The 144179-nt window shown below is 39.9% G+C and overlaps 5 protein-coding genes and 2 non-coding genes across 13 annotated transcripts in view; 4 read left to right on the forward strand and 3 right to left on the reverse strand.

Annotated features, from left to right (window-relative positions):
• Positions 1-402: 402 nt before the first annotated feature.
• Positions 403-16627, reverse strand: cwc22 (CWC22 spliceosome associated protein). Its single transcript, XM_085249733.1, has 20 exons — positions 16547-16627; positions 15752-15808; positions 14536-14759; positions 13145-13440; positions 11897-12151; positions 11429-11557; positions 10944-11112; positions 9819-9872; positions 9568-9703; positions 9014-9220; positions 8863-8925; positions 8679-8777; positions 6042-6123; positions 5476-5536; positions 3144-3221; positions 2545-2697; positions 2321-2448; positions 1947-2048; positions 1473-1648; positions 403-1145 (listed from the first exon to the last, which is right to left on the reverse strand). The coding sequence occupies exons 2-20, from the start codon at positions 15804-15806 to the stop codon at positions 619-621; spliced, it is 2994 nt and encodes a 997-aa protein (XP_085105859.1). The 5' UTR covers positions 15807-15808; positions 16547-16627; the 3' UTR covers positions 403-618.
• A 1899-nt stretch (positions 16628-18526) lies between these two features.
• On the forward strand, positions 18527-18598 carry trnag-ucc (transfer RNA glycine (anticodon UCC)). Its single transcript has one exon. It is a non-coding gene; the product is annotated as a tRNA-Gly (tRNA).
• Positions 18599-20259: 1661 nt separating this feature from the next.
• trnag-ucc (transfer RNA glycine (anticodon UCC)) lies at positions 20260-20331 on the forward strand. The gene has a single exon. It is a non-coding gene; the product is annotated as a tRNA-Gly (tRNA).
• A 943-nt stretch (positions 20332-21274) lies between these two features.
• Positions 21275-72372, reverse strand: itprid2 (ITPR interacting domain containing 2). 4 transcript variants are annotated; one of them, XM_085249051.1, is made up of 22 exons: positions 72241-72372; positions 62508-62627; positions 61867-62004; positions 60896-60941; positions 57641-57690; positions 57348-57401; positions 50588-50612; positions 50009-50104; positions 47567-47714; positions 45537-45597; positions 36303-36410; positions 34360-34726; positions 32781-32964; positions 32134-32179; positions 30824-30906; positions 28408-30195; positions 28224-28283; positions 27750-27874; positions 27545-27656; positions 26974-27039; positions 26494-26838; positions 21275-24870 (listed from the first exon to the last, which is right to left on the reverse strand). In XM_085249051.1, the coding sequence occupies exons 2-22, from the start codon at positions 62548-62550 to the stop codon at positions 24763-24765; spliced, it is 4053 nt and encodes a 1350-aa protein (XP_085105177.1). In that variant the 5' UTR covers positions 62551-62627; positions 72241-72372; the 3' UTR covers positions 21275-24762. The 4 variants fall into 4 exon arrangements, with proteins under 4 accessions (XP_085105177.1, XP_085105175.1, XP_085105176.1 ...); XM_085249049.1 differs by having other exon boundaries at positions 30824-30909; XM_085249050.1 differs by lacking the exon at positions 72241-72372 and adding an exon at positions 72040-72209 and having other exon boundaries at positions 30824-30909.
• Positions 72373-78199: 5827 nt separating this feature from the next.
• On the forward strand, positions 78200-83585 carry neurod1 (neuronal differentiation 1). Its single transcript, XM_085249357.1, has 4 exons — positions 78200-78308; positions 79556-79829; positions 81143-81372; positions 82454-83585. Exons 2-4 carry the CDS (start codon positions 79567-79569, stop codon positions 83014-83016), a joined length of 1056 nt encoding a protein of 351 aa, XP_085105483.1. The 5' UTR covers positions 78200-78308; positions 79556-79566; the 3' UTR covers positions 83017-83585.
• Positions 83586-86741: 3156 nt separating this feature from the next.
• Positions 86742-127703, forward strand: cerkl (CERK like autophagy regulator). 2 transcript variants are annotated; one of them, XM_085248511.1, is made up of 15 exons: positions 86742-87041; positions 90744-90859; positions 99468-99698; positions 106819-106950; positions 107712-107775; positions 110266-110396; positions 110518-110592; positions 114396-114573; positions 115166-115231; positions 115673-115710; positions 115810-115918; positions 116045-116141; positions 117931-118127; positions 119459-119577; positions 122266-127703. In XM_085248511.1, the coding sequence occupies exons 1-14, from the start codon at positions 86902-86904 to the stop codon at positions 119535-119537; spliced, it is 1653 nt and encodes a 550-aa protein (XP_085104637.1). In that variant the 5' UTR covers positions 86742-86901; the 3' UTR covers positions 119538-119577; positions 122266-127703. The 2 variants fall into 2 exon arrangements, with proteins under 2 accessions (XP_085104637.1, XP_085104636.1); XM_085248510.1 differs by lacking the exon at positions 122266-127703 and having other exon boundaries at positions 86743-87041; positions 119459-119673.
• Positions 120129-144179, reverse strand: part of itga4 (integrin alpha 4) — a 36503-nt gene continuing 12452 nt past the window's right edge. For all 3 annotated transcript variants that reach the window (XM_085248509.1, XM_085248506.1, XM_085248507.1), the window contains exons 2-29: positions 143425-143610; positions 142891-143009; positions 142565-142665; positions 141141-141273; positions 139738-139805; positions 139301-139436; positions 133939-134024; positions 133737-133799; positions 133519-133659; positions 133137-133242; positions 131022-131116; positions 130063-130153; positions 129934-129979; positions 129517-129671; positions 128284-128438; positions 128008-128160; positions 127257-127333; positions 126774-126915; positions 125859-125960; positions 125478-125554; positions 125145-125234; positions 124878-124965; positions 123176-123283; positions 122888-123013; positions 122668-122793; positions 122487-122585; positions 122257-122376; positions 120129-122058 (exon numbers count right to left, since the gene is read on the reverse strand). In XM_085248509.1, the coding sequence (XP_085104635.1) occupies positions 121957-122058; positions 122257-122376; positions 122487-122585; positions 122668-122793; positions 122888-123013; positions 123176-123283; positions 124878-124965; positions 125145-125234; positions 125478-125554; positions 125859-125960; positions 126774-126915; positions 127257-127333; positions 128008-128160; positions 128284-128438; positions 129517-129671; positions 129934-129979; positions 130063-130153; positions 131022-131116; positions 133137-133242; positions 133519-133659; positions 133737-133799; positions 133939-134024; positions 139301-139436; positions 139738-139805; positions 141141-141273; positions 142565-142665; positions 142891-143009; positions 143425-143597 (3078 nt within the window). In that variant the 5' untranslated portion in view covers positions 143598-143610 and the 3' untranslated portion in view covers positions 120129-121956. The remainder of the gene's footprint in view (positions 122059-122256; positions 122377-122486; positions 122586-122667; positions 122794-122887; positions 123014-123175; positions 123284-124877; positions 124966-125144; positions 125235-125477; positions 125555-125858; positions 125961-126773; positions 126916-127256; positions 127334-128007; positions 128161-128283; positions 128439-129516; positions 129672-129933; positions 129980-130062; positions 130154-131021; positions 131117-133136; positions 133243-133518; positions 133660-133736; positions 133800-133938; positions 134025-139300; positions 139437-139737; positions 139806-141140; positions 141274-142564; positions 142666-142890; positions 143010-143424; positions 143611-144179) is intronic.

Here is a 144179-nt window from a genome sequence, read left to right on the forward strand (position 1 = left end):
GAGAAGTGCAAACATCAGCATGTTGTGAGCTGACAATACGAGAGGGAGATGTTTATTGTAAACACAAATACTGCTCTCCCTCTTAAAAAACGTTTGGTTCTGTTGCCTTTTTCTTTTTATAACAGGTTACATGTCAGCTAAAAAAAAAAAAGACGAATGAAATAAAGTAAAATAAAAAAGCCCTCAGTGCTCTCGGTGTTACTGAGGTTTCGTTTGCTCCGAGGGCTAGAACGTGTGTAAATGCTTCATCAATCCTGTTGTGCTAGTTATGAGATTGACCTGCAAACGTGCACGGCAGCACAGAGAAAACATAGTTTGGTCTTTTGCGTTTTGAGAGTGAAAAAATGAGGACAGTAAAAGTGTTGAGCGATGGGTCACAAGTCAAAAGAGTTCAAACAGGTACAGGTTATAAAAAACATCGAATGCAACTTTAATGGGCTTTTTTTTCATTAAGTATTTCATTAAAAACAACAAAAATCAATAATAAACAGACAGAATGGAGAATGGGGTCAGATCCACAGCACCACAGTTTGGGCTGAGGTACAGAGGGGTCACAGAGGGGTCACAGAGGGAAAAGACTTAAAGTCATTAGTCCATCACTGCTCCCGCGATGAAGACTTATCTCCTCCTCCTCCTCTCATCTCTCTCTCTGTTCCGGTCTCTGTTCTCTTTATTCCTCTCTTTGTCCCTCTCCCTATCCCTCTCCCTTTCTCTCTCCCGCTGCTTCTCGCGCTCCCTCTCCCTCTCTGCCTCATTCTCTCTCTCCCTCGCTCGCTCCCTCTCTCTCTCTGCCTCATTCTCTCTCTCCCTCTCTCTCTCCCTCCCTCTGTCTCTCTCCCGTCCGTCATCTCTTTGCCTGTCCGTTTTTCGTCTCCTGTCCTCCACCGCCGCTTCCTCCTCCTCTTCCGATCTGTCGTCTCGTCTGTTCCGCCGGGCGCCGTCGCGTTCACGCCCCTCCGGGTCATGTGCGCGCCCCCTGTCGTCTTTCTTCGCCCGCTTCTCGCTGTCCTCATCTTTGTCTGCTCCGCGTCCAGCTCGCTTCTTGTCTGAAGATTTCTTCTTCTTGTCCTTCTCTCTCGTTTTCTTCCTCCCCTCATCACTTTGTCCTTTCCTCTTCTTCTGCTTCCTGTGTTTAGAGTCCGAGTCTGGAGGACAAAAAGTAGAAAGAAAAAAAAACAAACAAATCACACGTTGTCTTTTCTGAAGCAGCAGCTCACATAAATGAAAAACTGTAAAAATTCAGACATTCAACTGAACACAAACATGGGTTTAATAAAACAGAAGGAGACACTCCTGACTACGTTGTTTTATAACAGGAATATTATATTAATGTTACAATATTAAACCTCCCAACTACTGCAGCACTGCTGTGAGCTAGAACAACAAACTGACAATAACACAATGTGCCTGCGTATAAAAGTGAAATAATGTGATTTTCTGAAAGTAAATCTTTAGGTTTCAGTCAGGCGTACCCGAGCTGCTCGAGGAGTCTGACGAGTCTGAATCTGACTCGCTGGATGAGTCGGAGGAGGAGGAATCTGACGAAGAAGAAGACGAGGACGATGTCGAGGAGTCCGATGATTCGACTTCCTGGTTCTGAGTCATGATCATCTTTGGCGCGTTTTTCAAATGTTCCCTCAGCTCATCACTAGGAGAGAAAACGATGTGGGAGAAATGTGAGAGTTCAGTGTTTCTGTGTGAACGTAAACTGCTACATTCATCATCCAATGACATTTTAGATGCAGCGAGAGTCCCACACTTTGAGGCCAGCAGAATTTAACAGAATAAACAACCATTATTTATTGCATATATTAGGAAAGCACTTTACAGTGCAGTTTATTCCAAACCTAACACAGTTAAGCTAAAAGTTTTCTGATTCTGTTTGTAAAAAAAATGTGACAGCCATGTTTCTGTGTTTATGCTGTTTCTTGAAGTGTGGCCCTTACGTGAGTCCTCCCAGTCCAATAGAAGTGAAGAAGTTGATGGCGAAGCGAGTGTTTCTGGGATTATCACGAGGAAAGAGACCTTCAAAGAACGGCTGCAGGGTCCTGTAACACACGCAGAGGTCATGATTTATTGTTACGTCCTACTTCATTTACGGGCTCTTTAATTATCACTAGGAGCAACAGTAGCCAAATAAGAGCAAGAAGTCGCATTTTTCTAATTACGTTTCCTTAAATTTGATTTATTACCTCACTCGACTATATCATTAACATTTAAATGTTTTCTGAGTAAAAACTTTGGCTGCCTCTGCAGCAGCTTTAGTAAAGTACAGTTTGAGTGTTGTGCGTGGCTGTGGTGGGAGTGTGGGTTTTCGTACTGGTCTTTCAGCCTCTGGTTAAGTTTTGGCAGACCCATGTAGGCACAGAGCTCTTGGAATAGGATCTTTACAAAGATCCTGCTGGACGACGTTGTGGTGTCCTCGCTCATCTTGATGCACTCCAACACCTGTGTGAGACACATTCAAAAGACAGAGAGACGGTCTAACCAGAGTGGAATGAGTTTCATGGTCACGCTGGGGAGGATCTTTTTTTGTGTCCTTACACTCCACGGCACAGAATCTGTGTAGAGCAGGTGAGCGAACAGTCGCGCCACGTTCCTCAGTTTGTTGGTCTCCAGTCGGTGAATCGTGTCATACTGCTCCGAAAATATCGCCTCGAAACTCTCCATGTACTCCTTCTTCAAGAGACAGAACCTCTACACACACACACACACACACACACACACACACACACACACACACACACACACACACACAGTTAACAGATAGAAGCAGTGCTTCGCATCAAAATCAGGTTGAATGCTCTCTTTAGTTAAATTAATTACAGTGAAACTTAAGATAACAATAACAAAAAAGATCTGAGGTAAACATGACACATGGCCAATAAACATAAAAAGCTTGGGCACTTCCTTTTAGTTGTTCTTTTCTTTTAAAAAGTGCACAACAAGATTTATATGCACCTCAGTGAAATGGTGACATTCATCGTGCAGAGAATAGAAATACCTAACAAATATCTATGAAGGGAAGATGGAAAACAACCGACTCTTTGAAGCAGGTTTCCCTAAAGCACCACTGTTCGCACGATTGTGGAGATGAAGAGTGTGTGTGTGTGTGTGTGTGTGTGTGTGTGTGTGTGTCTCACCCCAGCCAGCAGGCCAAAAAACTTCTCGTAGGTCCTCTGCTGAGCGCAGCAGTCCAGGATCATGTTGCACAGCTCCTTCTGTTCATACAAACACAACTCTTTCATTAACTACAGTCAAACTACGGCAGTCACATCAACTTGCAGGCTGCGGCCAAGCTGTCAGTGGTCCTATTAGGAGTTCATTTAACATTTGTAGACTTTTGATAGTGTAGTCAGAAGGTCTCTGTGCACTCTGATGTTTCTTATTATTTATGACCGCACTGTTTCAGAGACACAGAGGAGACACATCTAAAGATAACATCCGTCAATAACAACTCGTTACATTACTGTAAGTGTTTTATTGCTGGATGATTTTCATTAAATGGCCTGCATTTGTATAGCGCTTTTCTAGTCCATAGGACCCCAAAGCGCTTTACACTACATTCAGTCATCCACCCATTCACACACACATTCACACACTGGCGATAGCAAGCTACATTGTAGCCACAGCTGCCCTGGGGCGCACTGACAGAGGCGAGGCTGCCGGACACAGGCGCCACCGGGCCCTCTGACCACCACCAGTAGGCAAACACGGGGTTAGTATCTTGCCCAAGGATATTTGGCATGCAGCCAGGATGCAGCCTGGGATCGAACCACCGACCTTCTGATTAGTGGCTGACCTGCTCTGCCACCTGAGCTACAGCCACCCCATTAGTGAAATTTTGTTTAGTTTCATCTGCTACCACTTTTCCAGCGTGCTCTTAGGCAGTGTAGATATTTTTATGCCTTTTTCTCTCCTCTGTCTCACCAGAACAGCACCTCCTCTTTGTTCCAGACTTCCCGTCATACAAATTACAGCTTTCCTCTCCTGATTAACAAAACACACACTTTAGCAGTGTGAAATGGTGCAGTGTCTCTCTCCATGTAGCATCAGAGCTTGTGAGTGAGTGGGGTTAGGCTGTCATGCTGCATTTAAGCCATTGTAAGGGAACAAATGCTTATTTATAGGGTTTCAAAAATTACGTTTACCTCCTATAGTGGTTCTTACACCTGTATGGCCTGCTAGTAATGCAGTTCTAGAGACTGCCCTACTAATCCACCACGATGTAAACAACACAGACCAGCTGAGAATTATCATCTGGGTTTTTGTTCAGATCAATTTACAAATGATGCCTTTAGACTTCTAATTCTGCCATGAAAGCTGTGAAATTGAATGGAAATATGTTTTTTTCTTCAACAGTGAACTGAGTCAGTGCTTAATATCTCGGTTAGTTTAGGTCCAGACTTATATTCCATCAGCAGCTCAGTCACGTTTCACCTTCACCTTACTCTGGATATGAGATCGAACATTTCAGCCTGCATGCCAAAAATATACTTTTGGTGGAAAGGGGAGCAAACCACATTCGTCAAGTTTCAAAGTATTAACATTCTTAGGCTGGTAGGCTGACTGAAAATAACAATCTTTAACACTGGACCAAAGGCAGCCAAACAAAAGGTAATTTTTCAACCTTTGGACTGTATACCATCTACAGTATGTTAACTACCATCAAAAGCTCCTTGATGCTGTCAGGTTCAATCTCATGTCCAGCTTCTTACTATTAAAACAATAAAAGACAAGAATGCTGCCTAAGACACAAGTACATATAAACACACTGTCATCACTTTCATTACATGACTAACAGAACGAGACGCTTCTTTTTCAGTCTCTTACAGGTTTCGACCACCAAAACACTGGTTGTGACAGTGATACAAACAAACACACACACAGCTGATTGTCCTCTGTAAGAGTTTCTCACCACATCCACACACACAGCTGACCTGCACCTGTCACCCTATGAAACCTACTACACGTAATTATCAGCTCAACCTCCATTACAGGAACACAAAAACGATTACAGTGGTCCCTCGAGTTGCGTTCCAAAATTAACCCGCGATAGGTGAAATCCACAAAGTGGCCAACTTATTTTTTTCTTTTTACAATTATTATAGATGTTTTAAGGCTGTAAAACCCCTCACTACACACTTTAAACATTTTTCTGACAGGCATGAACATTTTCACACTTTTCTCTCTTATTTAAACACAAAGTTCAAACCCTCGTAGAAAAAAAAAGTCCAGTATTATAGAAAGAAACCCGCGGCTGCCTTTGACGGTGCAAAACCCCACGGTTTCAGCTCAATTCTCATTTTTGATGGCTAGCTGAGTGTTCAACAGCTAGCCATCAAAGGATGCACGCCAAGTTTTCACCCAAACTTCAGTATCACGATAGTTTTAGATTAATCCTCTGTGGACAAACTCACAGCGATGAAACTTTACAATTGTGCGTTTTCAGTGTAAGTCTGTTTGTGGACTCACCGTTTGGCTTTCCGGGAAATCCATCTTAATCAGTTTGTGAGCACACTCCTCAAAGTCCAAGCTGCAAAAACAATCAATCTATTAATCAATCAAACAATTGATCACAGGTGTACAATTGTGAGCTCATGCTGGTGTGTTTCTGTTTGTGTCGTTTAATCAATCGGCTTCACTTTTTCATCCTGTTGTCCAAGCTTGTGAACCGTTCTTCAGTGAAACCATGGTAACGAGGTTGCTCATACACAGGTTTCTATAGCTGTCTTTGTGAGCGCACTCTGTGGCCTAATACATTTCCTAGCACTAAACTCTTAACCAGCCTTGAACAGGCTTTTTGAAGGGAGGATTAGTCAGAGTCCTCCCTCCTAAGGTTTTAAATTCAAACAGGTCCTCAGAAAGACACACGCACGCACACGCACGCACGCACACACGCATGCACAGCCTTAATTATCAGTCCAACTCCATCAAATATAGTGGGAGCTGTAAATAACTGCCAACACCCGCAGAGAAAACTACGTCACTCACTGTATGAATGTGTATTTTTAGGAGTGTGTTCCACCGTGTTTGTGTACCTGGACTGGATAGCGAGGTAGATGGTTCTTCTGAAAGCAACCAGGTTGACTTCTGTCTTATCAAAGATGGTGACTTTCTCGTCTTAGAGGGAGACAAACACAAAGGTCATCTTTAAAAGGGAGCTGATTGGATGTGTTAAATGTGTTAAAATCAGAACAGGAAAAATGTTTAAAAATCAAAATAGTTCAATGTAAACACAATCAGTTCTTAATGAAATGTCACCTGAGTAATTATCGTTCATTAGTGCAATATAGGATTTACATGAACCAATGATGCAAGTAATCTAGTTTAATTGGGGTCACACAGCATGCACTTCACTTTTAATAATACTCAAACTTAGTAATTACTTGCTTATTACTTGTCTTGATGTAACGGTATTAGTTACATCAAAGGTGCCACCAAAAGTGAGTCAATGACTCATGTTAAAATGGCCACATTCACACATGAAAACGACATATTTACAGTGTGGTACAATAACGGTTCATATATAGGTTACGTATTATTTTTGTAACTCATACATTTGGATAAAGTCCAGGCTAAAAATTTGTGGTCTGGTTCTTCAGTTTGATAGTCAGCTGCAGTTTGCTTTCTTTTAACAACTTTTGCTAATCGGAGCTGAAATTAATTTAACCAAATTAACTAGCAGGTATTTCTGTTTGTGTAACACCCATACAGTTTATGGATGAAGGTTGCTAGCACACTCTTGTTTAGATATAGTCACTCCTGGGCAGGAAAAAAACAACAGCATAGCAGCGCCTAAAATGCTCATTGACTCATGATGTTATGTTTTTAAATGCTTTACTGTCCGTTCTCCTGTAGCTGCTGTACTCAGAACTATATTTAGTTAGTGCTAATGCTTTTAGTGTAATGCAGTCACAGGAAAAAAATGTATTAAAAAAAATTACTCGGCTGCTTTTACTGGCAGCTAATTGTTTTAAATATTCCAAGAGAGCCATTCGATGAAAGTCTGGAGGCAAAAAACTCCAAACAAATTTCTCAGCAAGCTGGCCAACTCCTTTTACAGAGCTCTGCTGTGTTTGGAGAAAAAAAGCCTTAAAAGTGAAAATAATCTGGACTGTCCAAGGCATGACAGATAATTGGAAATTACAGAAAGATCCTCAGTACAACAGTTCTGTTAGCTGGTTACACTAAAGCTGAATCTGGGCTGAACATCAAGCTATATTGCCCTAGATATTTGTCTTTGCTTACAGCCCTGGAGTCAGAATCTCCCTCCATTTTCAAGCTTATAAATTATATTTCTGAAAATGTAAAAATAATTTATTATGGAACAGACTTGGGGGTTATTTCATGATACCATCTCTCAAAAAAGTCTTTAGTCTAACTAGGGCTGCTCGATTATGGCAAAAATGATAATCACGATTATTTTCACTGAAATTGAGATCTCGATTATTTGACGATATTTATTTAACCCTTTAAGACCTACTATAGAACCAAGTCCACCAGAGCTTATATTATTTTTTTTACATGCTGTAGTGCCATTTGTGGGAGCATTTCAAGTTGCTATACATCAATACAACTGTTATAGCCCATATTTTAATAATATGTATGCATTAAGTCCATAGTAATTACATAAATTGCAAAAAAGTGCAATAAACTACAAAAAAATTTGAAAATCGCTTTTGTTTTGTTTACATATATTTCTACTTGGAGAAATTTAAGAGGTTTATCCCTCAAAACTTTAAATACAATAAAGTTGCAAAAAATAGTTTACAACAACAGGAAATTTATTTTGAGTGTCTTCATAGTTTTATTTTGGAGATACAGCAATTTTTATATACTGCAGGAAAAACAAAAAACAATCCTATGATGCAAATTTGCAAAGAAAACAGCATGTGCCTCATTTCACTGTGGGAAGTGTTACGAACAGCTGATAGGAACGGCAAAGCGTGTTTCTGGAATATTATGTTTTTGTTCCTGCAAGCGCTTTTTATGCAATTTTTGCAAAGCTATATGTGGAACGAAACCGTGACCAAGGACAAGCTGATGGCATCAGATGTAAGTACAACTCCTCCGGTTTCATATGCAAAACAAATTATTGCGCTAGCTTACACGGTTCAGGTTCTACAGGGATTTAAAAATAGTTACGCAAAACGGAGCGTGCTGCTCTGACCGGCTTTAAAGGGTTAACAATGACTTTAAAAAATAATATAAAATGGTGTGCAACACCACTGAAGTTTTTTTTTTAAAACTCTCTTTTCAACCAACGGCAGTCACTCTCCAAATAACTTCTGCTTAGCTTTCCGAGCTTCCCTCGGGTCCTCTTAATCAGCGGTCTCCAACCTTTTTTGCGCCACGGACGGTTTATGCCCGACAATATTTTCACGGACCGGCCTTTAAGGTGTCGCGGATAAATGAGGGAGGGGCTAATAATCGGCTCAGTCATTTTTAATGATCGTTGAAAGCCCAGATCGTAATCGTGATTAAAATTCGATTAATTGAGCAGCCCTAAGTCTAACTATTTATTATTTGTGATGTTTAAAATAAATATCACTGTGTTATTTTGTCAGATATCAATACAACTGTTTTCACAGGCCAAGTGTTTAAAAAACAATCAAAAAAAGCAGACTGACTCTTTTAGGCAAGAAAGCCTCAGCAGATTAACGTATTTGTCTCACCATCTCCTTCCTCCTCATTCTCATCTTCCTCATCATCGTCGTCATCATCACTGCCATCTCCCTCCTCCCCTGAATCGCTGCTACCCTCATCCAGGATATCTGAAATGATGCACCATCAAACTTTGGTTAAGCTGTAAACGAGCAGACAGGTGATTGGACAGTTCAGAGTGTGATGATTTCTTACCTCTTTTAAGAGTTTTATATTTTTCCTCATTCTCCAGGAAGTCTGGATCCATCTTAAATACATCTAAGTGAACAAACACACAAAGACTGTGTAAACATTTCTGAAAAGTCCCATGACTCCTCCCTTCCTCCCACTCTCCCTCAGGTCTTACTGAGGATGTCCTCGGGGTTGTATTCGTCATCTAGCGGCAGCATGTGAGTGAACTGGTCATCCTCATCCACCAGATCCAGGCCTTCTGGGATTACTGGATGATCTTTGAAACCATCCTTCCTGATAGCAAACATCACCTCTATCATGTACTGGACCCTTTTGTCAATGGTCGACTCATGGAGGACATTCCTAAGACGCTCAAATATGGCTGGAAAGAGAAACAGGGAGAATGTGCATAAACTTTCTGAATTCTGAAATTCAGAAAAATTAATTCTCACAAGTATTTCAAGAGAAAAGAGATGACAACGCGAGGAGAAATAAAGTCTCTTAGCAGTTAATACTGTTGTAATGAAGCAAGAAAACGCCACTTTTTTGTGTGAAATCACAAAGGCAAAAGTAAATTCTCCAGTTTTCAGGGCTCAGCCATGTTTGAAATGGTTGCAATTTAAAGTTTTAAGTTGTTATCATTTGTTGTTCTAATTAAAGAGCTCAGCCTACACCATCACCTCCCACCATGAAGAAAGAGACAGTTATAAAGCTGCTGCTTCAGCGTACCGTTGATTCCTCGAGGGGACACTTCGGTCAGCTTGAGACCACATTCCTTCAAGAAGGAAATGGCGACCTCCACACTGTCATCAGTTGGACGCTCGAGCAGCAGAGTGAGCATCTCCAGACACAAAACCTCGTGGGCCTGAAGGCGAGTGACATCAGAGCAGAAAGGGACAGAAAAAGCACGCACCCAATTAGAATCTGGACGTCAACCCTCGAGCCCTCGGTCAGTATTTAACTTTGAAATCGGGACCTACCACGTTCTGGTTGATGAGATGAGCCACGAACTTCGACGCGGTCAGGCACTGTTGCTAGAAAACAAGATGCAGATTTTAATGCATGACTACTGCTGATAATTACTCAAACACATTTAATATCAGTGTCATAAAAAAGACATTTCTGCCTGTATTTGTTACAGACAATTTAATTTTGTACAGATTGTTCAAGCCTTCAAGAGATCATACTAAAATTATCCACAGCAGGTAGAAACACACTCTGGACTGCGTTCACAAGCTTCCAGCACTGCCAGTTATTTCTCTTATTTAGATCCAGTTTCTTTTTTATCTCAGTAATTTGGACACATGCGGCATCAGTCTGCTCAAATTGGAACATTTCCACCTCTGTCACTTGAGAAAGGACTTTTAGATTCAGACTGATTCTCATTCAAAACCTATTCTCAAATTAATAAACAGAAAAGGAGGCCTATTTTTAGCCTCTTACTCCAGTAATACGCAAAAACAAGCATAAAAAGTAGAATATGCAAAGTCCAACTGATGAAGGTCAAACAGACATTTGAACTGCCTCATGTCCCACCATAACACACATGCTCACAGCGCTTGCTGTTTGTTATAATACTGTAGACAGAAGTTTCCAAAGTAATCAATTTTAGTCATTAATATGCAAATGAAAGCAGCAAGGTGCTCTAATATCTAATCAGATCATCTCCTCCACATGCAGCATCTGTGATTTATATATGATATGCTATTCATGAGTCACTGTGTTTAGCAGTGGCAAGATATAAAAAGTTATATTTTTAATACCAGAATGACAGGTGCATCATTTGGAGGCATCTTATTCTTTGTCTTTATGAGAAGAATGACATGAAGATGACATTTAGGTGTTATTAATGTTTTGTCTTCTGCTGTAATTTTCCTAAAGTCACCGTCCATCAAAACACAAAAGTGAGCCTTTGGAAGTGAAACAGACTGCGCACAGGGTCATCCAGCCTCAATAAGTTTCTAAAGTGCTGCAGTGTGTATTGGTCAGATGATCTTGTTTACAATGTTCAGATGTTATAAGTATCTGGGCGTCTACGTGTGACAGTAACACTTCACTATCACTGTTTGTGGATCACAAATCAACGGCGACAGACAGATGGGTACCTTGAGGTTGCGGCGGTAGCTTCTCCTGAAAGTCAGGATGAGACGTTTAAGGATCAGCTCTCCGATCTGAGGGAACTTTGAGTTGATGATGGCAACGACAGCAGCGTAGACATGAGTGAAAATGGGAGAGGCCGTCTGAGCCTGCAGTATCGAGCGAGCCAGCAGTCCCCTGACAGGCAAAGAAGCAGTTACAGGGAGTGCGTCAGTCACGAAGGTCTTTTTTCACTCTCTTTAATCAATCACGCTAATCTGGAAACTTGAAGCTAATAAGGTGTTTGATGTCTGTGCAAAAATTACAGGCCTCTGCTGCACAAAGCCTTATCGTAAAATGTACACGAATGAATGCATTTTCACTCTCATCCGACAGATACAACAAACTCCATTTGACTTCAAAGGTCATTGAAAATCTAACACTGACGTCTCATTGGTGTGTGTGTGTGTGTGTGTGTGTGTGTGTGTGTGTGTGTGTGTGTGTGTGTGTTCACCTTCCCCTGACGATATTTTCCTGCAGCAGCTCCTGGATGATGTTGATAATGTTGGATACGTTGACTTTGTTGATAAGACCGTTGATGGACTTCTTTAGAGCTTCCCAGCTCATCCTCTGATAGGCCAGGCTGTATAACAGACAGGGTGTCATCAATTACATGCAGTTCTTTAAATAAACAGCTTTTTTTTTTTTTTAAACTGCAGTTTTACTGCAGGTACATTTGTAATGAATGCAACTAATCTGATTTGTTTTACTACTGTCTGTTATGCAGTTAGGTGCAGGAACAGTTTATAGTTTGGCATGGTGATGTGTCCAAGTATCACAACAGAATAAAAAGAAAAAAAGTGTTTGAACACTTCTAGTGTATAAACATTTCAAAACATTCACACCTGGACTTGGACTGCAGCTTCCAGTGACACTTTCTAATCTTAGTGTATAGGATTAAAGTACTGAAATGCTCTCTTACCTGCTCTTGTCAGTGATTTGCTGCTGCATCAAGCGCAGCTTAGCGGGAGGAATATAAGCGCCTCCAGTCCTCGTCAGGATTGGATCAAGCTCCTCCTTTTTCTTTTTGACTGGCGGCTCATTGGCCGCAGCTGGTCCCCTGTCAGCCAGAGGGGAAGCGGAGCGACCCCGCCTCCTGTGATCTGAATCAGCCTCTCGATTGGCTCGTCGGTCAAAACGGCCATCTCTGTCATCGCGCCGATCATCATAGCGATCCCTGCAGCAAAGAAGAAACAAAGGAGCAGGTTACTTATTTAAGTAACACTTTTCCTTAAAAGAAAAAACTCTCAGGTCTGAATATGACTTGATTAATCCAGAGAAACCAAATCATATCAACACCGTTATGCTGAATTGGATTTTTAAAGTTTTCGTTTTAGCAGGATTTATAAAAGTTGCCAAGCAGCTGGGAATCTAATGTCTAATAGGGCTGTGCGATCTGACCAAAATCTCATATCCCGATATAAGACATCCATCGTCCAATATCGAATATAAATCACAAAAATTTAACATTTTCTGTCAGTTCTGTGAATCTCGGGCAGCTCGACATGCGTGAAGTGTTTCCAGCTGGGCGTCGTGTAGTCGAGTGTTTTAACTGATTCATGAAACTATACATTTTTAGACATAAGTTGTAACGGCGCCGTTTTCTTTGTGAGCATTTATTACACGGCGTGCTGCGAGGAAAAGCCTGTTCTAACGTTTGAGTCTAAGGTTTATTTTTTAGCACCTGGCGGCTCTTTTTTACTTCTCATCCGTAAAAACACTCTACATACTCTTTCATGTTATTCCGTTTATTTTGAAATGTCTCAACAGGATCTTGAGCTTTATTGTGAAAGGTTTATGTGGAAAATAAACAACCAGACGTGCTACCGTTGTTGTTGCTAACGACAACGCATAAAAACAGCCGCTTGTCCGTCCGTAGTGTGGTTATATTAAATATAAGAGAAAGAGAGAACTTTAAGAAATTAATATAGCCACTACAGTGACCATCAAAACCATGAAAAAATATTGCCGTAAACTTTGTTTTGTGACACCACGAAACAAACGATAGTGTAAAATGAAACAATAGATGCTTTTATATCGTCATCCGATATATATCGTACAGCCCTAATATGTATGTATGTATATATATATATAACTTGTTAACCCATATGGACTAAGGGCCACATCGGTGCTAAAATGAACACAAGCCAATCACAAAAGCTGCCTTTACCGTGCATAACGTCTTCTGTCATAACGGTCCCTCTCCCTGGATCGGGATCTGTCACGTCCTCTTGACCTCGACCTCTCTCTTCCTCTGGATCTCGACCTGTCCTGTCCTCTGGATCTTGATCTTGATCTCGCCCTCCCTCTAGATGTAGATCTGTCCTTTTCCCTGGATCTGTTTCTGTCTCCTTCTCTGGATCTATTTTTCTCTCTGGATCTGGATCTGTCCGTATCCCTGGATCTGGACCGATCTTCTTCCTTGGACCTGGATCTGTCTTGCTCTTTGGATCTTGATCTTGATCTCTGGAACAACAAATAAGCCCAGTGACAGCATTTTTTTTTTTAAGTTTTCATGTGTTAAAATGATTTGGAACAATCTGAATGCAAGAATGATTTGGACAACACGGAGAACACCAGAGCAGCACAAAACCAAGCTGTCATTTTTAAAAGTTTGAGTTGAGCTGAAAAAGAGAGACAACCCAGCAATGTGAAGTCGGTCTGCCTCAGGTCCTGCATCAAGTAAAAGCCTGTATGCACCTGGGGAGCTCGTGTCTAAGCTGACAGTAATGGAAACAAAGTCCTCTTTGATTTGTGATTCTGTCAGTCAACAAGTTAAATCTTTATTCAGTGTCTTCTTCACTGGATGCACTCATAAATCAGGCCAGCTGACACTAAACATGCTACTGTGTCTTACATCGGTGCCTCAAGCTTAAACTGGGTCCTGTTCTCATGGTAACCATCTCTTCAGACCAAGCAGTTTTTCACACCAGCTGTCCAGAACTGCAGCCTGAATAATCTACTGTGCAACGTGCAGACTAATGCACAGCCACATTTTCAAATGCAACATAATCAAGTAAATAAGCCTCTTCTTCAGGTACTTTATTCAAAACTATTCTGACATTCAAGATCACTTTTAGGCAAGAATAGTAACAAAATGCTTCAGTTCCCATTTCCACACAAAAATACACCAACTGAATAAATACTGTCAGTTCCTGAACTCTTCTTTGGACAGTATCTAAAACATAACATGGATCACTAAACTCCGTTGACCAAAGCATCTGACTGCATTAACTTTTTAAGATTTTGGTGTTTCTGAATTTCTTGTTTTGGCTGGATAATTTTTATTACTGCCGTGAATCTCAACTATTGTTCGGTATAGTTGGGGAAATCAACTTACTTACTCCACCTACTACTAATGGCGTTTCTCACTCCAAACTCAACATTTTTGATTGATGAGGAATTATAATATACAATATATATATTTAGAAATATAAAAAAAGGCTTTCAGCATATGTTTCACCCTCTGTAACTGTCTGAAAGCACCCGATTCTTCCATTTCTACCGTAGTAGTCTGTACATTATGAAATGTGACAGACTAGTAAAAGCCACATTTCTTACTTTGATCTGAGCCACGCTGCTTCGAATCTTTCTCAGTGCTGATGAATGATGTTCATCCTCATCACTGCTGCTGCTGCTGTCTGAACTGCTTGAGGATGGGCTCCTGGAGGGCCTGCGGTCCACAGGACTTGGCTGAGGGGACCGTCGCTCATTGGGGCTTCTTTCAACTGAGCCAGCCTGCTGGGGTCTGCCCGATGCTGGACTAGACTCATTCTCTGAAGGTCCTGCAAAGAGAAAAACAGATCAAGAGCAGTATTAGTATATCCATTCAATATATCCTTCTTCTTCCACTTACCCAATTTAGGGATACTTTGGGGCAGAAGGCAGGGTAGACATCGAACAGGTCACCAGTCTCTCACAGGGCTAACCGGAGACCTATGCTTTGGACTATGACTATTCAATAGCTACGTCATAACCGCAAACTTTGCGAAACTTGTTAATCCATATGTCTGGTGGCCACGTAGGTGAAGGACACTCAAACAACTAAACAAATAAAATGGACACCAGCTAACCACAAAAACGCACATCTATCTGTTACCATTCGTACCATGCACCCTACAGCGCAACCTAATTACATGTTGCACCAATAGATTCTTCTCATGCATTTCAGGCTACTTTTTCACTGCAGTTTTTGAATTTATCAGTGAGAGAATAACAATCATCATCTCAACATAACAGATAATAATTATAGCATCAATATAAGGACTCACAAATGTCAGCAAATTCCTGATGGGAAATTGCCAAAACTTTTAAAATGGACGTGTAGGAATGTACAAAGAAGATGAAAAACTTGAGACAAATATATTTGCCTTTAAAAAAAATGACCACTACAAAACTGGAGGGAAAAGGTCCGTGTATTTTATTTGTTTATATCAACTGGTACCGAATGAAAAACATGTACACACACCCACACATTAATTTAGACTTAATGTACCAGCACAAACACAACACGTAAATTATGTCGTTAGCGCTACAAAGGTTAACCGCAGAAATCTAAATCAGGTCTAACGGGTGGAAGTACACCAGAGTTCCCAGCAAGGGGTACAGAGAAAATATACAGAAAGACCCAGCTGCTGGATTCAAACCCAGGACCTTCTTGCTGTGAGGTGACAGCTAATGATTGCAGCACCGTATTGCTCAAGTATAACGGATGGAGATTAAAGCGACTCTTATTACAAGAACATTAAGTGTAGGGTTCACAGCAGCATTTACTCACCACTGTTTTCTCTCTGTGCAGGACTGGGACTTCGACTTCTGTCTGCAGAGTCCATACCTGGAAGGGAGGAAAAAAGACAACTAAGACATTCACTTTGATAGGAAAAATGCAGGTTTTAATTAAAGAAACATTTTTTTCTACAAACCCCGTTACATTAGGAAAAAAACATGTTGATGAGTTAATAAGATTTTATGAGACTTTCTGACATAGTACTCTGACACGATTAACGTATTTCTACGAAAGACTCGGTTTACAGACTTGTTGATCTGACATTAGTCTGCTCCAGATAAACTTTACATGAAATCACCAATACTCAATGCAGAACAAAGGATACATTTACTGTATATTAGCCGTTTTGTAAGTGATTAACGATAAAATAAGAGGGACGATGACTTCCTGGTAATGTTTAATCGCCGTACTGAGAGTCAAAAAATTTCATTGCCAACGGACGGAAGAGGTAACAATATGATAACTGGGCATTTCCTGAGGTAAATATTACCAAATGATCAAGTTTGTACGTCTTAATAGCCGATTAAACACATTTTGGGAAGTTTTCTTGAAACGGCAACACCACGCGTTACTAAAACGTCTTTTCAAATCAACTCCTCAGTTTTATCGCCATGTGTGTTAAGCTGAGCTAAAGTTAGCTTGTGTGCTAATGCTGTCTCGGCTACTGCGATCTAAGCTTCTCGCTACTATTTGCTGTCACTAAAACCTTTAAGATTTTATTTCCTTAACACTTTGACAGAAGGTCTGTCCAGCTAAATTGCTTTGTTTGGGTTTTAATGTCCTTACCATGCAATTTCCCGGCTTTCCTTAAATCACTGTCGTTCGTCTGGCGGAAAACTTCCTATAATAACCAACATTACTTCCGGGTGACAGATCGCTTCCGGATTTCACAATAAACGCAGCTTGTGAAGTTTGGTTTACTGTTTTTGTTGTTGTTATTTTTCTTTTCCAGTTTAACTTTGTTTCAGGATTTAACATTTATAAATAAAGTTGTAACACAAGAAATAAAGTGTATAAAATAAAATAAACACACATGGCCTTTTGTACACATGAAATTTGTTCATTTATTGTTTCATTTTGTTGTTGTTTTTTAATTTTCATGTCCTCAATTGTACACACACAAACTTCTTTTGTGTGTGTACAATTGAGTAAGTACGGGCCAGTTGCTTGAAAACAAGACAACAACTGTAAACAGTTGACTTTTTTCCTCAGAATTCTGGAAAAGAAGAAAAAAAGACGTGCGCACTTTTTTTCTCAGTGGCCCCAATCCTATTAAATAAATATTTTAAACCTTATGTTTAAAATATTTGAAGGAAGTTTATATTCTCCAGCACAGGCCTTCAGACATCAAAACGATTTGAGCCTAAACGGAGGGAATAATAACACATAAAATACAACCCTGTTGGTGTATCCATCACTCTATTGCATACAGAGATGAAAGAGGAAAAAACACATAGTTTCTGAGTTATTTATAGCAGTGTGCTCGGGTTTAAAAGGCCCCCGACGATGACGTAGTCTCCGCGGTACTTAAGCATCTAGCTAGCACTACTAAAGAGGAGCATAAAAGGAGTAACGTGTTTCAGTTCAAACACAAAATTTATAAAAGCTCAACACGCAAACACACACTTGCTAACGGTAAAACTGGCAGAGAAAATAATAAGAGTTAAGTTCACTCAGAGATGGAGAGCAATGTAAGGAAGAGAAGACAGGAAGAATACCAAAAGGCAAGTACTGCTCAGCGGTATTTGATAAAGTGGAAATTTTAAAACCTGCATGTAATGCCCTCTTTTTTTTTTTGAATGGCATATTAGCTTTGTATATGATATGAAGTTGTGAAACAGTCCAGGAAAACAAACTTAAGTATACTAACTTTGTGTTAGCAGTTGAGTGCAGGATAAACATGTTAGCTAGCAGTAATGGGATTTAAAGTAAAGAACAGTGTGTGTGACTGGGGCACAGAGGCTGTGGTGCTCATGGTCATATTTACGTTACATAAAAGGTAGCAGAGATTCATCTAAATGTAAGTTTATGATTGATTCACAGAATTCCACTAACTTTATACTGTCTATAAAGACGGTATAATAGGGAATGGAAGTCAACTAGGATATCTCATGAAACATCTTACATTTTGTGGGATTCAGTTGTGTAAATTCACAAAGAGCAGCAGGTCAGCTGGTCGCAGCTTGTACGCAAGGAAAATCTATTGAAGCTCACATTAGAAATGATTGTGAGTAGTGATTCTTTTTCCCTCTGAACTGAGCCACGTCACTACAACCACAGCATTAGAGTTCCTCCACTTGCTGAATCCCACTTAGTCCCTCACATTCAGGTAAACAAAAAACAAAAGTTGTGTTCACATTATTTTACTGTTATATATTAACATAGCATGAGATTTAGTTAGCTTTGCACAACAGTAGCTGGTAGAAATGTCCTTCAAAGAGCTAGTTTTTTCTTTCTTACACGGAGTACATTTCACACCCTGATTTTACTGATTTTCTTTTATTTGAGTAAAACAATTGATCGGTACTTAACTTTAACACAAGTATCTGTATTTTTAACTAAAGAATGTCTTTGCTTTTGCCACATCTGTTTATTTCCCAACCAAGGCCTGTGCTTTGGTGAGGGAGCTCTTCAAGATTAGAAGATATACAATCTTGTGGTTTCTAACAAAACCAACTTTTGGTCATGTTTCTTTACTTCTTGCTGTTTTTATACACCCATATAAACTGATGACTCAACAGAAGCTTGATTCCAGATGTGTTTACAGTGATGGTGGTATAGTGGTAAGCATAGCTGCCTTCCAAGCAGTTGACCCGGGTTCGATTCCCGGCCATCGCAGCTTCATTTTGTGACAGAGCAATTAGGGAGGAAAACAAACCTGTTTAATGTCAGAAAGAAGACGATAGTATACAATAAATGGGTATTCAAAGTAAAATAACAATTTATTGTAAAAAGATTTTATTGATTTTCTTTTACTTGAGCAGAGAAGTTGAATCAGTACTTTTTAAACAAAACTATCTGTACTTGTGCTTAAGTAAATCCTCTCAATATCACCAGATGCCGTGTTTCCTCCTTTGAGAAGCTCTGCTCAGCCTTTACTGCAGTCTCCTCCAGTTGTTTCTTATTTTTGGGTCCTTCTGCATTTAGTTTTGTATTTAATAACTAAATAGCACAATCTGCTTAGCTGATATCAGGTGATTGAGTTGGCCATGGAAAGATTAAGGTGGAAAAAAGGTGTTTTACTAAGTGTGCAGAACCTGATGATCTGTGAGTAATACTTCTTACTGGCCAGTAATATTGAGAGCTTAAAAAGAAGGCAATTTGACTTCTTTAGATATTTTGAGGATGTTTCACTTATCATCCAAGAGGCTTTGTCATTTATAGATCAACTGTCTAGTTTTGTCTAGTTTTCTAGGGAGGGCTGTCCCTTTGGAGGTGTCATAACCCACAAAGATGGTCGATCATAGTGGACATACACGGCCTCATTTACTGTTCTCTTAAACCAATTGTCATTGTCCAAAATGTGAACACTGGGATCCTGGGAAGCGTGTCCTTTCTTAGGTGTTGCAGGTGTGCCTCTGAGTCTTGTCCTCCTGTGTTGCATTTGTGGACACGTCTACGGCATCCACTGTTTAAGTCTATTCACATTTATGTGACATCAACAGCTCACATGATGGCGGGGTGGGGCAAGGTCTCACAGAGGTTTCAGTTGTCGGCCAGGTGATGGGAATGACTCACATTGTCAATAGCAGGTTAACATCCCTAGGAAGTACATCGATTTTTATATACACAGCGCCCAGTTTCAGTCTCAAATTAAACAGACTAACGTCATTTTAAACATAAGGATAGGAATCCTTTGCAGTCAATGACTACTTGAAGTCAAGAACCCATGGACATCAGAGGTGGGAAGCAACGAAATACAAATACTTAGTTACTGTACTTAAGTAGAATTTTCAGGTACCTACACGTTGACTTTTTATTTTTCTGATAACTTCTAACTTTTACTCCTTAAATGTTAACATGGATAGCTGTACTTTTTACTCCTTTCATTTTCACAGCAGGCCCGTTACCTTATGTTTAACATATTTGAGGGAAGTTTAAATTCCCCAGCACTGCAGGCCTTAAGACATCAAAGTGATTTGAACCTAAACGCCTGGTCGCAGCTTGTATGCAAAGAAAATCTCTTGAAGCTCACATTAGAAATGATTGAGTAGTGATTCTTTTCCCCTCTGAGCTGAGCCACTACAACCAACCTTTGAGTTCCTCCACCTGCTGAATCCCAATTAATTCCTCACATTCAGGCAAAAAAAAACAAAAACAAAAAAACCCAAAACTTTGGTGAGGGAGCTCTGCAAGATTAGTAGGATTTGACAGAAGATAAACAATCTTGTGGTTTCTAACAAAACACATTTTTGGTCATGCTTCTTCTCTTCCTGCTGTTTGTATACACCCATATAAACTGACGACTCAACAGAAGCCTGATTCCAGATGTGTTTACAGCGATGGTGGTATAGTGGTAAGCATAGCTGCCTTCCAAGCAGTTGACCCGGGTTCGATTCCCGGCCATCGCAGCCTCGTTTTGTGATGGAGGAAAGAAAGTAATTTTATATCAGAAAGAATACGATGGTATGTAATTAATGGGTATTCAAATTTAAAAAAAGTTTGCGTTGCCTTGAAGTAGTATTACTTTATAATTATCATATTAAAATAATATGACGTTCAGTTAGTTTGCACAGAAACAGCTGGTAGAAATGTCTGTCAAAGACCTACTTTTTACTTTCCTACTCAGATTACATTTCACAGCCTGATTTTATTGATTTTCTTCTACTTGATTAAAGAAGTTGAATCAATACTTTTAAACACAATCTTTTAAACAAAACTATCTGTCCTTTAGTAAATCCTCTCGATATCACCAGATGCTGCGTTTCTTCCTTTGAGAAGCTCTGCTCAGCCTTTACTGCAGTCTCCTCCAGTTGTTTCTTATTTTTGGGTCTTTCTGCATTTAGTTTTGTATTTAATAAATAAATAGCACAATCCGAGTTGAGATCAGGTGACTGACTTGGGCATTAAAGAATATCCCATTGCTTTCCACTGAGAAACTTGTTTTTTTTTTTCAGCATGCTTTGGGTCATCATCCATTTACACTGAAGTGCTGTCTATAGAGTTTGGCTGAATCTGAGCACAGGGTTTAGCCCTGTACACTTCAGAATTTATCCTGCTTCTTCTATCAGCAGTCACAGTGTTAGTAAACACAAGTTGCCTGGTTCCAACTGGAATTCCCAAGCATAATTCCCAAACAATTTATGCAAATCTTAAAAAACAATCCCCAAAGTAAAGCTGATTTCCTACACTTCAATCACATCTTAATTGTTTGTTTTCAAATCCACTGTGCTGGTGGCAAAATTACAAAAATATTGTCTTTGTCAGGCAAATTTTCAGCTTGTCTGTCTAAATATCGAGTATTTATGGGATCCTTCTGAGGTCCACACACAAACACACGGTACACCACTCCTCTGTACTGAAAATAAATACATCTTTATTTTCTCATCTCTATAGAGTGTCCCCTCCTTGCATCCCATTTAAGACATCAGTACAAAATACACATAATCATTATTAGACATTAACAGAAATGAGTAGACACCCACAGTCCGACATTAAAATGAATTAGAAGTGTGTGAAGGATTTCTCATCAGCGAGCACAGAGAGAACGTTTTCTGCAAACACAAATTCAGTAAAGTCTGAAGAGAATCAAAGGACAAATACCAGTTTAATTCATACCAGTTTGGACTGGACTAAATATTTATGCCACATGACAACATCTGAGCCACGTGCTCAATGATTATGTTGATGCTAAATGTTGCTGAAAGCTTCACATGACTAGGGAGTGCACCTTGGACCTTAGATATATTGTTTCCAAAGACAAAGGACGTACGTCCATACACACAAAGATCAGCTTTCAGGACGTAAGTTCAGTCCTAATGCAAGTATGCGTGGAAGTTCAAAGTAATCACGACAAGATCATAAAGCCAACGACATGACTTAAAAATAAAATAAAACCTAATGTTTAGGCCGTGGATGCCTTAAACACATTCAGCTCCCACATTTACATTTGTATTCATCAATAACTAATGGTACATGCAGAAAGCTGAGCGACCACATAAACAAAGGCTTTAATGCTAAAGAAAACAGGTTTGCCAACTGGTTATTAATGCTTCTGTGATCAAGCAGAAGATTCAAATTTCCCAGAATAAAAGCAGCAAGTTTCAGGTTTATCTGTATTAAGACATGCGGTTTGCATTGATCACAAGATATCCACAGATGAGCTCCGTATGATCAAAAATATGTTTACATTATTGCACAAGTGAAACTAACATGCCAACGCAGCTAAATCTCGCTAAGCTCTTCCCTCTGACTTGCCAATACATCATCATCCACATCATCATCACGGTCCCCATGACAACTTACAGAAATCTCTGTCATCTAGAACGTAAGCATCTCATGACTTTGCACGCTGACTCCACCTGCTCGAGCATGATCGACATAAAGAAATAAACCCAAACAAAAACACTTGAAGCAAAGACTCCTCGATTTTACAGGATGCTTTAGCTTAGCTTTGCACAAAGACTGGAAAAAGGGGCTAGCTGCTGGTGTCTCATCCAAAGAGAAACAAAACACCTTTTCTCGCAGCTCCATAGCTGTCAAATACAAATGCTTGTTTTGTGTTTTTTGTTTGTGTTTTGTTAAATAGCTGGAGGCCATGACAGCAAGGTTATCCATATAAACAAAACTTAGTGTACTCTAACATAAAATGGGTTATTATTAAAAGTACTGTGATTGGAGTTAGGTTGTTCAATATCTTTGATGATCTGATGAGCAGGAGGCAACACACAACCAGAAAAAGAAGAGCAGCAGGAGGACTATGACGACGATGATGGAGGCGATGATGATGCATCAGAAACTCTTAAATGTCTACTTAAACCCTTTTTAAGCAATTAAGGTGAAATGTGCATGGAATGAGTCATTTTAAGGTGGAAAGAATTCAGCACTATTATTAAAGATTAAGGAATGCAGATCTTTACAGTCTCTAACAGTGTACAGCCTAATAGTTGTTAGGGCATTTTCCTTGTTTTTAAGGCTCAATTCTGCCTAATTCAATAATAGAAAAAAGTCTCCTTGAGGATAAATATCCACTTTCTGGCTCCACCCCAACATTGTGTAGGACCAAAGAGTTTCACCTGTGGCGTTCATACCATAAAGAAATGTTTCAAATGTTTGTTTAGGGGGCTTAGAAGCAGCTGCTTCATGTTTAAAGCGTCCAGCTGATTTAAAAAAAAACAAAGCAGCTCCACGATGTGACAAAGTGAAACAGAGTTGAAGTCAGAAGCAACTGCTCTTCAGACATGAATTATTTTATATACTGCTGAACAGCCCGGGACTAAAATGCTTCAAGCGCCCCTGTTGTTCTTGTTTTTCCCCACCTTTCCTTTAGGTCTGTTGTATAGCTTATGTGTGAACTTGTAAGGTTTGGAAAGTTACTAAGATTAAAGTTCACATGTTTGTTGCTCATACGGTTCTTCTGTTACTGTCTAACACACTGGCCTCCCTGACAGCTGTCAGAGGACAAGTAGCTGGAAACAGTTTAGACAGTGGAAAGAGAAGCTGCAGGAATGTGCAGAATGAGTAAATACGATGTCATCTATAATATATAAAAATTTGTATGTGTTTTAAGTAAAAAAAAAAAAAAAAAAAAAAAAAACACACTATGTAAACATATTCTAATAGATCCCCCAAAATAAAATTATGAGTCTATATTATGAGCATAACATGGGCTCTTTGAAATTGAAAACTTTAAAAATACTCAGATACATAATGCCCAGAAACAGTTTTCACTGCTTTTTTTGTTTTTAAACAACTAAAAATATTCCCAATAAAGGTCCAGGGAGAATTCAGAGTAACCAAGGTGCCGTTTCACTTTCAGATTTATTAAATTTCATTTTTCACTGCTGTGATCAGCAGAAAATTAAGTTAAATTAATGCTCATCGTGGAACAGAAGCAAAAATTTCAGACGTTCTAGAAAATTCAAGAGCTTTAAAAAAATAAAAATAAAGCAGGAAGAGAGGAAATATACCCAACGGCCACTTCATTAAACCCATCTGCATAACACTGCTTTAGGTGCCCATCATTGTAATTAAAACAGCTCTGACCCACGGGGGCATGAACTCCGGGATGTTCTGTGGTATCTGGCACCAGGACACTGACACCAAATCCTTTTCTGCTGTTGTTGTTTGGCTGTGGAGTGCAGCCTAGTTTATCCTGGCAGTGTTTGCAGTGCACTTGTCACAACGTCCTCGCTGCACCGAGATGAGCGGTGGTTCTAATGTTGTGGCCGACTGGGCTGAACTAACGCTTTAACTGCTGAGGTTTTGAACACTGATGCCACAGTTGGTTACATTCAGTAATCTTACATTGTTCTTTGAAGGTGATCACGGACAAGATCATTGTGATTAGTATTATGTGCAGCTGCACAGTTCAGCTCTATGATTTCTTTAAATACAATTATCCAAACATGTCTTCTGCTAGTGTCATCTGATTTCCTGCTGGGATCAGAGGAGATTTGACAGAACTGGGATTAGTAGTGGTCATACTGGCAGGTGTGAGCAAACTAGTATACTAGTATAACTAGCATAACTAGCAAAAGTGGCAGTGGTTGTAGTTAGGTGCGTCTGCTGTTTGGTCACAACAGTTTGGGAAGGGAAGAAGGGATGTCGTTGATGTCTCTGGGTGCCATAGCCAAGAAGCATCAGACCACCACAGTAGATGCAACCAGGTGGGGGCGGGGCTATTCACATACAGGTGATGTTTCATCATCAGTGTTAGAGACGTACAGTGTACCAGACACACATTGTGTTCCACAGTGTTACGCAGCTATACAGTGATACAGACAGACAGTGGTGTCTCTCAGGCTGTGATTGAAAGGGGCGGTGCTCTGCTGTTGCTGTGACTACACGGGGGGTTGCCTGGCGGGTAGCGGTGACGGCCGTGGTGAAACGGCAGCCAAGAGCTCGCTGAAGATCTCCCGTCGCACCTCTTGCGCCACACTCTCTCGAATCTGGAAAACAAGAATCAGAAGAGGTGAAAGTGCTTAAAAACTTGACCTGATCCCTCAGATTGTTGTGGAGAATCCTCCTTTAATTTAAGCTTTTAATGCAAAGACACCTTATATAATCAGAAAACTGAGTACAACATTTTATTGTTATCTAGCTTTTATATCTCTGGAAATGTTGAGCACAGGGGGATAAGATAAGGTGTGAAAAGAACTGACGATTTTAAAAGAATCTCCTAAAAATGAGAAGAAATATGAAATGAAAGATAAGACGAGTCAAACTCTTGGTGGAGCCACTGTAAAGAAAGGGTTTATAGGACAACTCCACCCACTGCAATCAGCAACTAGCAGCAGATTATCTGCCATGCTAACGCTGTTGGAAATCAAATGAAAATGACTCAGTTTTTATATACGGTGTTTTATATGTACTGCAAAGATTTATGATTTTAGCGTATTGATGGGCAGTAGGTAGGAACCTGATGGTGTCATAGTATCTGATCTAGATAGGAACCTACAAGGTGAGTGAAGGAGAAACGCTCAGTGTATCTAAGAGACACAGTGTAACTAAGAGAAGTTTCACCCGATCCAGCTTTATTAAAAATAGAAGTTTTAAGCCTAATATTCAAAATAGAGAGTATTTCTGTCTCCTGAATCCAAACTGGGAGCTGGTTCCACAGACGAGGGGCCTTAAAACTGAAGGCTCTCCCTCCCATTCTACTTTTAAATATACCAGGAACCACAAGTAACCCTGCAGTGAGAGAGTGAAGTGCTCTTTTGGGGTGATACAGTGATATGATCTTTAAGATAAGATAGAGCCTGAATACTCAAGACCTTGTATGTGAGGAGCAGGATTTTGAATTAGATTCTGGATTTAATAGGGAGCCAATGGTTGCTCAACTCTTGACTGTGTAGCCAGAAACAAAGGAAGGAAACAAACAAACAAACATCTTTTGTTCGTGGTCTTTGGTTCCATGGACAAAAAATGTTTTATGGATATTTGCTGCTTTTCTCTGTAAACTGAATAGTTGGAGACAGAAAACGAAAGACTTTTGTTTAAATTTACATCTACTATTGTAGCCTGACTCCTGGATTCCTTGTTACCGGATGTGAAGATACAGGACACGTGTGTAGTCCAGAATGCCTGCTCGATGTTAAAGGACTATTTAAACCGCCTTCTATGGATTTGTGACTACTCCGCCTCCAAGCCACGCGCTGCTTTGTTTGTTTTGTTGTCGTTGTCATTTGGTTTGGTTTTCCATGTACAACACACACACGTCACACTTGCTAATGCATTCATGCATCACTTCACACCCCTTGCTACTGACTTATTATTGACTTTAATAAATATTTATTAATCATTGTTAAGCCGAGAGTGCAATTACAGTCTCTGGTGAGACCTACGAGCATCTGTAACTTCATTTGTAAATGTTTTTTCCTCTATAAACATAATAACAGAAGCAGCAACACTGAGTCAACAACATTGTTTGGGCAGCTGGTCCTCGCGCTTAACAAAGAGGAAAGCTACGATATGTCGGGCAGGAATTCCAGAGTGTGATCCCAAAAAGTTGAGCTGCAAATGAATTTCCTGACCTCAATCTTGGCTTCGAATAAATTGCTTTAAACCATTACCTCTTTGATGAGCTGCTGCAGGCTATCCACTCTGACTTCCCCCGCTGCTCCTTCCTCCACCTCTGGTGCTTCTCCTCTGCCACCTCCTCCTGCTGCTAATGCTGCTCCATCACTGGCTCTCTCCTCCTCCTCAGTTTCCTCAGTGTGTACGTTGGGTCGAGGAGGGGGCGCAGGGGTTATATTAATCGATGCCCGATACATTCCTTGCTTCTGTTTGCCATCTCCTCCTCCTTGATCTTCTCTCACTGGACTGACTGACCTCGGGGAGGGGTTTGTGTAGGAGGAGTGGCGGTCAGAGCCGATCTCTGACTGCAGGAAGAGCTGCTCTCTGAGGAGGTCTGACACCTGGACAGATAGGAAAGACGGGCAGGAAAAGGTTAAGACATTAGTATTTTCAGCTTTATGTAACAAAAACATTGCGTGTGTGTGTGTGTGTGTGTGTGTGTGTGTGTGTGTGTGTGTGCGTGCGTGCGCGCTGACCGGCTCCATGGCTCTCAACGCAGAGGCGGTGGACAGACTTTCAACACTGAAGTCTCTGTGAAGACCCTGAGGAAAAGAACAATGGCAGTATTACAACAAACTAATATAACAGGCCTTCTGCCTTTTCTCTCAGAATCAGTTGACAATTTTTGTACAAAATTATTTAGCAAAAACATAAAATATTATGTTTATGCTTCAGTATCATGGAATATATCGTAGTTTCAGTAGCAAAACTGCACTGATTTAATGACTTTTAATGGGGTAAACTTTGAAGTGCTGTATCCTCATGTGGCTTAGGTGGCTGGTGAAAACAAGTCACAGCATATGAAAGGCCTCCTTTTTAACTATATATTTATACCAGCCTAGCTAATTCTGAGGGGGCCGGTGGGGACTTTTTAGCCCCACGTCCTTTGTTGTGTCGCTGTACTTTAGTACTCTTCCATGACACTTTTCTTTTACATATATTTGTGCCATTTTACAGATCTGATGTTTCAGGTGTTTTTTCCCCCAGAATTTAACACAAAAAGCATGACAATAGCTGTTTTACACAAATCCTCTGGTGTGCATTTACTCTGTGCTGCGTGCGGTGCGTCAGCTCCAGTCTGTCTTCCAGCTGCTGTTCGAGCTCCTGCAGTTCCTCTCTGACCGCTGACCTCAGAGATTGAAGCTGCTCCAACTCCAGCCTGCAAACAAACACACACAAACACACTCTCCAGGTTTGCTTTGCATTGCGGTGTCACGGCACCGTCACATTTCTGTTTGCTTTTGTGAGTCACCTGTCAGCAGGGCTCAGGTGATTGTAGACCGGAGCCTGCTGTCGGATGATTGCCAGCTCCAGATCCATCATCTGACTGCGGAACAAGTTCAGGCTCCGCCTCTTCTGCTGAAACTCTGCCAAAGTCTAAAACCAGAGACGGGCGCACAGTGAATCACACATTTACTGATAGTGACAACGGTTTGCTCCAGCGCTTTCTGGTTGGAAGAACAAGCACTGAAAACTAAGAGTGTGTAGGTTTTCAGTCATGCAATGGAAAATATGTAAATATGGAACACAAGGTTCTTACATGTAAATAATGAGCCAGTAAAAAAAAACCAAAAAACACTTGCTGCTTTCAGTGGAATCGAAAAGCAACATTTAAATACTGAAGGCTATATCCGGGAACAAACACTGTTTTATTGATTTAACATACAAACGTTCTATGTGGCCAAAATAGAGAAAGCTACGCAGGCATCAGAGGAGATGACGGTACCTGGTGATTAGGCAGAGTTGCTCTGGGCTCACTGAACATGTCTGGAGTATCGGCTCGGTTCTAGATGAGGAGAACAGCGATAACAACATAAGAAGGGAAACTCCGAATAAGAAGAAGAACTACAAACTCCAGACTAAACCTTAATTAACAGGGTGATAAGACAGTGTGACTGAGGAGGACTGACCAGACTCTGAACTGTTCCCCGGATCTCATGCAGGACTCTCCTTAGCTGCATCTCTGTGCTAGATGGGCTCTGGCCGGGTCCTGGACCTGGAGCATTAGCATCACGAAGCCCTGGATGGAGGTTGTGACCTGGGCTAAGGGCCAAACCCATGCCTATGTGGAAGCCAGGAGGAGGAGCCAGCCCTGGATGCAGACTGTGTTCTGGGGACACTGTCGGATGGAGATGGGTGTGGTGGGGAAATGACAGGTACGGGTTGTAGCCTTGATGACTAAAGTAGGGCGAGCCAAACTGTGAGCCTTGAGGAGGGAGCTGGTAGGGTTGCTGGTGACTGTATTGATGGTTATAGACCGGGTGATACATTCCAGAAGGTCCAGGATGCAAGTGACCCGAAGGGATGTGGTGAGGAGATGTGGGAGTTGAAAGAGGATGCAAGTTGGAGATGCTGTCATGCTGGGGGCCTGGGGAAGTTGAAGGCTGAAGGAGACTGGTTAGACTACAACGGTGGTTCACTGAAGGGCTGTGGTGATGGTGGAGGTTAGGAAGACTACCGTGTAGATGAGGAGGGGTGTACTGCAAAGCAGGGTTCGACATGAAGGGATGTGAGCTGGAGTTAGATCTTTGATTAAGATTTGGACTGGGACAGGGGTATTGAGCTGAACGGTGAGAATCAGAGAACAGATTCTCCTCTGGATTCAAACTTTGCTGGTTTCGGTAGGCATTCATGTTTTGCTGGAAGTGGCCAGGCTGCTGCGGATTGGACGACAAATCTGGAACACTCTGGGTGCTCCAAGATTCGGCATTTACTCCTGATGGCCAATCAGGAGGAGGGCTGGGGCTTTGTAGGGAATAGGATGGCCGCATCAGATACCGAGGTATGGGCTTAGGTGGAAAGACAGCTGGTGATTTTTTTTTGGAGCTAGATGAGCAGGCAGGATTTATGATCAGAGTTGACAGGCAGTTGGTTGGTTCTTCCTCCACTTCTTCCTCTTCCTTCTCCTCTCTTCCGTCTTCTTCTTCTTCCTTGTCCTCAGGCTCAGGGGTGTATTTAAAGGAGTACTTGGGCTGGGTGCAGGACGCCAGGCCTTGCCCAAACTGGATCCTGACAGATGATACAATCTTGCAGGGCGAAAGGAGTGAAGAGGGCAAGGAAGAGGACCTCTGCATGGAGATGCCACGTCTCTGGGAGGCTGTACGGTTCGACTGTTTGGCTCGGTCTAAAGCACTATGGACCAGAGAAGCTGGAGCCACAGGACAATGTGATTCAGCTTCATCCAAGAACACAGGCTCTACTTTGACTTTGTTCTCACCACTCGTTTTCTCTGTGGATGTATCTGTGTCTCCTTCAGTTTCTGTCGGGTTCTGAGTGTGCTCTGGTCCTTGCTCTGAATCATGTTGGGGTTCCTTTGACTCTGGCTGTGCTTGTTGTTCTGCAGCAGGCATACTCTGAGCAGACTCAGGCTCTGGATCAGGATCAGGATCAGTCCGGTCACATCTCTCAACATTCTCCTTACCCAAAGTTTCATCTTGCTGTACTTCTACTGGCCTGCTCCTGGGCAGATGGTGAGCTGTGTACTGTGGAATCTGCTCTGAAGTCTCTGTATCCATGTGCTCTTCCCTGGAGCCGTTACTTCGATCCGACTCTGCAGCTTCACCTGGCCTCGCCTCTTCCTCTCTACCATCTGGCAGGTCAAATGCTGGCTTGTCCATTGCAAGGGGAGTAGCCACGTCTTGTGAAGGGTGCGACGTCACAGTGGTCTCGCTGTCACAGCTGTCACTACTCACCTGCACCTGATTACAATTAATTCAAATTATACTTAAATCCCAAATAATCATAAATATTGAAAAATATATAACTAATAGTGAAAGGGTATAGTATTTCCCCACAATGAAGAGGAGTAGAAACATAAAATACAGCATTACAAAATCAAATTCTCAGGTTACAGTGACTAAATTTTTGTGGTTGCAATTTTCTGATGGTTGCACTTTTGAAATGTGCTCTGCAGTAATCTTTGTAATCCAAAATTCCCATGTGCGACCAAAAGACGTATTACTTGCACACGTTTTAGTCTCCAATTAGAGTCAAAGTCATTAGAGCTGCTATTTTATTCAATCAGGACACCTTGATTTATATTGGTGCTTTCTTACCACTGAATGCTCAGTTCCTACTTGCTAAATCTGATTTATGTTAGATTACATAGGAGTACTTTTTTTTTCTTTAAATAAGAGAATAAAATAAGCGTTCTAGGCCACATTTGATTACGCTGCTTGTGATTCTTCTCCTGCTTTGACTAAGTTTTGTCTGGTTTTTCATGATTCATTTCAAATAAGTCTGAAGGTGACGGTCATGAAAAAGAAAAATAGGAGGGATGCACAGAAGAGACTTAAAAAAAAAAGAATGAGAAACAAACAAACAGACCTTAAGGTGGCTGTTGAGATCAGCAGAAGGCTCCTCAGCATAGCCGCTGCTGTCAGACTGTAGGCTGTCTCTCCTCGAGAGGTCTACTAGAAAGAGAGAAAGGGGAAATAAACAGCTTTATTTCTTCCTGCATTACCCGATCTGTCCTGCAGGTGGCAGAGCAGAATCATTCATAGAAAACATGTTAGCGTGCAACAAGAAGCTGTGTAGAAATTCTATGTCTAAAGGAAACGAGATTCTTAGTTCATACCGAATAAAAACACATTAAGATGGAAAGAAAGACAAGGCTTTTAAGTGGATCAAAGCAGATAAAGAAGGGCTGCAGGAAGCTGCTGAACTCTGAATTTTAATTGGGGGAAAAAAACGACACTCCACTGGTTTGTTGCATGATTTACTACCAAGCAGTTAAAGAATTTAAAACAAAACCTTCTGACGTTCTGTTAGAAATCCTATAAATAAAAAAGCCCCACCAATTTTTTCCCCCCATTTATAATGAAAGAGTTCTTTTAAGATTTCAACAATGTTTTTCTATGAGATCTTATCATGTTGCATATTTAAAGCATCATCAGATTCAAGCATCAATAGGAGTGTTTGATTTGGAACTCCAGTGAACTATATATAGTTTTATGTACTCGATCTGGCTAGTTAAGGATTAAAAGATGGGCTCGCACTTCTTACAAACAATGGTGTGACTATATGGACAATGAAGATAAACAACAATGTTCATAACGGGTTCTAACAGAATCCACCTTAACAGGGAGTCGGTGTTAATGACAGAAAAGTCCACAGATATTTAGACAATAAAATGTTAAGAAGTGAAATTTCAGCCGTGGATTTCTTCAAAGCGTCATTTTCAAGTAAAACGATCTAAACCAGGGGTCTCGAACTCCAGGCCTCAAGGGCCGGTGTCCTGCAGGTTTTAGATCTCACCCTGGGTCAACACACCTGAATCAAATGATTAGTTCATTACCAGGCCTCTGGAGAACTTCAAGACATGTTGAGGAGGTAATTTAGCCATTTAAATCAGCCGTGTTGGATCAAGGACACATCTAAAACCTGCAGGACACCGGCCCTCGAGGCCTGGAGTTCGAGACCCCTGATCTAAACAATGAAATTTTTGTATTATTCAAACGTATCTTGGTGAGTGTTCCACAAGGAATGAAATGCATTCAGTCAGTCAGCCCTCACAGACACAGTACACATTTGCATTTTACTGAAAAGCACTGAATACAAACATGACCATCTGCTTGCTTAAAGGAAAAATGCAAGTGAAACGATAAGGTCACTCAGAAACTCAAGTCAGCGCTCACCTCCCGATCTAGACGTCCTGTGTGGGTTAGCCTCGTCTTCGTTAATCTACAGGACAAAAACAGGCTGAGTTTTAGGAGAAAGAAAGAACTGAACAGAGTCCTTCCCCTAAATAAAAGCTCAGGCTTTTTACCAACTACTCCGCTTCACTGAGCAGATTCAGGCAACGTGTGTCAACAAGCTCGTTTTTCTAAAGCTGCAAAGACCAGTGGACACGGGTTCTCATCTACCTGACACCCATGTGTCCCTTTTCTGTCTTCAAGAGTTTTTTGGTTTTTCTACCCCCCCCGATGACGTAAGCTGTTGTGAACAGCTGGTTCTGAGGTCTAAAGTATAGCCTAAATATGCATAAAATTTCACTTCTGCCAGCGTATTACAGTAAGTAGAGGATTTTTGTCTTTATTTGCATGAATTTGAATCCTAGAGTATCGTTCCAAGCCATGCCCACTGGCTAACAGCCTACAAGGGAACCAGTCTGTGAGAACCGACAGCATACATGTAAATGTGAAATGGCTTTGGTAACCTGGGACACCATCACAAACACAGGAACAGCTAAATAGTAGTTGGTGACAACATTGTAACATGCCCATGGAAAGAGGTCACCCACTAATTTGACCAAGGAGTATGAAGCCCCCAGAGAAACCCGTACCTCCTCTATTTCAAAAGAGTCTGCATTTTCTGTGCGAAGATGTGCCGGCCGTGGCGGAGCCAGGGTGTGAGGAGCTTTCTCTGGGGTGGAGTTTCTTTTCTCCACCTCTTTAACCACCTGAGTGCCTTCCCCTGTTCCCTGGTTGGTTGACTGAAGGTCTGGGTCGGTGGTGTGCTGTTCAGGTCTGATGGGAAGTAGAAGTTAGTCAACTGAGAAGTAACTGGTAGAATATTTTGTTATTCAGTTATTTATATAACCTTAGCTTGACGTCTGAGCAAACTGGGACAGTGGGAGCTTATGTATGAGTACTGCAGCTTTGGATGCATGGATTCAAGCTGGCAGTGAAGTTTCATACTTCATGAAGAGTCTGATATCGGTTATTAATAAATACATGAGAGAGATTAACAGCAGCTTACGTGTTTTGAATTAAAACACGGATGCTATGAGTAGCACCAGGATGCTAATATGACAAAAATTACATCCCAAATTTGAGGTACTTTACAAATATTTTTCTTCTGTGTGATTCAGTGAATAATACATTTTAAGTCATTCAGAGGAATAGTTTTAAATGGAAACTTTCTTGTTAGTCATTCTAGTCACTTCTATTTATAAACCCAATTACAAAAAGGGTTCATACTCTGTATGTAAATAAAAGTAGAATACGTTGACTCACAAATCTCAAACTCATATTTTATTCACTGTAGAAGATAGCTAATGTTTGCACTGAGAAATTGTGGCATTTTAGAAAAAATACTAGCTCTTTTTTTTTTTTTAATCTGATTCTCAGAAGTAAAAAATAAGCACAGGCTAATTCTGATAATCTGCAGGAGTCTCTGTGGGCAAGGGATAAGGCCACGAGTCAATACTGAATCATGAATACCAGAAATACCAGATGTGAAATGATGCCTGCATCATCATCCAGCGCGATTATGATGGTTAATGATGGTCTTTGGAAGCCTATTCTTGGAGAGTGGTACAGATCTTTACATGCTAGCTAGGAGTACTCTGACTGCAGTTATGTGCGGGGATGCAATCCTCACATCTATTACCTGAGATGATTCAGTGACACCTGGGTTACTCCTTGTACAGGACAATGCCCAGCCTCATGTCTGCAATTCCTGAATGACAGTAACTGATGGCACTGACTAGCCGTCACATTCCTCAGACCTGAATCCAATTGAGAACATCTGAGATGTTATGGTGCATCTGAAACCAGAGACAGACCGTCTAGGAGCTCACTAATGCTCTGATCCAGATCTGGAAAGAGATCCCCAGGACACCATCTAATATCTTATTTGCTATAGGATTAACGGTAGCAAAAAGCAAAACTAGAAATGGTCTGTGGGCACCACTTGCTAAGTATTTCCCTTTTGTCTCATTTGTTGCCTCTCCATCACACCTGCTGTCACTGTTCTTTGTACTAAAGCAGGTGAAATGGATTCACAATGTAATATGATTCCTAACTGGACAGACCGATATTACTGAGGTCTGACAAAGTTTGAGAACCACTGGCTTCAATATCGATCTATATGTGTCATCCACAACTTCAAACTGGTTTATATGCATTAAGTAATGATACCTGTTGTCTGTTAGGGAACCTGTCTCTCCATCCCCACTGGTTTCCTCTGTAACTGTCGCGAGGGGACAGTTGTCTTTCTTGCGCATGTGTTTTGGGCTAACCACCTCTGCCTGGTGGTGAGAGTTGGTACTGGATCCGTCCTGTTCTGCTGACGCTGGTGCGTCAGCAGGAGCTTCATGTCCATTGGTTAGCATTTGCTGGTTAGGCGTTTGGGCTTCCGTCGACTCTGAGTTGGACGAGAACAAGTTGCGTCTGCTAATGCTTCTCGTGAGGATTTTGGCAGCGTTTATTACTGGGTCCCTCTTCTTCAGAGGAGAAGACTGCTCGTCTCCTCCTCCCTTTCGTCCTCCTTTTGCTCCTCCCTCTACTTCTCAGACACAATTATAAAAAGTTAGAAAAAAGCCAAATCACTAACACTTTGGAGTAACACAAATATTGGTCAAACAACTACTAAAATAACTATTAAACTATTAAAAACTATTAAAAAAAACAAACCAAAAAAAAAAAAAAAAAAAAAAAAAAACACCTGTCAGGAGTAGGGATGGGTATCGTTTAGGTTTTATCCGATATCGGTGCCAAACCGGTATTTTTGAAACAGTGCCGGTGCTTAAACGGTGCTTAAACCGGTGCTTAAAGAATGGAAAACACAAACTTTGTCCAAAAACCTCTCATGTTCAGCTGGTTTTTTTTGTAAAAAGATAACAATGTTAGCCTTTTCTGCAGCTATAGAGCATATACGGCATCACTCTTGGCTGGAAGCAGTGCTTAAACAATGGAAAAAACACAAACTTTGTCCTAAACCTCTCATGTTTAACTGTTTTCCACTTTTTCTTTGGTCATTTTAGCCTTTTTGGCCAGGGTGAAGGGAGTATCTGCCATCAAACAAGAAGACAGCTGCATGTAACTACGACGGTGTTTGCTAGTTCACCTTACATGCATTAATGTAATAACGTGGTTAGCCTACTCAGCGTAAATTACACACGAACAACATTAAGCTACTCACGCAGAGAAGAACAGCTGCTGCTGCCATCATCATCCTCATCATTTCTGCTACACTGGCAGGGCTAGGGGCCAGGACTCTACTCTTCGTGTTTTTGGGGGATGTTGCTAACTCCGGGTCCGATAACAGGCAACCCACTCGCAGTAGATGTGCTCGGTGTGAGGTCTTGCAGCAAGCTATCAAATACGGCGCATTTCTCGGCTTTTAAAAAAAACGTTATGCGTCGCCAGGTGTTTCATCAGATTTGAGGTGTTACCTCCTTTGACAGTATCACAGTATCAGCTTAAAGCACTTGTTGCAGGCTGCTGAGTTTGCATATTTTGCTGTGAAGTACAGCCAGACTTTTGACCGCTTTGCCTTGGTCATTTTTAACCTGTAGCTCTGCTCTAAAAGAACGTACGTACCTGGCCCCGCCTACTATCCTCGGAAACGTAAAATGATTGGCTAGAATCCAAAGTGTATCACAGCTCAGGAAAAAAAAGCACCGAAATAAAGCACCGAAATGTGCGCTGCTTTTCGGTCTGGTTACTACCGTTTATGTCAGAACCGGATACCGGTACCCATCCCTAGTCAGGAGGCAAGGGTGCTGATCATGTCTTATTTAAAAATGTCTGTTCATCGTCTGTTCATCGTCTGTTATGTAAAGTGATCCTTGTTAAAGCATCAAGTTGACCAGATATGACTAAAAACCATATGGACTTTGCTTTCAGTATCAAGTATAGGGCTACCCAACTATTCAGCTAGTGATTTTTATCAGTGTTTTTCTAGTCTGATGACTTCAGTTAAATAAGCCCACTGTAATATATTAAGTACATTTTATTGTAAACATCCTCCACAGCAGTAAAAGTCAGATTAGTGTTTGTGCACGACTCTCTGCGCTGCTCAGCCGGTCCAGACTAAAACAGTCCTTCAATGGACTTTCTGTTGTTGTTGTCGTCATTACCTTGATCCGTAGTGCTGATCCGCTGGACCGGCTGCCCAGAAACTTGACTGTAGAGCTGGAAGAACTCGTTCGCTACTGTTGTCAAGACCTCGATCTGACGGAAACGACCTGAGAAAGAAGGCAGACAAGACGGTCATAACTAGGGATGGGTACCGGTATCGTTCTGACATAAACGGTAGTAACCAGACCGAAAAGCAGCGCACATTTCGGTGCTTTTTTTTCCTGAGCTGTGATACACTTTAGATTCTAGCCAATCTGTCTGTGAAGGTTCTCAGTCATCCAGGTCATCGTAGTCAAAGGAGCTTGCAAAGAAAAGTGTCTGGACTTCTTTAAGTTGCTTGAAGACGTTTCACCTCTCATCCGAGAAGCTTCTTCAGTTCTAAGGTCAAATGGTGGAGAGTCCCAGATATAAACCTAGTGGGAGTGACCCCTCCCCTCTGTCCCTCTGTGGGGGGTCACTCCCACTAGGTTTATATCTGGGACTCTCCACCATTTGACTTTAGAACTGAAGAAGCTTCTCGGATGAGAGGTGAAACGTCTTCAAGCAACTTAAAGAAGTCCAGACGCTTTTCTTTGCAAGCTCCTTTGACATTCTAGCCAATCATTTTACGTTTCCGAGGATAGTAGGCGGGGCCAGGTACGTACGTTCTTTTAGAGCAGAGCTACAGGTTAAAAATGACCAAGGCAAAGCGGTTAAAAGTCTGGCTGTACTTCACAGCAAAATATGCAAACTCGGCAGCCTGCAACAAGTGCTTTAAGCTGATACTGTGATACTGTCAAAGGAGGTAACACCTCGAATCCGATGAAACACCTGGCGACGCATAACGTTTTTTTTAAAAGCCGAGAAATGCGCCGTATTTGATAGCTTGCTGCAAGACCTCACACCGAGCACATCTACTGCGGGTGTGGTGCCTGTTATCGGACCCGGAGTTAGCAACATCCCCCAAAAACACGAAGAGTAGAGTCCTGGCCCGTAGCCCTGCCAGTGTAGCAGAAATGATGAGGATGATGATGGCAGCAGCAGCCGTTCTTCTCTGCGTGAGTAGCTTAATGTTGTTCGTGTGTAATTTACGCTGAGTAGGCTAACCACGTTATTACATGAATGCATGTAAGGTGAACTAGCAAACACCGTCGTAGTTACATGCAGCTGTCTTCTTGTTTGATGGCAGATACTCCCTTCACCCTGGCCAAAAAGGCTAAAATGACCAAAGAAAAAGTGGAAAACAGTTAAACATGAGAGGTTTTTGGACAAAGTTTGTGTTTTTTCCATTGTTTAAGCACTGCTTCCAGCCAAGAGTGATGCCGTATATGCTCTATAGCTGCAGAAAAGGCTAACATTGTTATCATTTTACAAAAAAAAACAGCTGAACATGAGAGGTTCTTGGACAAAGTTTGTGTTTTCCATTCTTTAAGCACCGGTTTAAGCACCGTTTAAGCACCGGCACTGTTTCAAAAATACCGGTTTGGCACCGATATCGGATAAAACCTAAACGATACCCATCCCTACTCCTGACAGGTGGTTTTTTGTTTTTTTTTTAATAGTTTTTAATAGTTTAATAGTTATTTTAGTAGTTGTTTGACCAATATTTGCGTTACTCCAAAGTGTTAGTGATTTGGCTTTTTTCTAACTTTTTATAATTGCGTCTGAGAAGTAGAGGGAGGAGCAAAAGGAGGACGAAAGGGAGGAGGAGACGAGCAGTCTTCTCCTCTGAAGAAGAGGAACCCAGTAATAAACGCTGGTATCGGATAAAACCTAAACGATACCCATCCCTAGTCATAACACACCGCTCCAGAGAGAGAGAACAGCAGGAAAACAAAGAAAGAAAAGGACATGTGCAAGGCTTCCAGCCTGGACTGCTGGCACAGGACAGACTGTAGCCATGAATTTATGCTGACCCTGTTCAACAGAACAAACCACTTTTTTTTTAAGGGCGTAAAGCATCAACCAACTACAAAGCAATGACCAATTTGCTTTTTTAAGTGAAAAAGATCTTAAAGTATAGATTTCTGTATCCTGCATAGTGCTGAGTAAAATAAAATAAAAAAAATCATCTCAGGAGATTCACAGTTTCAGAAAACCAGACACCAGAGCTGTGACACTGCAGGAGACCAGAGACACGAACAGCAACTGCCAGAAACTATGGATTTTTTTTCAGTTTCCCCTGCTTTTGTATTGTTACAAGCTAAATGTGTGCTCTAGGCTCTAAAAATGAAACGGACATGTTTTCATCAGATTCTCAGTAAAGCTCCATAAATGTAATTTCAGCCTGTTACAGATGAAAGTTGACAGTCATGAGTTTGGCCTTTGCTCTAAAATAGAGCTCACTATACAAGTGTTTATTAGATGAGCAGAAATAAAGGAGTGAATGGTGGAGTGATTCCACAGCAGGACTTCATTCTTCAGAGAAATTGCTATTGTTAAAAATCTGGTTTTAAACAAAATGAATGTTTTGAATTGAAGAACTATTCTGAGAAATGAAAAACATCAAAAGCTGAACACGGACGTCAGCTCCGCCACTCCTTCCTCCTCCTCCCTCCTCTTGGGGTTGTGTAAGTCGAGCTGTCAGTCTTATTTCTAACAGGATGATGACTTGCATACTTTCCTGTCTTCCCTGCTCCCCCTGCCTGTCTCTCACTGTCTAAATACTCATCAGTCTGTTATAAAAACACCGACTTCTGTCTCCTGTCTTTATGTGAACATGTTGTTTCTCGCTTTTATGTAACAACCTGAAACACAGATCTGCTAACTTATATTTCCCTCACCTCTGACTTGCAAAGCCAAAACAACAACAACAACATTTATTTATACTGCATCAGAGGTAAAAGTAAACACATCATAACTGGATGTGTACATTTGATGGTGCTCTCACATAAAAAGTTAAAAGCAAAAGCCAAGTTGTAGCTTAGAGTTTACTCAGCATCTCTGATGTTTTAGCTTGCTTTAGCTCCTGGGTTCTGTTTCAGTGTGCTTTCACACCTACAGTTTATTTAATCTGGTTTGAATCAGTGCATGTTCTGGACGAGTGGATAACAATGATAATTTTACTCCAAACATCCAGCCAATATTTCAGGCAAAACCATACATAGCAGGCTAGTTGCTACAGTTTCTGTACTCTGTAGTCAACCACAAAGTATACAAGGCTACTGGAAGACGTTTAGCTTGAGTCAGTCAAGGTTAGCATAAACTAACTAAGCAAAAAGACCCTATGCAATGATGCAGATGTGGACGTTGGCCTTTCCTAAAATTTGTTTTTACCCCAAAGTGGCCCAAAAAACCCAAAACCAATTAATGCACCTTTAACCTCCTAAGACCCGAACTCTTTCACGACATGCATTTTTAATTTCTCTTTGATATTTTTTTTAACCTTATTTTTGTTTTTAAGAAAAATAAGAGCCACATATGAGGATTTGTTTAAAATTTTGATAGAACAGTAGCAGTATAATGTCCTCGTAAGTGGATATCAGGCCCATGTAGAGCAAAATTGAGTATTTTAGTCTAAATAACCCAAATTGTGATGTCCACATATGTGGATACAGGGTCCGAGGAGGTTAAAATAAGCTGCAGATCAGGCTGTCACTCACAACTCATGAGTATAGAACATCCTATTACACATACAGCTGTGTGTGATGATAGTAATACTGTGCGAGTGAGTTTCCTGCTCACTGCTGACTCTGCGTTAATGCTCATTCTGAGGATCCTAATACAGGAAGTGAGGATTAAGTGAAAACGGCACGCACTCTTTTTCTGTATCCATCCCTGGAGATTTCTTTCTGATGGTGAGAACGGAGCTTACATAACAAACAACAACACACGCATGTATGTCTGGGATCTAGGGAACCAGTGGACGAGTATGAGAATGTTCTGGAAAAGAAGAAAGCCTCCAGGAACCTGAGACGGGCCAGAAACTGTTAAAGGAGCAGTTCATCTTAGACACCCATCTGTAACTTTCATACATTTAGCTTTGAAATAAACATCTACTTAATCTTTTAGCTTTGGAGACCTGGACTGTCTTTTACTGTTACCATGTGCAAGTGTCCAGGTATGTGGAGGTAAAAAAAAAAAAAAAAAGGAAACGCTCCTCTGAAGTTTCATCTGTGCCTGTCATTTACAACCCTGGTCCACAAAAGTTGACATGTTGTATACAGTGAGTACATCAGCAAGGCAAAATATCAAATGTTGAGACAATACAATACACTTCCTTTAAATTTAATGCAAGGATGTTTCAAAAAACGTTGAGGGCAGAGGGACGTTTACCATTGTGTTGCATGACCTCCTTTTGCTTGATATGAGGTTTCAACAGTTCAGGGCGTTCTTTGTTGCATTTTTCCACTTCGCAATGCTCCAAATGTTTTCAGTTCATCCGTTGTGACCTTCAGAATGTAGTTTGTATCATCTTACAAAATTAAGCAAGGAAATACTTGAAAAACACCGCCAGATATGTAGCACATATCATAACATTTCCCCCATTTTCACAGGCTTAAAAGTAATTGATACAGTTTGAGGGCCATGTGAGGCCTGTCCCCTTCTTATTTAATGTCAGAATGAAGCAGACATAATATTTGAATTTGATTCAAAGGTTTTCAATCTAATTTCAAATGGGGCCCAAAGAGCTGTCAGTGCAAGTGAAGGCAGGTTATCGTTAAGCTGAAAAACCAACCTATCAGAGACAGCAAAAAATTTAGGAGTGGCCAAAACAACAATCGTGAAATAAAGGAACTGATCAGCTCAGCAACACTAAAAAGACCTGAAAGATCTCAGGAGAAAAAACAGCTGATGATCCGAGACAAACCTCATAAAATACATCTGCCAAACACGGTGGAGGAAATGTTATAGCATGGACGTGTATGGCTGTGAGTGGAACCAGATCACTAGTATTTATCGCCCATAGAGCAGCTATTCTCTCCTCAAATTCAGATTCAATTCTGGAAAACTTCATTTCCAAAATGAATGAATGAGCTAAAGCATAACATCGCAGAATATTTTCATCCAAATATTTAAAATAATTATGAAATTTGAAATTCTGTTTGTCCAATCACTTCGGAGTCTCTAGAAATGGGGGACCATGTATAAAAACGCTCGCAATTTCCAAACAGTTCAAGCAAAATTTGTGTTAAACCCTTCACTGGTCTAAAATCCGCTAAAAACTATAGACTTTCTATATTCATCCAATAAACTACAGCTCTAAGTGTACCGTCATGGATGCTGACTTTTGAACAAAGGGCTGATAACAGGCTCAATAGTCCATCTTTTCTTTATTTTAAAAACCCACCATCCATGATTTGAAAAAGACTTTCACACACACACACACACAAGTACAGCTAGCAGTGCCGCATGAGGGAACAGAACCGCATGGCTGGATTATGTCGAAAAAATATCATTAAACTGTTTGCCTATGCAGGATTTCATGGTCTGATAAATAATAAGCTTCAGCCGCTCTCAAATACTCTATAATGATTTCTTCACATTCTAATCTCTAATAATCATGTTGCTGATCCACTGACAGTTAATGCAGCTAATTGTGGGATGTTAATTCAGGTCTTTCCAAGTAATGTATGACTTTTTTCATTTGTTTTGTGGCAACATTTAAATTGAGAATGCACATCACTTTCTAATTCTATCGTTTTTTTTGCACCAGTTCAAGGCAAATACAAGCTTTTCTTTCCATTTGTATGTTGTTTTTGTATGTTACTAAAATTGTCAACGTTTCTCATTACATCGGTTTGATCTGCAGAATAATATCAGTCAGTAATAACAGTCAAAAGCTGTGACTTCTTTGTGAACTCTTAACACCTGAGAGCGTAAGCCTGGAAGAGTTGCATGATTTGTAGAGAGTCAACAGGTCTTCTGTTGACTCTCAGTCAGGGTGATGTCATGTTCACTTCTTCGCATTCATCTGAAGCGTTCAACACGTCTGATTGTGACGATTAAACTGAAATCATACTGAACTTGAGAGACTGCTGTCAGTACATTTGTGCTCTCCATTTCCACAATGAAGGCAGTGCAAGTGTCCAGCCAAGGTTCGCTGGGCTCTGATGTGTGTAATAAACAAACATTGATAAGAGAGCCACTGCAGACCTTTGGATAGTGTGTGAGAGCATTGCTAGAGTTTGTAGCAATGGACTCAATATAAAAAGCATTAGAGCAATGTAGACCGTGCTTGTGGCTGAAGAGGCACAGCTGCTCAGTCAAGACAGCTGGAGATTTCAGCGAAACAGGAAGAAGCCACTTGAAGTTGTTTGTCATATGAAATTCAATGGAAGCCAGCGGGGCCGAAATTAAATATGAGAAATAGGACTGCGCCTTTCCAAACAACACAAGTCAAGAGACAAGGTCAAAGGATTTTTATCATTAATAAATACAAAGAGGTTTTCTTTCCTGTGATATTCCCGGGACAAGTTAAGGTGCAATTATTTCTTTGCACACATAAAAGCTCACAACAATCAGCAACAACATTAAAACAAGAGCGAGTTGAATAACAATCAATCACGCCTTTATAACTTTTTTAAATATCCTGCTTGGAAACAGCGGTGTATGGCATTTATGCAGATGCTCCTTTGATTCGGATCAACTAAACAGTGTCGCAGAGCAAGCATACCCTCTTTCGTGGAAATGGTACTCCCCCAGAAAGCTATCACACCAAACCACACCATAACCCTGCTGAGGGTTGACCCGAGGACCACAGCAAAGAGCCAAAGGTGATGACTTTTATCTGCCCACCACAACTTTGGCTTTGACTCGGTTGAGTCAAGGAGCTTCAGTTTGCGTGCCATCAAACATCTTGTGACTCATATAGTTATTACTGGGAGCTAACAAGAAAATGAGGTCGTGACCCTGAGATATGCAGACAGAAATAATATATGTACACGAGCAGCCACACCCACTCTTGGTGTCCATAATGACCTGCATTAGTGTTTTAGAAAATAAACATCCAGGCCTGGGACCTTTGGTAAACTAAATGTCAGGATTTCTATTTGTTGGTGATACAGATTACTTCATTGGCTACTGTCTGCAGCTCACACTCACAATATTAACCTTTCACACCACAACGCTCTACGTAGAAAAATCCAACAGCTGTTGAGATTAACTTTTGTTAAATTTAGTTAATTCTGCAACACACACACACACACACACACACACACACACACACACACACACACACACACACACACACACACACACACAAAGAACAACCTTGAATGACAAGAAGAACATTGAGTGCTGCAACAGATGGCATGGCTCTCACAGAGCCCTGATCAACATCACAGAGTCAGACTGAGATCACATGATGAGACACCAGGCGCCGACATGGACTCAATTCAAAGTGTGGCATTATTCTGCAAAATGCCAAAGCCTGCATTGGCATACTGATGAGTCGGGATCAATTTAAACCAGTAATCTAAATTCCAAAGAAGTTAGGGCGCTGTATAAAATGTTTAAAAAAAAAACAAACCCAGAATGCAATGATTTGCAAACCAGATTTTACTCACAGAAGAACATAAAAACATTCAAATATTTAAAATGAGATGCACCATTTTAAGAGGAAAAATTTTGTCTCAGTTTGTATTTTGTGGCAGCAACAAATTAAAAATAAATAAATAAATAAATAAAAGCAGGCCATGTTTACCACTGTGTAACATCTCTTCTTCTTTTAACAGCAGTCTACAAACTACAAACTGAAGAGAACAGCTGCTGGACTTTCAGAAAAAGAGTGTTGTCCCATTTTTGTCTGCTATCTAGCTGCTTAACAGTCCTGGGTCTTCTTTGTCATATTTTTTAATTTAGTGATGTTCCAAATGTTAATGCTAAACTGCCCTGCCTGCAATACAGACCTTTTCACCAAAGAGTTAAGGTCAGTGATCCTAACACTGGTTTTCAGCTTTGTCCCTTACACACAGGGATTTCTCCAATTTCTCCAAATGTGTAGGTGATATCATGCTCTGTAGATGAGTCTCTGCAATTTGACTTTTGGGACAATTATTCTGAAATTGCAGCACAGTTTGTAGATGCAGTTTTTTTTTGCAGACTGGTGAACCTCTGCACAGCTTTGCTTCTGAGAAACTACCTCTCTAAGATGCTCTTACAGTCCCAGTTACTTTTCCAGCCTTTCGTTGCCTTCTCCCAACTTTTGAGACGTATCGCTGCCATCAAATTCAAACTAAGCCAATATTTTTAATTAAATACTGAAATGTGTCAGTTTAAACATCTTATATATTTTCTATGTACTAAAATAGGGGCTTTGGAAATGCAAATCAGTGCATTCTGTTTATATTTACATTTACACAGCATCCAAACAGTTTTGGACCTGGGTTTATATTTGGCTTTTATGCAGTTGAGACAGTTGTTCATTTATCATAGTTGACACCACAAATCCGCATCTTATGTTAGCCGTTGACAAGTGTATGGCTGGTTGTGTGAAGTGATCGTGACAACAACTTACTTGCAGGTAAAAAAAAACTAAAACAAAACTAAAACTAAAAAGACAAGACCAAAAAAGAAAACAAGGCAGAGCTCGATCGGCCGTATGAAAATATAAATCTGTTGCCTTCAACGAGCACAACAGCAACAAAGAACAGCAAACAAGAAGAAGTGAGACTTTATCATCAATAAACTGGAGCAACTAAAAAGTAGAAAAGTGACCAAAGACTCAGTTAAAGTATTCTAGAGCTGAACTAATTTCACCTCTGAAGTGATTCATCTTCAGACACACACACACACACACACACACACACACACACACACGCAGCTGACTGTCTTCTTCTTGACAGTTTAACAGTGTAAGTGCAGTAAAAAAAAAAAAAAAGAAATGCTTTGCCAGATCCTGTGTGTGTGCGTGTGTCTGTTCGGTAGTGAGCCAGTACCTTCATGCAAAAACGCATTTGAAAACAAAAAGAGGCCAGGATGTTAGCGGAGCAGGTCTGTGTGCACGTGTGCGTGCGTGCGAGTGTGTGTGAGTTTGGGACAAACAGACCTTTGTCTTTGCTGGCAGTGTTGTCCAGGCAGTTGGCAGAACAGCTAAAAAAGCTGAAGGACCCCACAAAACACCACAATAATACTGGGAACAGGACACACACAGTCACCGAGCTTCACTTCCTCTGCCTACAGTTTCAGGACGTGAACCTCTGAGCTTCTCATCACTATCATGGTTAACCCTCCACCTGCAGCACTGAGGCTGTAGAAAGTAAACCCAAACACCAGAAGAGATGCAGCAGCGTTAAAAGCATGGAGGTACATACTTGTCAGGGCGTAGTTGGGGTTCTCCACCTCCATCCGCTGCAGCTGAGCTGCCAGGTAGACCTGTATATGTAACACAGGAAATAATGCCATTACAAACATTATCTGTGACTGATGGTAATACGGCAGCAGGTTTTCCCCTGCTGATAATGTTTACTTAATATAGAGGTAACTAAGAGTCACTGTGGGAATTTTTTTCCCTTTATGTTTGCATTCTGTCTGATCAATAGAGAAAGGCAGAGCTTCACTGTAACAACAGTATGAGTCACTGCACCTCGAGCTGTGGGCGCAGGTCTGTACCAATACACCTGGAAAAGTAACTAGAGGAGCTGGTTCACCAGCCCTCTCCCCGAGCACCACCAGGGCTGATCAAGACAGGCCATAACTCTGCTTAGCTATGGCTGTGCTTTGGTTGTAAAGTCTATGGCTGTGATACATTATCTTGTAATTTGGGGAAGACAAATTGCTTTGATTTGTTGCAAGTGTGCGGTAAATTTAATTTAAGCTACTCCTTAGTAAGCATCTCCGTCACTGTATCGAAGCAACACAAGTGAAATAGAGTAGAGCTTAGTTACGTGCATAACTTAAACCTCAAACGCAGCTGAAGTTTTAGCAGTAAGCAAGTCTGTAGCCACTACTTTGCCGCTCTCATTGACCACATACTGCCTTAGATTATGCTTGAAAAGAAGGACCGAGCATTGTGAGGTCTCACATTTGCCAACACACAACTTTGTGGACCACAGGAAATCCAATAATGATTCCTTGGGAATGTAAGACTTTCAGCGAGGGAATGCCAACGGGTTTTAAAAAAATTATTTTACACTCAACATCTATACAAGCCACAATTCTGCACAGTGTGAAGATCCTTGGTTCCTTGGTTCAGCGTTCCTCATTAGCACGCACATGGTAACACTGTAGATCAAGTTTTGCACACTAGTATCATGGCTGAACATCTTGTTCTGGTTTTTAGAAACCCCAATAAGAAAAAGCTTACTGCTATTTGGAGAGCTCCAATAAAAACTGGCCTACTGCTAAAAGCCAGAAATAGTATTATGCTCATGCCTACAGAGGTATTAATGATAAAATAAAGAGATAAAACATACCAAAGATATAAAAAAATATGAATAGGAATCTTTTTTTTAAAAAAAGCCAACGATAACAGTTTGACAGGGATTAAATTGTATTTTTGCACCAAGAAGGTGATTCAAGGAGATATTAGACAAAAACTTGGAATATCTCAAAATGGTCATCTTAAAAAAAAGAGATAACGGGGCAAGAAGAAGTGGCAGAGCTAAAAACTATGTACAGCAGATGAACTGTAGCTGAAAGTCACGTCTTTAAGAAATAAAAAAACTCCAGCAGAGAGAGCGATGCATGATGATTTCCAATTTCAATAAAACACTGCACCGATTTCCCATTTTCCTGGCAAAATGTAAAGAAACGAAGGGTGGCTCAAAACATTTGCACAATACTATGTGTCAAAAAACTTTACGTCCCTGAATATGGCTAGTGTATGACTTAAAAAAAAACAAACAAAAAAAACAAAACAAAAAAAAACCCCCTGAAAAATGTGAATGCTTAACGTTTTCTAATAAACCGCAAAAATATAAAGTAATCATGCAAATAAAGAAGATTTCATTGTTTTTGGAAGTATCTGGTCACGAGAGTATTAAAAAAACATTTAAATTTGGAGCAAAATAAATTTAATTCACGTTAAAGTTATTAAAAATCGTCCTGCATGAGTGAGTGTCAGAAGAATTTGCACCAGACCATCAAGTAGACTGTGAAACATTTCACTGAGTAAGTTGAAAGTTGGATCTGCTTGTGCCATTAAATGCAAAGTCAAGGATCACTGAAGTGACTTGGACGTATCCTCTGTGCTCCTGGTTCTGTGAAAGTGTTTGCAATGTATGGCCAGCGACCTTCTGATCATTCACAAGTGTGCATTATAAAAGTGCTAAACAAACTACAACGATGAACTTAAAAAAAAATCAAAACAAAAACAAATCCATTTCTTTTGCTCTGTCTGTACCTTGACGTCGATGCCTCGCGCCGAGGAGCTGCTGTTGAAGAACCTGGAGGGAATCTTTGAGGACAGGTCGGGTTCTTCTCGACCAAAGCCAAGGTTTAACAGGATTTCCTCAGGATCCTCCTCGTATAGGTCCAGCAGTTCTGACACACTGCGGAGAGACACACGTTAGAGAGAAAGTTCAGAATTAGTCTGAACTTTCTCTCTAACTGCAGAGTGACGACTGCAAATCTGAACCGCTATGAAAACACACAGCCAGCAAGCAGAGTCCTGCTCTTCAACCATTTTACTGAGACCTGAATCCTGACTAGCAGCAGAAGACTAATCCATCCCAGATTTTCACCTCAGGTTTTGCCAACACAACAAGTTGCTATTTGCGTAGAGCAGACAGTGTAAAGTAGTTATGCAAAATAGTGTATTTTATATTGTATTTGGGTGATTCTAACACAGTGATACCTGCATTTAGATGAGGCTGCTGTGGTTTCTTTTTCTACCCGCTGATAACTCAGCGAGATAATCGTCTGCACTGTAAGGTGATGATGCTACTCATCTTCATAATACAGTTTCTATTTTTATGTACTTGTGAAATCGTGAGAAGCCACTATACATCATTTACCACATTTAACACCAGCTAATAACGTCAGCCGCCAGACACGCCTGCTGCTCCGACCTCATCGCCTTATCCTGTCCACTCACCACAACCATCCTGATAATTTACCCACCACATGTGTTTATAGGTAAAGGATGTGGACAGTAGATATTTCTGATAGAGCAGTGACACTGCAAGCCATTATTACTCCAACCAAAAACAATTAACCTACATTTATTTCAACACTAGAGGTTCCTGATTCTTTACTTTGGCTCACAACTTTTAAAAAGAATTAAATTTAAGTGTCTGCTCATGGCTAGTGCCCAATCAGAATTACCCTGATGGGTCTGGGAGGAGGAGTTGGCCGTCCGATTGGGGTCTGGAATGTGGGGCCTCCCTGCTGCTGCCGAGCCGGGGCAGTCTGCTTCTCCCCACCCCAGGGAAAAGGGTAACACCACCTGGGTCTGGGTGCAGTTCCCCCTCCAGGGGCAAGGGTACCTAGACCCAGGGCTTAGAGTACGCTTGGGGAGTGTGATTGTGTGTACAGCGTCTCTTTATGTCTGTCTCCACGTTGGTTGCGTGTTGAGTAATTGCATATGAGAGCATGAGGGTGGGAATGGATGTTTGTATCTGTGTGTGCCTGTATGTCTGTGTCTATATGTCAGGTTGGGTATCAGACGCCACCTCTCTGGGGACATCTCAGGCCCTCCAAGGTTTGGAGGTCTATCTCCCCCCACCACCACTTCCCCTGCCAGTGGCGGACTCCCTCAGACATCGGTGCGTTGGTGGTTCTTTGTGTCTGGGGATGGGCGTCCAGGTACACACCGGCTCACTCCTTGGCGGCCACTTATCGGGGCCTGGAGCCTGGGGCTCGCTCGGGCCACTTTGGGGGTGGGGTGCCCTCGGCCTGGGGCTCGGTCACTCAGGCACGGCTGGCTGCCGGCGGAGCTCACGGGCGCGTCACTGCAACTCCCCCTGGCTTCTGCTCCACGGCTGCTGAGTGAGCCCTCATCTGGGACTCTCCTCAGCTCTTTCTGGGACAGTGGTGCGGCTGCCCCTCTGTTGGTCTTCCTTGGTCTCTTGTGTTCTGGGGGCCTCTGGATGTCTGGAGTTTCGATCTAGGGAATCTCCTAACTACTGCTCGACATCCAAGGAATTTAAAATAAGATGGTTTTTGGACAAAAACTCTTGCACTCCTCTTGAATAGATAACACTTCCTCTTAGAAATACACCCTGACTTTGACCTTTATGGACAGTAATTTTGTTTGGCTACAAATGAAAAACCTGAAGTACCAGACTGTTTCTTAAAGTTCACCATCGGGACACTTCTTCTGAGAAACTAGTTTGAGAAATGCTGTCACTTCATTACTTGGCAGACGATTGGATGAACCATCCGTTTATCACCATCTACCATGGGCAAACTTCAACTAATCAGGTCATCAATTCACAGGATGCCGAGCGTGCAAAAGAGGACATGCTACCATATAGTTACAGCAGTGCAGCTGCCTATGTACTTAGAATATTACAAGATTTATTTACATTTAATTTATTTATTACTGCACTTAGGTGGTAATAAATAAAAAAATTCATTGGCATGTGATTGGATGAAGCATCTGGCTAAAATAAATGCATAACTGCAGGCGCACTGGCTAGGTGCTTATTGGTCAGACTTACGTTTAACTAACAGCACAACTTAAAACCTTGGAATGCAGATACTCTACTGATTAAAATCTTCAACTCCCTTGCAAGGTAAACTAAAGAGTTCTCTGGTTTGAGATTTAATATCAGCATCTCTGAGAGTTACTTTCTGCAGATCCCTGCACAAATCTGAGTGAGAAGTGAGCAAATGAACTGACCTGGACACGGTGCTGCTTTTCCCAGATCCTGTGGAGTTCATACTCTTTCCTTTCTCTTTATATTGGCTCCTTTTCTGATCCGCCGCAAGATCAAAACTGCATATGAAGCATTAACATACAGAGAGGCATTAAATCACGCACGTGCATGTGAGAGAAGGGAGAATCTAAAGCTGTTTTTAAACATGAACTCTGGAAAACATCAGGAGAATCAAATCAAATCAAATGATTCACCACATCTGCTGCTTTACATGTTTCACATGTGTTCTCAACACTTGAAATAAACTGGTTTATGCAAGCTGCATGAGTCAAGCATGCAGGAGGCAGGGCACAGGACCACTGCTGCTTACTGTGAATTCATAGTAAGCATTCAATTACTTACTCTTTTCCTCACATGGGTGAAATTATGCATTTCATGGACTCTGACAGAGCTGGATGAGACATTAAATGGCCTTTCTCGTGCCAACTCTTTAGTACAGAGTCCATCTACGTCAGGTAATGTCTAGAAAAGCTTCAGGCTTAATGCACCAACCAGCTGCCACTTTATTTACTGAATGTAGAGAGTAAAACAAATGAACTCACCAGGCTTTGGTTTGAGGATAGTTGGCTGCAAAAGAAGAACATGAAAATATTAAGTATACATCCAAATACAGAATGCTGAGCAGCATTACTGTGTCACTGCTCTGTGCCTTTAATCAATAATCTATCAGAAACTTTCCCCCTGACCAAATCAACATAACGAAAAACACAGAACAGGACAAAAAGGAAACCATAAAGTCCCAATAAATCAGCTATATAAACAAGTTTTGACTTGACCACAATCCCAGGGGACTAGAGGTTGGACAAAACTAGCCTTAAAAATGAAGAGAAAAAAAAGAAAAAGAAAAAAGGAGTCAGGATGTGAAAGTCATAAATAAAATGAAAACACTGCATTAAAAATGGCAACAACCAAACAACAGCACATTAAAACGCACCATCAGAACATTTAAGAAACAAAACAAAACAAAAAAAGCATGACATGAGTGCACTTAAACCAAACAGCAAACCAGGGGAATATATGTGGATCTTTCAAAAGGATTAAGTATTGTCAACAACAGGGCGGTACTTAATGTGGGTGGCTGATTTTTTTTTTTCCTGGAGTCTGGCAGCAGCAAGTGGGAAATATTTTGGTTTTAAAGGCGAGAGTAGGCGACTACGAGGAGTTAACGGGAGGATGATGCAAGTCACCTTGAGGCGGATTATGGCATTAGAAGCCTCTTTAGAGCTGCTCTGCAAAGAACAAACAGCTGCACTGGTTACCAAAGAAATACATGACTGATGTAATATGATCTGGAATTTTACTAAGCCAATACAGGAGTGATGTCTTGTCTTTTCTTTGTAGCAGCTGCATCTTGGACAAATACTAGTCAAGAAGGGGTGTAATGAGACAATTAAGTACAGGGAGCTGTCGAGTAGTCTAGTCAAGAGGTGATAAAACAAATACTGGATGAGTCATTGTGAGATAAAACTGGTTTTAATTAAGCTAAAATTCCTAAGCTGATAAAAGCTATCATTCACAGAGACCGCTAATTTGAAGAAGACATTAAAGAAAAAGATTTTTGTGTTCGTCGTGAGTAGAAGAGGAACCTTTTAAAAGGTTAGTAACTAAGCTGATTTCACTTTTGCCCGAGTTTAGCTGAAATATGTCTTTGAATATGACAACATTTGGACGGTCAAAGAGGTTCTTCAGTGAACAAACTGTTTCCACAGACTTCAGGGGAAGTAAAATTACACTTGGGGGTTGCCATATAAATTGGGGGCATCACGTAAAAAATGGTTTCCTATTGTAACAGAAGATTCCCTCTCTCTGTCCCTCAGACAGAAAGACGACAACTTTAAATTTTAGGCTCTGCAAGAAGACTTTACTCTTTAATGTGACACACAAACCTGAATAGAAAGAAAGCAGGCACTGTACATCCTGACTACAGCAACCACTACAGACAAAAATAAAAAAAACTTTTAGATAGGAGAACAAGTTTTTCTAAGACCTTTTCCAATAGGCCGTTACAACAACGTACAACAGTTATTAAGAAGGTTCAAGATGACATTTTTTTAATGAGATGCACAGCTGAATGCTTGAAACTAAATAATCAAGCAACTATTAATTATAGATTAAAAAGGATAGGAACAGTGAGTGGAACTTCAGTACAGGATACTAGTTCAGTTGGTTGAACTTGCTCGCCATTAGCCTCTCCTTTACAATTCTGTCAACCATTTGCTATAAATCTCCCAGAAAATGTAAAGGCTAAGGTCTTCCTCAAGGTCTTTTTAAAATCACCGAGAAGGACAAAAAATAAAAATCTGTGACCATGTCTTAAGAAACTAACACTAGCCTTAATCTATACCTAGCTACAGCAGAGAATATCTGCCAAGTTTTTATTTCGTAACACTTGCTTTTGCCCAACTTGGTCGGAATCAAACCAGCTGTCCTAAAAACGTTGAAGTTTAATTAATGTGCCGTTTACCACGGTTTGCTTGTACTGAGCGCTGATGTAGGTAAACTTTCATTTTGTCAAGCAACTTAAAAAAAAACGTCATCACTTGCTGCAGGTCTGACTGCTTTTTTTTTTCCATTTAACAAGAACTTGCTGAGACATGTCGCCGTCTGTGTGAGAGCGTCTTTCTATTCCAGCTCATTTCAGATGAACTTCTTGGAATCAACAATGTTTTTCTTCTCTAACAGACCGCTGGATTAAAGCAGCCAAACGTGACAACAGTGACATCCACACGCTAATTCACCGATTCAGTTCCACACCATTCACCCCGAACTATTTAATTCACTAATTCACTTCTATCCCATTCACCCCTTAGCACTTTAATCCCTTCCTATCCTGTCCTCCTAATGTTAAACAGCATAAGAGCCAATTAGGATCTGTCCATACCTGACATCTGGAAAATCCTCCACAGAGGACATCAGCTACTCCTGTCAAATATCACTCTCAACATAATTAAGGCACATACTGTCAGGATATAACATGAAGCAGACAGAGACACTCAGACTAAAGAATCCTAATGTCACCTCTGTATAAACACAGACAGCTTATACAAAATCAAATGGTGAACACAGGCAGGCTGAGTCCTTGATGCTCAGGAAATGTTTAGTGACGCTAAACTAAATATCCTTAGACATGAAATATTTGATGCAGGTATTTTTAGTCAAATATGCATTTCCCATTTCCCAAATGTTTTATGAATTTGGTAATTTAATCAACCAAATCCTTCAAACTCATGCTAGCGTAACATTTTGAAAGTTTCACATTTGTGAAAGTGAATAGCTGCACAAACAACTGAGATTTTACTTTTAAAGACATGAGCCAATCGGTGGGAGAAGCTTATCAGGTTGGAATGTGTCACAAAAATTATCTTCAAAGAGTTCAGACTCGACCAATCCAAAGTCAGAAAGGCTGTGTGCAAACAAAAGAAAGTGTCATTAGCCTCCACAGGAGTGGTTGACTGATAAAACTCTCTTCCTGTGCAACACAGGGCAACTTCTGAGGGTTTTCAGAGTCCAGCATCAGGAGCGTAATGAAAAAATGCCAGGCATGGCTGGCCTGAGAAAACTAGGCTGCTGCTCTACAAAAACATTGCTGCTTGATGCCTTTGACTAAAGATCACATTAGAAAGCCAGAAGGCTGCAAAAACAATGCTTTGATGAGTGAGAAGAATGAATAGACTGTTTTGGTTTAACTGAGAAGCATTATGGAGAATGTAAAGGATACATGAACTGTTATTTATATAGTGCTTTTTTTACTGTGACTGAGCATGCATATTTTCACCCATTAACACACTCATACCAGCACCTTTTATCGATCACACTTGGGAGCGCTGCACAAAGCAGGGATCAAGCCATGGAGGTGGTAGCATCTGGGCCAGAACAGTTTGTGATCTTTGAACAACAAATTCTGACTTACTCCAGTAATTGCTAAAGAAACTTTTCGAGCTTGGTCCATGACTAGAATCTCAAGACAGGATGGGTCAAGCAGCTTAATAACAATGTAAAAACAAAAGTCATCAAGGGTCCAAAAAGAATAAATATCACATTTCAAAATGACCAGGTCCTAATCCTAAGCTGACAGAAGGGTTGTCGAATAGCCTGAAGTTCAACCCCCACCGTTGATACGCTATATTAGGTCATTTTCCTCAATAAATAAAACAACCAGATTTCACTGAGTGGTACAAATTGTCCTATTTGGACATCAGTGCTCAGAAAACTAAATTGATGGTTGTGGATTTTACAGAGAATTTTACGATTACCTGCCTTCAATGGAAAAAAGATGAGGCTACTGAGTTTGTGCAGCACTATAAGTGATAACAAGCTGACCTTTGAGTTTCAGGTGGAAGCCATGTGTAGAAAAGCTTACCAGCACAAGTGTACTTTTATCACAAGCTTTGAGGTTTCCATGTCAGCAGCACGTTTATGAGAAGGTTTTATTGAATCTGTTCTTACATACTCATTTATTAGCTAGCACGGGCCACTGAACCTCAACAGCAAAAGCAGGCTGCAAAGTACTGTCTAATATGGAGAGACAGTCTAATGTGTAGGAAAGTAGGACATGCGCGCCTTTATGACCTTCCTCATCTGTACAAAGTTAGGACTCTGAAGAAGACCCAGTCAGTTCTGGTTGATCCTAGCCACCACTTGTCTAAGATGTTCAAGTAGCTTCCATCTGGCCGGATACAGTATATCAACATGCAGGACAGACTATGCAAACTCGGTTGTTGTCTTTTTTGTGTATTTGTTGTGCGCTTTCTGCTGATACAAGGTAAAAACTTGTAGAATTAACCAATTAACACCTATTCAGCGCCAGATTCCCCCAACTGATCTCCGACACACACACACCATACATGACATTTCAACAGAAAGTCATTACAGGCTATTGTTCAGTTGGTAACATATACACTCTGCCGTCCTTACAAGATCACAAATATGATGAACACGCACACTCAGTTGTGCGTGCAGCGTGTTCCCACACCTCTGCCACTGTTGACTTTTCCTTCAAGAAGAAACAAGACTGGAATGAAGATGATGAGGTATCACAAGATACTCTGTTGATTTAAGCACCGTTTTGTCAGACCTTCATCCTTCATTTAAAACACATGATCAAAAGACACGTGGGTCAAAATAAATAGTTTTATCTATATTCATTATTATTAAATAAAAAAGAAATGTCAAAAAGTCAACTGCCTTTCTCTTCTATGGGACTCCTTAGGAAGCTCTATGGGATATGCAGTCCTGTGAAAATCAACGTTTTCCCAGGACTATACAGTCCTGTAAAAACACCAAATTACACTCAATGATTAAATAAATTGCTGTGGAAATTTTTTTGGCTGACTCTTCTTCACTGCATTGCTTCGATTAATTGATGTTTGTTGGCATTTCATTTGATTTTGACTGGGCCACTGCAAGACTAGATTTCCTGCTGTGCTTTAGCTTTTCACGCTTTAGCCGTCTCACATTTGACTCTTTAATCCTTTGGTATACAAAGGAGTACAGTTGACTCAATGACTGCAACATGCCCAGATTCTTTGGTTGAAAGTCCAAATCATCACATTTCCACCACCATGCTTGACAGTTAGTATGATATGTTGTGTTTGGTTTACATTTAACATTATAGCCATACATTTCCACTTTGGTCTCATCTGTCCAAAGGACATTGTTCCAGAAGTCTTGTAGTTTGTTAAGATGCAGCTTTCCAAACCTAAACTGTGCTGCCGTGTTCTTTTTAAAGAGAAGAGGCCAAGCCAACTTGTTCCTTCTTAGAAATTTCACAGTCATGATGTCAATTAAGATTTAACATGCCAATAGGTTGCAACACTCTGCTAACACAACCTCTGAATAACTTCTGCTTTTACAGAGGTCCTCACATTTGCTGATGATCAACTAATCGAATGTATCTGAGTAGCAGCACCTGGCTCCTACTTACCTCTTATTTCCTATAGAAGCATAATGGTGCACTTAGTTTTTTCAGAAAGTTTTTTTTTTCAGTTCTCTACAATGCGCTTTGTAATAGTTTGCTGATCGTTATAGGTCATTGTTTATCCTTCTAAAAGTTGGTTTTGGACTACTGAAGTTTGTATCCAAATTTCTCTCATGACCAAGCACAAAATAACTCATACTATGTTGATGACACTACACTTTACCTCCATTTAGTTTCCTTACACAGACTTTCCACTGACAGATCCGTAATGGGAAAAAAACCAAACCTCCCACACACACTAGATAAAACTCTCAATGGACATAGACCGTGTCTATGTATTTGTGGCTTGTACACTACACAATGCAACACATTACATGATGACTGCATGACCCAAAAATTGATTCCATTGAACTAACTGAAAGTGTTGGGATAACTAGAGGGTGTTCAAAATATCAACTATTCACTTCTCAGCTCAGTAGTGATTTAGGAGCGAGATGCAACAAATCTGTTCCTGACTACAACTCATCCAAATCTAAATAACCTGGTGTCCGCTGCCTCTGTGTATGGAGTCACAGAAAACTGAGAACTAAATCCAGTTCATAAAGCCTCTAAAGACAACTATGTCATTCAGCAAAGTACTACAATTCAGAAGCTTTGTTTTTAGGCTTTGGTATCATAGATTTGAGGTGCTTTTGCCTGTCCAAATAATAGTAAACCAGATCAGACCAGAGCAACCCTTAGTGGTAATATGAGTAATTCAACTCAGGATTACGCAATTTCCTAATCAGCAGTAATCCAAGCCAGGGAATCTGGAAGCATATATCGATTTTTCCTGAAGTGACCAATGATAACTTCACATAACATTTTATAAAAGCTTTTGTAATGTTTTTTTTTTTCCACAGAAGTCAAAAATGAACCACAGATGTGGTTAGCACAGAATCCAGTTTCCATCAGGTCAGAGTCAAGAACTACAGGGAGATAACAGGAAAAAAAACAACAACTTTATTTAAACACTCCAGGAAACCAGAAGGATTTTTTCCTGGACCCTTGGCAGGCTAGCCAATGTAGGACTTCATATTATTGAACAGTAACTATGACCATTAGGATTCTGTTTGCATTAGAATTATACAAAATAAATATATTCCTGGCAACAGAAGTTTGACATCAGTCTTGATTAGTTTTCTTAACTTATGGACCATTAAGGTTTTGCGTTGGGGGCAGCTCTGCTATTATCAGCTTTCAAACTCGGGCGGAGAACACGTTACCAAAATGTCAGTGTTTCTATTTTTAATATGCCATTTAAATCAGGATTCAATTACACAATTAGCAGAAAATGGAGGGAAACCGTTAACAATGAGAAGAAATTGTAAATCTTGCGAACTGACCTTCAGCCCCCAGTGAAAGGTCATCTTCAAAGCTGCAGCCGTTCTTCAGAGGCCCTGTTCTCACACACACACACACACACACACACACACACACACACACACACACACACACACACACCGTGAAATGCCGTCAGTGACAACAGTGCTAAACGAAAACAAATTCAGATTTGATAGTTGTAATGACGCGGCAAATATATTCTGATGCAATAAAGTCTAGAGAGTAGAGGAGCTGTCGCCATCACAAGTTTGACGTTCTCACTGTGCTGCACATAAACAACAAAAATATGGATTACCTCTGCTTGGAGAAGCACTCTGGTCATCTAGAGAGGCTCCAAGGGGAGTTCTGGAAAACAGAGAGATGATGAGTGAAATAAACTGAACACGCACACAAAATCCAACATCAGCCACCAGTTAGGTGTGCTGCGATTAACATGCACTAAAAAGGAAATAAGAAAGTAGCATGATGTATCGATCCACATGCTCTCTCTCTATTGGTAGTCTGTGTGCAGATTTGTACTGTGTGGCTGAAGCCACCTACCCTTAGACTACATCGTAGTAAATTCAAGACAAATCCAAGGTTAAATACCCATCTCACAAATATCCTAGATAACTGATAATAATGCTGTATGCCTTTGTATAGCAAGATATTTCCTAACTTGAGCGAGCGAACTGGCTGCTTGTCTGAGGCTGAGTGCCAACTTTAAGATCTCTCAAGTCAGTAGTAGTCAGTAGTCTGGGTAACCCAGACTAACTGGCAGTCAAATAAAGGCCAATATTTCCAGTCTAAGTCAGGTCAAGATACTTATTCTGGTCAATCACATCCTATACCAATTATTCTAGGTTAAATTCTGGTTTTAGAAGCTTTCGCGGTTGTACTGACAAGACTAGTTGCTCCAGGCTAACTGGCTGACAGATTAGGCTAGTTGACAGTAGTACTGAGGTAGCGGGTCTGAGCTGCTGTCTGCAGCAGGATGCTGGAGAGACTGTGCTGTTACACAACCTGCAGCTTTTATCAATGGCACAAGTTTCTGGCACCAAATAAAACACACACACGGACAGTTGTGTAATAGTGCGCAGTCGCAGTGTTTACTATTCCTCCCACTTGCCAAAATCAGCCATGTTGGCCCCAAGTCCCTACCCTGCGACTGTAGTTATAGTAACCTGCTTGCCATGTTACCACGGTGCCGTGTCATGCTGTAGACGTTTCTGAGTGACAGCGGTTAAAACTGTGCTTGTGTGATAACAATGTTGACTCAGCAGGAGGAACCCCTCCTCTGTTTGCTCTTTCTTTTTCTGCTTTTCTTTCCGTCTTCTGTCAGCTTCTTCCTGCATCTTTCTCTCCTTACTCCACTTCAGCCGCTCTGTGCACCCTATCTCTGGGCGTGGGTCTGCTGTCTTTGTCTGTGTTTGTTCCCTGTGGTTCTGTGTGTTCTATGTCTAGGCGTTGGCTGCGCTTCGGCGCTACGTCAGCAGCTGATAAAAACACCTTTAAACACACACCTCTAGACATCAGAAAACCATATCAATAACCCACCAAGCGACAAAACCAGTTAGCAAGCATTTAACTCATGAGTCAGGCTCTAAAAGACCATAGCTCCAGCTGTTCATATTTACATTAATGACTATGTTAATCTTTCTGTACCCTCACACTGATTGTCTTATCCTTTTGATTGTAGTTAATTATTTCAGCAAAGCTTTTATCTCAAGCATCTTAGATGCACTTTATTAAAGTGCTCAAATGCCCATTTCCCAATCTTTGATTCTAAAATAATATTAAGACATATTTGTGTTCTTTAATATAGTGACAAAAACTAGGGTGATTCCCATTCCCATTTAAATAATCCCATAATCAAACAACCCTCAGCACTCATTAACTTAATTTTACTGTAATGCATGGCCTAATTAAATTCAGTAATTATCAGTCATATTTTGACTTGCATTCAAATTCATAATTCATGTATTTTTACTGTAAGTACAGGCATGAAAAAGCTTTGTGAACTATCCAGAACTTGCAAAAGTTAACAGCATGTCATGTCCGAGCCTTCAGCGTCCCATATGTGGGTCTTTTTACCTGGCTAAATCACCATGGGAACTTGGTGAGCACACAATCTGTTTGGGGATTGTTTTAGTTACAATATCCTTTAAGTGCAATACAAATGCTGTGCGGAAGGAAAACATTTTATATGGTCAAATGTAGCCCAGCTGTATATTTAGAGCAGCACAAACTGCATCGTCACTGGAATTTTCTTGCATTCAGATTGTTATGTTTGGTGCTAATCAGCTGCCAGGTATCTTATACAGATTGTGATAAGAACATACAGAAAAATATCTATTCAGTCAGTAAATTAATCTCACTTTCATTGGGCAACAAACCAAAAGTGATTTCCACGTCTGTGTTACTGTTTAAACATCCTTTAATTCTGAATAACCTTTAATGTGCCTGCAGTTTAAAGTTTCAGCGCTCAGATACGCAGAATCAATCCCCCTTTCAAGTAAGTGTGCAAACACACTCAAGCAGATAGCCTGGGTTAACAAAGAAAGTTGATAACCACCATCTTACTCGTAATCGCCAACTGAGGTTTTAGGTTTTGTCAAGCCAGCTAACGCAAAGAAAGCCCAGCTAATGTTGAACTTTCTTCATAGCATGCCCCTCAAAACTAGATTAGCACAGATGCACAGTTACTTTTAACCAGTCGAAGTGTCTGTACAGGTGAAGTTGTTTGTAGGAAAAATTAACAATGATAACGGCAATAAAACACAATCCAGTTTATATATAATGGAAACATTTCCAATAATTTTTCCTGCAATGCCCCACTTCAGAAGCAGAAGAAAAAGCCCATAATGCCATAATTTTAATAAATCATTAACAATAAAAAAAAAAATACAAGTGCAATTTTAGTCAAACAAAGCTTGGAAAAAAAATATCCACAAACTCTTGTTTATTTTCCCTAAAAATAAGAAAGAAAATGCTGTTTTTCTAAGCCTTTCAGCTTCAGGAAGTTACAGCACACAGTTCGGTTAGCTGACCACAGCATGAGCCAAAATGACCAAAAACTGCAAAGCACTCTGTTCTCCAATGTTTGCCTTTTCTCTTGTTTTGTATATATTCCTTTTGATTGCATCCATTTCTCTTATTTGTTATTTATTCCTGCTCTCTTGCCATTTATATTTTATTCCTGCACAGTTGAAGGAATTAAATTTCTTTGTAAATGTGCAATGACAATAAGGGGCTTTTCTATTCTATTCTATTCTATAGTGTATGTCCAAGGGACTCAAAGTGTTTTTCTAAAAAGAACTCACTACAACAAAAACGGAGAAGAGCACATTTTGGTCATTATGAACAAAAATGTGAATAACATAATAAAGGACCTGTGGGATATGATACAAAGCAAACCTATTTTTTTAAAACTTCTTGCTTAAAAACATTCATTTTAAACTGGCATCATTAAATTATTGGACTGAATCATCTAGCATGTGTGCACTGCTTTAGCACGTGAGACATTTACTGAAAACAGGATATTTAATCAGGTGGTGAATGAATACTGTACCTGCAGTCATTCAGCCAGCTGGCGATCTTGTTGTTAGGAACTTGTCCTAGTAGAAAGAAACGAGTATGTTAAAGCAATAAAACAGCGCGTGCTGTACTGTGCAGTGATTACAACATGCTATAAAACTATTATAGTGGTGCCAGACATCAGGATATGTCAACATTACAGTAATTTGGTCTGCAGTTTGTGTTTCCACTGTTTTAGATGTAAGTGGTCCACATCCAACTTTTCTTCACAATGCTCTGACCACAAATAATGACTCATTTTATGGTTTCCCTAACTTTACATTTTACATGTATAATGATTAAATGTCACATTATTTTAAATGTGGGCAAAAGTGCATAAAAAGTAATCCCTGTGGCCCAAAACTTTGGTGCTTTACACTCTAAATAATATGTTTTGCTGTGTTTGTTTTTTTTGCAATAAGAAGGCAATCAGGCTTTTTTATATGCCTGTAAAGTGATTTGATGGTTACACTTATTAGGGCTACAAACCAAAACCTGTGAAACACAACACACACCCGACAATACTTACTGAATGAGAATTCATTTCACTTTGATCTTCTGACAAATTAAAGTGATCTCCACGTCTCCTTTAGACTGTAGGACAGTAACGTGTTTAAATGTATCCAGTTAAAAGCTGCAAAAAGACCTTGAATCCAACAGAAATCTATGGATAGAAGTCTTTGGGAAAAGTCTTTGGCTTTCTATCCTGACCTCTGCAGACGTTATTCCTGCTTTTTTCCGGCTCAGTCACATTTTGTGTCATCTCGAATAAGAATTTGGGTTTAATCTGTAACTCTCAGTCACACCATGTTTTAGAACAGAGGCTTATCTATAACCTTTTCTATTTCAAAGGTTCATAAACAAATAAAAGCATATCATTAAGTCAGCAAATGTAAAACCTTGGATACACGGGTATTTTAGGTAAAGTATTTAGCAAAAGAGGCTAAACAGTTAAGTTCAACTAACCCTGTGCTGTGGGTCCCTGTGTGTTCCCATTACTCTGGCTCTGCTGGGGCTCCTGGGGACCAAAGAGGTGTTCTGAGTTTGAATCTTGCCAGACGGATTCTCTGGTTTTGGCCCAGGCCTGACGCCTTGATGTGGGATCTACGGATCAATCAAGCATACCGTCTGTCAACATGATGGCTATTAAAAGGTTGTTAAACCAGAATTACTCACAAATGTGCGTGAACGGTTCTATAACTATATTTTCAAATTGTCAACAGTACCACATTTGTAAGAGTGTAACGGAGTCTCTGAATGCAAAGTAAGACTTGCAAATGTGTCCAGTAATCTGAAAATCTGCTTTCAAAATCAGTGTGTGTTATCAGATGACATATTTGTAAATATGTCTAGATTTTCAGCACACTTTTTATCCATTTATTTTAGCATTTTGTTCAACTACTAAGTGATCCCCTTAACTAATTAGTTCAAATGTTTATTTATTTTGGAGGTAAGATAAAAAAAATTTATTCACCTCTTCTAACCAATTTGAAATGATTTATTATTATTGCTTGTTATTTCAAGCATTTAATTGATAGTCCAGTATTTCAGCTGCTTTCCCCATTATTACAGTATATTCATTCTGAATCTAAAGAAAGGTGACGCACCTAGACCAGCACTGACTTCCATTGCCAGAGCTCCACTCTCCATTTCTCTGGTTGGTTTGATGCGGTCAGTCAAAGAAGACTGACGACTTTACAGCAACATCAGCAAAAGACAACATACACCTGCAAACACAGAAGAACACTTTTATATTTAATATGCACTTAACTCGTTCACTGCCATTGACGTCTATAGATGTCAATTACGTTTTCAATGGGAGGGGCTAGAATACAACCTCGGGCAGCTTGTCAGTGAACATCAGACTGCTTGAAATGTATTTTTCACAAAAAGCTCGTTTTCTCCCTTTTTTTGGTCAAAACAGGCATTTTTGGTGGAACCCACCCCTCTTCTACAGCTGATTACTAAAGAACGGAAAATGGTAGAAACAAGCTTTTTTTTGGATGGAAGAAGAGAGTCTGTTCTTCATTTTGGTAGGTTCAGCGTTTATGTGATCATAACACACAGTTTTCTGTGGCTCTTCAAAAATGAGTAAAAATGCTCAAAAACCCTGGCAGTGAATGAGTTAAAACATGAATACGAATCGTTGAAAACAAAGCAACTATATAAAGAAAAGATGAATGATGTTAGTAGATAAAGGATCTAAATCACTAGTACAACTATCACTTTTGGACAGTATAAAGCACGTGTACACACAGATACTAATCCTGATTTGGTGTCAATAGGAAACAAGGGACAAGTCTCAGCAAACATCTACATCTATAAAACTAAATGGCATCATTACATCACAAAATTTGTTGTAAACTCCTAGCACGTAGCAAACAACGGTGTAGTTTAACAACAATTCTTACCTTTACTGGTTACATTTGGTCTTTGTGACTGAAATGTTAAAACTCTTATGCAAACACAAGTGACTTTGCATCTTTACTTTAATGTGCTTCCTGATAATTACTATTTGTGCAGTAAAGACCAGTTCTGGAGGAGTAAAGTTGCTTTGTAGTTAGATGAGAAGAAGAGAAGTGGCCTTTATTATTGATGAACAAGTTATCCACACTGAGACCAGCTGAGCTGAGACACACACCCACACACGCACACGTCTAAGCAGCAGAGATGCAGTGCTGACGCAGTGCAATAGTGCACTTTTTTTTTTTTTATTCCAAGAGAGAAAATATAATATTCACAGTTAGCTTAATTGGTTGAAACTGAGTTTTCAGGGTATTAACTTTGGTTAAGAAAGAAAAAATGAGAAGTTAAAGCTGTTATCATGATATTTAGGGCCCATGCAAAAATCTACTGTCAGGGTTCACCAAAGAAGTGTAGTGTCAGTTCTGCTGACACAGGGCAAACTAATGTGATGATTCATGTGCAAAAATGTACCCAGAGGTGTAAAAAGTTCTTTGGGTGATCTACTGACTCTCTTTCAAAAATGATGAGGGACTGAGGGATTGAGTTACTTCCTAACAAAAATGACACAGTATGAAGAGAAATGAGAGGACACTGAAAAAGAATCAATATGATTTTCTATAAGGGAAATTGCAGGGACAGGGATTGCAGGAAATGGTGAGGACTGAGATTCCATCAGAGCACAGAATTTACCCAGAGCAGCTCCTCTGCACTTAATAGCCAACGCATACAAAGTGTAGAAGAACACCAGACGTTATTTGCCATGGGAGCCCAAGTCGTTTGTCTGTTAATCAAGGTAAGTTACTGCGCTAGGATGTGTAAATGGGTGCATCCGTCTGTTTTTTCCTGCAAGCAGTGTGAGGCTGCTTGTATTTATTAAAGTCTGACACACTAACACAATCAAATTAACAGCTGCATTTTGACAGACATTTGAATATGGTATACAGTGGGGCAAAAAAGTATTTAGTCAGCCACCGATTGTGCAAGTTCCCCCACCTAAAATGATGACAGAGGTCAGTAATTTGCACCAGAGGTACACTTCAACTGTGAGAGACAGAATGTGGAAAAAAATCCATGAATCCACATGGTAGGATTTGTAAAGAATTTATTCGTAAATCAGGGTGGAAAATAAGTATTTGGTCAATAACAAAAATACAACTCAATACTTTGTAACATAACCTTTGTTGGCAATAACAGAGGTCAAACGTTTACTATAGGTCTTTACCAGGTTTGCACACACAGTAGCTGGTATTTTGGCCCATTCCTCCATGCAGATCTTCTCGAGAGCAGTGATGTTTTGGGGCTGTCGCCGAGCAACACGGACTTTCAACTCCCGCCACAGATTTTCTATGGGGTTGAGGTCTGGAGACTGGCTAGGCCACTCCAGGACTTTCAAATGCTTCTTACGGAGCCACTCCTTTGTTGCCCGGGCGGTGTGTTTTGGATCATTGTCATGTTGGAAGACCCAGCCTCGTTTCATCTTCAAAGTTCTCACTGATGGAAGGAGGTTTTGGCTCAAAATCTCACGATACATGGCCCCATTCATTCTGTCCTTAACACGGATCAGTCGTCCTGTCCCCTTGGCAGAAAAACAGCCCCATAGCATGATGTTTCCACCCCCATGCTTCACAGTAGGTATGGTGTTCTTGGGATGCAACTCAGTATTCTTCTTCCTCCAAACACGACGAGTTGAGTTTATACCAAAAAGTTCTACTTTGGTTTCATCTGACCACATGACATTCTCCCAATCCTCTGCTGTATCATCCATGTGCTCTCTGGCAAACTTCAGACGGGCCTGGACATGCACTGGCTTCAGCAGCGGAACACGTCTGGCACTGCAGGATTTGATTCCCTGCCGTTGTAGTGTGTTACTGATGGTGACCTTTGTTACTTTGGTCCCAGCTCTCTGCAGGTCATTCACCAGGTCCCCCCGTGTGGTTCTGGGATCTTTGCTCACCGTTCTCATGATCATTTTGACCCCACGGGATGAGATCTTGCGTGGAGCCCCAGATCGAGGGAGATTATCAGTGGTCTTGTATGTCTTCCATTTTCTGATGATTGCTCCCACAGTTGATTTTTTCACACCAAGCTGCTTGCCTATTGTAGATTCACTCTTCCCAGTCTGGTGCAGGTCTACAATACTTTTCCTGGTGTCCTTCGAAAGCTCTTTGGTCTTGGCCATGGCGGAGTTTGGAGTCTGACTGTTTGAGGCTGTGGACAGGTGTCTTTTATACAGATGATGAGTTCAAACAGGTGCCATTCATACAGGTAACGAGTGGGGGACAGAAAAGCGTCTTACAGAAGACGTTACAGGTCTGTGAGAGCCAGAGATTTTCCTTGTTTGAGGTGACCAAATACTTATTTTCCACCCTGATTTACGAATAAATTCTTTACAAATCCTACCATGTGGATTCATGGATTTTTTTTTTCACATTCTGTCTCTCACAGTTGAAGTGTACCTCTGGTGCAAATTACTGACCTCTGTCATCATTTTAAGTGGGGGAACTTGCACAATCGGTGGCTGACTAAATACTCTTTTGCCCCACTGTATGTGCACCGTTACAAGAATATTTTTGTTCTATTGCTTTCTATTAATTTATATAATTTTAAGTTAAGCAGGACAGAGTTCTTTTAAAGAAAGATTTACTTATATTCTCAAAAGTTAAGCATGACAGGCTTCTGTTTAAGAAAGAGACCTGTTTTACTGTGTTAATGTTGTCATTTTGAGCTAAAAATAAATGGCTAAATGATCATTTGTTTCCCATATGGTCATATCACAAAGAATATGCATCTGCTTAAATCAAATTCAAGTCAAATGGTTAAAAAAATAATTTCACACACAAAAAAGAGCTACCACACTGGGAAGGGTGAAGACAACTGGGTTGCCCGGCCCTGGCCACGATGTGTCCCTTATTTATTTTTCAGGGAGTTGGCAACCCTAGAAGAGATATAAGACGAAAGATCACAGCTTTGAGCCATCCACCTGTTACAGTTTCCCACTCGGTTGCAAATAAATGAAGAGTTCAACTGGCACAAATCCCTCAACCAACTACTTTTCAGTAGTAAAACAGACATTGCACCTCGTTGAATCAAAAAAAAAAAAAAAAAAAAAAAAAAAAAAAGCCAAAAGAGGGTTTTCCTATTAAGTATTAGTAAATCTGTCCTGTTATTTAAGCATTTGACCTCATTACATGTGTATTTGTAGGATTTTCCTTTTCAGAGCTCATAAACACCCTGAAAGACAATCAAAACCTTTTTAAAGTGAGTCAATGGATTTGCAAGTTTAAGAGTTTTAGTCCAATTACAGAAATGAGCACAAGTGAAGATATGCAGCTGTGCAACAACACAAATGATTTTCATTGAGTTTGTAGATCTGAGAAGAAAACAATTTAAAAAATAAAATCTGTTAAAATGCTGCAGTTACTGGGACCCAACAATCAAAAGCATCTTAGATTAATATATGAATTTCTTAATGTATAATACTGACTTTGATAAACACCTAGCATTACATGGCATACAAAAAAAGAAAAAACAACAATGTGCACATGACATAGTTACTGTTCTACCTCAATACACGGCAGATTGGTATCTGATGGCAAATAATGTTTTGTGTTTTGTGCATACCGTACAGGTCAACTGTAACACAGATTTCAGGTTTGCAATAAAGACAGCTGCGGGAATCCTGCCGCCACACCAGCTGTCACATGACTTTAACTCTGTGAAAAGTTGCAGAATTCAAAATTCACCAGAGAATATGTAAGGAAGACAAAAGCATCAACATTATGAGCGAGCAGGCAACTATCCTGCAGGAAAGCATTAAAAAGAGGGAGGCAAGACATCCCGAGAGAAGAGAGCTGTAAGCAGTTAGTAAGAACTGATGAAGATGATCGGACTGGTGACTATAAAAGTTTTTAAGCTCAGTTAAATAAATTCAACTTGCCAATGTGGTGAAATAGCCTTAGAAACAATTACAAATCCAAAAGTACATGTGACTGCGCACACTCAAACACTTCTTAAACAAATAGGAGTCAAACCCAAACAGCGAGTCAAAACGGATGTTGTAAAATTCTCTTTTAGTTGATTAGATCATTATCAAGCAAAATGAACACACACCGATTGTTTCTGTACTCTATGGTGCCATTTAAAAGTCACACAATAATTTGATTAAGAAGTAGACTGAATGCAGGAGTCGCTCTGGAGTTGATGTTTTGTCTACTAAAAATATATGGATGTGTGTATAGGTGGACCCGGGCCTTTCATTTTCCATTCCACGTTAGAGCAGAATCCAAAGCAAGTATGAAAATAAAACAAAGCAAATTTAACTTTTCTGTGTGACACTTTGTTTTCACTTTTTGCAGCTATGTAACTATTAATATTAAAATGACCCTATAACATTTCAGCTTTTAGCCATTTCTACATGAAGGAATGGGTGAAAAACGTGACTTGCACAGCAGAATATTACATTTCTTAAAACGCTGTTTTAAAAGCTTCCAGACAATAAAGAACTAAACACATTAAAACTCTGGGTGCCAATTTAGTTGTGTTGTAAATCTTAAGGTCTTCACTAAGTGCTTTATTTGTTAGCTAGCCTACTTAGCAAAACAGCTATAACACCCAGAATGCTAACAGGCAGGTGTGCAGTTTGCTAGCAATGTGGCTAATCATCAACATAGGCAAGTTAATGAACAGCTACCTCTACATTTCACAGTAAATAATACAGCTTCAAAAGGAATTTACTGACTTTCAGAATGTAACTGCATGGTATATGTATCCTGCTGCGCAGCTATTCATTTTTTATTCCAAATACTGACCTGACTTTACTTACAAGAGCCGAGTATTCACAATTTTAACACCTAGGACTAAATTTCTAACAGTTCTTGTGCTGAGTCACTTTTACTGATAAAGTCCACTGTGTAAAAAGTTACCCACTAAAAACTAAAGCTCTGAGGTAAAAGTCAAATAGTGCTCATGGAGTTATTGAAGGGAGGAGGAGAGTGATGGAGAGGAAGAGGCAGAAGCCTGGAGGAGCATGAAGCCAAATCTAAAAGAGAACGTGTGAAACAGGAAACGAGTGTTTAGAATGAAGAACAGAACAACTTCCTGTCCGAGAGAGAGACAGACGGAGAGAGAAAGAAAGATGAGGGGTGAGCGAGGGACAACTATTTTTAGAATGCTCTTGTAAATGCAAAACAAAGTGGACAATCTGAAAACAGCTGCAAGCACACAGACAGCACAGACAGAATGAATCAGCTGCTTTAAAACACATCAGTGACACAGCAAGAGTGACACAGGAGCAGTGGCTAGCAGGTCAACCACTCTTCATCCTCCAAGTCATCTTTAACTCAGAGTGCCCTCAGTTCCTCATAATTTAAAGAAGGTCATGAAGAAATTTTAGCGTTGCCCTTTAGAGATAACAGCAGTCATTACAGAATTCAGCTTTGACATTCGCAACACTTCCAGCGACAGGCTCTTTTGAATTAAGATTTTTCTGCAAATATAAAACAATTCCATTTAAAACTCAAGACAAGCTGATGCTGTGGTCACAGAGCTTCCATTAAAGCAAGTCATACATCAGACTGAACCAGCAGAGCAGGAGTTACTGTTGGCCTAAGCCTGCAGCAGCATTTATGAAGCTCCGTCAAGTCAACAATGCAGTGATCATGACAAAAAAAACCTAGTAAATGCTGATGCAGGAGTGCGAAGTCTACATTTTCATACACCGCATGTTGACACTTAAGATGCAGAGAAAAGGACTCTGCATCCAATTTGGAATATTAATCACTAAACACAATTTTCTACCTAGAAATGCCAACGTTTTAAAGATTCCAATATCTGACATGGTTAATTAATAAAAACTGAAATGTTTCAAAACGCTTACTTTTCCTCATATGAGAGGTTATTTAGTTGGTCCACAGTCTTAAACAAGCCATTGTAGCTCTAAGAGTCACAGCATTTTCCTCATATGACCATATTTGAAATATCGGCTCTCTGTGACATCATACAGATCCAGGAGCAGAAAAAAAAAAGGCCACACATAAGCAAAGGAGGTCAACCAGCGCACACCTCACGCTTATAGACAAAAGACGATCGAGAGTTTGCATGATTGCCGCCTTTTGACGGTCTTCTTTTAAATCGCTGCTGATGACTGATTGTGAAACGTTTTTGTACGTTTTAGCATAGATTTTATATATAAACATCTTTGGCTTAACTCCATCTTTTCTTTTACCTTACAGATTGTTATTGTTGTCTTTAAGATATTCATTATACTGGAATCACACTGTATCTTATTTACATTTTGATGTCTTGACTGTCCCATCTGAATTTAGATGCAAATCCTTTTTATAATTTCCTCCCACCTTGTTTTTTTTTTTTTTATTCCGTGTTTCTGTGAAGCCCTTTGTAACACTGGTTTCGAGAATTGCCGTACAAAGAGATGTTATTGCTACTTATTAACATTTACACTTCATTTCTCCCTTTGTCCAAACTAAAGATTTTTTTGGTCAACACATAAAACAAAGAAAAGCAGAGGACGACCATAAGTGAGAATCATCTGGTCATTCTGCTTAAAAAACAGCATTATCAATTAATAACGAAATCATTCAAATGGCTTTATTTCAGCTCTATGTCGAGTTTAAATACGACACTTCTTTCGCATCTGCTTCACTGTTGAGAAGTGACTGCAGCGCAGATATTAATATCTAGTCTTCAAGATCTAGTTTTGAACAGGAATTTTATGTTTTAAAAAATGACTCAAGCACAGGAAAACTGTGAATGAGGAACTAATGAAATACTTAACACACTTAAAAATACTTTAAAAATATAATTAAGTTATTCTGGGATTTATTATCTCTATAATAAAAGTCATTTCAGTTAATATTATTTTAGGGTATTACAAGATCTGAGCTGGCCCTGGAAAAGGACGTTCTGGAAATCAAAACAATGCAGGCGACTGAATAATATACGTAAATTTATTATTGGAGAAAGGAAAAAAGACACATTTAGCTTTAAGAAATGACTCCTCTTTGAGTTGTATTACATTTCAGCAAGGGTAAATCTTGGTTGTCCAATAATCCGTTTAAAATATCAACTTTTTCTGGCTTTTCTGTTTTATCTGAAAGTAAACTAGTCATCTCTGAGAGAAGAGGATGACCCACTGACTGCAGGAATATCGGGCCTCAGTGTTAAGTTAACCTGTCGACTCTGACAGAAGCCAGACTCAGAGGTCGAACTGCAAAACGCAACACAAGCCTCCACTTTTTCCAGGATCGGCGTGGTCAGCGTACACGGCGTAATGATAACAGAAGCATTACTCTGTGGAACGCTCGTGAAGCATGTGAGGTGACAAATAAAGTCGGTGTGTTCAAATTGACATATCTGTACAAGGGACAGTTGAGCATTTGGATTTCATAGACATATTCTGTAATTACTTCACTATATTTAACACTAGTTTTAATGTAAATTCAAATACTGAATACAAACTTCACAATAGTTTTAATATATACTTTTAAAAAATGATGACTGTGGTCATTTTCATGCAAAAATATCAAACATTTTATAAATCGGGGATTTACTGCTTGCCCTGAAATAGATTTACTGAATAATTTCAAGGTTTAATGCAGTGCAGGTGAGAAACTGCCATTTCTTACATGTTACCAAGCAATCGGTGAATGCATTTGGATATTAACCAGCAGCCTGACATTCAACAATGCAGAACCAGAACAGAAACCAGCTCCAACTTAACCACCTGAGTTGGAGCATAATGTGTTTAAACATGAATGCATCACTGCTAATAATAGCACGTCATACCGCCACAGGTACTTTGCCTGCTTTAGACATCTCTAGTTTTGGCACTTAAAAATCTTTTACTCAGGAAGCTTCCACCACTTGTAGCTTTGGTACTTTTACATAACTGTGAAAGCATTTCCATTTTCTAAACTAAATCACATATTTCAACCTGAAGAGCATGATGGTGAGGTTTGGTCTTTTCAACATTATTACTACTATTTGTTAATAAGTTACTATATTAGCCTGACCAACAGCATTTACAGTAATGTGGACATTTAAAAACACAAGATACATTTTTACAAACAAACCCTGAAGTTATTAACATTAAAATGATTATTAGTAGAAAAAGATAAGCTTGGTTTTTTTATATATTGCAAAAAAGTAAGTAGGTAAACCAAAGATCATTTTGGTTTAACTAAACAAAAAGGAACTTTTCATAGATAAGACTTCAACAAGGAGGCTGATGATCAGTTGGTAAACTTTTCTGCTGTGTCATGTCATAGTGAATTCTGTTATTTTGATTTTAGACTGATTGCATTTCCCAAGGTTCAAAAACACACCCGAAACTAAAACTTATTGATCAGCTCCCTGCAGGCTGACTAATAAAATCATCTGATGCTAAAGTTTCCTTCAGAAATGTAAGCCTGCATTCAGCTATGTGGATTAGGTACACCTTTAAGTGATCACAAACAGCAGCAGCAGCATTTCAGAGCCCGCAATTCACTGCACAGCCCGACAGCTTGTTAGTCAATAAGCATTTTTTAACACGCCACAGTTTGCAACACACTCACGCACGCACGCACAGATGAAGACCTATCTGTAACCCACTGAAGGGTCACTTTTCTTCAGATATGTGCGGTTTGAACACCATCCAACCGACTTTAAACTCACTTTTCAAGCCTGCGCAGCCTCTCTTCTAAATCGTCAGCAAACTTTCTTCTCCTGCTGTAAAATCAAGCCCCCTTTCTGATCCCGTTCACTCGTTCCTGCTCTGTTATGACACGAAGGACGGGGCTGACAGCAGCCTCACCAAAACTCTCAAACAGCCGCAGAGCAGTGGGCAGCGGCGCCGTGAGCGCCCCGGTCACTCACCTTCATGTTCCTCCGCAGTTTGCGCCTCAAATCCCAAAGTGTCAAAGTTGACCAAACTTTTCTAATAAACACTCCAACATTCCCGCTTCCGCTTCCTGAAACCTGCTGAAGCAGTGACAAGTAGCGTGCGAGGAGGAGGAGGACGGCGACGGGGAGGGCAGGAGGAAGGAGGTGTGTCCTCAGAAGGGTACGGCGGAGGAACAGCGACCCCTGCCGGACCCCCTTTTTCTTCACATATCCTAGCTTGTTGTCGTCTGGCTACTGTTGTCTTTAATATTTACTGACTGCACACATAATGTAATATCAGCTAGAATCCAGTGAGGTTACAAGAATCAAATGCCTTGTTTTTGAAGTACAAACACACACACACATATATATATATATATATAATTATTTTTTAATTAAAAATATCCCCATTGCTTTCTCATATTTCTTGCTTTGCCCTCCAAAGTGTTATGCAGTCTAATCGCTATTGATTTTTTCCCCCCAGGTTTAGTTTGAAATGTAGTTTTAGTTCACTGTAGATGTGTAGCAGCAATTGAAAGGTTGCTGGTTCGATTCCATCTCAAGATAGCACTCACCTTTGAGGGTGCATTAATAAGTGCACCTGGTGTATAACCCTGCCAAATCAAACATGGAGAGCTACCTGCTGTCGTGACCCTTCGGGGTTGCCAACTGACAAACACTCCAACAGAGAGAAAACCCGTTGGTGATACCAGTAAAATTTGTATTATTTTAGCTTAATAACTGTGAACATTTAAATCAAAACAAAGTGCTTTTATTTTAATTAATCAGCTGACCACTTCATCTCAATTTTTTAAAAGGCTAATAGCAAAAACACCTGCATAATTCTTTCTAACTTCCTAAGATTTTGGTTTATGTATCCAGAAGAAAAATACAACTTTTCCTAACTGTGACTTTGGGCTGCTCCTTCTGGCATGAACACCTTGCATCCACTGAGTAAACGTGCAAAATATCAGGATAATTTCAAGGTGGCAGTTTTATGACACGAGATTTGGGTCATGAAACAAGACAAGGACCCAAAGCATGTACGCAACCAGCAACAGAATGACTGAAAGAAGGAGAAAAAGCAGATTTTCCAGACTTTACTGGAAGAATTTTGCTTTAACTATTTCTGTGACATGACCTGAATATAAGCATTTGCTTATATTACCCAGCTGGTGCTGTGACTGATCACTTAGTGTGGTGAAAAAGAGCTATGAGAAGTACACTTTAATCAGAAAGCATTTGTCAATAATTAGACTTGGCTCAAGATCAGATTGATGAGAAATCAATTCAGATACTTCTCAAGTGTTTAGATTTTTTTTGTATAAAAGTCAGTGTAGAGGCTAAATGTTCACTTCTTGTTTTTATAATTCATAGATATTCTGAAGAATTCAAAGAAATATTTGAACTTTTTAATCTGCAGTACCAACATATGAGCACCAGATGGAAACCAAACACCATTGCAGTGCAGCTGATCTGCACTGAGAGGCTTTGTTGCTGCCTGTTTTCAAGTTCTAACACGTCCCCTCACACGTGATAAGGATCCTAGATTATTTGCATTAAACTATACAGATCAGATGGAGCACACCTACGCCCATTTTAGTAACCATTAGGGTCCGACCAGGTGGGGCATTGTCACCTGTTCTCATCAATTTGTATATTGATGACCTTTCTAACAAACATGAAACAAGCATGATGCTGGATGGATGGTTATTAATGATCCTTAGAGCACGTTTTTTTTTCTCTCATGGAGACTAAAGTCAGATATTTGGGTCACATAATCAGGAATGAGCTTTGTAATAATGATGATGATGATGTGCAATGCACGAGCACTTTAAAACACCTGTTTTTAGAGCTTGCTGTATTTGTGTTAAAAGCAAATGCTTCAGGTGGCATGTGATGACACTTTGAGGATCTTGCTCAAGCTTCAAAGATGAATAAATGGAGTCTGAGTATTTATAACTATACTGTTCCCAACTGTAATGCCATGCTGAGTTATTGTTTGTATAAACATACATGTCGAAGTGATTCTAAAAACACGGCCTATGCTTTAACTGGCACAAGATATTCCTCCTGCCCCTGGAAACACTGTAAACATTGCCCGTTTGTGCAGTGATCGCTTGTGATTGCATTTTTGCATTGCTGTATTCATACTGTTACTTTTTGTGTATTGAGATGCATCAGAAGTAAAGTTTCCCTATTTAAAGTTTTTAAAAAAGTCAAGAATTTTTCAGCTACGCCTCCAGCAGGAATCTGCTGTTACTTTGAACGTCATGTGGGAACACGTTGAGTTATGACAGTTTGAGTCACACCTGCCAAAAGAATGAGAAAGAAAAAAACTTTTTAAAAAAATAGTGTAGGGGACTGACTGTGATTGGATGTTTGTTCTGCAGCTACTTCCTGTGGTGCTTCTGCTTTATGTCGCAACATGTTTCTAAAAACCAGTCTTCTTCCTCTTGGTGTCACGTGTAAATATGGAGCGGCCTTCAGTTTGCTTATTTATGACCATCATATTATTTTCAAATGCATTTTAACTACATTAAAGCTGAATGCAGTTCTGCTCTTGCAGAGCTGTTTGTCTTGTTTCTAGAGTTGTGCGATAATTTTATTCTCTATAATTTCTTCATTTCTTTTTTTTAAGGGGTGAACTTCTTCTTTGTTGTTATGTGTTCTAATGAATCTTTGTTGTCTGTTTACTTCTCTGTTTATTAATTCAAGTGTGGCCTGGATACTAGATACTATTGTGTGCGTTTTTTGCATGAATAAGGCAATCTGACCTTCTACATACACGCACAGACGCCCACACACACCTGGCAGTATGGAATATTGATGATTATTCAACAGTGAGTTTCTGTGCTGTTTGTGAGCTTTGCTCCAAAGAGAAAATTCATTCATTTCGGTCGCTTCTGCGTCCTGTGAACATGTCAGGTAAACATAGTACACCTTCTGCATTTAAAATGCAATAAAACTCTAAGCGCGGACCTCACTAAAATACATTTAAAGCAATAAAAATCCATCAAGCAGAAAAAGAGAAAACTTTGATTCTTTTTTTCATTATTATCACTGCTATAAATCTGATCGGATAAAGTTTCATATTTATTTAAAGCTGAACTAAGCAGCAGACAGACTGAAGCATTGATTGTGTGTTAACCATTACCTGTCAGATGGTTCAAACCGGTGGACAGACACAGGTCCTCCACAGTTACTGGGTAACCACCTAGCAACCATTCTATCATCACCATAGCAGCGTCTTTACCGCACAGCAGCCTGGTCCAAAGTCCTCTGCTTTTTTCTTATTGGCCTACTGGTTTCCTCCAGCTCTTCTTCTGTTCTCTATTGACTTTGTCAAGCATGTAGTGGAAACATTCCCTATGATTATGTTTGACCAAGACTGACCTAATGCTAGAAGATACTTTTATGGGCCACCTTTGAAGAAAAAGGTGGCCCATAAAAGTTGGTCTTAAGAACATTGTTCTTAAGACAAAGAGGGGAGACGCAGTAACTGTTTAAAACAGGGATAAAGGCAGAAATTTTTAAAGACATTTCTAATGTTGCTCCAGATTGTTCAAGTGACAAGACAGTTCCTCCAACCTCAATACCCGACATCTTGGGGGGCGATTGTCCCTCAAGAGTTGGGAGTTCACCATGTAATCGGAAGGTTGCCGGTTCGAGCCCCGGCTTGGACAGTCTCGGTCGTTGTGTCCTTGGGCCGTTGTCTACTGGTGGTGGCCAGGGGGCCCGGTGGCGCCAGTGTCCGACAGCCTTGCCTCTGTCAGTGCGCCCCAGGGTGGCTGTGGCTGCAATGTAGCTTGCCATCACCAGTGTGTGTGAATGGGTGGATGACTGGATGTGTAAAGCGCCTTGGGGTCCTTAGGGACTAGTAAAGTGCTATACAAATACAGGCCATTTACCATCTCAGCCTCCTCATGTCCTTCTAAGCTCTCATTAAGACTGTTGCATTCGAAAGCACTATCACTATCCATGAGTCATAATAAACCTCTGACATCGTAGATGAACATGGCAATATTATTATGTTATATTATATTTCTGTAGAGAGTCACGGTCATGTACGTCTGATCAAGCCTCATCATTAAGGCCCTGAAGAACCAGTATAACATGTTGTCCTGATTGAACTGATTGGATCAAGTTCATGTGCCACAGTTGCAGGTCTGTACACACGCCTTTTAAAAAACAATTTTAAAAGATTTCCATTTATACTGAGTTGTATCGCGTTCACTTAGCTCTACAAACTAACTGGCTTTATAGAGTAAGACGTTGACTATGTTACTGAACAGTAATGTGGGTCTGTTGTGGAGAAGAAAGAATGTAAAGTGAACTTGTTGAATGACTCGTTGTGTGACCAAAGGAATGAGTTTACAGATACAAGTGGCAAAGAGGCCCTTTGTTACTTCAGAGGGGTTTAGAGGAGAGCTGCTACTTTTCCACACTGAGCATCTTACCAGGATGCTTCCTGGATGCTTCCCAGGTGTTTCAGGGATCTCCGGCTGCGTGGAGACCCAGGGGCAAATCCAAGGCATGCTGTAGGGAAGGTCTGAGCTGGCCTGGAAGTGCCGCGATGCCCCTCAGTGCAAAGAGCTGAAGGAGATAACTGGGGGGGAGGAAATCCCAGATCTGGATAAGTGGCACAAAATGGATGAATGGATGGAAAAGGACAGAAAATTTAAACTCAACAGTAATCTTTTATGGTGTGGTCTGCTGGGGCGGCAGCATCTCTGCTGGGGACAGGAAGAGACTGAACAGGGTGATCCGAAGGGCCAGCTCTGTTCTAGGATGCCCTCTGGACCCAGTGGAGGTGGTGAGTGACAGGAGAATGGTGGCTAAGCTGTCATCCCTGATGGACAACATCTCCCACCCCATGCAGCAGACTGTGACAGCACTGAGCAGCTCCTTCAGTGGGAGACTGCGGCACCCACGGTGTGGGACGGAGAGATTTCGCAGGTCTTTCCTCCCCACTGCTGTCAGACTCCACAACAAAGACTTTAACTGAACAAACACACACATCCACACATGTGCAATAACACTAAGTGCAATAATCCTTTCTGGCATCGCTGTATTTTTACTCAGTTGTATATAGCATTCGTATTCTATTTTTATCTTATTGTATATTTTTATTCTATTTTATTCTACTGTATATAGTATATTATTTTATTCTATTCTGTACAGTTGTGTACTGTATTTATTCTTATTGTATTCTAATTTTTGCGTCATAACTTTTGCACTGTCCACTTCCTGCTGTGACAAAACAAATTTCCCACGTGTGGGACTAATAAAGGTTATCTTATCTTATCTTATCTTAATCTGAATACAAGTAATCCAGGTACAGACAAAATATTTATAGGCACACAAGTTTTGTTCGTTCTTACAGCTATTGAGTCTTTCCTCTACATGTTTATTATATACATAAAGAATCAAACAGCACTAGGACCCATCTATGAGTATCTCCTCAGCAGGAGATTGGAAGTATTTTTGTTAATTATTCATGAGAAAGAGACGGGGTCAGTCACATTTCAACAGCTCAAGATGTTGTTACCTGTCAGACAAGTAAGCTGTGATTCAGAGCCACAGGTGAGAAGCTGTCGCCTAATCATTCACAAATCATTTACGTTTAAAAACAGACAGCAATGATAAGTCTTTGAGGCCTATAGTGACCTCAATCATCACATGCAACACTTGCCTTCCAGCAGTAAGTTTAAATCTACGCATGCGTAGATGTTGTGGCGACAGATGGTCAACTCACCTCACAAAAGACAGAGAGAGGGAGAAAGAGAGAGACTGGATGGCACAAATGGAAGATTTGTCACGTGATCCCCGAGGCCGTTTTAATGACGCAAGCACCATATGGCGCGTGCCAGGAGGGCGGGGCCTCAATATGCTAATTACCCCCACCAAACCCCGCTGCGTGTGTGTACTGAGTATAAAACCAGCAGCATCCCACACACACCTCAGAAACCTCATAGCAGATCACGCACAATCACGCACGGACACGCAGACAGAGCGCGCGGGATGTGTGCGATCTGACATACAGCGGCTCATTACAGCAGGTAGGTTCATAACTGAATAATAATCAATATGCGAATTCCTCTGGTTGCTGGGTCTCGGCGTTGTCTGACCTTGGGAATGATGAATATGGTTTCTTATTTGTGATTAATTTTTTTAAATTATTTTTTAATTAATTATTAGAACGTTAATGATCACTTCACTTACCAATGAATAAAATAGCCTATTTCCTCTCATCTAATGTATAGACAATTAGAAAGGACAGTTTAAAAAAACAAAAGCAAAAGCCTGTAATTTTTGTTTTGTAATAATTAAAAACAGTTTCCTTTTTTCTTTTTTTTTGGTTTATATATTATATATTTGAGTTTTTATCCTGTTTGTTGACCAATCTGTTACACACTTTTTCCTAAAATAAAAAACGTAATTTAATTATTAATCCTTTGAGTTTCGATTGTATTTTATATTCGTGTTAGTACCGAATGTCTGCTCACCTGCAGCCGTCTGTCGGTCTGTTAAACTAAATAATTTCCCCCAGGGATCAATAAAGTATTCTGATTCTGATTCTGATTAACGGAACCAGTCAGCAGAAAGAAAGTCTTAGTATTATTATTATTTTATCACTATTATTATTGTAACTTCGCCTTATAAAAAACTACACTTTTTATCAATAAGCTGTAACACAATGCCTTTCGCATTTCGCACACTTTGTTAAATACTTTAAATGTTTTTTTAATATATATATTTATTTAGAGTTTCGATATATTTTAAACGCTTTCTGTTAAATCATTAAAAAAAATTCTGAACAGAGACGTGATTGCGTCTCTCTGGAGGCAGTTTGCGATCCTTTGCGCGGGTGTTACCGACACATTCTAATATCTAAATATGAAAACACGCCTTGTAGCTAATTGTGCAGCCATTCTTAACACCGCAGTTTTCTTTTATTACATTCTTTTTTCTTCTGTAGAGATGGTACCTTTGTCTGCACATTTTATGTTTATATTTGGCATTTATATTTAATATTGGATTCGGTTCAATAGAGGATCTTTCTTTGTGTCTTTCAGCGGGTAAATTAAAATGTCCAATTGCTCCTTTAATTTCATCGTCTTTGTTCTGTTTTATTTAAATAAAGACCGTCTAAATAAAATTCTACCCAAATGTTCTAAAGTCAGGGACTAAATCTTAAAATCCCAAACTGTTAATTGTTCTCTGTTCTGTTAAGCTTAAGTGTGACAGCAAACTTGCAGGAGTGTTTTATTATTCTTTAATATCAGCTAAAATTGTTTTCCATCAGAAATCAGCATTATGACAAGGTCTGTGCTGGAGGAGCAGATGTCAGTGGAGTCGGATGAGCAGCAGGAGCTCTGCAGCCCTGCAGAAAGAGAGAGGAGTGCAGAAGGAGTTACAGGTGGAGGAGGGGAGGAGGAGGAGGACCGCCTCCATCATCTAGAGGAGGATGAGGAGGATGATGAAGAGGAGGAAGAGGAGGAAGAAGAAGAAGACGGGGAGAGCAAACCCAAAAGGCGAGGGCCCAAGAAGAAGAAGATGACAAAGGCTCGTCTGCAGAGGTAGATTCTCTTTTCCTCTGCTTGCTCTCAGTGTGATGTGAAAGCAACACTTTCAAGTTAAACATTAAAAATCCAAAGTTGCACTAGCGGAAGTCTCACAAGGTTCAACCTCTGTAAAGCAGGACCCATTCAGTAGAAATCACTTGCATTGGATTAAACTATTAAAAAGACACAAAACCGCTTAACAGGAATAAAAATATTCAAAGGATGGTTGAAATTCTAGTTTTAATTTTGTAGTTTTCTGCATTTTTTTATGATCACACTTGTAGAGATCGATAGATAGATTTATGCTTTATAATGAAGGCCAGTGTTTTGGCTCACATACATGTAATTTTCTTTTAAAGCTCTAACTTAGTCTTAGCTCTAAATGCAGGAAATTATAGACATGAACAGGATTCATCTTTAACCAAAGAATTTTTTTTTTAATCACATAGTATTAACATTTACTTTGCAGACACAAACACGGCATCGGGAAACTAAGAACATTGGCGTCCTAAAAGTGTGTCTGTGTACAGTGACATCTAATAGAAAATACTTCAAATTTTTCAAACTATAAGGAAAGAAAATGAAATAAGACTCACAAATTTAGTGACTAAACTGTGCTCATTTAAAATGTCCTTTGTAAGGCAACTTTCCAAACGAATGCCGATTCTGCGTTTTCAGTCAAGAGACGTTTCTGTCATTTTGTGCAGTGCTGTTTAGGAGTAAGATAGATGTGGGCATTTGTTAAAACTTACAGGGCCTGTCAATCATCAACATTCATTCTGTATGCACAATAATTGCTTTAGCATGTACTTAGTCTCATCCTCAGCACACACACAGCTGATGTCAAAAGGCTCTGTGTGTGTGTGCTGAATCATTGAAGAAATAGCAACTTATAGCTTACAAATTAAATAGAAACATAACTGGATACATAAATAAATAGGGGGAACAAAGAAATGTGCTGGGGGTCATTTTCACAGGTTCCTCCCACAGTTTAATGAAGTCCCTCACTGAACCTGTCACTACAGGCGGCTCTGTGTTGGAGCTCATATTGAATCAAGCCATCTGCCACAATTTTCTCTGGAAACATGTTTTTGTTCAGATTTTGATTAGCAGAAAATTGTTACGTACATTTGATCAGTAAGTGCTTGCAAAATACCAGAACACAGAGTAAAATCAATGTGAGACAACATGCAACGTTTTACATCTACATACAATTGTTTGCAAACTTATGCAAAAGGTTACTGAATAAAAACGAACACTACTAAGATGTTTCAGAGGAAATGAGAGATAACCCAGCTAACAATGAATCTGCTTCATGTATTTTGGAGGTTTAAGGTCCGTCGGATGAAGGCTAACGCCCGGGAAAGAAACCGCATGCACGGCCTGAACGATGCCCTGGAGAGTCTGCGAAAAGTCGTCCCCTGTTACTCCAAAACGCAGAAACTATCAAAAATTGAGACACTGCGCCTCGCCAAGAACTACATCTGGGCCCTGAGCGAGATACTGCGCTCTGGAAAGGCACCTGACCTCATGAGCTTCGTCCAGGCACTCTGCAAAGGTAAATCCCACCTAACATTAACAGACTACAATGGACTGGACCGAAGGCTGACCCAGTCTGGTCTCTGATTATGAAACATAAAGGGACAACAAGGATTTTTACCCAGGAAGCGTTTTCCCATTGGGCACAATGAGCATGTGTACTCCTTACACTCTTTAGTGTGACAGTTTAGCTGATGGTTGAGACTGTAATACAGCTTTTTTACAACAGATATTTATAAGCGTCACAGTAGGAGCAGCACAGGTAAAATTAATGATGTCTCATGAGTAGGTAGTTTTTCTAATGAATGAGTGTGGTTCAACGAGGTGAAGTCGTCAATACGTGTAATGCAAAATAACAAAATTCCTGAAAAGTTTTCATAAAGAAATTAGTTCGATAAATGTATAATGTCTCGGGTGAATGTGTTTCGTGAGGTTTGAGGTTTTTTTACAAGCCACATTTAGCTCATTGGTTCATCTACTTATTCATAGTTTACTGGTGGATGCATGCAGATTTTTCTGGGATGAGGTCATCTGATTTCATGTATAAGATTATGTCTATTAAACTAGCCCTGTATGTGTTTAAAAAAAGAGAAATTACTTGACTGCAAACAGCAGTACTAATTAGATTTTTTTAAAATAACCTTGTAGGTGTCATTATGGAACTAAATTTTGGCATAACATCTCTGCGTTTTGTTTGCTTGTGTTTTTTTTTTTTTACATAAAATAATAAAATTAGTTAATTAGTCACAATTTTAAGATTCTCAAAAAATAGCATTAATTATTATGTACTGGCATTTATTAACAGCTATTACAGCATACAGTTATAATATTTAAAAACAACTTAATAAAAAACAATATTACAGTACATGGATGATTAGTTAACTAGTGCTTCTATTACATTTAATAGCAGGTTAATAGCAGGTTTTATTTATTAACATGTATAAATGAACCTCGTGACAATAGACTGATACCAATAAACTGTGTTTATAGTCATTAACAAGTATTGACAAGCACTAATTATTAACTATTTAATGCTATAAAGAAACAATGACCAGCATGTATTGATCAGTATTAACTAATCATTGTCCTTCTATTGTCAGGTCTGTCTCAGCCGACCACTAATCTGGTGGCGGGCTGCCTGCAGCTTAACCCTCGGACGTTCCTGCCAGAGCAGACTCCAGACCTACCGGCTCACCTTCCCCCTGTCGGTGCCAGTTCCTACCCCGGACATTTTCCCTACCAGAGCCCCGGGCTTACGGCCGGCCTGCCCAGCCCTCCCTACGGCACCATGGACCCCTCTCACATCTTCCACCAGGTCAAAGGTCAACCCTACGGCCCACTGGAGCCCTTCTTTGATGGCGTCCTCGTGTCGGACGGCCCGGCGTTTGACCCGCCGCTCAGCCCACCGCTCAGCATCAACGGGAACTTCTCTTCGTCCTTCAAGCACGAGGCCGTCGCAGCCACCGATTACGACAAGAGCTTCTCCTTCAGTGTGCACTATGGAGGCGGGGGAGCTGGAGGACACCCTGCCATCTATGGCAGCGGGGGTTCCAACCCACGCTGTGGTGACCTACAAGTGGACGGGCTGATGGGCTTTGACGGACACTCACACCACGAGCGGCTGATGAACGCCCAGCTGAACGCCATCTTCCATGACTCCTGAGGAAGAAGAGGACGAAGGACTGAGAGACTGATGAAGACAGAGAGACCTTTGTATGGAAAGACAGTCTTGTGTACTTCTATCGTTTTAAAACTGTCTTTCTGTCTGTCCTTGCTTTTTTTCTTTCTGTCTGCGTCAGGCTCTGCGACTCATCCTGACAATGGCGACGTCGCAAAGATGTCACCTTGATGTAACCTTCTTTGTAGCACTTCATCCTGCGGGAGACGCTCTCTGAATGTCTCGTTATTATCCATATTATCACTTAAAAATAATCAATAATCAATGAGCAATAATCTGGAGTAAACTATGCAATTTTGTTAAAAATCTGAGTGACCCTCAGTATAATAATTCCAAATGTTGAAAGAATAAAGATTTCTCTATTTTTGGGTCAGTGTGTGAGGCAGTGTTGGGCCGGTGATGGGCCGGTGATGAGCTGAAGTGTTTATGTGATTTTTACTTTTTGCTTTTTATAACATTCCTGTAGTGTTCTGTTAACATTTCATGTGACTCTTGTTCATATTTTATAAGATAGATGTTTATAAATACCTTTTATTAAAAGGGATTCAATGTGATCCGTCTCAGAGACTCTCATTATGTGCAGAAAGACAACAAAACAAATAAACACAATGTCATTAGATACAAATAACATGCCAGTTTTGGTCCTGCTGTTGTTTTAGAGCAGTATATAATACTTAGTGGTTACTTTATAAGGTATATACTGTTAAACTGCTCGTTAATGGAAATATCAGCCATATTAGCAGCAACTCCATGCATCTAGCAATTTAGACATTTTCAAGATGACCTGCTAAAGTTCAAACCAAGCATCAGCATGGCCACCACAGTCACCAGATCTCAATCTAACAGAGCACCTTTAGGATGTGCTGGATCGGGAGATTAATGTCATAAAGATGGATCTGACAAATCTGCTGCAAATGTATGACGCTGTCCTGCCAACATGGGCTAATATCTCTGAGGAGTTTTTACATATTTGTGCCAGTCCTGAAGATAAAAGGGGGGTCCAACACAGTACTAGCAATACATACCTAATAAAAGTGGCTAGTGGGTAGATACCTCAAATGAAATACATCATTATATATATATTGATGTATTTTTAAGAATTTATTCAGCCTAATTAATGTGAATAATCTTTTGTTTTCTTAGTCTTTTCTGTTGGAAACACCCTTCAGTTTCAGAAAGTCTAGACCAGGGGTGCCAAACATAAGATCAGGCAAAAGACTACAACCCAGGCCACTGGACAGGTTTATAAAATGTGTAGAAGTGCATAGATTTGGGACTTTTAACAGTATTTTCACAAGTTATACACATTTTCCTATTGACAAATACTTCCATCCCCCATTGTATCTATACTACATCAAAGTACAAGGCTTCTGTAAATTACTGAAAACTTTATATTTAAAAATTTGGAATTACAGGACTGTCTGAGCAATGACTAACCAGAACCTTCTCTGTAAGGTTATACGTTTACTGTAGTTTCACTGGTTTAACCAACTTTGATGTGAAGTGGCCCACATTTTTAAAGAGTTTGACATCCTTGGTCTAGACAAAAACACTGAAGGTTAAATTTTGGAAACCAAATCAACATCCCGAAATCTGAGTTCTTATAAGGTTGCTGTTTAAGGGGTTTAAACTGAGGTTAGGTGTTTTTTCAATGCAATGTAATGAGTGCTTAGCCTGAAGAGGAAGAAATTGGCTGCTCGCAGCTATGCGAGTATTCTTGAAAAATTCCCACAAGATCTGATGTCATAATAACATCACAAATTTTGCATTGACCGCTGTGTTTAGGCTCCTTGCACAACACTAAACACACAAGGGAGAAATTCATATCTCCTTCAAGAGGAAATCATGCTAATGACATTATCATGCCAAATAAAGGACAAAACTCAGATTACAGTCTCTCTCTCTCTGTGTGTGTGTTTGTGTGTGTGTGTGTGTGCATGTGTGTGTGTGAAGGGCACAGATGTTCGTTCTGCAAGCAAGATTTTAATTTATGAAAATGATCTTGTTTATGCATGAGAGCCCCCCTCCACACACTGCTGTCCTGCTGAGTATTGGTGTGTGTGTGTGTGTGTAAGTCAACAGGGACAATATGGTGGCCATATCCCACCATTTAGCCTTCCTGTTGGTGGAATAAATGGAATAATAATGAGAGAAACTTCAACTAAAGCATGAATAAATCCTGGTCAGAACTACAGAATTTAAACCACAAAGAAAAGATTATATAAGTAAAAAATATGTTTGGTTTTTTTTTTTTACTTTCATTAGACAGGACGATGTAAAAGCAGGTAGAAAATCAGAGAAAGGGTAAAAACATGTGGCAAAGGCTCTTTTCAACAGTCAAACAGTGGAAGCTGTAATTATTGGTACGGATCCTAAATATCTGGAAGCTCTGAAAACCTCACTTCAAAATAATCATGCTTCCAGTAAAGGGACATTGTGAAGGCAAATGTGGAGCTCTGGAAAAAACCTCAATGACGGCTGCTTGTGTAAGTTGCTCACAGTGAAACTACAAATGCGTTATTACACTCAGAAGGTAGCTTTCGCTTTAGCAGCAGCAGCAGCTGTATTATCAGTATTATTAATTAACAGTATTAGCACAAGTCTTTGTGATAGTGGTTTTGAGTTTCAGTCTGTTGGCTGATCATAACACTGATTAATGCAGCTTTAACTCAGCCATCTGTCAGCAACACACACACACGTTTGTGTTGTGGCTCATAATATGGTGTTTATACCAGAGTCACTTTCCTCTTTGATTGGCCGTCTATTATAGCATATAGGGGGACTCATGCCTTGACTATAATTAATTGGATGGATGGATGGATCAAAATGCAGCCAGTCATTTCAAAAGTATTGATGCTTTATGTTCTGTTTGCTGTTAACTGGCTTTTGCTAAATATACTATTTGTCTCTTAGTATGAGGGAGGATCTAAACGCAGCTTTTATTTGTGTCTTTAGTTACTGGAGAAGATGACAGAGTGAAAGCATCTATTAAGAGACGAATCACTTCCACTGGTTCCATTATACATGAAAGTTATATTATCATACCATATTGTGGTCAGAAATTAGCTGCAAATCTATGTTTGTGTATAGATTAAATTAGCAAGATATGCTAATATACATATTAATTAGTGAGTTTTAGAGGTGCTAGAATGTCTGTGTTTTCTCCAAGTGAACTCCAAGTCTGTAACTACAAACACATGAGAATGTTTAGTTGGCTTATTGGCCAGATGTATCACCTGTTTTGGAACAGATTAAACACCTATAGATGTGAAAACACAATAGATTAAAATGCTAACTTTACATAAAATAAAAGTTTAAATCCTCCTTAACTGTCATGTAGTACATTCGAATTGCAATCAGTCTAGCTAGCCTGCGACAGTGCTAGCTTACTGATTCCCAGTTTTAAAAACAGTGAAAAATAAAAATCGAAAAATAAAACAACATGGAAACATAAAATACCAAACTCGAAAGGTAAGGTCTACCTTTTTTAAATAATTGTTCTGCTGTTTAGCCTGCAATGTTAATTATATTTTGGTCTCCAGTGACTCCTATAAATATAATTAAAAAATTTGGACTGCCAATCACATTCACACTAAAATGCAGCAATAAACAAACCTGAGTTTTGAAGCTCACACAGGTGCGCGCGCGCGCTTGTTGATTACACACCAGTGAATCTGCCGCGTGCTCGAACTGTGCCAGTCCGCTAAACTAAAGCCGCTGCCTGTTGCCATAGCGACAAGACCCGGAAATACACCGTGATCAGCTTACTGCGTGTTTATCAGAGGGTATCAAACTCATAACGGTAGAGTTTTTGTTGTTATTGTTTGTTTGTTTTTTGTTTATTTGCTCGTGCGTAAATAAACAGTAGATATGTCGGAGCCCGAGGAGCTGCCGCAGAGAGAACAGCGAGAGAGTACGAAGAAGAAGAAGAAAACGAAGCGGAGTAGGAAAAAGAAGAAGGAGCAGCGGGAAGGAGAGGAGCAGGTGGAGTTTGAGCAGGAGGTGCAGAGGTGAGTGGTTCTTGTGGGTTTCCTCCAGGGTCGCGTTATACACAGAACCCGTTTTGGACCCACACGTGTCTCGGTTCATACAATAAAGTGACATAGCAGAGGAGAGAAAGAACCGACTACTCGTAGTCAAAACCCGTCTCTTCAGGAAGCTTTTCAAAGTAAAAGCACAGCAGTTAAATCCTTACAAAGTCAATAAATAAATAAACGATTGTGCCAACGTGCAACTGTTACTCTTCCGGTTTAGACATGTTATTGAGGTACTATTTCCCGCAACCCAAATGATACATATTAAACATAAAAAACAATTTAAAATGGACTAATTGACCTTGCAAAGCACATGGCTGTGCACTGTGGTTATGAACAGACTCTAAACTGTTTATGCTCAATAAAATAAATGAAAATAAATTTCTATGAAGAAAAGCGAAATTGCATGCAAGTGACACATTTTAATCCTGCTAGCAAGCTATGATTGATGGACAGCAATTGGTACACTCCCACTATGTTTCATAAAGGGAGATGAAGTATGTCGACATAAATAATAATTGTTTGGCTCACAACTTCATACCAAACTAATTCTTGTTTTCAAAACGTCTTGGTACTTGGTGCATATCTTTGGTTTTCACCACAGACTTGTTTTTTCTTAGTTTTTATTCATTATTGAATCAATTTAGCTTAAGGATTCAAAGAGGAGCTAGAGAGGAAGTTTGATATTAGAGCACTTTTCAGAGAAAGTCTGATAATCAGTCCCCTTGTTTGCATATTTAATCAGGTTACTTCCTCAAACAGATAACATAGAATTAGCAAACACAAAGAAAGACTAAAGAGTAGCTCCTGTCTGTATATACACTCAGCGGGTTATTAAATTAGAAAAGCTATTTTAAAGCAGAGCAGAATGCCTGAGAGTCACACTGCATTATCTTCCATTATATTCTGAACCTTGCCTGATGTTTGTGTTGTCATTTGTAGAAATAAAGAATAAATAATGATGAAAAGGTACAAATAAGGTTGATGAAAAGGTTGATGAGCATTCATCAGAATTTACAAAAATGATGTACAATTCACAATTTCCCGGGGAAGGATCTAGAACGCATTAACAATAAAGTTACAGAATTAATATTGCATTGAAATAGACTTTTTTCTGTCTTTCTTTCTTTTATTTAACAGGGACAAAAATCTAAACATGCCAGATTATAGTAAAACTGCTAATTCACATCTGTATTCCTGGGGCAGATCACATAAAACTTTATTATAAACAATAAAAATACAGATATGTGACAAACACTTATAGAGTAAAATGATATGAAGTGTGCTGTTATGTTTACTAAACATAAACATGTTTTATATTAGAGGTGACACATCTAAGAAAAAAAAAAAGAAAGTGCAGTGACACTAGTAGCTTTTCACACTCTGTTCATACATCGTGCAGTTTATTCCCTGGAAGTTGTGTCGTCAGGTAAAAGTCCAGTATGAAGTATGGTTTATACTTCATACTTTGCGACTGGTTCTACGTGACAAATGTAATACATACAAGTAAACTCTATCCAAGATTATTGAAAAAGGTGTATCATAGGGAGGATTGCTTGGCTGTCATGCAGTTCAAATGAACAGAATTTGGGATTGCAGATGTTTAGTTCCTGTAAGGACAGCAAGACATCTGAGCAGAAACATGCTCAGAGATCTGTAGCAGTAGTAATTCTTTTTGGAACCCCGCCCCCAAAAAAACATTTTTCTGTGTCAAATATGAGAATTTTAGGTCTGTGTCTATATACTTAATATCTCTGTGTTCATACTAAAGTTGTCCCAATACTTGAATTTCAAGACAAAAAGACAAAACATTTAGATGCATTTTTAAAAATAAAGGTTAGAAAAATACAAACAATAATATCGGTGACAACAGTACTTGTAGTGCAAAAAAATATAAACACCACTGTACTGTTATGTATATATATTTTTAGTATGGGTTTTTAGTGATTTGGCTCCATGTTTTGGTTGTTGAAGAAATTGTTAGTAAGATAGGTTGCCACTGTTTCTAACTCAATGTATACTTTTCTCAGCTTCAAACTTTATGACTAACATAACAGTTTTTAGACACAAATATTATCCTGTTAGAATAAGACCATCTTTTATAAAGTTATAAATGGTCAAGACTGATCATTTCTGCTCCTACATTAATGTTACCATTTTGCGATTAGCCACAGCGGCTAGCTGCTACCTTAATGATAATAGTGGTAGCAGCTAGCTAATAATGGATAATGTGGCTATCGGATAAAAGTACCTTCGGCTGCTCTCTCATTTTACAGAGGTTGCCACAGCAGATAGGTCCGCATGTTTGATTTGGTCCTGACACAGCTCTCCCGACTATTCAGGCTTGGGACCAATGTCATGCCAAAAAGTGATCATCTGCTAGCAAGCAGTTGCCAGTTTTTGCCAAAAAATTATTTTCTGTAACTGCTGTAAAAGACTTGTTGAAGACTTGTTATAATTTATCAAATATTTCTGTCTTGAATGATATAAAATCATTTTGAGTCCAGAAAGAACATTTCTGTTTCAAGCAAAAGCTGCAGCCAGTTTTTTGGCAAAGTGCAAAACAGGTATTTAAAAAAAAAAAATTTAACTAGTAAACCCCCGTGCTACATGCAGGAGACAGGAAGCATACAAGCATACTTACATATGCCACGATCATTATAGTATGATATATTATATTGTGACACACCATTCTACTCTGACATTACATTCAGTGCTCAGTTGAACAGTGAAATGTACAAATATCTAAAATTGTGGGATTTATATAAAACATTTGTAAACGCAAGACAGATTTTGTCACTCATGGTGCCTGAGGCAATGTGTATGCAAAGTTTCATCAAGTTTTGTTACTTGTCTAAGAGGAGAAAGGGAACGTACAGTCAGACATACAGAGATACATCTGCAATAATCACTATAGTGTTATATATAACCTCTTCATAAATCCTGTTTACACAACCTATTTACCGATATATAAAGAAGGTTATTAGACATAGAAAACATATACAAATTGTCAGACGTTAGTAATCATCTTTTGGCGTGACATCGTGTTTGGAGTGCACTTGCTTGAGACCCCCTAAGGTTGGGTTTGTGGCTATCAGGTAACTGCTGATGAAACTAGCTAACAGTGATGTGTGTGTGTGTGCCAGGTTAACGTTTACGATAACTGTTCGGTACCTAAATTTTGTTGAAACGGGAGCCTTACTGACCTTTAAAGTCCCCAAAGTGTTGTTCAGTGTTGTGAACTTCAGCTAGGGGACAGGCTGTGTGATGGATGGATGGACAGTTGGATGAAGTTGTGTGTCAGCTGGAGGAGCCAAAGATGACAATGTTTGTATCAATAGTGTTGCAAAAGTGTCTAATCCAATAGTAATTTTTGGTATCAATTATAGTCTGGGAATCGACTTTTTTTTTCTTTTCTTTTTTGGACAACCTCATTTTGAGTTATTGGCCATAGAAACCTTTACCTGGGCTATCGTAAACTCTTGTATTCACCATTTTCACTAATTTCCATTTATTTTCTGACATTTTAAAGCCTAACAGACTAAGCCGTAAAATGATGACTCAACTTGTTCTTCACTTTGCCAATTATAAACATTTGTTATATATATTTATTGACATGATTGATATCTATGACTTCCTATTGGACAAAGTAAACTGTGTGTGTTTATTGTGTGTCAGTGTCAGTGAGTGCGTTGTGCTGCACGGGATCTTCAAACTGGGCAAGAAGAGTCACGACGTCCTGCTCACCCGAACCAAACTGACCTGGACGCCTATCATCCCGGAGAACCCCACAGGTCAGTGTCCATGGTGATGGGTTGTCATGGTGTTGAGTAGACGTGGTGGTGGTGTCAGACAGACAGACTGTGGGTGTTTTTCTTTCTGTATCTAGAAGCAGCTGGTGTTGTAATGGAGAAGTTATCTTGTGTTGAGACCACCTAAAACTTGACATCACACACACGCACACACACGCACACACAGTTCCATTGTGACACAATTAACCCCACACCCCCACCCCGGGTACGCTCCCTAATGCTGCAGTGTGCGTTTTTTTTTTTTTTTTGGAGGAAAAAGTAACATGTCATGCTAACAGACTAAAGCTTTATCTTTTCAGAATTTCGTTTTTTTTTTTCAGTGTGAAATTGGCTCTTGTAGTTGACTGTGGAGTATGACTACATCTTATCAGGACACTGATAAATCCAATACAGTTTGCCAGACTGAAATCTGCTGTCTGGACAAGCCTGTGTAAAATCATCAGATGTGTTTTTTGTGTATCTAACCCCTGTTTGAGCCGTTTATGTTTTAGCTTACATGTGGGTGAGAAAACAAATGAAAAAAAGACCAAAAAAGTTTTTTTTTAAATGTTTACATTTTATTCTGTTTAATTCTGTTTCCTGTGATCTTTTTGCGGCCCAATAGTTGTAGTAGGCTCTTTGTTCTGATTCTGCATTTCAAAGCTTTGAATCTTTAAGGAGTAAACATGACTTGGGATCTGATGATTTTTTTACATATCTACAGATCAGAAATTATTTTAATCAAAACTTAAAAGTGAACCTAAACGAATTACAATTTGTAGAAACATTCTTATTACTAACCAAATCTGAAGTGCAAAGTAAAATTATTTCTAAATTATATAACAGCATCCGGTGATGTAAAAACGACAGAACTCTGTATATTAAAGCGAAGTGGGAAAAGGAGGGTAATTTGACAATTACAGAGAAGTGTTGGGCTCACGCATGCAAGATACAGTGGGCTACCACTGGGTCTAATGTTTGGCGTGAATTTTGCTGGAAAAGCATTATGAGATTTTTCATTACCCCTGCTCAACAAAGATATCAAGGAATTGGTGATAAATGTTGGAGATGTGGGGGAGATGGAGCCAACCGTTTCCACATCTTTTGGGACTGTAAAGATATTCGCCAGTATTGGTCTCTAATCCATGATCATTTACAAAATGTTTTTTCATTTGTTTTTCCTTCAACTTTTGAGACCACGTTTTTGTGCAATGCACCAGTGGATAAACTGAATTCCAACGACAGAAGACTCCTGTATATCCTTCTGGCCGCAAGTAAAAAGCCTCTTACGAGAAGATGGCTTAAGCCTGAACCACCAACGATAGAAGACTGGATACATTCTGTACAAGAGATCTATACGATGGAAAAAGTGTCATTTTCTCTTAAACTTCAGAGGGATACATTCTACGGAATATGGTCTAAATGGACAGACTATGTTAAGCATATGAGGTGTGATTTTGTGTATGATGTTACAACCCTGAGTTCTACGTAAACCTACCTGCCCTGCTGCCTCCTAACCCTAGTTTTTTTTTGTTTGTTTGTTTGTTTTTTGTTTTTTGTTTTTTTTTTTGTTGTTTTGTTTTTTTTGGGGGGGGGGGTGTTTTTGTTTGTTTTTGTTTTTTTCTTCTTTTCTTTTCTCTTCTTTTTCCGTCTTCTTCATTTTTCTATTATAAGTTAAAATGTGACAGCAAAGAAAATGTAAAAAGGCAAATTACGTGTTATGTTCAACAGCTGTCCCAATAAAAGAGATAATAATAAAAAAAACAATAAATGGAAGGACACTGCATTTCCCAATGAGAAACTGGAGACGTTATCTAATATATGGTATAATGAAGATAAAAGATCATAATTATACATCATGCCCTGTAACAGGAGACATTTTTAGCTTGTATTTATTTACATTTAAGTAAATTAACTATAGCACTTTAGCTATTAGGAATTGACAGCCATAATTAGAAGATTATGATTGATTATGAGATGAAGTGTATCAGACTAATAGGGCAAGAATTGATATTCACACCTATACGAGGTAGCGTCATCGTCCTGTTTGCTTAATTGTAGAGCTGATTAACCATCTTTATCTCACCTTTAATGATGAAATGGGGTTTTATTTATTTATTTATTGTGAATGTAGTTTGTCTTTAGGAGTTCTGTGTCTTCAAATGACTTTCACTGGGCTTTACACATCACTTGTTAATTCACATTTGACTCTGGCTAGAGTGATTGGATTTGTTGTCCTTCTTGTTCATAAATTCTTGAGGTTTTGAGTGAATTTTACCTTTTTTAGACAGTAGCAGTAGCAGAAAAGAGGAAATCTAGGAAAGGGAGCAGTGGAATGAAATGCAGCAAGCTCACAGGCTCAGAGTCGAATGAAGGACTCATTTACTGAGGGCATTTTTGACTCTGGGGTATGCACGCTACCCACTCTAGTAATCATGCTGTCTTTAACCTTCAGCTTGCATAGCTAAATAAATTAAATGCACCTCAACACTTGACTTAGTAGAAGATCTCTTGCCTCTTTACCCCCCCCCCCCCCCCCATCTTCACCTGTCCTCATATCTACCATCTATACATCCAGGCATCAGCGCTCCATATCTCAGCTACATCTCCAGTATGCAAAACCAAAAGCCAGCCCTGTGATGGCTTTAAAGCTTAAACAACTCTGCTTTATTCTTGTGTAATATGGTGGTATCATTTTGCTGTGAGATTTCTGGTTGAAAACCGTTCAAACAGAACTGGTTAGTGAAGCAGGATGAAGGTGTAATTTAAATGTGTGTGTGTTGTTGAAGCCAATCTGTTTTGCTGTATTTCATCCAAGCTAATGTCATTAAGCCAGCACTGTGTGTGTGTGTGTGTGTTGGCAGTAGTAGAGAGCAGTTGGTTCAGCCCGTGGGGGGTTATTAGAGTCTCTCAGTGTGAGGAGATTAACACACACACACACACACACACACACACACACACACACACACACACACACACACACACACACACACACACACACATAGTCAGCCTGTCAGCATGCTGTGTGTGTGTTGATTAGATATTTCTATATAAATGGATCAGCTGTTATTGTTTGTTTCTACACATAAATCCATCCTGTCTGTCTCTCCGTGTGTCAGGGAGGTGAGATCTGAGCGATCAGACAGTTGTGTTGTGTCAAAGCAGGAACTTGCAGCTGTGCTGAAGAATTTAAAGCCCAAAATGCAGTTAGCGCACAAGAAATCAATGCACTGTTGGGAATCATTATACTGTCAAACACCCATTTTTTGTAATATTAGAAACATGTTTACCTCAAGTTGTGTTTCATGTCGTAAGCAGTGAAGTATTCGCTGGAGTCAATCCTGTGCTTCTAAAGCAAGAAAAACAAAAAAATATTCACATGAAGAAACTGAAACAATAGTGTCCAAATGATGGATGTGGTTTTTATTTTAAACAGAGGGAGGATCGCTATTGTTTTGTTTTGTCTTTACAGTGATAAGCGTAGTACGTTCAGTCAATATTACTTATACTTTATTATTGTTGATTTAACTCTTCTTTGAACTTTTTCTGTCTTTGTATAGGAAAACTGTAAATAATAGCCTTTTATGACATCATAATTATTAATTTTACCAATTATTATATTATCTAGGTCTCCATTTGTTTGCAGGAAAAGAACAGTATCTGGTTTTAAATAAATCTGTACAGTGATATGATGATACACACAGTTTAAGCACAGATTTATGTGTTCCCACTGTTTGTGAATGTGGCCCAATAATGGGATGACCTGTGTTTGACCTGATGTCAGATGTAATTTGTGTATTGGTAGAATTTAGAGTCTGTCCAGCAAATAACAAAAATAATGAAAAACTAAAAACTAATTTGAATATTATCCAGATAATATTAGGGATGGACCGATCTGATATCACGTATCGGTATCGCTCTGATACTGACCTAAATTACTGGATCGGATATCGGAGAGAAATAAAAAATGTAATCCGATCCATTAAGTATCACGAAAGCACCTCACAAAACTTGCGACATGGGGTAACTCAGCTCATAACCTCAGTACGTCAGAGCAGTATGCATCACGTGATAGAGCGGCTGTGGCGTGCGAGACCTGTCGGTGGTCTGATTGAGCATTTGGAGCCTCGCTACCAACCCGGCATTTCATCTCAGAGAAAGTTATCACAGAGAGAAGTAAAGCAAGCGTGTAAGTTCATCTCCGAATGTTTGTAAAGCATTCCTGCGTTAAGCTTAACAACCGATATATGGAGAGGCTGCCTCTTCTCTCCCCCTCCCTCTCCTGCTGCTACTTCAATCATGAAACTGATCAATGATCAGCTGATCGGCTTTTCTGTCGCAAGTCCCGTCTCTCTTGTTTGTTTTTGGCCCACTTTGCACCAGAAAGAGGAAACCAGCGGCTGAACAACAGCAGCACGTTTAAGCTTGATAAGCTGTTGTTAGAATTAGAAAAGTTGAATCAAAACGTGTCAGTGAAAACAAACTTTTTGAAATCATGAAGCACAATTTACCAAAGGGGAGACAAAAACGTTAGAAGTTAACACGAGACGTGTAGAGTATTGCAATCTGATTTTGTAGACACTTCCAGAAACAAATGCAATCTTTTAATCACGTCGCCTCATTCTACTCACTTTTTTTTTTGCAAAGGTCAAATTACTCCTGACTGAGCAATCAAAGTAACTCCCTGCTTATCCCAGTACACCCAACAGTAGTAAAAATGTGGCAAAAACAGTGGTAAAAATGCACATTAATTTCCACTTCTTAAAATTGGTGGAAAACTTGTTTAAAATTTGTTGTAATTTGACTGGAAAAACACTTTAACTCTTCCCATGATACTGAAATGTCAGTTGACCAGAAGAAAGAAGATTGTAGCTGTTTAGGATTATCAAATTCGATGGTGGAGTAATGTATATTGTAGGACTCCAGGAAATGAATGTAAGTCAGTGTAATGTTCTCTGAAGTGATGGAAGCATGACTCCGATCCATAACTCCCCACAGTTACCACATGGCCTGGTCACCATGAGACTGAACTGCCACTGAGAGTGTTTGTATGTGTGTGTTTGGGCCACGCACAGGTGCTAACAATTCATTTTTCCCCATTTAAAATTATTTTAAGAATCAAATGATAGAATCCTCTGGGAAGTGAGTGGATAAATGGTTATTAAAATTAAAAGTAAAAGGAATAATTACATGACTAATGGCACATAATTTTTATATAAATATATCTGCGACTGTGTGTGTGTGCGTGTATGTGTGTGTGTGTGTGTGTGTGTGTGTGTGTGTGTGTGTGTTAGCACAGCAGGATGTGAGGACCTGATGGGAATCTCATCTCCATCTGGGAACGAACCAACGTGTGCGTGCGTGTTCACAGTGACTCTGTAGGTCCTGTCAGCTCAGATCAGAGTCATCTTTATCGGGTTAGATGGAAAATCATCTTCCTACCCCTGACAGTGTTCTGCTGTATGTTTTTCTATCCAGGTATGCTTTTACTGCGTCGGCAGTATGTTTGGGATCATTGTCATGCTGAAAAATTTAACCGTTTCCAATCACATGCCTTCCAGGTCATATTGCATGGTGGAACAAAATCTGATGGTACTTTTCTGTGTTGATAATTAATCAATTGAGACACAATCTCCAACACTATTGACTGACACAAATCATGACAGAGCCTCCACTGTGTTTTACAGATGGTTGTAGACAAGAACTCGACTGAAAATGAGTGAAAAAGCAGCCAATGTCCAAAGAAAAACTTTGAAAGACCTTCAGAAAGCCTGTTGCTCAAGACCACTTTAAAAATTACTGACTCTGTGGAAGTAAAATCTAAAGAAATGAGTGGTTACTTCTGTATGTATTTTAAAGTTATATGTTATGTTGCTATTTTTTTTTAAATTTATTAAATGTCTGTCTTTCTTAGATGTGAAGGAAACCGAGGATAGAGGGTGCTTGCTAATATGTTAAAGCCCCTTTGAAATAATTTACGATAATAAAGTAATTTGCCTTGACTTACTTTTCTGCTTTCAAAATCCACTTGTGTTTTTTCTCAAATTTAAAATGCATAAATGATAAAAATGGTTTTGATTCCTCACCTTTAACCTCTCGTTTGACTCAGAAGACAAATACTTTAAACGCAAATAATATTAATTGGACACAATGAATGAAGACTGAGAAACAACAACCAGATAGACTGTTGTTACACACAATGACCCTGACATATGGATGCTGGTCTCTCTGGGGAACAGGGGAGGGTGGCGTGGGCATATTTGGTGTTTGATAACAGCAGGAGGTATTTCATAGAGAAGGGGGTTAATCAGCTATCATTTATAAGCTTTATGAGCTGTTTACACTGTACTGTAAAGGTGCTTTGCATCAAGTTAATATCTCTTTTTGTCTCTTTGAGCACAGAATTGATTTTCCTACTCTGGGTTTGTTATGGGGCTGCACATTTTCCTTCATGTTCCTTAACCTGTTTGAGTTCAAATTAAATGAGATGCCAAGAGGCCCCTGTTTTGCGATTGTTAGATTATAACAGTATTAAATGAATACTGTTTAAGTGCACCATTATAGGTTTTAAATCTGGGAGGATTAAAATATTCTTTTTTTGAAAATATCTCTGTAGATCTGAATGTTTCTGGTGATTAAAGTGGAGTTTGTTTTTGTTTATGTACATCTACCAGCTGTGCCATGCGTTTGTCTCTAAAGCTACACATCTAATATGGCCATTTTCATTATTCTCCCCCCAAAGGGAGGGAGTATGTAATTGGTTGTGTTTGTCTGTCTGTTTGTAAGCACAGACTCTCTCTGTGAATTATTACAAAGGTCTTCAAGTAAACTTTTATAATTCAGGCTGATAAAATGTCTATAAATTTTCTCTGATGTGACGACTTTTGAAAATTTAAATGATGCTTAATTTTAAGAAAACTAGCCTTAGTAACTGACAAAATTGGTACTGTAAATATTGGATTTTGTTTTGGACATGTCGATTGTTCTTATTTCATTTAAAAAGTTTGTTATTTTGAATTAAATATCAGTATAGACAATAAATTCTCATCAACAAGTGTGCAGTTGTTGAGAAGTTATTAAAATTCCTGCTATAAGTTCCAAAAAAAACCTTCTGGATGTGCTTGAGTTCTACTTTTGTGGAAGAAGAAAGATGTTTTAGTGAGGTGTTGCCAGAGCAGCTTTACTGCACTGTGACACTGTATCTCATCTCTGGACGTCTGCTGAAGTGAGGGAACACAATCCTTTAAAAGATAATTCCCCATTTGCTGTTTTGATGATGGTGGTGGTGTTTAACGCAGGTGTATACATGATCAGTCCTAATACTATGATCACTGACAGGTGAAGTGAATGACACTGAATATCTCTTCATTGTGGATGGAATATATTGGGTAGCAAGTGAGGATTTTGTTCACACAAAAGGAAGGAACAGTGGTGAAACAGCGACAGGGTCATTGCCGGCCAAGGCTCACTGATGCATGTAAGGAGCGAATGCTGGCTCGTGTTGTCTGATCCAACAGACTTTTCTGATAGAGAGGTACTAGAACACACAATGTGTCACAGTTTCCATGTTTGTTGTTTGAGTATGCATAGACGTAGGCTAGTAGTCCTGGAAGTGACCACTTACATCAGGATAGAAATATTTTATCATAGGATGAAGGTGATCACATCTTCTTTTAACACTAAGTATAAAAGGAGGGCTGAATCGATCATGAAAAAGGTGTTCCTTATATCCTCATCTCTTATCTGATAAATCAGAATCCAGGGAAATTGGCAAATTCTCACATTTTTTAAACTGAAACCAACCAGTTTAATTTGGTGTGAAAGCAAAAGTTTCCATAAGTTTGTTTAGAAGTTTACATACTGTAAAAGGTATTTACATTTAAGTCAAAAGCTCCTTGTGAAAAAACAACAACAAAAAAAGCACAAAAAAACTCCAAAGTACTTGCACTACTGTCATCTGCAAATGAGCCACGCACAAGCTCACTCAGACACAAAGTATTTTCTTTGTGTCTGAGTAAAATGTGATGTAACTCTGAATGGACTGTCTGAGCTATGCTAATATTATCCTCGGAGGATTAGAAGATTAATATGATGCTGGCCAATCAGGTTTCAGAATTCTTTCACGATTGTACTTGTTGATGCTGTACTTTACATTCTGCTGACAGCAGCAATGTGCAGCGTTCATATTTGATTGACTATTCAAAAGAATTTAAACATACAGTAAAACATCAATCAGACAAACTAATCACAGAGTTTGTTGTTAATGGTAGTATCCTTTTATACACTTACTTTTTCGCAGTGGATTTGAATGTTTTATTTAATAAGACTTTAGTCTTAATGTTTATAAAAAGAAAAAATGGCATTTTGACATTTTGGGTAAATCTCAGCATTTCATCTGTTCACACTGGTCAAGGATGTTTTTAGCTTAGCTTAGCACAGAGACTGGAAGCAGAGGGAAACTGTTAGCCTGGATGACTGAGAACCTTCACAGACATACAGCCTGGTCCCTTTCAAAACGTACCCAAACCTCTCAGATGTCCATCATGTACCTTGTTCATTAAACAGTGTGCTGTGTTCAAGTGCTGTTTGTTAACTACTTTTTTCTCTGCAGGTGAGACTGGTGTCCCACAGTCAGGTGAGGTGCTGCTCCAAGACATATTTGCAGTGAAGGTGAAGCGGAGGCGAGCTGCGGGCCAGGAGTCAGGGGGACCCGTGCTTGGTGTGGCTCTCTTCTGGTGTAGGAGGAAAGGGAGAAGGCTGGAGGAGGACACGCTGCACCTCCACAATGCCTCCTCAGAACACACACACACCTGGTACAACACCCTGAAGGAGCTGCTCACAGGTAACACAGACATTCAGACTGTCATGCAGTTCAAGCAGCAAGCACACAAAAGCAAACCAGGAGTTTAAAGTATTTTTGTCAGTATTCAGCATCTTTGTCTTAGATGGTGGAGCTGGTCAGCCATTAACCATTTGGGGTTCATGGTTTCTGTTGTTATCCTGTTAAAATGTTGAAAGTAACACCCAGATGCTGTGAAATTGCTATGGAAAAAACAGTGGAATGTAAATTTGACCAAGCTAATGGATGAGACCCAGTGTGGAGGTTCCTTGGGCCCACATTGAACATCCAACTGTGACGGACTCACTGCAAATGTGACTGGCAGTTTGTGTTACATAAGAGCTGAAACAGGAGAAACGTGAGTCAGTGCTTCAGTGAGTGTCATACTCTAAGATGATTAAACTGTACACACACACTGCTGAGTAATACTGTTATAAGTAGCACGCTTAGCATCTGTCCATTAGATGGTTTGATGAATGGAGACTTATTTAAATGGAGTTTGTCATTAAATTCACACATTACAAATTTAAACTCATATTTTTATTTACGTCATAGCTAATACAGCTGTTAAATGAACGAATAAATACATGGATTCTTATTAGACATACAACATCTGTATTACTACATGTTTTTGTGCAAATGTTGTCAGTAAGGTATCCTAAAAATTGCCACACCCACAACTGTAAATAAAAGGCAACACTTTTTGTAGCATAACAAAATTCTGATGCTGGACTGTATTCTGGGCTCTGATTATTTGGTATTTTTGCTGATGACATGCTACCATAGCAAATAGTTGATTTTGGAGTCATAAAGTCTTGTTTTTGATGTTCACTTTCATTAACAAGAATGTTCTGTTTGGAAAAGCTGAAAAAGAAAAATCAAGTAGTAAAGTGTTGGAAATGTTTGCATTGTTGGAAGATTGAATTATAATACATTTTTCATTAGGCCAGAATTTTAATTTGTTATAATATCTAAAAAACGGTCATCCCCATCAGCCTCAGCTGTTGTTTGTGTTGAGTGCTCATTCAGTGAAGTCCCATTGTAACACTTCAAGCTTAGCTTCAAGCTAAGATCTTAGCTTTTTAAAACCAGACGTTGCCTTTGTTGGGTGTCTGACTTTGAAACCAAACAGTGGAGGATTCTTGTCATGTTAATCACAAGTCATTACCAAGTGAGATAACCGTGCTTCATGCTCCTTTCTGATAATAATGGGGATCATAATTTACAAAATCAATGTTTTATTGAATAAGACTTGAAACTAGCTCGTAAAATCATCAGTGTTCACAGAGGTTTCAGATCATGGAAACAGAGCTTTTCCCCCCCCCAGAAACTTCTGTATAACTTAAAGTGTTTCTGCAACCACAGGATTTGTCCCTTGCTTGGGGGGGATCCAGGGTTAAAACACTTGTGTGTTGCCTACAATTGTCAAGTCCAAAAGCTACAAAAGCTTTTATATACAATCTGTTTTGCTAATTAACAAATGTTAGCATGCTAACACACTTAACTAAAATACTAAACATAGTAATTAAACATGTGGTTTACTGCAAGTGATTGCATTAAAACTTTGGCTTGCAAGTTAGTCTGGACCATAAACTGTTTAGATTGATAAAGCAGTTTTTTCTACAGTCTGTGGAAAGGTTGCAGTTTATTTTACTGGTTGTTCTGCTTAGATGTGCTGACACCCTGCCATTATTATAGTTCAGGGGCTTTAATGTATAACATTTCAAAACCTTATGTTATTTGGAACAAAACTGAGCTGAAATCTGTGCTGATATTTTTCTAAGCCAACGTGGTCAGTCAGCACTGCAGCTGCCCAAGATATACAAGGATTTAAAACGCACACCTTTGTGTTTTGTACGTCTGCAGATGATTTGCATGATGATGCAGTGCTAGCTGCTCAGATTAAAATTTCATTGTTTTCTATCTGTTCATCACTCAGTTTAATGAGGTGAGTCACAGTTACATCAGACCAGAGAACTAATCTGCTAATCCACAGGAACAAAGGATTACACACACACACACACACACACACATTTAGCAGTACTCAGTAAAGTGCTGTCAGCAGTTAAATCATGTTGTCTGCAGGAGAGATTAGTTACTGTCTGCATGAACACGTGTGTATACAACCACTTCATATTTAGTGCATAAGAAATATCTCTGAGGCTTGGAGCTTTAGACAACACACACTGCAAGGCTGAAAGCATGGAGACATGACTTTTTTCTAGTTTCAGATTTTCAGCAATATTTCTGAATCTGCAGCTGCAATAGCTTTAGCGTGGTCTTGTTTAGGGGCTGGGCTGTTGTTGGTGTTCAAGTTCAACCAATGGTGTGCAATGTGTTTGACGTCCGAGCCTTGAGTTCAGTTCTTCTTCACCATGCTAGGAAACCCCCCCCAAAAAACAATCTTATGTCTCTGACTCAGTCTCAAGTATCAAATAAAGTGCAGAAGATGTCACAGTTGTTTAGTTTCTTTAGACATCAGTATATTTTTTCTATAGAGCATAAAGTTTTCAGAAGAATAACCTCTTCATTGCCCAACCACCTGCTGCTAAAGCTCTGGATGTTGCTGCAGTCGGACGTTCCCAGACGCTGATTTCCCAGGTGCACTGTAGTGGGCGGTGCGTGGCTGACAGTTAACACACAATAGAAATGTTGAAGTGCTTGTTGTGTGGATTTAACTCACATGGACACATTTTACATTTCAGTTCTTCTCTATTTGTCCAACCACGCCAACTGCAACAGAGACATTACAAGCTATCCATAAATGAAGAGGTCAGAGGTCACACACACATTACTGTCCTTTTATCACCATGGCATCAGTCTGACATGTTATCGCTGGTCACCTGTCTGTCTGTCCATCTGTCTGTCTATCAAACCAGATTACCCATGAGGCCCTGCAGCAAAGTCACAACTTCTTCAAGTCTTTGTCTTATGGGCTCGCACTCACACTCACAGACATGAATGGCCCGCAGGTCGTGTGTCAGCTCAAGTGGTCACACTGCACATCAAGCTGTGACGGCTTTTGTGACTTTACACACCGCAGCAGAGGAGTCTGTGTGCCTGTGTGTGTGTGTGTGAAAGGTAAACACAGTCAGTAGCTCTGCCGCTGTGCGGACATTAAGCCTATTTTCCAGCCAGAGGTCAGTGTGAAAAGCGTATTGTTGTGCGAATCATGGCGTCACCGAGCGGGCAGTCCCGCCGCAGCCGACGCCGGCACCACTTCTTAACCTTCGGGTCTGAACAGTCATCTGCACAATGGTGTGCACAGCGCAGACACTTCCTGTTTCTGGAACCTCATTTTTTGTTGTTTGCTGTGTGAAGCAGCTGCAGAATGCTGTTCAGAAAGTGAATGGTAGTCAGTGACAAAAGGCGAGAACTGCTGCTGTATAGACTCCAATTCCATACTCACAGTCAGTCTGCAGGATCGACTGACTGCAGTTGTTTAACACCACAACAGACTGACAGGTCGGTGGAAATTGCAGGACAACTGAAGTGAGCGTTCATAGGTCACCAGGTGCCACAGCGACCCCTCCCAGATCTTTTGTCTTGCGGTTGCTGCTTGCTTACAGAAACCTCGGGGTCACAGTATCAGAGTAAAATGGGTGTTGTTAGTCCAGTGGTACTGTAAGTTGTCATATGGTCAAAAGGACAACATCAAAATGCAAGGTTTTACCTTTAGAAATGGAGTATAGTTGTGTTTTATTAAATTCAGGAACCTGCTACCCATGCACTGTATTTTCCATCGCCTTTTATTTATATATAAGAGCTCCAGGGACTCCCAGGAGGATGAGTGTTACCATCTGAGGTGGCTTTCCTTACACTCTTTTAGAAAGGTGTTTTCTAGATTGTTCCTCCTCAAATCCAAAATCTTGAACTAGTGAAGCATGTCATCGTGGTGGACAACCAGATATGTGAGCGTTTGAGCTGCATACTCCATGGGTGCAAATGCTCTGAGCACCATGTCACTAATAGTTTGATATTGATACCCTTCCTCCCTTTTCCTATAACCTCTGTCAGCCCGCACTGTCCACTGTGACTATCATTTATAATTAAAACCCCCTTAATTGTAAAATGTTTCAACTTGCAGTGATTTTTTAAAAAAAGTGTAAAGTAGCACATTTTCACACTAGAGAAACTGATACAGACTGAGACTGATCTAATGACTGCATGTTAAATGCTTCGCAGAAAACTTGTGTAGGTAATGAAGCTGTGAACTAATTAAAAATGATCTAAGGATCGAAAGATTTGGATTTCCTTGGGTTTGCGATGACCTGGATGACTGAGAACATACACAGACAGGAAAAATGATGTTTGAAAGCTATAATAAAATGGAGTCTGTTTGTAAACAACATGCAGCAGTCCAGTCTTAAGTGCTCAGTCAGAAACTCAACACTACTCCATGGTAAACTACTCCACTACGGGGATTGTTTACCATGGTAACATTTCAGCAGCGCCATAGCAACCTGTCACTGGTCAAGGCTCGGAGATGATCTGATGGATACTTGACCTCTTTATATCTGTGAGTCTGTCGTCTTCTTACATTTGTTGTGAAGATGGTTCCTTTATGACAGAAAGCATCTGTTTATGCATCTTTTTTCGATGGAAAATCTAGGTGTTTTATCAGGCTTATATTATATTATAGAATTTTTTTAATGAGTGTACGTGATGTGTTGGTTGTATGTTTGTTGTTTGTTTTGTTTTGACATACTGCGAATCAATTTCCCATCAGGGACAATAAAGTTACCATTGACCATTGACCATGCATCAACAGTGTGAGTGATTTCTGTCATTTTTAACACATTATTAGCTTTTATAAGCAAGTTGCTTATAAAAGAAGTGTACTCTAAAAGAAGTGTAACTGGTCTAAGTGTTAAGTCTTTCTTTTTCAACACTCTGGAAAACCCACTCATTTTCAAATGTACAGATCCTTGTTTTGACCACGCCTTTGCGTGGTCAAAACAGTTTAAGAAACACTGGTCAAAAGAGATTTCACAAGTGTGGGACAGAGGATACTGCAACAATCCTAGTTTAGGGTTTCCTGGTATTGAACTTACTGAACTAAATACTGACCTGATCGGCAGTTTCATAAGCCACTTTAAAAGTACTGCCAATCCCACCAAAGAATACTTCCAGATTTCAAAATAAAGGTTTGTTTGGTTTCCATTTCTCTTGTTATTAGCAGTTAAAGAGCAGAATAATCCATGCTCGTTAAACTGAAGGAGAATCAATTACAGCACACATGAATAAATATTGAAAACTAAGCAATACAACTTTGCTCCTGATGATAGTAATGAGACCCTCTGTTATCATCACAAGGTCCTTTCTTATAATTATAAGATCAGTAAGAGATAAGGTGTCTTTTGAGGCCTTTTTTAATTGATTGCAATTTCCACATAAAACCAAAAAGAAATGTAGGTTTATTCAGGCTTGTTTGCTTAGTGCTGCAGCACAGATGTGTTGCTTAGAATGGAAATAGGCCTGAGATTTGTGGGACAACGACAGGGTGGAGATTCTGGTATTTGATGGGGGACCACTAGAGAGATGTGGAGGTGTCGGGTAGCTCCTCACAGGAGCTCCGGAGAACCTGGTCAGAGCCGTGGGGTGGAGTGATGGCAGGAGGTGCACATTGTGTATATGTGTGTGGGGGTCATTAACAGGGCGAGGTCACGGCCTTTTGGGAGCAGATTATAGTAATGAGAGGGATAATGGAGCTGGTGTGTGTGTATTGATCTGAGATGGTCCAGAGGGATTCATAATGCGGTCTCTAAATCTGCCTAATGATGCGTCATACAGGGGGTCTGTGTATGTGTGTAGTGTGTCGATATTATAAAACAACACACACACACCCATCAACCAGTGTTGTAGATGTAAACAATATTCTGATGTATCAAACAGGCCACCTCCACATATACTGAAGCAGGTGTACAGACACGTGTTATCTGTTTATTTATATATATATCTCTGGGTTAATACTTTAAATTTAGGGCATGTGGAAGTCAGTTCCATGATCCATGCAGAATTTTAAGTGAAGATGTTCTTCAGTTTGTTCAGATACTTAATGTCAGCCACGATAACAAAGTGTGTTGTGATCAGCGTTCAAGTAAGGACAGTTAGCTGTTGGGCTGTTTGTCATCACTTGGTAAGTTGATTGTTGTTTTAATTAACGCATTAAGAGCTCATATTAAAATTTTAGTATTTTTAGAAAAATATTTGCAGTCTTCCAAATCTTATTGTCCAAAATGAAAAGTTATTTAACTTCTTGAGTACACATAAATAAACATACAAAACTGCTTCATCTATCAGAACACAGCTGCAGAGGAACGTGAAGTGGAACGCTCAGCTGGCTATGATGAAAGATAGTTCATAGACATTTTATAATCCAGAACTTTATGTAATCAGCAGCAGTAATTTTTCTATTTTATCTTTTTTGTTCACTAAAAGTGGCACATGAACACATTTTTTTTCTTTCATTTTTGACTTTTAAGGGCACTATATTGTGGACCAAAACACACAGTGGCATGTGGTGTAGTTGGAAATATTACCTACAGCCAAGGAGCTATGCTAGTAGCAGTGTAAAGCCGCCAGTGTGTCCCACTGCAATGGTTGCTTCACATGCTGCCGGTAACGTTATCACACAGCCACTCCTGAAAAGCAGGTGTCACTACTCAGATATTTGTTAAATGCTAATAAACATGAAGTGCAACTGAGTCTCAATAAAGGAGACTCAAAGGATCAAAAACTCATGACTGTGAACCAGTTTGCCACCAACTGGTTTGCACATCTGGGCAAAATCTCTTAGTAATGCATGGAGTCATTTTTGATCCTCTGAAAATGGGGGGACTCTGCATGAAAATCACTGTAATTACTGAAGTGTTAATGGAGCGCTTTTGAATTAAAGCTGTGTCTACTTCACATCTACATTGTTTTGTTTAAAATTCACTGTTGTGGTATTACTGTGCTAAGATGTATGGACCTAACTATCTTTCAGTCTGTTGAACAATAACTGGCTCATAGCCCATCACTAGTGTAGCTAACCAACCATTGCAGGGTTTCATTTTCTTTCAAAATCCAACCTATGATGCACCTGCTAAATGTGTGTGTGTGCATGTGTGCATGTTTTCAGGGTTCAGCAACCGTCCTACAAATCTGAAGGTCTTCATCAACCCTAGCAGCCACAAGAAGGAGGCCGTTCACATCTACAGAGACCACGTGGCTCCTCTATTCAAGATGGCTGACATCCGAACTGACATCACAGGTTAGTCCATCCAAGTGTTTATTTTTCTGCTCAGTAGAAACACTGAAAAATTATAATTATAAAAATATAAATAAATGTACGTATTTTTGTGTGTTTATTTTTTAAATATAAAACTATGTGAGGCAGGGTTTTAACAACTAGATCTTTACTGACACCAGACATGATACTGAAATCTGTGTGCGCGCGTGTGTGTGGAGGGAGTCCAAAGGTCAGCGTTAATGGCAGCTTCTGGTCGCTAGGTAACCTGATATAGGGGGCGGAGCTTAGCCCATCTGTTGTGACAGAGGGAGACAGCCTCCTCTGCACTCCTCCCCTCATCTTCTCCATCTTTTTTCCTCTCCTTTCCTGTCTCCTCCTGTTTCCAATCATTTGCTCTTGTCTCATTTCCAGTCCTTCTCCTCTCTGCTGTTTTCTTGTTTTCTTTCCACCTGTCCTCTTTTCACCTTTCTGTTTTCCTCTCCTGCCTCATATCCTTGTGTCCTCTTTCCTTCTCATTTCCTATCTTCTTGTCTCATCACTTTTCCCATGTTTCCTTTTTCTCCTCCTTTTTTCTTGATTCCTCCTGTTTGCTTCTACTCTCCCCCTCTCAGCAGATGGTGTGATATCCGCTGTCCCACTTTTTTTTTTTGGCAGTCATCAAACACACACTTCATCTGACCACACATGCACGAACACTTTATCTCTGTCCATCTCAATGTCTCTCCATCTGCTTACTTATTTTTTCCCCCTCTCTCTGTCTTTACCTGTCTTTCTCTCTCCAGTAACAGAGAGGAAGGGTCATGCTCTCTCAGTGATAAAGGAATGCAAACTGGATGAATATGATGGGTTAGTCATCTATATCTTTTTTGCTTTCAAAATCATTGCTTGGTTGGGATTCATCAGGATTTTTCCATTAAAAAATCCAGAGTAAGAAATTATTGTAAAAATAATTTACAGTTTAAATGTAGTTTTGTTATTATTCATCCATAGATGTTCAGTATCATAATATGTTGCTTTCTGAACCAATGTGTGACTGATTACAGACAGGTGGAGCCACCTTTAATTGTGCTGAAAGTAGTCAACGCACTTGAAGATGATCAGATGATCTGCTGTATCGTGTGTAGAGGTTTCTGTTTGTTAAGCTTAAAGCAATCCGCTGTCAGCACTGTGAGATCGATGAAACTGTCTGTAGCTTTTAAACTGGATGAGTCTAAAATATGCACTTGAAGGCAAGATAAATGATCTCAGGTCCAGGTTAAAAGAAAGCCAGCTGACGATCAGCTGGTCCCTATTCCTCAAGAGGACAGGTGATAGTGGAATCTTACAGTTGGAAATAGTTGACTGTTTAATGGTAAGTGCGTTGACATGAAAGTTACCATGTTTAAATTGTGACATCATCCTGCTGCTGAACTGAGGTGAACTGGATAATCAAATAGCAGTTTACTGTCAAAGGCGGACACTGAAACACACTGACCATGACTGATCTCACACACCTCATGCACACACACACACACACACACACACACACACACACACACACACACACACACACACACACACACACACAGGTAAGATGATCAAATACCAAACATTAACTGTTCACTTTGTTGTTAAAGTTAAAATAACTTTTCATTCCAATGATAGAACAGCTGCTACAAGTACAGAAACAGCTATCAAATTATCAAATTCTCATCAGTCTTTTTCTGATGGTGTGTGTGTGTGTGTGTGTGTGTGTGTGTGTGTGTGTGTGTGTGTGTAAGCAGCTTTTGTGCTCAGCCCTCATAAAGCTTAATGTGCTTAGAGAAGATTAGCTCCGCGTTGCTAAGCTAGCTGCTGAGTGTGGGTAGGTGGTTGGGTGTGTGTGTGTGTGTGTGTGTGTGTGTGTGTGTGTGTGTGTGATTTGGTTGAAACCTACATTTGCCAATTAGGTTGGCTGTCACCGTGGCGACTACAGCTCCAGGTAATCCCATACTCAGGAAGAGGGGGAGGGGGCGGAGACTGTTCACCTCCCATTTACTGCAAATAAAGACTCGGAAGATGAACCTTCTCACTTTCTCACTTTTTTTTTATTACTTTTTTTCATTAATACTAACAAACAATAACTGCCTCCCACCCTACCCTAAAATAAAATACAACTTTTTTTTTTCAAAAGCGATCAAAATATGAGTTTTATCTTTCGTGTGACTCTGTATGGGTCATTAGTAGAAATGTGACTGTAAATGATTCCCTCTCTGTCTCTTTGAGCTTACCATATGATAGACTGTCCAGAGTGTATCCTTTTTCTCACCCTGTGATTGTGAGTTCTTTCTTTTTTTTTTCTCTCCATCTGTTATGGTTAAAATATTGCTCGAAAGCATTTCACACCATGAGTTAAATATAATATATTTGTTTTAGTTTTATAGTCAACTTTATTCTAAACTTACGATTTTAACACTTAACTTAAGATTCTAAAACAAGACATGGATTATACTGCTGCCTGTTAGTGTGTAGACCTTTACAAAACCCCAGCAATCATAAATATTAAAGAGTTTATGAACTTTGGTGACTGTAGGAGAGCAATTCACTGGAGCTTTTCAAAATAAAACCCATCACAGTCATTCTGAAATCCAGTTTCTGTGTGTCTACTAGTTTAGTTGTAGTCTAATTCTAGTATCAAAACTTTGGTACTGATGTTTTTCTACTGAACAAGAAATGTTGAGAAATATTTGTGCTTAATTAAAATACAAACCTTTGCAGTGAAAATACAACCTAGAGTATTTATAAATATCCATTCACCATCCTTCGCTATTCATCAATAGTTAAAGAAATAAGTACTCAGCATCACACATTCAGGACCACCCTGCACAAACATTTTAGTTAGTGCCCAAAAACATTGAGGTTACTTACCCTGTTGTATTATAAAACAAATTGTCAATTTTACTAGAAAAGCCACATCCTCTGCTGGATGGTTTTCCTTTAAATCATCAGGAGTTTGAGATCTGTGAAATGTCTTCTAGGTGTATTATACTTTTTGTGGCTGTGAGTTTGTTAAGTCCGCTTGGGTCCAAATAATGTAAATGTTGTCATTAGGTGCCAAGATTGAGTCTGTGACAATTTTTTGTGACCATGCGTTTATGGAGACTTCACATTTCAATGAGCCAACAATGGATCAACACTTCAAGCAGACCTCAAAAGCGCTATAGAGGACTATAATGTCAATGAAGTCTGTGTCCTTGACTTAGTATAACCACCTCATTTAGCGTCACAATAAACCCTTATTTAGATTTGGATGATTGAGACTGACTTGTCTAAATGTCTACCTGTCCTCACACTAGTTTTTTTCCACCTGTCCATCAGGGTGGTGTGCGTCGGTGGAGATGGTTCAGTTGCAGAGTTGTGTCATGCTCTGGTCCTCAGAGCCCAGCTGGATGCAGATTCCCCAGAAAAACCAGTGAGAGCCACACTGCCACTGGGAATCATCCCAGCTGGTAAGCAAGGGCATTCTCATATAGAACCACTGCTTTAAGGTCTCATAAGGTTTGGTATGCTGGTATGCAAAAACACGACATGAAGTACTTTTATTAACGGTCTGTCTTCACATGTTTGCAGGTTCCACAGATGTGGTTTCCTGTTCTGTTCATGGAGTCAGAGATCCAGTCACTGCAGCCCTCCACATCGTCTTGGGTAAAGCTTACATGTTGTAGATCTGTTACATAGATTGGGGTTGGTTGGAATTGTCTTTAGTAAATCTATATTTGGATCACCTAATGTCGTCTATGCCTTTTTATAAATCAGTCCAAGATTTTACATTTTCAAGGACAAAAATCTGTTCTGTTTTAATATTAAATCTGTGGCAATCATAGCCAGGTTCTTTGTGTAACAGACTAATTTCCTTAAAGCATATCACACCAAAGCTCAGCTTTTGCTAAGCTTTGGTGTGATTGGCTGAATGTCAGTCCGGCAGCAGGGACAGTGTTTAAGAACAAACAAACATGCAGACAGACGGTGAGACAGTGAACAGACAGATGTCTAACAACAGGGTCTGTTTCACTTGAAATCACTAAATCACAGGTTTACACTGCTCGCAGCAGCCCCGCCCCCTTTGTCTCTGACCACCACACTGTCAGGTAAACACGGTAACCAATCACCCAGCAGCAGGGCGGGCAGCTGTGTTTGATTGACAGCTTATCGTGTGATGATGTTTCATTGTCACTAATTAATACTGCAAGCTGAGTTTGTATGTGTGTGAGACAGATGGGAAAATTCAATAGCCCTAATGAGACTACTTCCTGAACAATAGAAAACTGTTAAAATTCCCAGGTAGGAAGCTGTTCCCACGGACACCAGGTGACTGCAGGTGAATTTTCCTGTCTTCATAACACTGAGGTGTGCTCATTCACAATCACATGATCTCCTTGCTGGACGTTAAACTACTAACAGGGGCGGAAGCATCAGTGCTGTTGCTACGGTTACCCGAGCCTGAGCATCCCTTGAAAATAGCGGCTTAACTGTTGACCTTTTATCAACTTATGTTTGGGAGTTGCAGCTGACACTGAAAATTTTCTGTATGTGAAATGGCCTTAGCTTGTTTATAGGTGTGTGTCAGACCTTTTGTATTTCTGGCTGTTTTTTTGTATCTAAAAAAGCATTTCAGCTGTAGAGATCTACAGGCGAAAACTACAACAAATGGCTGCAGGCTGCTATCCAACAAAATAAGCATCCAAAATTAAACTAATGTTTGGAAAAGCTGTTTTTAAAATTCATTGCTCTGTTTAACAGAGGCTGGAAAATCCTTCATAAGGGGGCCAATTCTGTCCTGATCTCTAAACATAAATATATAAAAGCATGACATGGAAGTCACCACCTTGACCACTTTACAATAATCTCATCAATGATCACCTTACCTGTTTAAAGCAGTTTGCCTCGTTCATTGTTGTACGAAAAACTACTTGCTCACAGAGTTTAAATTTTTTTCCAGAAGTTCAAAACCTGCTGAGTCTTTTCTAGCCTGGCTTGTTAGAAACCTTCACTGCAACAATGAGTGGGACAAAAATAGAGACAATTTTAGCAATATGTGAATTTCTCTTTTCTGATATAGGAAAAACCAAAGCAATGCAATAGCCTATACACTGAAACTTCAGCATACTGTATCTCTAGACTCACAAACAGATTCAATATGATATTGATTAATACTCAACGGTTGGCCCTCCTGGTGTTTGGAGGGGTATCTTTGTTGGCACCGTCATCATAGCAGTAACGAACAACCAGAAGGCAAGCTGGTCGAGGTTCAAATAGCAATTAGGATTAGCCAAGCTAGCTGTCTGGGAGTAACAACGGCCTGATGTAACTCATATACAACAGTCTGAATAATTCGATTTTTAACATTTTGATGCCAGAAGTACAAGCAATACGGCACATTTACAAGTGCATAAATGAAGCATGAAACTGGTACATGTGAACCCTGCTTTACAAAAATGTGAGTCTGCATTTTTACCTGCATTTATCCACAAACCAGTAATTTTTGTGCAGGTCATCTACTAATTAGTACTGGGCAGTGTAGAAATGTTGTAGAAAGTGTAGAAAGTTTTTTGTTTTGTTTTTTCATTATGAACACTGTTCACTTCAGGCACATTACAGTGATTTCTGCCTTGGCACAGAATGACTATAAATCTACCTTCATTAATGATTTACTCAAGAACTTGAACATTGGAAGTTATAAGAACTTCCACAAGTCCTGAAAAAGTCTCCAAGCTTTCTCCATGAGGATGTTTCACAGCGTCAACAAACTCAACTCACAAAGCAGATGCACTAACCAGCTCCTCAGACACTGAGTCGACTCCCTGCTCGCTGTTTGCTCACATGAACTCAATAAAATAAGCAAATCATTCAACTCTTCTAGAGTTTTTAAATGTTAATAGAATGAATGTTTCAAATTCTGATGATAATAGTAATTAGAGTCATTTCACTGTGACATATTACATGACAGTAATAATTTGATTTCTATGCTATCAATCCAAAAAGCCCAGCAGCCTTCTCATACAGTGACATAACAACATCTCCACAGAGAGTTGGGGTATTTTCAAAGTATGTTTTAGAAAAGCTCGTTTCAAGAGGGGGGAAATTATGGTTTAATTCAATAAAAAACAAAGTTTAAAGTTACAGCCTTGGAGCTGAGCAGCAGCCCTAAATCCTCCTACTGGTGGTTTCATGTGTCCATTTTTAGCGGTGCCCTTAAAAACGAGATACTGCATCTCAAGGGGCTATCCTTTAAATAAATTAAAATTCATTCATGTTGCAGTTGTGCAGCAGTCTGTTACAGGTGCCATTTTAGATATATGACTTCTGACGGATGTCTTTTGTCTCCTCCCTAAATCCTTGTGTGGGATAATTATTGGTTGATTTGCATTTATTTCAGCATTTTTTAAAAATGACTTGTGTGAGCATTTTACTGCTAACAGAAACAGTCATCCAGCTCATGTGATGCTAACATAACTTTCTAATAATCAGTTGGTTTACTGTTGAATTAACTCAGTCATTTTGGTGTTTTTATTTTCACTGATTATTATATTTGTACTTAATATATATAGGATATATTAGGTACAAATAATTTTTTTACATTCAACCACTTCATCCACTATATTTTTGAATAAGAGCTACCAATATGGTATGGAAATAAATCCTAAAGGTGGATTAGGAGCCAAACAGAAAGATAATGAGTTTGTGATGTAAATGAATATTGGTTGGACCTTTTAAGAAGCGCCGCAGGTTTGATCTCGGTGACACACTGACCGTCTCAGCTTTAATCCTGCGCAACACACACTGACACACAAACACACTGACAACACGCCATATGGTGAGGAAATCAGATTCTGTCCAGAGAGACAGACAGGCAGTCAGACAGACAGGTGCGGAGACAGCAGTTCAGTTCAGTAGGTTACAGCAGGTATGTGGCCAGATGGCCCGCTTAGTGCGTGTGCCTTTGTGTGTATCCATCTAAAAGCTGGTGGAGCATCTCAGTAAAGGAGCTTGATGGAAAAATCTGGTTATTTTAAAAATTATTTTAGTTATTTCTATGGTTTGTGCTGCGTTCAAAGGCTGTAGAAAAATAAAACCGTAAGCAGTGTTTAGCGTGGAAGCCATTTTTTACCACATACATAAAAAGAATCTGAGGAAACGTTGATAATGTTTCCTCAGATTCATTTCAATCCTCTGAGTTATTAATCGGCTTCACACATTCTGTTAATTAGCCGTATTTTAGACTGTGTGTATTTGTATGTCTCATTTTGTATGGATAAAAACCACAAAATGTACAAACGCATAGTAAGGTTACAAAATTATTCATTTTCAGTGTGAAGGCTTGGAGCAAGAGTTGTGTGATGTCCTCTGAAGTGATGGAAACACAGCTGTGTGTGTGCTGCATCCTAACTGTTTCTAATGAATCGTTTAAAGGGTCTTCTCTCAGTGTGCTGGTGTCTCTCTGCCTGCAGGTCACCTGCAGCAGGTGGACATGTGCAGCTTCTCGTCTCATGGCCAGTTGGTGTGCTTCGGTTTCTCTGCCATGTTTGGCTTTGGCGGGCGGAGTTTAGCGAGGGCAGAAAAGAAGAGATGGATGCCATCGTCACGGCGGCGAGAGTATGCTCTGGTTAAGACGCTGGCTAGGCTGAGGTGACACACACACATATATAATTTTTACTTTTAAATGTAAATGTGCGTTCCTAAGGCCTCAGTCACACAGACATGACTGACTGACCTCAGTGACCCCATAGCAACCACTAGTCACTAAGGAAAACTGTATTCCATGACTGTTTGGTTGCTGGAGGTTGTTAGCTGTTGCTGAGTGAAACTGGTCACAGTGCTCCACGGTGCTTGTGAAGCTTTTGATTGCTGGAAGGTTGCTGAGGTCACTCGTAGTATGTATGGATGACACTGATTTGTCTGCAAAAAAATTGTCTGTTTCCTATTAGCATCCCATTTTTATCATTTCGCTAAAGCTAGAGTCTGTGTCTTCCATGTGGCAATCTGATAGCAACACAAGTAATCACAAGGTGATTTTTGGTGCATCACTTTCTTTGCCACCATTTTCACATGCTTAAAGCAAGCATCCTCCAGCAACCACTCATCACTCATAAAATACATATTTTTCCTTAGTGACCGGAGGTTGCCAACGGGTTGCCAACTGGTCTCTAAGTGTGACTGAGGTCTAGCTAGGTCTAGGACTAGCTGGTTTCTTATTTCTTTTTTTCTCTGTCTCCCTCAGACCGGAGGACTGTCAGCTCTCCTTTTTATCAGCAAGGAAGTCAAACAGCAATTTGTTTGTACAGCGGTGAGAAACACGCGCACACACAAACACGCACATACGCTCTGTGATGTTGGATGGTACATCTAAAGTGTCTTCAGACCACCATAAAAAACAATATGCATTTGTTTAAACAGGTTACAAGCACTCAGAGGAGACTGTAATTGTTCCACACCAACAGTGTTTGTTAGTTTGCTGCGCTGTTACATTTACTCAGCAGCTGAACCAGAAAGGCAAACACACCACGTAACAGCTTGTCTACTACAGAGACTTGCAGCACAAATCTACCAGAAACAAACTCAACGCAAATTTATTAAGAACAGTGTGGAGGAGAGCCTGTTTGAGTCAAAGCTGTTGTTTTACCATGATTAGTTTAATAACTGGCTCTGTGTTTGATGATATTGGTCCGTTATATAAATTTTCTCTTCTGTCATATTTGAAAAATTAACTTGATTTCTTGCTTCTCAGAGATAAGGACCAGGACCAAGACCAGGACCCAAAGTCCGGTAAAACCACTACTTCTCTATTAAAATGGACAAATCAGATTTTAATCGCTACCAGCTACTCTCTGTCTTACTTTTTCTTTCTTTGATTTGTGTGTACAGAGGGGGAGGAGTCCTGGGTGACCAATCAGGGCCTGTATCTGAGCATCAGCATCATGTCTATCCCTTGCCTGAGTCCACACGCACCTCAAGGACTAGCTCCAAACACCAGGTACACAGTGTACGAAGATTAGCTCGATCTTCTGCTCTTTGGCCTTGAATGCATCACAGTGCACGTTAATACATGATGATGTTTCTAATAATGCTAACAGTCTCCACCACTTCCTGATTTTGACAGTTTGGCAAATGGCAGTGCAGCGCTGATTGCGGTCGGAAACACCTCCAGGTCCGAGTTTATTAAACACCTAAAGAGATACAGCAGCTCTACTGGACAGGTGAGAACACCTGCCAGAGGTGAAAATAACATGAATCAATTTATTCCATTCAAATCCTCACTAAAACCTTTAGCAGATCTTTTAAGGCTCAGGAACTGAACATTTGCAATCTAAAATCTAAAATATTCACAACTAAGGAATGTCGGAGTACGATAGCAACCTTTTTTTCTTTACAAACTCCCAGTTTACTCAAACAAATATCCATTTTTTTCTGTCTGGTGCAGTTAAAGTTCAAGTGTTTGCAATTTCTCATTGTGAAATTGCAAATGATTTATGGATTTCATCATCTACAGTACATATTACTATTAAAAGAATTTTTAAAAATGGGGCAAATCTTTGTACACAAGAAAATAAACTAAAAACACACAAAAACCTGCAGAAATCAACACTTCCAAGACTGTTCTGAGTGGACATTGTGCGTCAGTTAAACTCTACTGTGCAAGAAAAGCAAAGACGACATGTTGATGTTATCATGATGGGCTTAGTTTAATTGCACAGAGCTGGTGCAGTGTGTAGATTATGCTGATGACAGCCTCAGCTGTTATATATGTTTCCACCCAGATGTTTTCTACCGAAGAGAGCAATTTATTGTCGTGGGAACTCACTCTTGACTTCAGGGTCACACAAGCACTTTGACTCGGGACAATTTTGTGATTGTGTTACAGTCGATTAATGGCTGTTGATTATACCACAATCCCTCAACGTTCACAACACCTAAAGACTCTAGAAGATGGGAAAGTAGGTCCCAGTTTTAAAAATACCGCAGTTTTCCTTGAAGTTAGTGAGTAGATTAGCCTGGTTCAGCATGACCTGGTCTGGGCAGAGAGACTGCACACTAACCCACTTACTAAATATACGGGCAGTGTGGTGTTCAGACTTGGAGTAAACAGGCTGTTTACTGACTGGCCTACATCCTGCTAGCGTCCGTCCTGACATCTCAGCAGAAAGCACAGCAAAAGTGGATGCTCAAGTGGAGCTGCCCACATGTGACCCTTAAAGTTTATGTCCTACTGTGGACTTTAAACCTCTCCTGTCACTTGTGTGATGTAGAGTGTGTGAAAAACTGAATACACCTTTATTAATCTGATGATTTTATCAAAATAATTTTAAAGTTTCAGTGCTTTTTGGTGCAAATCCTCCTGTGTGTTGGTATTGAAGCAGCATTAAATTGAAGTGGAGCTGCAATTATACATTAACCTGCTGGATATTTCCATGATCAATTAATCATATCCTTTGTTTGCTTTGATCTATTAAAAAAAGCTGAAAATGTAGGTCTCCCTCTTTAATGAGATGCAATAAATTCAAATTCATATGATCAAATAGACAAAATATTAGAAACTGCTAGAGGAAAATTTTAAGCCATCAATTAGGCGTAGTGGAGTTGTAAAATATTTCTCTCTACAATTCACAGTCTCGTGAAGTTAAATCAAGTGTGTATTTAAGGACAGTACTGGAATCCTCTGGGCTCTTGTTTTAAGATAGATGTTAATCTGTCCTATAAGAACGGCTTTACTTTAAGAAAGCGCAAACCTGCAGGAGAGGACAGCAGACAGACAGACAGACAGTGGGACAGTCAGCTGGTCTTTGCTGCCCCCTGTTGGAGCCTCACAGCAGAGGACAGTGGACCGGAAGAACCACAGACAGATCCTGCTGCTCTCTAACAAGCTGCTTAACGGAGATCTTAATGGCTCTTTCTGACCTCATCAGCTCAGCTTTAACACACACACACACACACACACACACACACACACACACACAGACAAAGCTCTGACTGATTATCTGTGTGCAGTTCAACTTCTCCTTCGTGGAGACGCATGCTGTGTCAGCAGTGAAGATCCGCCCCTGCTCACTGATTGGCTGTTCTGAGGATGAGAGTGAAGAGGAGGGTGACTTGAAAACCACACCCTTCATCCACGCAGAAGGAACAACCTTCCCCTGGAACATCGACGGAGAGCTGGTGGAAATTGCTAATGAAGTGCTCATCAGGTGGGACGCTCACGCCTTCGTTATTAAAAATATATCCAGATAATACAATCATTACAGACAGAGGAATTACTCTGAATTGATTAATTCAAGCACTGATTATTGATGATCAAGGCACTATTTTTCCTTTTAGTTCAGATCAATAAAATACAGCAAGAAGAGGTAAATATAGAGGATAATAATAATGATAATTATTATTAATATTATTTTGGACAATGGCTGCTCTTTCATTTATTTTCAGTCCAGTCCTTGTACCTCATCATTTTCAGAGGTATCTTGTTTTGTTTATTAAAACATTAACAGTGATTTATGAATCTTTCAAACATAAAAAGGGACCTAACACAAGGGCTGAACCCATGTTGTGTCTACACATAACAGACAACTTAGCACGAAATAATATTTTTGCACCAACATGATGATTGTCAAAGACATATTAGCCACAAACTTGGTATGATTGGAAGAGGATTAGGGAAACTGGAAAAAATGAGGCACTTTTTTTCCCCAGAATTCTGAAATTAAAGTCAGAATTCTGAAAAAAAAAGAAGAAAAAAAGACGAGCCTACTTTTTTTTTTTTTTCCAGTCGTCCTAATCCTCTTCCGTAATCTCAGTATGATGTTCAGTGAGTTCTTAAAAGATTTGAGGAAACTGGACAAACGGAAGACAAAAGAAGAAGTGACCGGCCTAAAAAACAGATAACATGATCTGAAAGTCATGTTGAAATTCTTCGAAAGAAATGGAAAAATTTAGCAAAGACCTGAAAATGCATCCGATCCATCTGCTGCTCACTGAAGCCTCATTTGAAATGGTCTCAGTTTAAGTGTGGTTGTTAAGAAGCCATTCTTCGTGAATGGAAACGTGGCTGAGTTGTGCCAAATTACACAAGAACTGGATTAAAAATCAGTGACAATAGATATTATAGGGGGATGAATTCATATTTGAATATTTGGATCAAATTTTTTTTTGTGTGTGTGTGTGGAGCAGGTCAGGAGAGAGGTACAACAGTGAGTGTCAACAGCCATCACTAAAGCAGGTGGAGGCTCTGTCATGTTTTGGTGCTGCTTTTCATCCAGTAGTGCAAAAATTGATGAAATAATGAAGAAAAGTACCAGCAGATTTTGATCCACGATGCAATTGGTTTCATTTTTCACAGTACCAAGCGACTGACTGGTCTCCTTGTCCTGGAGCTCACACTGTGTTTGTTTTTTTACATTCTGTGACATTTACATCAATACCAATCAGGCCATGCTCCTGCAACCATAGCAACATGTCTGAGGTCCTTAATATCCACCTGACTGTGTGTCTGTGTTTCTGTATGTCTTTGTGGTGCATTCAGAGTCCACCCAAGACTCATCACTCTGTACGGCGAGGAGGTGGAAGAGGCCGAGTCATCTGTCTCCTGCAGCTGCATCTGAGAACAACAAGGGGGCGCTGATCTGTGTGACACTCACCACGGTAACCAAAATGACTCAACAGTGCTCTTTGTACAGACTCTGAACTCACAATTTGAAACTTTGGTCATCAGCCCATGATTTTAACAATATATTCATAGAGGAAAAATAAATAAAATAAAATAAAAAAGCTCCTTTACTTTAAAGCCGTATTAATTTTATATTCTTTTTATCAAAGTATAATGTGAATATTTTGTAATTTTTATTCATGTATCAGCTGCAGAACTGACCAATGCACATAAAAATGGTTTAATGTTTACAATTTACTACAGTTTCATTACCCATTTCTCTCAGATCATGCGACTTTAATTTCATATGTTGCTTTTTTACATCCAGTTTTTGTTTCTGTGGCAGAGAACAAACTTGTTTAATTTGTGTTCAAAATCCAGTTTATTTCACTTCCCAAAGGGTTCATGTTTGAATAAAGGTATTAATAGGTGACTTTTCTATCTGTGCAGACGATGGTGAAGCAAAAACAGACCTGATGTATGCATGTAGATTCTCATTTTGACTCAAATCATACTGCGACTGGAATAAAGTATAAAAATCAAGATGTTTAAATAGAAAATCCTTTATTTTAATAGAAAAGTGTTGCTAAAAGCAGTGAGACTCTCCAGTGCAGAACAACTTCACATAAGAACATCAAAGTCACTTATTAAAATATTAAAACACTCTGTGTGAATCTGTGAGGTGCATTTGTATTAAACACACACCGGAGTGGAGGGCAGCAGCTAAGTGAACAGTCTAAATGGAGACCGTTAACACAATGCTTTTTTTTTTTAATGTATTACTTGAACCAACAAGTTATCAGTTTAAAAAGCCCAGGTGTCAATTTTAGGAAGTATGACTGAGAAAACTGACCACATCAAACATGTTTACTTAGTGTTTGTGATGTGTTTGTTCAGAAGATCATTAGGCCTCCCACCTACCTCACACTGGTAGGAGTGGTTAACCTTAAATGTGCTTTATTTAAAATGCATCACGTTTATGTTTTTTTCCTCTCTTGTTTTATTTGTATTAATTTTAATTTAAAGAACTCCCACAGGACAAACTTTTTCATGGGCATCACATTGTGATTGTTACCACATTAAAAGAGCCTTCATGCCTCATTATGTTTGATTCTGTGTGTTTGACCCTCCTGGGCCCAAAAGGAGGAGGAGTGGAGGAGAAATGCTCATTTCTAGCTGCCCTGCGTGGTGCACTTGTGCTGATCTGGCTGTACATTGTTTTCATTGTTTTTCCCTCCACATACCAGCATGGCTTCCTGTTTTCTTCTTCCCTGAATGGCTTCCAAAGCGTCAGAGAAACTGTAAACAAGTGTGAAATCAGGCTCACGGGAAGGTTAAGGAACCATAGCACCAGGAGGCAGCACAGTGGAGGATTCACTGTAGAAAGATCCTGCATTCTGCTCATTTTTCAATCCTCTGCCCTGAAATTTCTATTAATCCTACATCAAAACTGCCCTCAGGTTCCTCTATTGTGAAGCAGTTTGCAAAAGCAAAAGGGTAGGTAAAAACAGATAGCGCTAATAAGCTGATCATGTCCTCCACGTTGGAGTATCCAGCCAGTGGTCAACATTGCTGGCTCAGTGAACTAACTTTGTGCAAAACAAAAATGTGTGGATTTGCATCAGATGAGCTGATTGTGCCATAAAAATTTGCTGGTTTAAGCAGAGGAGACACATCCCAAAACAAATAGTGGGAGCCAAAAAACGGAGTGATCACCCCTGTTACCAGCAAATCCCAGCAGCCATCACCTTCTTCCTCCAGCTGGACGACATCCAGTGTGTGCCACAGGCGTCAAATGATGCAGCACTGCCAGTGAGTTAGCTCTTTGTGTGTTTGTGTGTGTGTGTGTGTTGGTCAGCAGGTGAACAAAATTCAGAAAATAAGTTACACAGACAAAAGGAAGGTTTCCCAGAGCTACGAGCCAATCAGAGGCAAAGTTTAAATCACCTGAGATCATAGAAAGTGATGTTCTTTGTTTTGTTTTCTCCTAAAAAGAAGAGTCAAAATGAAGGTCATTAATCCCAGGAAGCTCCGAGGCTTTCCAATTGGTTCAGATTTGATGACTTCCGGTTCACTTCCCTTTTAATTAATCCTCTATCCATCGAACGCTGCAGTCTTTTTTCTTTCAGGTCTTTGGATTTCTCTGGTTCCTTTTTGTGAAAGCATGTCGGCAAAATAGTTTAAAAGGTCACAGTCAGATTCAGGAGGCGTTCACTGTCACGTGTTAGACTCAAACCCTCGGAGCGTAGGCGGATTTCACTGACCGATGACGTTCACAGTGCTGCAGTAAGACCGAGGCATGATGAACACTCTTTCATAGGTACAATGTGAACTCCACCTTGGGGTCAGATCACGGGCAGAGAGAACAATCTGGGTTAGGTAGTGCTTTCTCTTTTGCTGTGCTTGGGAACGAAGTCCCAGCTGTCTCTGTTGAACTCATCCTCCTTATGATGTAATTCTCTCTTGAAGAATCCAGCCTGACGGACAAAGAGAAGAAGAAAAGGTGAAGCCTGTGTATCAACTGCAAACATTAAACTGTAACATAATGTGGTTGGTCAGTACCGCAGAACTGAGCCATGATATTTTACAAGATGGTAGATTGTTAAAATACACCAGTTATTGCTGGGAGAATTGTCACAAAAATGAGTTTATGTTGAAAGACAAAAATTGAGTACCTTCCACAGACACCAGATGAGAGCTGCCAGGATTGTTAACCCCACGGCTAAACTGACAACGACAATGAAGATTTTCACCATCGCTGAGGGTTTCTGGGTAAAAACTGCTTCCACCAATACCTGGAAATGTGCAACATACATCTTTAACATTGCTGCACCACGGCAACTGTGAAGCCCAGACTCTCGGATCACACAGCAGTGTGTTCTGATTGGCTGCAGGGGAGTTTTACCTGTGCTACAGGATGATCCTGGATCAGGATGGTGTTATTATCTTGTTTAGGTGATGACATCACTGCCATGCTTTCCAGGATCATGATCCCATGGCGACCCTGAGACACAGAGAAAGGCATCAGGGACCAGAAACTCTGGCAAAATGCAGTGAAATCAGTCGCCTGCGTGCGAGTGTGTTACCGGAGCTTGCCGTAGTACGGCAGGATTCAGGTTGGCTTCCAGTTGGATGGTGACCTCTCTCCCCGCCTCCAAATTACCAAGGCGACACACTAACCACTCACAAGCCTTATCGGTGCGGCCACAAAACTGAACATAGAGAACAAAATTAAAGTTTGCACCCTTGCATAAGCTATATCTGAGAGACTACATTTTATGTGTGTGTGTGTCTGTGTTTGAGTACCATTCTACGGGTGGAGGTGGGCGAAAAGAAGAAGATGAGTTGTTTGATGAAGGAAGCTTGAGGGGCGTTGCAGTCGTCGATGACTGAAACAGTTGTGTCACTGATGTAACACACGCCTTGAGACGACTGCAGAGAGAATTCATGTGTTAGTACGGTCTGTTCTGTCGCCATTTACGAATAACTTTTCTCACGCTCTTGGCTTGTTTCACCTCAATTCCAGCCATGACACATGAGAAATCACACAGAACCTAAGTGTCAAACCCACTGCCGATGTTTGTGTTGATGTACCTGCCAATCGACCACTTGCAACAGCCTGTGACGGTAAGGTGTGAGGATCTTCGGCAGCGCAATTTCAACCACAGTGTCGACTGACCTGCTGGGACCGGAGTTTAACACCTGCAAGGAGATGGAACAAGATGCTGAGACTCTCTAAGGCAAGGACGTGTTCATATCAAGAGCCCTGTTTATTTACCTTGCGCTTTTTCACCTTTTGATGTGTGCGCACCAGTGAAAGTAAACCAAATGAGCACAAACATAGCAACAACTTCCTGTTTGGTTCTGAACACTTCCCTTTAAAGAGTTGCTAAAAAATTGTTGATTGGCTCCAGTTTTATGATGTGCTACTACTACTAAGACCAAAGGTTCCTAATTGAAACCAGAAATGACCAACTTACAGATGACCACTTTCCTAAACTCTCCAACCAGTGTTGATGAAATTGGACTTGCTGTGAAGTTTTAGCTTCACATATGAAATTGTATTTTTGGACAGCTGCATATATTTTTTATTTTGGCCAAACTAGTCATTCTTCTATTCCATTTTCTTTGACTATATGCTGTTGAAAGTGCCGTGACACACAGAACTCGCACCGCGATCTCTGTGTTTCCTCATTTGCTGACCTACATTCTTAAATAAATAAGTTTGGTCATGCAACTAATGTCGTGACACTTCTGTGTGTCACAACATCCCACCTTGACACATCTAACTCTTCATAAACTCAGTACATAAGTCCATCCATCCTTTTCCGCTTATCAGGGTTGTGTGTGTGTGTGGGTGGAGATGGTGGAGTCAAACTCAGGACCTTCTTGCTCTTCTTCTTGGCATCAGTGCTAACCATTATGCCACCGTGCTGCCAGTACACATATAATATGTCATATTTATATAGTTTTTTAAAATATATTTATCTATATAATATTTACAATATTTCTGCTAAGTTCTGCTATGTTATTGTATTTCTGCCAATATTATGTTTTCTTTACGTTATTGCAGTTCTGCTAAGTAATTACATTTTTGCTAAGTTCTTATGCTTCTGCAAAGTTATTACAATGTTTTGCTACTTTTCAGCTTTTTCGGCTATTTTTAGCAGACAGCTTCAGCGTTACAGCATCCACACAGCATTTTTGCAGGAAATGCAAATTTTTCTAGTTCTCTTTAAACTTTGCGTTTGTGATCAGCAATAAAGCTTGTCATGGTGTAGTGGTTTAAATTTGCTTAAAAAAAGATCATTGTTTGCTCTCACGAGAAGATCCGGCATTAAAAATCTGCCTAAATCAAATACACAGAGCTGCACTGTGTGACGATCCCTTGTGAATATGGGAGCAGCCGAAAGTAGCTTTTTATTGTCCTGGTCACAAAATCAAATTTTGACATAAACAGTATCATTTATGTGCTCTCTGTTGTTTAATCAGGATAAAATGGAAAAAAATTGGAAAATATCGTATTATAATGTTATACTGCCTCAGCTCAGTGACATGTTTTAACACACTCAATATTTTTAGTATTACTATAACATACATACAGGCAGACATACACATAAATCAAACTGTCTGCAAATGTGTACAAGTCTACCAAAGTCAAATGTTAAATTTAACCTCAATGAGCTCCATCTGTTACTCTTTTGCTTGTTTGGTATTTAAAGCATCCAGAAGTGTGTTTGCATCCTGTCTGATCACATATGAAAAAAAAAAAACCCTCTGAATCAGGCTGACCTACCTTGTATGTGTAATTGAAGCTTTCTGAATAGCAGTTAGTGGAAATCAAGTCTTCATCTCTAACTTCAAAAGAGGAGGGAGTCACAAAACTGTAAACAGGCAGACAGAAAGCATTGGGATTAGTTCTCCGGAGTTAAAGATATCCTTTATTTCTGCACTCTGAGGAAAAAATGTTGTTCACATGAATTTCACTGACATGGTTAAAAAAACACCCCAAAAAAGCCTTTGACAAAGCAAATAATAGTAATGCACAACAAGGTGAGCTCACCCGTGGATGTTCACATTGACTCCATATTTGAGAGGAAGGGTGAGGCTGATGGAGTTGTCATGGAGATATTCCCTCCTCTCATAGTTATCACTGCAGAGAAAATAAATTTCACATATTTTTACTCCCTGATGGTTTGATTCAAGGTTTAAAAGTCTATAAAGCTATTTCATATTCATTATTGTTTCTTCTTCTTCTTAAATGTTCACATTAACCTGCATTCTGCATACTCCTTTTTCAATAACACTTTATCTTCATACATTTGTTTGCTTTACTGTCATAGGTGAGGTGCCCACTCACCTCAGAAAAATGATGAGGTGAGCGGAGGAGATTTACCTGCTGGTGTTGACGTGAATGAGGTTTTGTCCAGGTGTGCTGTTCTGGTTGACATCCAACAGAAAGCTGATATTCAGCTACAAGAAAAAAACATTACTTAACATCTTCCTTCTTTATGATTTTTGCTGCTAGAACTTTTTTACACAATACAGGAATCTCTACTCAGCTGCGGTCCGTTTCACCAGATCGTTTTGCAATATTTTAAACAGATAAGTCGAGGAAAAATAGAGAACTGAAAGCACAAGAACCCGCTTTGACCTTTGATATGTGGACCACAGGAAGTTGAGGACCCATAATAGCTGGCTGGAGCACGACATTCAGGTTCCTCATAATTTTAGTAAGTGATCAGTGTGTGATTACCTCCAATTAGCTCGGGCTTACCTGGGTGTGCGCTGGAAGGAGGAAGCTGGTCACACTGCAGTCAACACCCACTGTTGTAGCGTTGACTTCCTGTGTGACATCACATCTGACCACATTGTCCTCCTGGTTGAAGAGAAGCAGACTTGTTTTGGTTTTGTTATGTATTATAATTTTGACAATGATCATTTAACAGTTGTGTGACTACCTGTTTACACAGCAGTTTTAACTGTAAGACCAGCCATGAAACATACTGCTGTCCATTGTATCTGCCTATGGTTGCTGATGACACTAAGAGAGCAGCAGTCTGCTGTTCATCTTCATGTAGGTTCTCAAATAGAGTTCTGTTTTTCTAAGAATGATGGCACTTTTTTCTCATTTTACCCAATCTGCATCCACCTCTGGCAGCTTACTCAGCCAGGACCATTTAGGAGTACATACATGACGGTAGGTATGTTTTTCTGCCCTAAAAACAGCCCTGAAAATGACCCTGAAACACACAAGCTACACACCATTTTATCTATTGATTCAGTTTAGTTTTATTTATATAGCTTCAAATCACAACAATGGTTGCCTCAAGGCTCTTTGTGAGGTAAAGACCCTACAGTAATAGAGAGAAAACCGAACAATCAGAACAAGAAATCAGACTTGGCGACAGTGGGAAGGAAAAACTCCCCTTTAACAGGAAGAAACCAGGCATAAGAGATTAAAATTAGTAACCGATGCAAAATTGTGTATAAACACATAAAGAGTGAGAGAGGTGAGGTGTGTAAAGAAAAACACTTGGTGCATTATGGGAACCCCTCCCTAAACCTATTGGAATTTAACTAAGGGAGTATTCAGGGTCACCTGATCCAGCCCTTACTATAAGCTTTGTTAAAAAGGAAACATTTAAGCCAAATCTTAAAAGTAGAGAGGGTATCTGAAAGTCTGACTCACATTTTGCAGTACTTTAATGTAGTGGATGTTGCTGGGCAACCGTAGCGTCAGTCGTGGCAGGAAGGCGTCATCTCCAGAGTTCAGCAGTGAGGCTTTCAACATGATAGTCTGCCCGGATCCCAGCGCAAAGTACTCCTGCTGACTGAAGACAAACACGACAAACAACAAGCATCGCTCAGAATCAAACTTTCTCTACTGTTGAAATACTTTTGATTTCTTTTTTGGTTTTAACTTGCAGATTTTTACAGTTTGATCTCAGGAGCCCAAAGTGTGAAGCTGAATATAACCAGCAACTCTGGCACTTACTAATTACAACAGCATACAGCACACATTCATTCTCTACACAAAAATATGCAAACACAACAGCTTGATATCCTTTTTTCTTCCTTTTTTTTCACGTATATTCCGGTTGTTTCCCTGTTGTTGTTTTTTTTTGTCATTCACACACAGCTCCCTGCAGTGTGTGTGTGTGAGAGATCTTACTGTGGGAGCACTAGATGAGCTGACAGCTGCATGTTTGTCGAACAGTTCACCAGGGAGCAGGAACGAGCAAAACGAGTCTGAGAGAAAGAAAAGAAGCAGCGGGTTAGCGGCAGCCGTGAGAATAAATAAACATTTCGATCGTGTTACTTCAGTGATAAATGGTAAATGGCCTGCATTTGTATAGCGCTTTACTCAGTCCTTAAGGACCCCAAAGCGCTTTACACTACATTCAGTCATTCACACATTCACACACTGGTGACGGCAAGCTACATTGTAGCCACAGCTGCCCTGGGGCGCACTGACAAATAACATCAAACAACTTGAGAGGTTCAATAAAAACCCTCTGATGACTAACTCCACCTGTGAATTCCTACTTGTAAACTGTTCCTGCACTGCTTTATGAGTGTGAGCAACATGTGGGGGACGCACACAGCAGGAGGGTGTTAATGTGCTGAGATGCAGCTGAAAGCACATCTGGATAGGCGATACACAAAGTTTGTTGATACACAAAGGTCGAACAAAGATAAAAAATAATAATTTGCAGATGGCTTAATGTGTTAGTTTAGCAGTATGCTAAACCTATGCGTCTATGCTTTTATAGCTGATTAAGCTAATTCATTGTGTTGTAACTGCAAGTAGAAATTTTTCATTTTTATTTAGAGCAGATTTATAAATATAGATATTGATTACTGTGTGCATGATGGGCTGTTCTAGCTGTTATTTGCTGGGTCTTTGTACGTTAGCTTGATACCTGGCTGGTGATGGTGTTGCGGTGTCCTGCGCTCCGCTGCAGAATGGGTTTTAACGGAGGGAAGGATGTGGAAGAGGCTCTGCGGCTGTTTGTCTCCCTGAGACTGTAAGAAACCACAAACTGAACCGGAGTAAAAATGTCCCTCACATCTTTCTGTTGGAGGAAAGAAAAAGGGTTCAGAGGAGGAAAGATGAACATTTTAGCATCACTGCTGTTAATCCAATCAGTGCATCATATGTTAATATGACCAAAATAGACAGTGGGTGAGTATATTACCCTTTGGTAAGCCACATGGGCCACACAAGTGAGATGCCCCTGTCGTGCTCGTACACGCTCGTTTGTGATATTGGACGATCCGTTACCGTGGAAATAGAACCGAGGTGGGAAGGACGGTTTATGGAGGAGGTCAGAGGTCAGATTATATTGAAGATCTGAAAAAGAGAAGAGAGAAACAACCTTCAAAAATCAGGCTGTACACTTTATGCAAAACAAATGTTGCCATTTGGAGAAGCTATCATCCAATCCCAGCACTGAAACTGCAATTAGGCACATTGCTGTTGTAGAAGAGGATAGAGGGAGAAAGAGAAAACGGCTGGAAGGTTGCATTTATGTATTTTACAATAAGGACAGTAGGAGTGTGACTCTGCAGCTTTGGCTGACCGATTACATAAAGCTGACCACTACATTCTTTTATGAGATGTTCAGATGAGTGGAAAAGCAAAGCTGTCAATTTACCAGTTAATCTATGTCCCCACCCTCACCAATGGTCACAAGGGCTGCACAGTGAAGGAGACGTGACGAAAATGAGACTGGCCTCTCCCTTAAAGATAAGGTCAGGAATTCAGGCACTCGACAGTGGCTCAGAGTAGAGCTGCTTCTCCTCCACACTGAAAGGAGGCAGTTGAGGTGGATTGGACATTTGACTAAGAGGCCTCCTCAGCGCCTCCCGGGAGAGGTGTTGCAGGCATGTTCTTCCAGGAGGAGGCCCAGGGGTAGCCCTAGGGCATGCTGCACAATTATTAATTTAAAAACTGTAAGGTAAAGACTCTACAATAATAAAGAGAAAACCCCAGCTATCAGATGCACTTGGCGACAGTGGGAAGGAAAAAATCCTTTTTAACAGGAAGAAACCTCCAGTAGAACCAGGCTCAGGGTGTGGCAAGCATTTGCTGTGACCAGTTGGGGGTGTGGGGACTAAAGACACGCTGCGGAAGAGAGCCAGAGATTAATGTACAGTTTATATCTCTCAGCTGGGCTGGGAAACCCTCGACGTTTCCCTGGATGAGCTGGGGGAGGTGGCTGGGGAGAGGGGACATTTGGATTTCTCTGCTTAGGCTTTGGGTGCCACTGGGGACAGTTGCTGCTGTGGAGTGTTTCGGTGAGTAACATCCACCTGCTGTCACTGACTCTAATGATGTGCTTGATTGGTGTTTACTTTTAAACATAGGTAGCTTTTAAATTTTATAAATTAACAGATAATACACTAAAGAGGTGCAATTAGGGCAGTACCTATGTGCCCCCTGAAATGTCTGGACTGGACACTGAAGCAGATGGTAACGTTAAAGCAGGGAGCTGGATGCTTGAGCTCTCGGCACAGCGCCATCCGATCGTCGATCTGCTCCGGCAGGATCAAAGACGCGTTCACTTGAATCACTGGACGGGTCCTGCAGCACAAGCACACAGTCAGAGAAATTATCACAGCATGCAGACTGGGGTTTATGAATCACTGAAAACAACTGAAAACAAATAAAGCAGGAGGATTTTGTTATTTTCACCTTATTTTCCACAGATGTTGGGACACTTTTGGTTCTCTTGCACACTACATACATTAAAAAAACATTCCTGTTCACTACTATGAGAAGACGGTAACTACAGATGGAGTCTTTTTGGGTAAAGTTTCAACAGGAAGCTTCAGTGACGACTTACCTGAGAACCACGGCTGAGTCAGAAAGGAACGCACCAACTGCCACATCTGCAGAGACAGAGCGGGTTCAGCCTGCTTAAAACGATCTAATGAAACAAATATGGCAGAAGTTTTGGCACAGAATTGTTTACCCTTGTAACCGTTATCGTCAATGTCAATGCCAGAGCTCAGCGACTGCCCGAACATCCTGAGGTCATGGCCAAGGGTGGATCCAGTAATCCTCTGAAAGCACAATGTTAGGTATACCATGGTAAATGGTAAATGGCCTGTATTTATATATGAACCATATATACCATGAAAGCTGGTGTAATGATATTACTTAAAAGCACAGGAGGATATAAGTACTAATGTAAGCATGTGCAGGCAAGTATGCCAAAAGGCCAAATATAGCAGCCAGTGGCTCTTTGCTGCATTTCTTCCCCTAATCCATTTCTGTGTCTGTTTTCCCGTCTATTCTCCTCTGTGCTATTAAAAAGGCCAAAAAATGTCTCGTAATATTCTTATACTTTGGGGGAATTTATCATTAGTATAACTCCCACACTGGTTATTATTCTGTTAATATCTTTTCTGATTTTTTACTGATCTCAGTCTTAAAGAAAGAATAGATCATTTGTCTTGGTTTGATTTGTCCAAATTCATAGCTTTAACTCTTGGATCTGTGCTACTTTTCTCTTCTATTTTTTTTATCTATTGTATTTAATTATTTATGAATCTCTCTTTGAGCTATGACTGCAAGGGGATCAGGTCAGATTTTGCATTTTTGTTAGACGTGTTATTGCACTGGTAAGTAAAAAGTAAGTAAGTGACATTTTTACCTGCACGTCATCCTCATTTATAGCCCTTGCCTGTCACTTAAAGACAGGTAAGTCCCCCACATACACGTTATTCTCTAAATTAAACAGGTGAGTTATATAACAATTTGCCCAGATATATCTTGGGGGAATTACATTTAGAGAACAAAACCTTGTTTTGTACCAAGCTGAAAACATGTTTACTTCTGTTGTAAAATTGGGACATTCATATCTTGTTTCATTTGAGAACCTGCAGTTTTTCTTTTTTTCAGCCCTGGAGGTTTTTGCTCAGTTTGTACCTGGGATGGAGTTGATGAGATGCCCTCTTTTCTGCCGTTGTAGATGTACACAGCTCCTTTAAGGTCGTCTTCATGTGGAGCACCAATCACCACATCTATACACACACACACACACACACACACACACACACACACACACACACAATTTTGTATTTATATACTTGAAAGGATTCTTGTTTTCACCAACCTACAGTGCCATGAAAAAGTGTTCATCCCCTTCCTGATTTCTGTCTTTTTTATTTTTACACTTTTGTACTTAACTTTTTCAGATCATCAAAGAGATTGTAATATTAGTCAGAGAAAACCTGAATAAACCTAAAATATAGTTTGTTTTTAACATAAATTATGATTTAATTTAATAAAGGAAAAAATTTATCCAAACTTACTTTATGTGAATAAGTAATTGCTCCCTAAGCCTTATAACTGGGTGTGCCACCCTTGGCAGCAAGAACTGCAGTCAAGCAATTGGCAATGAGTCTTTCACATCAATGTGGAGGAATTTCGATCCACTCTTCTTTGCAGAACCTCAAAGTGTCAGATTTATTCAGAATACACTGCAGGGTTTTGAAGCACGAACAGCCAAAGCATCTCAATCAGATTTGAGTCCAGATTTTGGCTTGGCCACTCCAAAAAGCCTCGTTTTGTACTTTTTGGGTTTGGTTTAACCAGAGCTGGACTTCCTGCATGTAACCGATCGTTGTCAGGCTGTGAAATGAACCATATTTTAAAATCTGCATTTGTATTTACTCTGGTTATCTTTAGGATGGGACAAATTGTTTTTCACAGCACTGTTTCAGCCTAACCTCATCTTTGATTTCTTTTCTTCAAAGTAGTCGTTGGTTCTTGTGACTTTTTACATAAAATTTTCACACGTTTTAACAAACTAATTTTTAAATTCACAGGGTAATTTTTGTCCTTTCTTGTTTTTTCAGATGGATAAAAGTATGCAAGAGTATATAAACATGAGTAAACACTAGTATGGTCTTTTAATATTTAACTAAAGTATCCTTAAAATATTGAGGTCATGGACACACTAATGCAGTCAGAGATACTTCCATTGTTTCAGCCATCAGCACACTGATTTACATTTATTTCTTGCCTTACAATATTTCCAAGTTTACTGTAACGCTAAACTTGAAATCAGTCTTCATAGTAAAATTTCATGACTATAACTTTTCCTTTTTTCTCCAAAAGTTAGGTGGGTCCACCGTGTGAGTGTGTGTGTGTGTGTTAGTGAACAGATACAGTGTGTCCCCAGACCATGGGTACACACACACCCTTTTATCTAGCTGTGGCAGATTAGAGGGCATGTTCAGTTACAGAGCAACAACAGTATGTCATTAACGTTTAATGAACATAATAACACCCTCCACCCCTCTCACAAACACACACACGTACAAACACACACACAGACACACACAAACACACAGAAGGTAGGGGTCTTGATGTATGTGTTAGGGCGTTGTGTTACTTATCAGGAAGTCTCAAGTAGTTGGTTGGCTTGTAAGGCACCTAAAATACATCATCACTACATGCATGTTTTTCTGTTATGTAGCTCAACAGCCAGTTAAGTAATGTAGTAGCATTTCTAATGTTTGTTCTAATGCAGTAGATCTGTGCAGAAAGTAAAGAGAGCAGCTCTCTAATTACCACTCTCAAGGTGCCCTGGAGCACACAAGTGAACCCACAGCTGCTCACTGTGGGTTTTTGTGCTACTGTGACAGCTACTGAAGCAACGGCAGAGCATGTGCTGTTAGCAGTAGCTAGAGCAGAAACAGTAAAAGCAGGAGTCGTTTAAGTATAGTACTTATTTGCAGTACAAAATCTTCTGTTATTTGTAGTACTAGGAATAGTTATAGTACTTGCAGGCAGGTTCACCAGCAGTAATATTAGCAGTGGGACTAGTAGTATCTGAAGCAACAGTTACTTAGACTTCACGTTTTTTGCACTAAGACAGTTAAGGGGATATTTACATTTTGCAATAGTACTGCCATCAGGATTTATCTTTATTTTTACTGGTATATATATTTCCTTTAATGTATTTTTAATACTAAAAGCTTGCTCCAATAAAAAAAAAAACAACAACTTCTAGATCAGTCGGCGTGTGATCCCTACCAGGGTAACCATCGTCATCCAGGTCTCCCAGGTCTGCGATGCTCTCTCCAAATCGGGCGGCGTAGGCGTTGCTGCCAGTCAACTGAAACTGCTCCTCTAGCTTTGCCTGAGAAAGGACACAGGACGCGTTAACAGGTCATCTCAGAAAGTTTAAAGAAAGAAAGAAAATAAAGTCTGTGTTCACGATCAGGTTCTTTTATTTTTAATTCACAAAGACCCGTCCTCATAGCATCACATAAATCAGATGTTTTCATCTCTTCAGGGAAAGTTTTACTCGTTATACATGGATGTATGGAACTGTGAAATTAGGATCGACAGCAGAAACAATCAACACATCAGAGCATCACAGTAAAATAATACCATGCTCAGTGTTCCTGCCTACCTGCCCCTGGTTGATGTACACATGGACTCTCCCTTCTTCTCTCACGTTGCCCGTTGCCATCGGAGCACCGACCAACAGGTCTGACAATCCATCGGCATTTAGGTCCACCGCACAAACACTGGAGCCGAAGTAGGATCCCAGCTACACAAAGACATGAGCTAAGTGCTAAGCAGGCGGTTGCTTTGAATGGGGAGCATTAATGCTAAGGAGCTTCATACCTCTTTTCCAGAGACTTGGGCGACAATCTGTAGCACACTGTTGTCTACTGTAAAGATGAAGACCTGCACAGTGTATACACACAGTCACTGAATTTAACATCACATCTGCTGTACATAACACAATTAAGAAATCTTTACATCACTGCACCAAAGATGCGCCGAAGGCTGGCGGTGCAGCCCTTGCAAGTCAGGTAGGTCTTACCTTTCCCTTCTGATTGTATTGTGGAGCTCCACCCACCACCTCCACACTTGCAGGACTCAGGAAGTGACCAGCTCCAACAGAATAGCCTGAACAACAGCATGGCACATGATTAATTTAGGTAAACTTTAATTTGGGTAAAGTTTCCATTCATTCTCATCTGCTTATCCTTATCAGAGTCGCGGTGGGGCTAGAGCCTATCCCAGCTACAGGTCACCAGTCTGACACAGGGCTAACACAGAGAGAGAGTGCCTGGGTGAAGTTTACTTTAATATTAATACTCCACTAAGTTTAAAAAATGTTGATATTCTTATGTTTGTCATACTCTGCCTGATAATAACAATTCTGTCCTTTTACTTAAACTGCTATTTGCACAGTGTGGCGCTTTTTCACATGACTGAGGTGTAGCTGTGGGCACAAGGATCCACACGAGTATGCAGGCATGTCACATAATTCACAAGTACACTTGTACAAGTACACATTCACTTGGTAAGTGATTCTAGAGCAACCGATTCAGGAAATGTCTTGTGAAGCAGGGAAGGAACCATTAGAGCTCTGCTCATTCATTTGGCACAAGCCTGTGTTCACAGCTAACCTATGTTGTTACGTATTTCCACCGCACAGGTGGCTGCTGGACTTCCCAGTTGAAAACTTTTACCAGATACTGTGCTTCCTGACTAAAATGTTTTCAGTATGGATCTTTAGAGAAAACTGGATATTTCTTTTACTTGTGAATAGACCTCAGCTAGCTCCTACCCCATTTATAGACTTAAATGCTAAGCTAATCTTCTGCTTCTCAGTGTAAATAAATAAATCCTTATGTCATTCATATTATTAACACTGTATAAAAACTGTTTACAAAGTGTACATCAACCTGAAACAGCAAAATAAGGTAGAAACTAGTCTGTTGGTTGACACAATTTTACCAGCAGTGGTGAAAATTAGATTTATTGGTTAAGGTTTCAGATCAGGTTTGGCATGTGGTCGATCTATACTGAGGTAAACCATTTGTGTGTGGCAATGCACAGACACGAAAAAGTCAAAAACAACCACAGGCTTAAAAAAAAAAAAGTTCCTGAAACTGTTTCCTGTGTACACACACACACACACACATAACCACATACACCAGTGGCCTGAAGACAAAACTCAGTAAAGTTTCTACCCCCATCATAAGTGAGAAGAAACCATTTTGCAGTCTGAGCTTGTATAATTGTCATTTCAGCAGCTCCTCACCACTGGTAATTGTGGTTTTTACGTCCCGTGAGAACCTTGAAGATGCTTTCACCTACAGTTTTCAGAACATAGCACCTCTCTGCTTGGCTTCCTGTTTCTCATGAACGCTGAGAGGTGATGCATATGCTAAAATGCGTTCGTATAGTTTTTTCGAAGTTTTTTCTCTTGGTTTCTTAAATGAAAACACGAATAAATATGACTTATGCCATGTCTATATGTACCCTTTATCCTCCTTAACACATGGGCCAATCTGCACCAACATCCTTACAGATTAAGATCTATATGTTATTAGAAAAATATATAGATCTCAGTTCCTTTGATTTTTGTATTTACTATGTTCATCTAATCACCCCCTGCAAATGCAAATGCGATGTTATGATCTCCGTTTTCAGTTGTTTCACCTGTCAGTTTCAACATGCGTAACTTATATTGTATATTTGTATATAATCTTGTGTGCGAGTGTGTGTGTGTTTAAGTTTTCGTCATCAGACTATATACACACCTAAATTGCTCAAGGATTAATAAAGTATAGTGATTCGGCGGTATAAAGCACATATTCAGAATAACAAGATAAACTAACCATACATGTCTGTGCCATACAGGAATGATGCTACAAAGTGCAAAACAATGCATCAACACGGGATGTAAATGTGTACATGCAGGTGTCATGACACGTATTCCTGCCAATGTTTTTGGATAAGTCTGCTGATCTAAGAGGCACAAACAAAAGGAGGAGTCTACCAGCAAAGGCACTCAAGTTATTAAGCCAACATCAATGTAATAATTAGACTTTAAATTTGCTTTGCAAATATTTTACAATAAAGAACAATCAATAAATAAAATAACGTTTGGGCTATGCACACTTTTTTTATACAAGAAAACTCCACAGGGCAAGTTCTCAGTTTCTCCAAAAACATGTTCACTGTGAAGCCGTGAGCTTTTTTTAGTTCCTGCAGCTATCAGCAGTGACAATGTTTGCTTTAAGTCAGATAACGTGGCGTGCCGATAATTTAGCGCCAAAATGCAAAATCAAGACTTTAAAACGAGACTCTGCAAACCAATGGGTGGCGACAGCGTGGTTATCTCTGTCGTTTATGATTATGAGGATGAGAGCACACTGTATATATATATATATATATATATATATATATATATATATATATATATATATATATATATATATATATATATATATATATATATATTAGGGGTGCAACGATATTCGTATTGATATTGAACCGTTCGATACAGTGCTTTCGGTTCGGTACGCATATGTATCGAACAATACAACATTTGTAATTTATTTTATCAACTTTCCTTCTGACGATGCTGTCTGTGTTGAGCGCTCAGTGAATCTGCGTTCGACTACTCCGCCTAGGGTCGACAGTGCAGCCTAGGCGGAGTAGTCAAACGCAGATTCACTGAGCGCTCAACACAGACAGCATCATCAGAAGGAAGAGCGCAGGGCAAGCTAGCAAGACAGAAGTTAAGCTCTTCTTGCAACATGGACCTCCCCCACCCTCATTCAGATCTGGCGTTTGGAATTATTTTGGTTTTCATGTGACGTATGACCCTGAAGGTAAGCGAGTCATGGACTAAAGTAAAACAGTATGTTGGATGTGACATGCAATGCTCAATTACATGGGTGGGAACTAGTGTGTTAGCGCAGTTAACTCGTTAACGTGCCCCATGCACGGGGCTATCAGGGGTAGCTCGTTAACGGAGATTTGCTGTGTTGTGGCGTTAAGGTCATTTCAACGAGATTAACCTGAAAGCACTAGTGGGAACACAACGAATATGACTGCACATTTACGCCGACATCATCCTAGTGCAAAGACAAAAACAACAAGCATGCTACTAACTTTAGCCGAGTCATTTAGACAGCTGTTAGCACATGATTCTCCTTATGCTGCTGAGAATATAGCCCAGAAGAAGCGGATAGTATAGCTTTTATTTTGGAAAGAGCCATTTCTCTGTAATAAACTCTCTTTTCCAAAGATGAGTGATTCCTCAATCAGATACAGGGCTTGCAATATCGCTAGCCCGACGTCCTGGGGCTAGCGATTTTTCCAGTCGGGCTACCAAAATCTATCTCTTTCCTGCCCGTCGGGCTATTGTAGGAAAAATAAAGGTCAATGCTTTTGCATTCTTTCAGAAATGTAGCTGGGTAATTATGTCATTGGCATCGGTGAGCCACTGTCAATATGTGACATATTGCAATCGCGTTTGAATTTGCGCTTGTTTTTTTGCTTTCACTTTGCAATCGTGCGAACTGTGTATAGAGAGTGACAGCACTGATCTGTGAGTGATGAAAATTTGTGCACCAATTCCTCTGACATCGTCTTATTAATCGTTAGCTTACTATGCAAACATGACAAGTAAAATCTGCCGCAGCTTAAACATGTGAGAGGTTGATCGCGCAGAGAATCGCTGAGCTTATGTGAGTGAGCGTGTAAAAGCATTTCAGTTCTGCTGAGCCAAATAAGACAGGTCAGGGTGAAGAAGTGACAGCCAAAGAAAAGCTTACCACAAAACGGAAAAGTTATGACAAATCAGACTATAAGGCAAAAAGAAAGTGCAGCTTTATGGTTTCATGGACAAAATAATTTCTGTGGCTGCAATATGACGAGCTAAATAACCAGGGCTGCACATAAGTGGTCCGCAGGTGCGCATTCGCTGTCAAAATAAAAAACGCGCACAAGGGTTAGGGTTAAATTTAAAAACTGTACTTTTGAGTTAAAATATATATTTATAATTTTAATAAATGACAAATTAAAAAGGCATGAACATTTTTTTGTATCGAAAAAATATCGAACCGTGACACCAAAGTATCGAACCGAACCGAACCGTGAATTTTGTGTATCGTTGCACCCCTAATATATATATATATATATATATATATATATATATATATATATATATATATATATATATAGGGCCCAAAACGCATATAACCAGATGACGTTGAAACCAAAGCTACGTGTTTGTCCCCAAATACTTAACAAAGCTTAAACTTGGTTCTCCCGGGAAGCAAAATACTGAACGCATAAAGTCTGTTTATATCAACTTACTTACATTTCCAAATTTAACTTCCACCTGGAATACTTTTATTGACTTTAGCAAAGCTAGTTCGACATTTTAATGAATGTGCAGGTTAAGTGAACTCACACTAAACTACGGTTTGTGTTTTAATCAGCTTTTGCTGTTTGGCCACTTCCTTTGCTAAAGCTGTTTACACCAACTTCAGATCTCACAAGAGAAAGAGAAAAAGCCAGTGTTCCTCTCTCTTAAAGCCAAAAATGCTTTAATTGTTAGTTTAATTTAATGGTGTTTTCTTATTGGTAGTAAGGAGGAATCATTTTAACAGGTACAGTAAAATAATGACCAGATAGAGTCTTCTCAATGTTTTTGTTTCTATTATTCACGTCTCTGTGAACGCTCCATAAATGATGGAAGGAAATCTATGACAGTAGCTGTAACTAAAATTAAGTTGGACACTGAAGTGAAACTAAGGTGAGTATCATATTCACAGACAGAAAAAGTGCTACCTCTGTGTGACCTGTTATGATGTCTCCACAGCACACAGCATAGCCATGAGCAGCTGTACTAGTGATAGCATATCCTGGAAGCTGCTTCTTCTTGCTTTTTTTTATTTAAAACTTATCCTTAAATCTGTATAGGTTTGTCTCTTATAGACCAGATCAGACTATATTTAACAAAGCACAGAACATTTCCTTTGTTTGAGTCTCACAGCAAGGAATGAATCCCGGTGTTCAGCGGCGTTGGTGTGAAGTGGCAGGAAATGTTTGCATGAACAGGAACTAAGGTAGTCTTCTGACCAACATCAGCTTTATGTGAACACCTGTCAGTGAATCTCCTTTTGGGCGTGAGACTTTTTACCCCCACATAGTGGCTACAGCGTGTGAGTGAACAGCAATCAAAGAGCTTCACCTTCACATTTTGTCAATCCAAGCCGCAGAAGGAGAATTGTGTTTAAAGGAAGGGACAGAAGCACAGACCGACTCTCTCTGATGAGGCTTGTGGTGAAAGCACAACACCGGTAGGTAACAGCTGTATTCTGGAAGCGGGCTAACATCAGCAGTGCTGGTGGAGGGCCGCGTGGACTACGTACCCAGGTAGCTTCCAAATTTGACGGCTTCAGTGTTGTCATTATCGAGGTAGGCTGAAATCTTCCCGCTGGTGCTGTTATAGACCAGAACTGAACCAGTCCAGTAAGATGTCCCTGGTGCCCCCATGATGACCAGATCCTGAGAAAGAGAGAGCCTCTATATTATAATGTGATGACTTTATTTAAGCTGCATTATATGTATAGCTGAATATCTTAGATTGACTCTTACATATGTTGCTTTAAAATTGTACTTCTGATTTGATCATGTCACAGTTTTGCTCTTTTTTTTAAAAAAAACTTGAATTTATACATTTTCATAGCCTGAGGAGCAGCAAGAGGAGAGCAGATGGCTTTTTAAAACATGGATGGACCACATTCAGTCTGCAAGAGGAAACGGGGATGACACGATTTTAACAAAGCGTGTTGCTTATGTTACTAACCTCTGTCAGGAAGTTGGAAATACCCGCCTGACATGATCCATAATCCTCCCCAAACTTCCTTTGGTGGTCTGTAGGAGACACACAGGCATGTCAAAAGGTGAAGGTGAACAAACGAATAAATCCCTCTGCAGCTGAACAGCTGCTGGTTTCACATGCACACACATTCATATCGCTACAGTCACGGTCATGGTTTTACATATCAGGACATTATTTAAAAATAACAAGCAAAATAAAAAATAGTCCTTACCAGATGTTAAAATTGGGTACGTATAACCTGAGATGTACAATAACACAACATACTGGACTGTCACATTACTTATTTAACAAAAAATGAAGACAAAATGCAGAAGCAGTGTGTGAAAAACTAAGTAAAAAAGACTTCATGAGTCTTTTTGTCTCACTCTGCTTTATAAGATGTTTCCCTTCATTGAGGTTTGGGGCGGCTGTTCATGCACAGCTCTCTTAAAGTCCTGCTACAGCGTTTCAGTCGGCTTGAGGTTTGAACATTTGGATATTGTAACACTATGATTCTTCTCCTCTGTCAGCCATGAAGCTGCAGATTTCTGTTGCGTTTGGGACACTACATGATCCAGTTTGGTACAGGCTTTAAATATAGGACAGAGGTCCACACGTTTGACTCTAGAATACTCCTACGACGTGTTTGGGCTGAAATGCTGTTTGTTTTTGCCAAACTCAGCAATGTCCCATTTTCTCTCCCTCCAAATAAGTCATCCTTGTTCAGTCTTTTTTTAATTGCACTGTTATGAACTTTTAACATACTAACTGAGGCCTGCATAGTCTGACATGTAGCTCTTGGTGTTTTTTGTAATTTCTTTGAGCATTGCACAGTCTGACCTTGGAGTGCATTTGCTGGAACGTCCACTCCTGGGAAGTCTGACAGCTGTCATGAATGTTTTCCACTTGTGAATAAACTCTCTCAGTGTAATAATAAATGAACCCTTCCCTGACTGATGGGCAGCTTCTCTAAAATCATTGTGATGTCTTTTCTCCTGAGCATTGTGTTAACACACACCTCAAAGCTCCAGACCAGCAAACTGCCGACGTCTGATGCATCTGGCTCTTAATTACCTTCTGAATTCCTATAAAATCAGGACTGTGTCTGTTTTGACTTAATAGCTGTTAAATAATTAATATCACTGTGTAATTTTAAGACGTGCCACTTTATTTGTATTATGTCCTGATATGTAAAACCACAGAAATGTCAGCAGGTGAGTTTCGTTTTACTATGACAACTGTATGTTTGTGACCTTTATTGACATCATGTAATTTGTAGTTCTTTACCCTGTTCTACAAAAGGTTGCTAGGTCAAAAAGTTGTTCTCTCTAGTAGGAAGAGAGGAATAAGTGTAACCATTAGAGCAGCATGTGTGCGTGTGTGTGTACCTCTGTAACAGGGGGTCATAGCCTTGTAAGTTTTCATGTCGCTGCCAAAACGATAACACACCCCATTCGGAAGCTTGTTGTTCTGACCATCTTTCTTTGAGTAGAAGACGTTCTTCCAGCGGTGACCACAGGCCTGAAAACACACAAACACACACACACAAACAACATGTGACATGCACTCATTACTAAGTCACACGTTGGCAGCAAAGTGTTGTTGTTCCCATGACCTAAGTCACTGTAACAAAAACTGTGTGTGTGTGTGTGTGTGTGTGTTGAACATTATCATTTTCCTGTATGTTTATTTGCTTCTTTCCCCCCCTGTGCTACACAGACGATCACAGTGAGGAGACATTTGGTGCTGTAAATACTTTCTCAATCACATCACTGCCTCCATTGTGTGTAACAGAAATGCCTTCAGGCTTTTCAAATGTTGCTGTCTGTTGTGCAAATGTTTCAGGCTTTCTAAGTGACTGACCTGCTGTTTAATGACTGCTGACTCTTTGTCATAAAGCTGGATGTAAAATGGATTTTTGTTTAAAAAAATAAGAGTCCATAACCTCTGAGTTTGTTTATGATACTGTTCTAACGTGCGTTGACGGTTTCTCTACAGTGACCCTGCACCTTGGATTAGTTTCTCTGAGTTCTCTAACTCCCTCTTTTTGCTTCATGTTGTGAATCATAATAGAGTAAAACAGGGAGTGCAAAGGATATTCATTTGTCACTATAATAAAAAAGAGACACATCCCTAAGTGTGCAGGATCTGCTAATAGCTCAGTGAGCGCTGAATTGTGGACATCATTGGTAATGTTACTAATCTAGTCTGACTACCTACCACTTTCCCAGCATCAAACAAACCTAACAGCACAATGGCTCCTCTGAAATGCTGAATGATACAGCGAAGTTATTTTACATAACCAGCACTAAAAGGGATTTCCATAAAAATTGTTAAAAAATACCTTTTTTATATAATTATATGATGTGCACCATGCCTTCAAAGCACACCACCAACCATCGCTAGCCCTGAAATGTTAAGCACTGCGAACTCTTATCTGCTGGCATTTGCAGTCTTTTAGATGGTGTCTGTTTTATGGCATGCTGCCCTACCTCACTGGAAATACCAAAAGTTTACAGCCTTTCTGAACAGCCACACTGTAAAAACCACTCTTCACCCAGAATGGTGAACAGCATTTTGTTAAAACTCGAGGTTTGTCTGACAGAACTGCCACAGGCCACGTGTTTTATGTCCAAATGGTGTTTCAGAAAGTCCACCAAGAACACCAAAGTCACAACAACGATCATGTTGAGGAAAATGCTGAACCAACGAAGATGATAAAACTAAGAAAAACGTGTTTAGTGTCGCTCATTGAGCATCAATAACATGGGGGAAAAACCTAAGTAGCACAGAGAGAGTGTGTGTGCGTTACCAGGATGTGTCCCCCTTCCTTTTCAGGTTGTCTGGATAAACTGACTCCCATCCACTGGTGATCTTGCTCGGCTTCACACGTCTTTCCACACCAAGACACATCTGCATACACATGGATACGTGGTTGACTGTCAGCATATCACCTTCACTCACCTTATATAGCATCTACAGTACATCCAGACTTATTAAATATATGTGTTTATAACACTAGCACAATAAAGGATGTTTTGGCTGAACTTGCATCTCTCATCTGAGTTTCATCTCCATCAACAGCTGGAGTAACGCAGGGGGAAAAGACTAAACGCAAAGGCTGACAAAAACACACACCAGCAGTCATGTGGTGGCATTTCCGGGGTCCAGCAGCAGCGATGCTGCAGCGGAGAACAGCTCCTGGAGACACTGAATGATCGGAGGATGTGTTTGCGACTGGCGCTCCAACTACTAACCTAAAAGAGGGAAAGAGAGGCATTTAGCACTGGTTTTGTCTTTGTCTCAAGTATCTAAATCGCATCTGTGTGTGAAGCATCAAAGAGCTGCTCTCATTGGCAAGAACTGGCTAACTGGTGTGGGCACACACACACAAAGTGATACTGTGTGAAGATGGCAGCTTACGGAGCGTTACTATGGCAATTAAATCAATTAGAATAAGACTGTAAAAACAGCTGTGAGTTATTTTACAATTTAAACTGCATGAGTGAGGTACTAGCATGTAGCATTCTTTGAAATGTAGTTTACGATGAGCAACGGCACATCAGTGGACAATCAGTAGTAGATAAACAGATCAAAAGTCAGGGTTAGGGTTGGAGGGGGCTGGTGAGTTGTTAGTAGACCAATAATGTGAATACTAGTAGTGATCCAGACCAGCTCTCTGTGTTGTGGCGATACAGCAGGACTGAGTATCCGAACATGGAGGAAGGCGGGCCTTTAAACTCCAGACTGTGGTCCTGATCCAGACTGTATCCTGCAGCAGGAGGAACCAGGGTCTGAACTAAGACCATGACCAGTGCAGACACACTGGCCGCGGAGACCTTCATGATGGAGGGCAAACTGCGAGAAGAAAACAGAGGTTATGCTGAATGAGTACGGCAATTTACATTTTATCGCTACACAGTTGGTCATTGAAGCAAATCTTTAAAGTTTCCTTTAGATTTTTCCCAGATTTTTCTTTTCACAGTTTAGTTGTGTCTGAGTGGGATTTATGTGACGATTGCCCAAAATGTGGCATTCCACAAGTGTGAGGTTATTACCAGCGTTTCCACTGTAGGACATCAGTAATTCATTTAACTGGACTTTATTGAAAAAAGGGGAAATCGCACAGGTTCATCCTCTCACTCACTTCAAATGACTTGTTTGTTGTTGTAATTTCCCAACAAATAACAGAAAATGTATTAAAAAAAATAATAAAATCAGCTTCAATTTACTTAATTCATGAGCAGTTAATCAATCAATACCTTAGATGAGAACAAAGTATGTTTAATTCGAGCATGCATCACTTTACTTAACACCACAGTACACAGACTATTAGCACGCTAAGTATGTCAGCCTGAGTTTTGGCATATGTAAATAACAAAATGCACTCTAATTAAAGGATGAGTTTTTGATGTTTAAATGTTTCA

Source organism: Mchenga conophoros, linkage group LG16 (genome assembly GCF_057382185.1).
Source record: "Mchenga conophoros isolate Kocher_MC1m ecotype Shallow Benthic linkage group LG16, M_conophoros_male_GT1.1, whole genome shotgun sequence".
NCBI classification, from domain to species: domain Eukaryota; kingdom Metazoa; phylum Chordata; class Actinopteri; order Cichliformes; family Cichlidae; genus Mchenga; species Mchenga conophoros.

Coding starts and splice junctions, on each gene's coding strand:
- neurod1 (XM_085249357.1), top strand. CDS start 79,567: ATGACAAGGTCTGTGCTGGAGGAGCAGATGTCAGTGGAGTCGGATGAG. Junction 79,830..81,142: donor ACAAAGGCTCGTCTGCAGAG/GTAGATTCTCTT, acceptor TGTATTTTGGAG/GTTTAAGGTCCGTCGGATGA. Junction 81,373..82,453: donor CGTCCAGGCACTCTGCAAAG/GTAAATCCCACC, acceptor TTCTATTGTCAG/GTCTGTCTCAGCCGACCACT.
- itprid2 (XM_085249049.1), bottom strand. CDS start 62,550: ATGGAGAGTGGAGCTCTGGCAATGGAAGTCAGTGCTGGTCTAG. Junction 57,402..57,640: donor GAGTGCTTCTCCAAGCAGAG/GTAATCCATATT, acceptor GTGTGAGAACAG/GGCCTCTGAAGAACGGCTGC. Junction 34,727..36,302: donor GATCAGCACTACGGATCAAG/GTAATGACGACA, acceptor GTGTCTGAGAAG/TAGAGGGAGGAGCAAAAGGA.
- cerkl (XM_085248511.1), top strand. CDS start 86,902: ATGTCGGAGCCCGAGGAGCTGCCGCAGAGAGAACAGCGAGAGAGTACG. Junction 110,397..110,517: donor ACTGGGAATCATCCCAGCTG/GTAAGCAAGGGC, acceptor ACATGTTTGCAG/GTTCCACAGATGTGGTTTCC. Junction 110,593..114,395: donor AGCCCTCCACATCGTCTTGG/GTAAAGCTTACA, acceptor CTCTGCCTGCAG/GTCACCTGCAGCAGGTGGAC.
- cwc22 (XM_085249733.1), bottom strand. CDS start 15,806: ATGGACTCTGCAGACAGAAGTCGAAGTCCCAGTCCTGCACAGAGAGAA. Junction 11,558..11,896: donor CAAATCACTGACAAGAGCAG/GTAAGAGAGCAT, acceptor TCTGTTATACAG/CCTGGCCTATCAGAGGATGA. Junction 2,698..3,143: donor TTTTTGGCCTGCTGGCTGGG/GTGAGACACACA, acceptor GTGTGTGTGTAG/AGGTTCTGTCTCTTGAAGAA.